Source organism: Nicotiana sylvestris, chromosome 2 (genome assembly GCF_000393655.2).
Source record: "Nicotiana sylvestris chromosome 2, ASM39365v2, whole genome shotgun sequence".
In the NCBI taxonomy this organism is placed as follows: domain Eukaryota; kingdom Viridiplantae; phylum Streptophyta; class Magnoliopsida; order Solanales; family Solanaceae; genus Nicotiana; species Nicotiana sylvestris.
Window position 1 is genome coordinate 34125731 of NC_091058.1, and position 140940 is coordinate 34266670.

Genomic DNA, 140940 nt, shown 5'->3' on the forward strand with positions numbered 1-140940 from the left:
GATGGAGGGAGCAAGCTCCTCGAGTCAATACCCCGATTGGTGAAGAAGAAATGGTTGGGCTTTTCCTACAAGCCCAAGGGCCCACCTACTTCAGTCATTTGATCATGGCCTTAGGAAAGCCTTTCAAAGATGTGTTAAAAATGGGAGAGGTGGTAGAAAAGGGAATCAAGTCAGGCAAAATCATGAGTTGTTCAAAAGACATTCAGAACACCCCAGTAAGCTTGGGTGGAAGAAAGAGAAACAGAAAAGATGATCTGATGGGCTTTCCCGATCAACACTTATAGCCTCGACATCGTCCTCGTGGATATCCTTGTGCACCAGATGATCCTCCCCAATGCCACTCCTCTTCACGGAACTCCCAAAATCGTGCATCACTTTCCCAGTACCCAGCTCCACAAAATGCCTATCCACCCTCACGAGCCTACCGAAAACCTTCTGGATCAGGTTTCCGGCCCAATCAAGCATTTAAGAATGAGAGGATACTGAAAAAAGAAAAGTCTTTCACACCTATTGGAGAATCATATGTCAGTTTGTTCCAAAAGTTGAAGCAATTGGACATGTTGAAGCCGATTCATATAAAAATGCTAAACCCTCTGTCAAAGAAGTTTGATTTTTCTCAAAGGTGCGCGTATTGCTCAGATGCCTCGGTGCATGGCATAGAGAAGTGTTGGAATCTAAAGAAAGCAATTCAGAAGCTTATTGATGCGGGTGACATTGTCGTGCAAAATCCAGATGCAGCAGACACTAGCCAAAGTCCATCGCCTATTCGTAATGAGATGCATATGGTGAGTATGATTTGTTTTGAAAAGGAATATGGGAATTCTTCAGAGATCCTCGAAGGTCCACGCGCTGCAAAGTTTTCAGTGCTATCAGAGGTTGATCTTAAGAACGAACCAGCAAAGGGAACCCAAAAGCAATTTGTTAAGAACAATGTGATGGAAGTTTGTGAAGGTCCTAGTAATGTTGATGCGGAATTCAGTGGCCAAGATACCGAGCTTAGTAATTAGAAAGACGCTCCTTTCTTGGTTTTCTAGGGAGGAGTTTTGGTGGTTTATTTTGTTGTCATCTCAGTTGTCCGAGTTATTTAAGGGTTGTAATCCGGATATTGTCTTGTGACTCAAACCCTTCTATCCTTTTATTTTGCCTATTTTGTTTAGTCATAGTAGCCCGTCTAGTGTCGTCTAGGTTTGTTCTAGGGTTGTAACCCCAGTTTAGTTTGTTTGTTTTATTGTCCAAACCCTTTCACCATCTGTCTAATGCAATTTTCTGTTTTCCATAACTTCTAGTCATTTTTGTTTAGTTCTCTTTTCTTTTTATAGTTCTTTTCCTGATTAACTCTAGTGACATGACATGCACGTGTAATTCTGGGTCTGGTCTTAAAAGTCGGTTTAGTCATGAAGCAATGAAACAATTTTGAAGATGATAGGGACATTTGAGGGAAATAAGTGAAGGCATTTTGAGATCACTTCAAGCCTGAATTGTGTGAAACTGGGGCAAATAGAACATAAAAAATACACTATTGAAATGCATCCTGTCGCATCAGGTTGAAGCCAACGGCAAGTTTGCCCCAAATTGACAGGGGTCGTTCATGGTAATGAGAGTGAAAGTGTTGTCCAATGGTGCTTTGTATATAACAGATGTAGCAGACGAATGTGTGGACATGGTCATCAAGTCTGGTGCGATCAAAAGATATTACGAATGTTTTCCTTGGTTTGTTTAATTGTGTTGTTTGTACTTGGCATGTTTTGAAGATTGGAATGATGAAGGCATTTTGTTCTGCTATCTAAACATTTTATCCTTCATTACCCCTTTTGAGCCTTATTTATTTTTTTTCATATCCCTCTTTTGGAATCAGTAGCAAAGATCAGAAACGCAAGCATGAAAGATAAGTAAAAAGAGAAAAGAAGAAGAATGAAAAAAAAAGACGAAAAAGAAAAATGAAAAAAAAATAGAAGTAAAAAACAACAAAACAACAAAAAGTGAAAAAGAAGAAAGAAAAGGAAAGAAGAGAAAAAGGAAAGAAAAACACAACAACAAGGTAATTTCTATGGCATGAACTACGTTCGACCTGATTCCTTTTAAGGATACGTAGGCAGCCTCAAGGTTCGGTCCTATCAAAATAAAAATACAAAGTCCCCAAGCAAAGAAACTAGGGCAGAAGTTGCGGTAGTGGTAGGAAATCTGATTCCAAAAGTTGTAATTTTGAACCCATGTGAATTGTTTTGAGCCTTTTGATACCCTTTCTTTCTAAAACTCTATCCAAAAGCCCACGTTACGGTCCAAAGAAAGACCTTCCAATCAGTCTTCGAGAGATGCCAAGCCGAGCAAGTAGAGGTTAATCATATCAGGGGAAACACTCCGATCCAAACAAGGGAAAGGAAAAACGAGAGAGTCTTATTGGTGAAAACCCTCGCGGGCACCGTAAGGCGACGGTAAGTTGAGAGAAAGAACAAAATGAGGGAGACTTGACGGTGAAAACCCTTCGGGCACTACAAGTCGAATAAGGATTGTGACTGGATAATCGGAGCATTGAAGCCCAGTTTCACGGTTTAAAGGTACAACAAGAGTCGAACATCAGGCTTACTTGACAGAATAGGCCACATGTGCATGTCATAGTCATTAGAGTTGGTATCCACATCTGATAGGATTCTACTTTGTAGTTTTCTTGTTAGGAATCATCTCTTTCCTTGTCCTTTACTCTGTTCCTTTTTGTCTTGTTTACTTCCTCTTCCTAAGTATGTTTGGTTAAAATAAGTTTCAAAATTTGCCACCAACTTTCCAATTCCACAAAACGGGATCTGGCCAGCACATCAAAGCGGCATAAGTTGGGGAAGAATAACAAGCGCACTGAGTTGGTAATAATCAACATGCTTTGGGGTCCATCAGAAATACAAAGGTTTGGTATATATCAATTCATGAATAGAGCAACAGATAGAGGGATTTGGGTCTGAACTGAGAAAGAGTATTTTCTGTGATAAGTATGATAGAGAAATTAGTTAGTCCATAAGCAAGCAAGGTCCTCGAGTGGAAATCAGTCATCATGGGAAGTGAAGGAGTAATTTCCCTCAAAGTCAAGGCCACAAACTAGCCATCACTTTCAAAACTGACAAATTTTCTTTGCTTGAAACAGGAACGAAGCAGTGCAAGGAAAGTGATTCAAAAAAAAAAGAAAAAAAAAGAAAGAAAAGAAAAAGAGAAAAGAAAAGAAGTGAAAAATATAACAACAAGGAGATTCAGGTGGGAACTACGTTTGACCTGATTCCTCAAAAGGATACGTAGGCGCCTCATGGCTCGGTCATAGTGTAACAAAAATAAAAATCCCCAAGCAAGAAGCTGGGACAGAAGTTAAGTTTTAAATTTTGGAAAAAAATTGATTCCAAGAGTTGTAATGTTTTACCCATCAAAATTATTTTGAACCTTTTGATACCTCTTTTCTTTTAGCCATACACAAAAAACCCATATTGATGTCCAAAAAAGACCTCCCGATCAGTATCCGAGAAGTGACAAGTCATGCAAATGGAAGACGGGAATAACACTCTGATCCCCAACAGAGAAAAGGATCATAAGCTGGAAATGAATTGATAGCCGAAAGAACCCCCGGCAGAGAGAGTCATATCGGCAACACTCCAATCCCCAGATGAAAAATAAAATAAAATGAGAGAGTATTATCGGTGAAAACCTTCACAGGCACCATAAGGCGACGGAAGTTGAGAGAAATAAAACGAGAGAGTCTTATCGGTGAAAACCTTCACAGGCACCATAAGGCGACGAAGGTTGAGAGAAATAAAACGAGAAAGTCTTATCGGTGAAAACCTTCACAGGCACCATAAGGCGACGGGAGTTGAGAGAAATGAGAGAGTCTTATTAGTGAAAACCCCTCGAAGGGCACTATGAGGCGACAAGATAAGATTGGCGAAAAGAATCCGTCGAGGCATCAAGCAACGCAAAAGTGTTGATTTCGCAAAAGAGTTGGGCACCCGTTTATCCCCCAGCAAAACGAGGCCGTCTGAAAGATTGATTGATACAAATAGACTGGGTTGATTAATCCGGAATGCACGACATGATCGTTGGGATCGGTTATATCACTCAGATAAGTCATGTTCCTTTTTTTCCTCCCCAACATTCGTTTGGAAAGACTTTTTCTTTTTCTTTTCATTTCTTTGTTTAAAGATTTTTCCCCAGCAGTTTGTTTTTGAAGGATTTTTCAGAGCTTACTACCAGTTGCCGAAATGGTGCGAGGCAAAATGCGAATAGGACAGGCCCAAGATAAGGCGACAAAGCGAAAAGTAGTTTGTTGCAAGACCAAATGATGGAGGGGTCTAGATTCCAAGAGGACCAAAATTCCAGGGGGAGTTGGAGGAAAACAGGAAAAACAAGGGTTGAGAAGTTATGGATCAAATTCCAAGAGGGTCCACAGCAAGTTTACGAGATGCAGGAACAACTCCGACAGATTATCGACCAAGTTCTGCAATGGTCAGACAACATAGAGCGGGGAAGGAAGAGAAAAGAAAACCATCCCCAGCAGGAATATCATCCCCATCAAATTGTATCATCCCCAGCAAGTTGCGTAATAAAACGCAAAGCAAGGAAAAGAAAAAGGGAAAAACCATCTCCAGCAGGAGTGGCACGACCACTCACCACGTTTTAAACTAACAAATTTTTCTTTGATTTGAAGCAGGAAGAGAAAATGTTATTGACAGTGGGAAGACATGGTCACAAAGAAGATTATCAAACTGGGGTAGAAAATTTTCCCCCATTGCGAAAATTTTCTTGAAATTAGGTACCCACTTGGGGAAGATGGAAGATAACACAAGTTTTGAAGGAATTGGAATCCCCAGCAGTTTACGGGAGGAGGCAATACAAGTTTTAACGAAAGCAATTTTGGAAGAAGCAAGATAACCCAAGTTTTAAGGATAGTGGTCTTTGAATCAGTATTATCCCCACCATTGTTAAAAGGAGGAAAGTAACTAGTCTTAAAGAAGGAAGATAATTCCCCAGCAGTGTTATCTCCGGCAGGTTTCAGAGAAGTGAAAACACCAGTTTGAGGGAAGTAATTGCTGAAGAAGTCAGGAGCCGGCCTGTAAAATGGAGGTTGTTAAATTTTAAGTTGGAGTCAGGAGCCCGCCTGGAGAATGGAGGTTGTTAAATTTTAAGTTTGAGTCAGGAGCCCGCCTGTAGAACGGAGGTTGTTTGTTTTAAAAGTTGAAGAAGTTAGGAGCCCGCCTGTAGAACGGAGGTTGTTATGTTTTAAGTTGAAGAAGTCAGGAGCCCGCCTATAGAACGGAGGTTGTTATATTTTAAGTTGGAGGAATCAGGAGCCCGCCTATAGAACGAAGGTTGTTTATTTTACGTTGTTGAGGTTAGGAGCCCGCCTGGAGAATGGAGGCTGCTTTATCTTTATGTTGTTGTTGAAGTCAGGAGCCCGCCTGTAGAATGGAAGTTGTTAAATTTTAAGTTCATAAAGTCAGGAGCCCGCCTGTAGAATGGAGGTTGTTAAATTTTAAGTTGATGAAGTCAGGAGCCCGCCTGTAGAATGGAGGTTGTTATAACTTTAAGATGAAGAAGTCAGGAGCCCGCCTGTAGAATGGAGGTTGTTAAATTTTGAAGTTGATAGAGTCAGGAGCCTGCCTGTAAAACGGAGGTTGTCAAATTTTAAGTTGATGAAGTCAGGAACCCGCCTGTAGAACGGAGGTTGTTATAATTTTAAGTCGAAGAAGTCAGGAGCCCGCCTGTAGAATGGAGGTTGTTAAATTTTGAGTTGCTGAAGTCAGGAGCCCGCCTGTAGAATGGAGGTTGTTAAATTTTAAGTTGATGAAGTCAGGAGTCCGCCTGTAGAATGTAGGTTGTTAAATTTTAAGTTGATGAAGTCATGAGCCCGCCTGTAGAACGGAGGTTGTTATAACTTTAAGTCGAAGAAGTCAGGAGCTCGCCTGTAGAATGGAGGTTGTTAAATCTTAAGTTGATAAAGTCAGGAGCCCGCCTGTAGAACGGAGGTTGTTATAACTTTAAGTCGAAGAAGTCAGGAGCCCGCCTGTAGAATGGAGGTTGTTAAATTTTGAAGTTGATAGAGTCAGGAGCCCGCCTGTAGAACGGAGGTTGTTTATGTTTTAAGTTGGAGTCAGGAGCCCGCCTGTAGAACAGAGGTTGTTATAATTTTAAGTCGAAGAAGTCAGGAGCCCGCTTGTAGAATGGAGGTTGTTAAATTTTAAGTTGGAGTCAGGAGCCCGCCTGGAGAATGGAGGTGTTATATTTTAGGAAATGGTTGAAGTCAGGAGCCCGCCTGGAGAATAGAGGTGTTATCTTTAAGAAGTATATTGAAGTCAGTAGCCTGCCTGGAGAATGAAGGTGTTATATTTTAAGAAGTAATTGTTGTTGAAGCAGAGGAATACAACAAAAATCCTCAGCGGGAAACAACAAAAATCCCCAGCGAGAAACAACAAAAATCCCCAGCAGAGGAAGGCAGTTCAAGATTCGAAGAAAAAATAATGTGAAGCTCACAAGAAGGAAGTAAGCAGTTCGAGATCGGTAATCAAGGGAGAATACAAGTCAAATCAGAAATAAAGAAATACCAGAGGAAACACAAGGCAACAAGGCATCAACAGTCACATGACCAAGTTTGAGAATAAATCTTTGTAATTCATAGATCATAGCTTAGGATAACTTCTTTATCTTTCATAAAGGTGTAATAAGGAGGTCAGTAAGCAATAGCAACAGCGGTAACAGTAAATCCACAGCTCCATGGTAGTCCCAGCTACCAAAACTTCTCGAACTACATTAACCTGATTCCCTTCTAGTCAGGGATATGTAGGAAACCTTTGAAGCAAAGGTTCAGTTTAATCTTTTCAAAAATGCTTCACACGGAGTATTCCAACGGGCAAAAATTGCTCGTATCCGCTCACTTTATCTTTGCACGAGAACTCTTCGTGTTTTCGGACAAATAGGGGCAGCTGTGAGCACGTGATTTTTGATCTATGAGAATTACTCCTAAAAATTCAAAATAAAATGATTTTGTGTTGTTTGTGATTTATTTGTATTTTTGTCTGTGCATGTTTATTTCTACTTTAATTAAGAAAGATACAAAAATATGTGTTGCATGGGCATTTAGGATTCAATTTTACAATTTAGGAATTAATTAAACAAACAAGTTTGTTTTACAAAATGGAAAAACCACAAAAAATATGTACTTTGCATTTTTTGCATTTAATGTCCGAATTGTGTGATTTTATCCTTATTTGGTGTTTAATTTCGTGTGATAGATTATTAAGAGTTAAGGTTTAGTTAATTGTCAATTTTATAATTTAATTAGGATTTTTAGTTGGTAATTAGGAATTAAAAAGAAAATAGAAGAAAAAAGGAAACAAGAGAAGAAAATCGGATTGGGCCAATTTTAAAAGACATTTCAGGCCCAGTCCAAATACCCTCTTACCCGGTCCAACCCAGCCAGCCTTGGGGGCGGATGGAACGACGCCGTTCAGGCGTGAAAAATCTGGGCCGATGATTTCACTCGATCGAACGGTCCAGTCAATCTCCAGATATATCAAAACGACGTCGTATATAGCCAATAGATCCAGGACATCCATTTCATTTGATCCAATGCCTCAGAACAATCCCCACAACCCGAGCCACTTGCCCCAGATCGACCCCGCCCCGGTACTACTCCAAACGACACTGTTTCCTTTAAATGAATTGATCCAAGCTATTGATCATGCTTGATCCAACGGCCAGGATTAAACCACCCCCTCTGTATATAAATCCAACCTCTCACCTCACTACCCCCCCCCCCTAAGCCACTAGGTAATGAGTAATACACTAATGGATTAGTCAAAAGAGAGACATTCTAAGTGGGATTGAATAGTTAATAGACAACTATTAGTGGAAGACTACTTTTAATTTTAAAAGGACCAATTTAAGAATGATTAACTACCCACTAAGGTCTAAAAATCCGGAAAAGAAAGGGTGATTGAAAATTAGAGAGTGGAATAAAAGGGAGAGGATGAAATAAGAAGGGGGGATTCGGAAAAATCAAAAGAGAGGAGGGGCGGAGAGAGCAGTATACAACAGATATACACTCTGGATACACTGGATATACAAGGACAGAATTCATTTTGGAGAGATTAAAAAAGATAGAACCAAATTTTCTGAAATATTGAGAGAGGAAGAACACCAGAGAGAATTCAAATCTAGAAAGAGAAAAAAAATAGAGACTTCCGGGCTATTTTTCTTCTCCATTTTACTGGTTTTCTCCGTGTTGTTGGGATTTCCGGATTGGGGTGTTTGAAGCCACTGTGTGGGACTTTCTGCTGCTGTATTTTTGTTGTTGCTGCTACTAACTTCCTCCTTCTTCATTGTTGTAACTTCCAGGTACATGTTCTAAAGCTTTCAAATCTATGGAAAGGAAGTAAAGAGTTGTTGGAATGGATTTCTGAATTTCCCCTGTTTCTTTGTGTTTAATTTGATGTATAAGCAGTAGTTTACTTGATATTTCATAGTATGTATTGGAATGACTTTGGAATGCATAAGCTGGACTGATTGAATCTATTTCTACAAACATGGAATATCAATTGTACTTAATCTTAGTTGGTGATTACTAGTTGTGAAATATACTGTATTTAATTCTTTCTTTTTTTCAGTAGTCGTGAAATAGTTTCAAATAGTTTATGTCACAAAACAGGTTCAAATAGTTTATGAAAATCAGCATGTTGGTTTAATAGATCTAATTCTGAAATTGCGAGTTCACTTGAGTAAATAACATCATTTTAAATAGCAATGTAAATAATGTTAGTAACTAATGTTAGTCCTCAAATGTTAGTGATTAATGTTATTCTTGATGACAGTTTTTAAGCATTGATGCATTTTTCAACAAATCGTAAAAAGAGCTCAAAATGGTTTTGTATTCCACATAGTTAATTCCAATAGTTCAATTCATATAATAAAGCTAAAGTTGAACTGGATCGAAATGGTAGCTGGTTTGTTAATATTTACGACGGCAGACGGCGGATCTTAAGTTAGGTAGCGGGTTCAAACTAGAAGGTGTTTCCTTTTGTTCGGACCCGAACTTGAACTTGAAGCCCGAACTTTTAATGCTAATTGATTAGGATTTTTCTTTATTCTTAGAGACCAATAAATAGAAAATCATAGTCGCTTTAGGATATCATTGAATAAAAATGAGATGAGCCTCGCCGAATAAAAAAAAATACAAAATTGTGGGGCCCTCAATATATATATTTTCTTTTAAAAAAATACTTAGACTTAGGGACGGGCCATTTAGCGAATTTCACGGTCTTCCCCAAAAGATAATAACACGCAAGTCACTTCCGGCGCGCTTTAAATAATTTACTCTCTTAAACTCGGGTGCACATTTATGTGACCCAAATCCAAATCTCAACGAAGTCGAAATGTGTCGCTAATCACGGGTACATTGATTGTGACGTGGTTCGAGATGCATTTCCATGACGTTGCAAATTCCTTTTAAAAATAATGAATGAGACGAGCCTCGACAAACAAAAATACACAAGCTGCGGGGCCCTCTATACCTGTTGGTAAAATTACTTAGACTTCGGGATGGACCGTTCAGCAAAATTTCACGGCCCTACCCAAAATAATGACACGCTAGTCGCTTTAGGCGCGTATTTAATAATGTTATCTTCTTAAACTCGGGTGCACATTTATGTGACCCAAATCCAAATCTCAACAGAGTTGAAATGTGTCAATAACCACGGGTGCATTGATGTGACGTGGTTCGAGATGTATTTTCACGATGTTGCAATTCTCGGTAAAAATAACAATAATAAAAGGGGTACACAGTTAAAATTTGCACATAGGTTCAACATGTATTAAAATCAGATAAATAAGCTGAATATGACAGTTGAGCGACCGTGCTAGAACCACGGAACTCGGGAATGCCTAACACCTTCTCCCGGGTTAACAGAATTCCTTACTTGGATTTCTGGTTCGCGGACTGTAATACATAGTCAATCTTTTCCTCGATTCGGGATTCAACCGGTGACTTGGGACACCATAAATCTCCTAAGTGGCGACTCTGAATTAAATAATAAATCCCGTTTTCGATTGTCCCTTAATTGAAAAAACTCCCTTTACGCCCCTGCGGGTGTAGGTAAAAAGGAGGTGTGACAAGGATACTTACGGCCCTAACCGAGGAATTCCTGAGATATGATGTGTCACGCCCCAAACCTGGGGAGGCGTGACTGGCACTCGGTGTCGCACTGGCCCAAGCGAACCACTCTGAAATATTTTTTTTTCTTTGTAACTATCATGGGCCAACATGTCCACGACTCGTAATGTACAACTATAAGTGAGAAAACACCGTATTATTGAACCATTTTTCTTAAAACATGAATATATATGGACCGTCAAGGCCTATGACATACTATACATAATAAACATGTGTCTACAAAGGCTCTAAGTTATTTGACATAAAATGGGACAGGGTACCGGCCTACCCATAAGTTTGTAGCAAAACTCTGACACGATGACTCATAGACTCGGCTGCACTTTGAATGAGGTGGATTTTTCCCGATCCTTCGATGAATGCTAACCTCGTTTACTATGAGAGCTCGTCAAACTGATTGTCTATACCTGTAGGCATGAATGCAGCGTCCCCAAAAAAGGATGTCAGTACGAATAATGTACCGAGTATGTAAGGTGGAATTGGAACATAACAGTAAGTCAATATTAATTAAGGACATGGAAGAAACATGGAGTAAAGAACTCAACCTGTAAGTCTAGATAGTTCTATGAATCATGAAATACTTATAATGTCATGCATATGTGTATGATTGTCATTTCTTGCATAGGTACATGTGTTCATAACATCATCAAGCTTTTGAGGGCATCCCATAATATCATCTTGGCCACTGTGGGCAAAATCATCAACGTATACCAGCTGATCAGGTGGTGGTGCGTATATAATGCGGTAACCTTTTCTCATATCCCATATACATATACATATACATATATATATATATATATATATATATATATATATATATATATATATATATATATATATATATGTGTGTATATATATACGTGTATATAACGTCGTCTGGTAATGAGTCAATGTACATGTATAAATAAATGCAATGCATGAGAAGTACGTCAATAAAATCTCTCGGAATGTCATAAGACCAGTATACCTCTGATTGATATCATGAAATAAATTTTATCAACTTACGTATTTCCTAAGACCCATGAACAGACGATAGAATAATAAGACATGAGAATTCAAGAACATAGACATCTCTAATATTTCTATAAATAGAGTCATTTATGCAATTTGTGTGTTTGCTTGTTTCTTCTATATAATTTGGATCATGCCAAAAAAAAAAGATGATAGCCTTAGCATGCTTGTAGTAGGAAAAAATACGTGTGATATTCTTGCGAAGTAGATGAATTTGAAACACTTTTTGAACTAAATCCTGAATGCACTTGAGGGTCACTTCAAATTTCCTGCGATGTAGATGCTTGGCTGTGACTGGGGGAGGGGCCAGCACTGCCACTTAGCAACAACTGACCCATATTTTCTTCAGTCAATGTTCTCAATCGATTAAGCTCGGGCAAGACGACTTTGCCAAGGTCTGGCCTTCCGCCTCAGTTCTGCACATTGGAGTGCTAGGTTTGCAAAATTGAGGGCATCTTCGATTGACCAATCTGGAACAGAAGGATCTAGTGCCTCTTTAAACTCTCCCGTCTCAATGCATTGTGAAACATAATGAGTTATGCCCATAGCTGGCTTGGCTGTTACCAATTGTAGAAGAAGAATTCCTAAGGAATAAACATCAGATTTAACCCCAAGCATGCCTGTTTGTTGATACTCTGGATCGCAGCACTAGACACATATTCTGTCACTACTTTTGTTACATCTGACTCTTCAAGTATAACATCTAAGCAACGAATGTCTTTACGTGTACAAAAACAATGGAAGGTAAGAAATAATTCTCTGTGAAAAACGACTTGCATCTACAAAAAGATCCCAAAATGTGACTCCACCGTATCACTCAAATGTATTAGTCACACTTTACTTAAATTGTCATTGTCCCACGTGGACAAGACACTTCTTACAATTATCAACTTAAATTAATAATTAATTATTCACATAATTAAGAATTATCTCAAATTACTTAAAATATTATTTACTTTTAACACACTTTATACATCTTACTATAATATACTTTATTATCATGGTCATGTGGTACCATTTAAAATTAATACATATACTATTTTATTAAAATATCCATGTAAAAATACATATATTTTCTTAACTGTTAATTTTCCTAATCGCATATAAAGAGTACAAATTTCCGTACGCTTAATTCCTAAAAATGTAAAGAGATAGTCTTCTTTCCTTGTGCGAAAATAATTTATATCTTTACAATAAAAAAAATCTCATAAACTTTCTTATATTATGAGTATAATTTAAAATATATATGAAAGTAGTAATATTAATAACTATATAAATTATATTTTCCAAATAATTTATTTCCCTGAACCAACATTGTTTCCATGTCTTCGAGTTATATAATAGATTGATCTAAAGTAAATTTCTCTATTACTTAATTTGTTTTATCATTAATTTTTGTAATGTAAAGATGAAAACATGCTAAAACATATGACAAAAGAAGTTGTTTGCAATTTTCCATAGGATGGTCCAATAATTTAGGGTGCCTGTAGTAAGTAGAAATTTATATTCAACTGTAATGGCTAATATTTTTGTGTGCCCCAAAAGGAGTTTCCTATGAAGATCTATGGAGTCATCAAAGTAATTAAGGTAGCAGTAATATTTAGAAAATGTGGTACTTGATAATTCCAATTGACAAAAAATTTGGTGCATCCCGAGATTATTAGGTATTAAAAGCCCACTTTATATAATAGAGCGTGGAACAAATTAAAGTTGTTATATAGTGCTAGGGTCGTTATTGATGAGGTGGTTGAGGCGAAAACGTTGATAAGGTGTAGAGAATGCAAAGAGTGGAACATTTTTTTGAGAAGGGATACGAAAAAGAATCTGTGGAACTTTAGAATGCCAAATTTCTAATATAAATATGCTTGTTGCTATTTCTTTTGCAGAATCTATCCTAACTGGAATTCCTTTTCAGGTCAGTTCACATTACGGGAAAAAGAGACGACATCACCCCAACATGTGGCATTAAACTCTGAAATTGGCCACCCCAACATTTGACCAAACTGGATCCAAGATGACACTGCTCTTTTTGCTATTATGTATTATCTGGTTCTTCTGATCCTCCACATTCCCTTACATACACTTCAAGAATATATATATATATATATATATATATATTTTGAAGTTGTTAAACATACGGGGTGTAATTTGATGCAAAACGGCTCTTGTACTATCCTTGATCAGAGATTTCTATATGAAAAATATGAATCTGAGTTTTAAGAAGGGGAGGGAGAAGGAGCCCTTTGTTACACCCCATATTCATGTACGTTAGTTCATGCCGTAAGGTAGTCGACATAAATCCATAAAAAGATTATCTTTAAGATGATAAGAAGTTAATCCTATTGGTCTTAAATGATACGAGGGTGTATAAGGGTGGTTAGCAATTATTAGAAGCTAAACGAATCAAGGATGTTGTAACCCGTACTTTTGGGTAAACCTAGAGGTGCTTAATATACTCAAAAGGTCGTATTTTAAGGTATTAGAATCATATAATATCCGTATCATAAGTCTTGAAGTCAAACGAGTTATGAAACAAAAGTTGTCGCAACTTAGGTTCATAGTTTTATTTAAACTTTAAGTCAAATGTTACTAAGCTTTTCTCCGAATTACTTGGAATTACGGGGTGATCTACCCACAAAATTGAATATCTATGAGTCTAGTTTCCAACGCATTAAACCGTTTGTCGATACGATCTCGAAGTAGAGAGATATTTGTGTTTTCGAGAGACTGCGCCAAATAGCTCTCTATGGGGCCCACATAGGCGGTTTAAGACATATGGATATATATAAGATGCCTCAAACCCGTTTTAAGTCATTAACTTTCAGTTTATTCAAATCTTAGAACCCTAAAAACATTCTCTCAAGTTTCTCTCATGCTCCAAGACCCAAAGAAAGGTCAAACAACACAAATCAAGTGTCGGGGATCTCGTGGCGCTAGTAAGTTTCTTGTTCTTCTTGTTGTTGCTCATTTTTGTGTTGTTCCAGCTCGTGTGGGAGCTTATTTTAAGTGTTTTATGTTCTGTAAATACCCCCCTCAAGTTTTTAATATCAACCCTAGGTGTAATTGATTGCTAGTCTCGCTTCCTTGTTCTTGTGGCAGCATTTGAGGGATATTTCAGGGACAATTAAGGTCAAATTGGAGTTGTTCTTTCTATTTAAAGGTAAGGAACCTCTTACTCTACATGTATTTAAGATTATCCAAGTTGCGGCTTAGTCATTGAAGCTAGAACTTGTGAAATATATATTGAAAGGCTTAGTAGTAATGTTGTTGGTTGGTGGACTGTTTTGAGAGGCTCAATATGATTATTATTGATGTTGTTTGGGCTGTTTGGTGATTGTTTTGACTTATGGGAAGTCATATAAATAAGGGAGGTGTTGTCTGTTTCATTGTAAAATAGGTTGTGGTTGATACATAATAGTTACGACGCTTAAATGGTAACGATGGTGTCATTTCTCCTATTGTAGACTAAGAAAGCGTGACATTTGCATAGCTTGAGGTTGAGCATTATATACAAGGTATGTGAGTCTATCCCTTTACTTCTTTTGCAGGACTCCGATTGTGCATTATGTAGTGAATGAGCTTCCAAAGATACTCTACTCTTAGAAGCTAGCAGTACTTACATTGTTTCCCTTCTTATGGAGCGATTGATATTGATGTTGCTTCTCTTATTCTTATGTTATCTATGTTGTCGGTACTCCTGATTCTTATAAGATTCATGATGAAGAGTTAGTCCTAATAACGTGTACAGAGGATACTGACCTTACGTCATTCCGAAAGGTTTAGAATATTATTCCAACGAGTCCAGCATGTATTATATATATGTATCTATTTTACTCTACCAAGCCGCGTTATAGACGGCCGAGTACGGAATCTATTATGAAACCATTGATCAGTTGGGTCTTACCAAACTCCATGTGACTGGGTACGATTCTACCGAGCCTTATGATGGCCGGGTATATTTTTACCGAGCCTATTATGGCCGGGTACGATATGATGATGATGATGCCCACAGAGGTGTATGTTTTAAAAGTTCATGTATATATATATATATGTCTGTATCGGGCATTTCATGTCAGTAGCCCTCAGAGGTACCTAGATGTTACATGTTGTATATTCTCTATCCTTATTTACATTACTATTCATACTTATGTTTTCCTACCTTGCATACTCAGTACTTTATTCGTACTGATGTTCTTTTTATTTGTGGATGCTGCATGTCGTGCTGCAGGTCCTGATATATGGGTAGACGCAGCTCCCCCACCACAGTAGGATGCCTAGTTCAGCGGTTATTGGCGAGATCCCTTCTTTGGATTTGTCGTGGTCTTGGTATGCATTTTTGTTATAGACATTATAGGTATGTAGGGGCCCTGTTCTGGCAATGTTTTAGCACTTATGTTCCTTTAGAGGCTCACAGACAGGTGACGACTCATGTTTAGTTTAGTATGCCTTGTTGGCTGATTTTTGTTGTATAGTCTTTCATGGCAGCGTGGTACCTCGTACCTTAAATATAGTTTCTTGACAGTCTTGTCATCCCATGTTATGTATGTTCATTCCATTATCTTTCATTGTTTGTTATTCATGATCCATGTCTACCATTTATATTGATCTCATCGGCCATTAAAGATAATGAGCAAGGTTAGATAAAATGTACCTAGGTGCTCGGCAAGTATGGTCCGGGTGCTAGTCATGAACCTCTAGTTTGGGTCGTGAAAAACTTGGTATCATAGCGAGTGTGAGTAAATGATTTTTTCCCTTTTCGATTACTTTGCTAGGTATTTGGATTATAGTTCCTTTGTTTGGAAAGTTGATGGAATCAGTAGATAATCCTCCCAAACATATAAAAATATAGAGAATTCCTTGTTGTTTTGTATAATACTGATATGAGGTGAACCTGACTGGAGCAACTTAGCTAATGAAGGTTCAGATAGCCAACCTCAAGTTGCTTGGGTTTGAGTTGTTTTGGTTTTATTTTTCGTTTTGATGTACATAAATGTTTTTATTTTTCCCAGAGGGCTTGGACCTGGGGCCTACGCTGCGTGAAATATGTGCTGCAAATAGACCAGGAAAGCAGGTAATGGATGTATTCTGTGAGGACACATGCAGTGTTGTCGAAGGCAAAAACCGTTGAAAAGCGCTTCAGGTCAATCGGGCACAATCCAAGTGTGGGGCTTTGTTAAAATGCGTGAAAAAGGAAATTGAAATTATATTATTAATGCAAGAAAAAAGTTACAACTTCACCTTAACGGTTTCCCTAACAATAGAACATCTTTTTGCCGACCATATTCATTGTCTAGTATCACTCTATTCAATATAGAACTTACGGCTTATGACAATGAGGTGAATGCCTTAGTGCCTTGCCTACACTGAAGCGCAACCTAAGCGAGCTTTAGGGCTTAAGCGTGCCAAATGAGCCTTTGACAACACCTGTCACATGATGTACCAGTTCAGCAGCTAATGAGTAGTTTCTTGTAACCATAGTACTAAACTCTGTGTATGCAGCTAATAAAGGCACTTCTTCAGAGTGCTGGCACAGCTTTCTGCCCAAATTATTTGGACTGGTTTGGAGATGAAGTTTATGGTTTGCATTCAAGAAATGCTGATGGATCTGTAGTCTCAAATTTCTTAGAAGCACATCCTGCTGATCTTTCTACCAGAAAATTACAGGTCTGGACATATCTTAAGTGAATCAATTGAATATATCTCCTAATGAATTTCTTGCTCTTTTGTTAGTTATTTAATTCTTGATAGTCTCTTCTTACATATGTTATCACAATCAGACTATAGCATTACCGGTTTTCAGAACAAGAGATTGCTTGTAGTATTTGTATATGAGCTCTAGTTGGTCTTCCTTAACAATCAGCTTATCAGATTCTTTTCTTTATCAAGTAAAGAAATTTTCATAATGAAAAGGCCAAAAATATAAGCGGCCATGTACAAGGGGTTATACATAAACAAAAAGACCCTATAGAAACATGTGGTTCTCTTCAAAAGTCGCCCAGTCTTCAATACAACATGGTATTTCATGGGTACACCAAAAATAAATAAGAGACCTAATACCACATCTTAACTAGGCAATACTCATCTCTAACCCTTCAAACGCTCTTCTATTTCTTTTCTTTTTTTCAAATAACCCACTTAATAGCAAATGGAGCAGCACTCCAAGCCCTGCACCTTCTCCCCTACTCCCAGTCCTCCAGCTAACCATCAGTTCTTTCACAGTTCTTGGAATCACCCATGGAGTAGCAAACCAACTACATATGTCCCCCGAGTCTCATGGCTAAGCTGCAATGTAGAAGGAGATGATCCACATCTTCGCCTACCTCGTTACACATGAAACACCAACTTATACTGTGGATTACTCCTCTGGTTGCTAACCAAGTGAAGAAACACACCTTCCTCAGCACCTCTGATATGTAGATCGAGTTGTATGGAAAAACATCCTTTTCTCTAATCAACAACTTCTCGTAGGACTTAACTAAGAACACTGATATTCCCAACCCCCACCTCAACACGGCTTGACTATCCACTGACTACCTAGCTTATGAAGCAAAGTTAGCAATCTCTAATACTCATCCCCACCTCCCAATCATAGAAATCCCTTCTGAACCTAAGTCCTGCAAAATCTCTCCACCTTGTACCACCCAAATTTGTTGTATTCTCATCTTCTTTTGGTATGATACCGGGGTACATGCTCGGAAATTCATCTTTTAACAAATAATTTCCACACCACTTGTGCTTTCAAAAGCTCATCGCCATCCCATTTCCTACCCTATATGATATGTTTCCATTGAATTGATCGACAGCTCTGCTACAGAGAACCTAAGCAATGACGAGAGAGCTAACAAAGTCCAAAAGCTTGACGTGTGAGTCAACAGGGGATAAAGTATCCCAACTGCATAAAGTTAAAAGACAACTAGTCTTAAGGGAGAGGATTGGAGTTGATATTCCAACAAAACATTTTCTGTTCATTCATTCCAAACACAACAAAAATACAAGCAGGAATCATTCTCCAGACTTGTCTGATGGATTTATCAACTTTCCATAAAGTCCAACTGTTGTAGGCATCCTTTATACTAACTGGCATAACCGAGTTCAGAACGAATATTGTAATAGAAAGATATCAGCAGCTACTGAGCAATGTATGTGAAGGTGTCTGTTAGACTCCAAATTCTGTTGACACATATAGCACCTGTTGACAGTGGGAATGTTCCTTTTGCTAAGGTTGTCCTGAGTCAAGCAAGCCTCATGCAAAGATATCCAACTGAAGCTTTTTTTTTTTTTTTTTTTTTTGGGGGGGGGGGGGTTCGTTTGTTCTCTAATTAAGTTTCCACCATGGCCAGCTCTCTACCAATTCATTCTAATCACATAAAGTCTAGTATCTTGCCTTCACTGTGTACTGTCCATCTACCTTCCATCATCTGATTCAATCTAAGGTTTGCTCTTTAATTAAATAGCCCCACAACCTGGTAAGCATGTGCATTAGCTCTTCCATTTTCCAATCCTGAAAGTTTCTTATGGATAGTGGTGCCCAAGGATTGTTGTCCCGGTTCTGAGATATGGTGGAGTTAGGATAGCTGGATATTGAAAGAGTGCAGGGTAATCGTTCTTGAATGTGGTGTTCCCTTACCACCCGTCTTCCCAGAATTTGATAAGAATACCACAGCCAGCCTGGTATTTGAACTGCTGATTAAACTCATCCCATAGTTTAGCAATGTTTTTCCATGGCCCTACTCCAAAAGAAGCTCTTGAGATTTTAGTGCACCAACGAGACTGGAGCCCATGTTTTTGTTGAGACCACATTTTTCCGTATAGTCTTTTCCTCCATGTTGAACCTCCATAGCCTTTTCATAAGCAAACAATTATTATGAACAACAAGTTTCTTATGCCTAAACCACCAAGATACATGGGTAGAATGAGCTTTGGCCGTTTAACTAGATGAAATTTTTGTGCCTCACTCTTCCTTTCCTACAAGAAGTATTTTCTAACTGTCTAAGCTTGTGAAGCTGTTGCTCCACCTTGTTTGGAATGGGGAAAAGGGACATGTAGTATGTAGGAATACTGTTAAGAACACTATGAATGAGAGTAAGCCTGCCCGAGAAAGATATTGCACCTGCCATGATGTCAGCTGCTTCTCAAATTTCTCTATGATACCATCCATACCTTTACTGATCTGTACTTGGCACCAAGGGAAAAGCCCAAATGTGGTGTTGGTAATGTACCACTGGAACAACAAAGGATGTCAGCCAAAGAATCCTGGTTTTGGGCATCATTAACTGGGTAAGTGATGGTCTTGGACATGTTGATGTGTAGCCCTGATAAGATTCAAACATAAGCAATGTTAGATTTTAAAATAGTACTTGAGACTCCTCAGCTCCACAGAAGATGAGTGTATCATTTGCATGTAGCAGATGTTTACAGTATTCCCAAGATCATTCCCCACATCAAACCTTTTAATCCACTGCATGCTCTTTGCTTTGGTAAGCATTCTGCTGAACCCTTCCATTGCGAGGATAAAAAGAAGGGGGAGAGGGGGTCCCGTTGTCTTATGCCTTTTTGGGGAGAAAAGAAGCCAACTGGACTCGAGTTGATTAGAATAGAATACTTGACTGTATAGATACTAACCTTATCCATTTGATCCACCTTTCCCCGAACCCCATTTGTCTTAACATTGAGATAAGATAGCACTGATTAATTTGATCTCAAAAGTCTTTTCAATGACAAGTTTGCATAAAGTTCCTGCTCCTCCCTCTTTAATCCTCCAGTAAAGAACTTTGTTTGCAATTTAGGAGGCATCTATAATCTGTCCGCTTTTAATAAATGCATTTTGGTGTCCAAATGCCAACTCCCCCACCACTTTCTTCGCCCTCTCGGCCAACATCTTTGCGACTATTTTATAAACACTGCCAATCTGAAATCCTTTAGTTTAGTGACTCCTTCCTTCTTTAGGTACCAGGCAATGAATGAAGCATTGCTAGATCTTACCATCAAAGTGAGTTGTAGGTCTCCATTGCTCATTCGCTGTGTAAAGTTTCTAATAGAAGTCTAGGATTTCCCCCCTTATCTGGTTTTTGTCTTCCACAATAGTATTACCAATCTGAAGTTTATCTATAGTGTTATATCTTCTATTAGATTTGCCATTTTCTAAAAGAATTTGGTATTCCTTTCTCCTCCCTTGAGCCATAAACATCTAGATTTCTGTCTCCAGATTATTTCTTCAGGCTTTGTTCCATTTTGTGATGTCTTTCTTAAGACACCTCAACTTTTGCAACAATATAAAATCATGGTTGCCATATATAGAGTAACTCTGCCACCAACACTCTTTAGCCTTAATCTAGAAACTCTTCATTTTGAAGCCACATATTCTCAAACTTGATATATGAAGAGTTAGCTTCCTATTCTCCATTTTCAAGAATAATTGGCTTGTGGTCTGAGATAACTCTAGGCAGAGCTGATTGTTTAATCGCCCTAAAATTGTCATTTCATTCCGGCGAGATCAAGAATCTGTCTATTCTTGAAGCTTGTGTTATTTGCTCACCTCTGGACTATGCGTAGAATGCCCCATGGAGTGGTAGATCAATAAATCCCAAGTCTTGGATAATGTCTGTGAAACCCCTTATTACTCTTGACCTCCAGATACAATTTAGTCTGTCACTTTCGAATATGCAAACATTAAATACTTATCACCCATTGTTCAGCCCATAACCTCTTCACTGCAGCTAGTTCAAGCCATAAATCTTCTCTGAATTAGAGTGTGAACCGTATATCACCGAGAAAACCCACCTAAAATCTTCTTGTAAGCTTTCAAATATGCATGAAAGTGAGTAGTACCCATTGTTCAGCCCATAACCCCCTCTTGTGTCACAAGCTTTTAGTTCTGCGCGATCACACCATCTATTCCACCAAATTTGTCGTACTAACCTTGGTGCCCGGTCCTCCATTTTCATTTCCCGTAGACATGCTATATTTATTTTCCACCTCTGAATTAGAGATTTCAGGGTGTTCCTTTTCTCCCTTTCATTCAGCCTCCTCACATTCCAGCTATAGTATTTTTAACTTCATTCGGAGAAGGCTTTTTGGTGCCTACCCCTCAAACGTTTCTTCCTCCCTTCGTAGTTAACCAGACAATTCTGATTTTCCATCTCTTTCTCCATTTTTGACCTTCCTTTTTCCAGGTAAGTGTGATGCTTTCTTCTGTCGTAATAGAAGTTGGTGATTTTGCTTCATTCTTAAAACAAAGTCCAGAAGTTTGTGATGAAAACCTTCGACATTGATACCAAATGCCTTGCATGCCTTACCCGTGGTCATCCCCGTCCAATTTGATGTCTCATCCCGGTTTTGTGCACTTCCTGAGATTTATTTCAAATCTTGACGCCACTACGAGCTTTTGGGTTTAGGGTGGAAATTTTTCACGGGGCCTCACAAATAACAGACCATGTTCTAAGAATGGACTGGTACTGGAAGAAACTCAGAATAAAGCTCCAATGGTGGTGTCCAACAGTGGGGACAATCCCAACAACTGAAAACGTAATACATGCATGGATCAGGATCGTAGGGCTTCCTCTCCACCTTTGGTCTCCAAAAGTGTTCGGAGAAATTGGAGAATTTTGCGGTGGTTGGGTGGAAACTGAAGAGGAAACGGAACTAAAAAACCACCTGAAATGGGCTAGGATAAAGGTTAAAGGAGATGGATCTACAATTCCTAGGACAGTGAAAATGGAATCGGATGGAGTGATCTTCGAAATGCAGATCTGGTGTGAATCACCGGCGAGATCCACTGTCGGTGAGAATGGAGAAGATAAAGTCTTGGACCAGCGGGTAATAAAGGGCTCTCTATATACAGAGGGAGGGGCTCGAGGCGATAAAACACGGAAGGGACACGTGGTTAATTCAACTCAGGCTAAACCTAGTACCTCACATGACTTGTCACGTGGCCACTTAAATTCCTATAACTCACAAAGGAAATGGGCCCTGATTCTTTGGCCCAAACCATCTCTGAAGAGAAGGCTTTTAATAAGCCCACTTTAAGGACCAGAACTGACCCCTTTAATGAAGAGTTAAAAGCCCTTCAATTCAAGTCTTTAAGGGGAGTCCATACAACAGCCTTGGGTGAGAATCATAGAGACTACATAAACAATAACAGAACAGAAGAAGAAGAGCAAGAAAAGAGGAATGAAGGCGATGAAGAAGGAAGGAAACAATTGATACTGATCGAAGACAACGCAATAGTAACTAAGACAGTTAACGAAAGAACAGGAGAAGATTTAGAGGTGGTCAATAGCATGCACATGCAAGCAGCAGTAACAGACAGGAGTGTTGATTGGGCAATTGAAGAAGCAGTTCCACTAAACCAACAAAACTTAGAATCAGAAGAAGACCTGGAGTTTGAAGCATCAATTTGGGTGCATCAGAACATCATCAAACTCAGCAAGGAATTTGGGTTGGCCTTTAATGGCTGCGAGAGAGAAGCTTAGGAATTGTTCATGAAGATTGACAATAGAAGACAAGCAAACAAAGGGAAAGAAGTGACACAAGTGAACCAGACTCCGAAGAAAAAGGGATTCAAAGAACTGAAAGGCCTGGAAATTGGAAGCAATTTCAAGAGCAATGGTACTAGAAGTAGTGGGGTTACATCGTTGTCAAAAGTTTGTTACTAAGGTGGAAAATAGATATAATCTGTTTTCAAGAATCTAAAATAGAGGGGGATATTAGGGAGATAGTTAGAAAGCTATGGGGTCACAGAGGGGTAAAATATACTTAACTGGAGGCTAGTGGGACTAGAGGGGGAATTGTAGTAATGTGGGATGGTAGAGCATGGAAGGAGGAAGTATGTGGTGTGGGTGCTCACACACTTGTAAATTTTCAGGTAAGACTCAGGATTATGTATGGCATTTATCAGTTGTGTATGCTCCGCATGACAGAAGAAGAAGGGAAGAAGTGTGGTGGGAGTTGGCAGGGGTAAGAGGTCTATTTACAGGACCATGGGTGGTGTGTGGGGACTTTAATACTGTGAGATTCCCATCTGAGAAGAAGAACTGCTCTAGAATCACAAGAGCAATGATGGACTTTTCAAATTTTATTGAAGATATGGAACTAGTAGATATCCAGTTAGCAGGGGGTGATTACACATGGAGAAAAGGGGATAGACATGTAACAACAGCTAGATTGAATAGATTTTTGATCTCAGCTGACCGGAATGAAGACTTTAGGAACATAAAGCAGTAAGTGATTCTGAAGGTAAAGTAATACCATTCCCCATTGATGCTCAAATGTGGGAGCTGGGAACCAGTTAAATCATACTTCAAGTTTGAAAACTGGTGGCTTCAGGCTGAGGGATTTAAACTGGAATCTCACATTCAGAAGGATGTTAAATGACGGGGAGATTGACAGAGTTGTGGAGTTCTACAGTTCTTTGTAGCAGTTCGGTGGTGTCAACTCAAACCAAGATCAATACCTAATCAAGTGGCAAGGCAATAGTCAAGGGAAGTTTTCTGTTAAGGATGCCTACAAGGAGTTTAATGCATCCAATAATCAGGTGGATTGCTGGTCATGGAAGATGATTTGGAAAGTTAAAATTCCATACAAAGGTGGTCTGCCACATGGTTACTGGCAAGAGAAGCAGTTCTAACACAGGACAATTTAACTAGAAGAGGATTCCAATTTATGTTCCAAATGCTACTTATGTGGAGAGAAGGCAAAGACAATTAACCATCTTTTTCTGCATTGCAAGTTCACCATCCAGATATGGAGAATTTTCATCAGTTTGAGGGGAATTCAATAGTCCTTAATATTCTAGCCAGCTGGAGTAAAGAGGGCACACTATCTAGAGAAGGAGAGATGGAAAATTGTCCCAACCTGCATATGGTGGACAGTTTGGGAAGAGAGGAATCGAAAATGTTTTGAAGATAAGTCTAGCAATATTCAGAAGATAAAGCTGAAATGTTTAGCTCTTTTCTATTTTTGGTGTAAAGGTAAATTTTTGGAGGATCATGAATCCATTTTAGATATACAAGAGTCCTTATAGGATGACCAAGGACTAGAAGTGTCTTCCCCTTGTTTTTTGCTAGGGCACTTTCATTGTAATTATGGGTGACTTCACAATTTTAGTGAAGTTTTTATATTAATATACAATATGTTACCTTCTCAAAAAAAAAGATTCTAGTTATCTGTTTAGTCTCCTCCAGGAAATGGTTAACCATTATTTGGGATATAATGACTTCCTCCAGGAAATGGTTAGTTTGATGATGAAGAAGAAGGCCTTTCCTGCTGCTTTCAAGTGTTACTATAACTTCCATAAAATTAATGATTTATCAAGTGGCAACCTGCCTTTCAAAATGGTGATCCATGTACAAGAAGATTCAGGCTTCCAGCGTTACCAGAAAGAGATGAGGTCTATTTTTTACTATTTCAACTTAAATTTGTCACCACGCCCCTCTTTTCCTCATATTCCAGCAAAATAATGTATACCTTTTGTTGCTTATATCTCGTGTGATTTTCTTGATTAAAGAAATTCTTGTCATGTCAGGAAGGATCCAGCATTGTGGCCTTTATATCGAGGTAATGTTTGTTCTTTTGTTCTTCTCAGCCAAAACTATAACTGATCTGCTAGTTGCTATAGTTGCCAACATGTAAAGCCTTTAACTTTGGTAACCTGTAAAGCCTTAACCATTTGAAATGAGACACTGTTTTCTGTCTTAGTTTACTATAAGAGGACTTGTTAGGAATATGGCCAAAACTATTCATTCTTCAGAGCTACGAGGATGCTTCTTTCTCTTCTGGGAGTAAACGAGCAGTTTCATTGCCGGAGCTTGAGATGATGTGAAACTTTCTGTTAGTCCTATTTAAGAACAGAGTTGTGGTATTAGAAAGGCATATGGAATTTTGATGTTAAGGACAATTTTAAGGCTCTCCTCTAGGGGAACAAATAGTCATGTCATGTCTGAATGATCTATAGGACATCAACCAATTCACCAGTGTATCTGCATTTGGTTTTTGTGTTTCATTTCAAAACTAAATATATTTTATGACATGTTCTGCGAATTGGCGGTATCAAAAGTAGAAAAGCTAGCTGAATATTTGCTCTCAGAAAGTTCATGATTATTTCTGTGGAGATATAAAGATGTAGAAAGTTAAATTGCCAATGCTCATTCCTTTCTTGTCTTCTAGGTCATGAACCTCGTGATTTTCAGTTTGCAGAAAATTATCTGCTTTAGAGCTTTATTTTATCCCTCCTGCTCTCTTTGTTTCCTGCTTCATTCATTTTTTTCCCAATTCTTCACCACCTATCTTCTTTTATGTTCATTAGAAGGGTAGGGTAGGTTTTGTTGTTACTGTAGAAGGGTTGGGTAGTCTCCACTCTCCTCTTACTCATAACATCATCTTTCGCACTGTGAGTTGCTGATGTAGCTTTTCACAGGCTTTTTCATTGACCTGGATTTATTCAAGGCCAATGAGGAGGAAGCTTCTGAAATGGTACAATGTAGCAATATGGGAAAAAATGAAGAGGACAGTAGTTTAGCTGATGAAGATGCAAATCTGATGGTCAAGTTGAAATTTCTTCCTTACAAGGTAATGCAGTTAATTAACAGTGAGTTGATGTCACTGTTGCTGTTTGTGAGTTGAAACTGATCATTCTGCTGCTACTAAGGGCATATTTTTTCAAGTTGTGCTTATCTTTTAATTCACTTGTTATATCATAATGCATGGGAATAGAGCAGTGCATGGGTTTCCAATATTTTGTGATTACCAACTATAACCAAAACAATAAGCTTATATGATACTGGACCAAAGTTGGCCACTCTGAAAGATTTGCTGTTAGGTCAGGGTGGTGGTATTACAAAAGTCTCTGAAAAGAAAATGGAACAGCTTGCCAGCTTGTGTCTTTGGTCATGTGGGGAGAGGAATATCAGCTGTTTTGAAGGGAAATACAACCCGGTATAGTTGCAAAAGTTACAGATGTTTGTGGTTTAGGGCTTTGTAGTGCAGCATTCGAGATGTAAGTGATGAAGACAGCTGTTAGAGTTCATCAGCTCTCTACAGGATTAAAGTTTCTTGTTGTGTACAGATGTGGTCCCTTCTTTTTCCTTCCTGTAGAAGGGAATCTCAGAACTTGTAACTCACAAGCATTAATTTTAGTGCTCGGCTGTTGTCATTTATAAAATTACTACATAACAGTTTCCAAAAAAAAATATTAAAAGAGGTGCAGTAAGAAAGTTGGAGAAGTAATGCCATATACTCACACATGCTTTTTGACTTTCCAAAAGAGCAGCTGCTTGTGTACTGGGGTTCTGGTACCACGTATGCATTGTTGGACCTTCTGATCTAATTTCTGAACATAATGGGTTAGGCATGCTATGTTGCATTGAAAGTTTTCACATGTTGAGCCAAGAAATCTTGTTTTATCTTTGTTTCTTTACTGTGCAGTTGAGAACTTTTCTGATCCGTAATGGCTTGTCGACTCTGCGCAAAGGCCCCTCTGCTTACAGCACTTATTACCTGAGGTGAGGATCATCTTGTTGGTCCTTTGTTCTTCAATGGTCAACATCTGGTTTGGATTCCTTGGTGGCTTCATATGTGTTCTGTTTGCATTTCAATTTGTTTGATAAAGAGCTGTTGCTACATTGTAGTGACATAATTCAATAATTGTAAGTTGTTGGATAAAGAGCTGGTGCTGCTATATTGTAGCCGGCATACGTCAATAATTATGAGTTGTTCCATCCACATCTTAATTGGTCTCCTAAGGAGTGTTTATCATCACATAATTAAGTGCTACAGTTCTAATGATTTATCTATATTGTCTGAGATCACTTTATGATGTTCTACAGCCATATCTTTATTGAATCTACCAGGCTATTAAACTATTGTTGAATTTCTAGTTTTCAGATCTTATATGTAATCTGGCTAGTATAACTACTGTGAATCTAGGCTTCATAATTTTTGTAATAGTTGTGTTTGACCAAGTTTTGAGGGTTTCTAACAAATTATTCCATTTGTTCGTGTGTTGGGACAATCGGTCTGTATTTTTATGTTATCAAGCTTGTTTTTTTATGGCCGACTTGATTCAGTGCTGCAATGATGTGTTTCGAGTGCATTTCGTCTCAATGATAAATGATAATGTATAACTATATGGTCAATCTAGGCAAATGAAAATTTGGAATACTTCAGCAGCCAAGCAACAGGAACTCAGCAAGATGCTTGATGAATGGTAATACTGTATAAAGTTATGATTTTCTACGATGAGTCACTTTTTATTTTCCCAGTATAGCATCTTACAGGAACTACATTCTCCAGGGCAGTATATATATGCACACACTATCGGAAGAAGTCATTATCATCATGGACATACCTAAGTGAAGCTGAGCCCTTCCTTGAACAATATGCAAAACGTAGTCCACAAAATCAGGCTTTGATTGGATCTGCTGGAAATTTTGTCGAAGTTGAAGATATCATGGCCACTGTTGAAGGACAAGATGTAGATGGTGGTCTCAAGTCGGAGAAAGATATTGCACCTTCAAGCCCTAATATTTCCACCAAAGACATGGTTGCGGAGAATGATGGTCTCATTGTTTTCTTTCCAGGTATGATAGTACTTGTTTTGAATTTCCTACACAATTTCTGAATCTTTATGGTGGTTTTGTGTTGTCATGTTCTCTAGCAGTTGGCTAGTAGTTGCTGATATAACCCTGGAGTTTTTTATGTGTTTTGTACGTGATGCACCTCTTCTGTTTTTAGAATCTCCTGCTACCATTGAATAATGGATTTTTTTTGATATACAATGCTAATTGCAGGAATACCAGGTTGTGCTAAATCTGCTCTTTGTATGGAAATACTGAATGCTTCAGGAGGGCTTGGAGATGGACGACCAGTTCATAGTTTAATGGGTGATCGTGTTAAATGTATGAGCTGATTTTCAACATCTTTTGGGATGTTCCTTATTTAATTATAAATGAATATGATTTTGCATGTCCATGTATCTTGTGCTGTTAGGTTGTTGTCGGTATATCATGTATTCCCTCTGTCTCAGTATGATTGTATTTGACAAGCACGGACTTTAAGATGTGAATTATCCTTACATATTGAAGCCGTAATGGTGGAAGAATATCTTTAAAGTAATGGTTGAAGGTTAGTTGATAGAAAAAACCACATCAAATTTTAAAAAGTTTGAAAAGTTTAAGGTATTTGAATTCTTAAAAGCTGTATAAAGTAGAAGTGTGTTAAAATATTTTGGGAAATCCCATAATGGAATGGGTTTTGCATAAATTGGGACAGAGGGAATATCTGTTAGTCATTCTGGCAAGCATTTATTTTAATACAGGTGGGAACTAATTGGAAAAAGTTGTACTTAGAACTGAATGCATAGTGATCTGGCTCTTTCTTGCCACAAACATCTGATCCTTAAATCTTCCATTTATAATTTCCCTCTTTTTCTTAATCTCTGTCCGTCCATCATATTAATAGGCAAATATTGGCAAAATGTTGTTGGTGAACGCCGAAGAAAACCTCACTCAGTTATGCTTGCTGACAAGAATGCACCAAATGAGGAAGCATGGAGACAGGTAAATTATTGTATTTGCTAAACTGTTCCCGGGTAGTACAAATCCTCTGACACGATTTTTAATCTAAGGCACATCTTGAGGTTATTTTCAGTTACAAATTAACATAAAATGCAGTGGACCGGTAGTGCTTCAAGTCATGATATCACACGAGATTACAAAGTCTAGTTTTATCAGATCTCTTGTACTTTGCGGACAGCTTTTTATAATGCCACGGAATGCATATAAAGAATTTGAGTTTTAAGGTCATTTCAGTTCCGAAATAACACTAAGGGTTCGTTTGGTAGGATTCATTCGATAAAATAATGCATGATTAGCGTTGTGTATTAACAATACCTTGTTTGGTACATTTTTTGAACCTAGTGCATTAGTTATGCAAGCATTAGTTATACACCTTATTTGATGTACTCTATTGATATTATCCTATGCATAACTAATGCATAGGAAACCATAGTATTAACAATGCAATGAGTTTTAATGCATGCATTAGCTTAGTTAAAGACAAAATTGCGCTTCATATGCTTGATTAAAATATGCTATTATATTAATGCAAGTTCGATGTAAAGTTTGATACTGAAATTGCTCGCGCTATTTATATTTATACTCTGTCAATTTCTTCATTGTAAATTTATAAAGCTGTACTCTATTACTACGCACTGGAATGCACTTGTAATCAACTCATTTTCCTTTTAATTTTATAATTCAAACTTTTTTTGCCTAATAATCCAAGAAAGTGGGAAATAAAATTATATCCCTAGTAGATAAATAAATACTTACCATATTTCCTTTTTTATAAAGAAATATTCAGTTCTATACTGCAATATAGGTGGACAAATCAACTAAGTTTTTAAAACCTTTTTCATATAAAAGCATTCCTCAACATATGTTCCTTTTAAAAGGATAGAGTGATGGACTGGTTATGAAGGTATTTTTGTAAACAAACAATTCTTTTAGAAATTGTGCAACCAAACAATGGATGAGAAATATGTCAGCATAACTAATACCAGCATTACTAATACACCCTATTCAACATTATTCTTATGCACCCTACCACGACCCCTAGATGTAGTGGTAGTTCTTCAAATCTTGATATCCAGCTTTGTCTCACAGGATTTTGTTCTCATCTTTGCAGATTGAGAACGTGTGCCTAAGCACCAATGCATCTGCTATTCCAGTTATACCTGATTCAGAAGGTCTTGAGAGATGGTTCTTTTGTAGTTTCTGTTGCATAAATTTTCGATAACCTGTTATGCTGCTTCTCATGCAAGTTTGCTTTAATTTATGAAAAGCTGGGTCAATTGATTTGGTAATTCACCCAGTTGAGTGGCTTGATTTGCATTTCTTACTATGTTGCTTCAGATTTGTGTTATTGACAATTCTTGTTTGTTGGTGACTGAAAAATTATGTCTGATTCAGGTGGAAGCATGGCAAATGCTTCCCAACGTCTTAACTTTGCCGTTCTCTTTTCTGTTTAACTTAGATTGATGAACTCTGTATCATCTTGTTATATGCTTTTGTTTCTTGGAGATGAGGCAGATACTTCCCACCTACACTCCTGGCCTTGCAGTTGTGTTATCTTTAACTTAGACTGGTGAAGCTCTGTATCGTCATGCTATATGCTTTTGTTTCTTGGGAACAATTATTTGGTAAATGCTTCATGATGCTTGCACAAAATGATGTTTTACATTACCTTTCTTCACAGTTAGGGATATTGCTAGTGGTAGTAAGAGAATTGCATGTGGGAAGTTCATTTGTTTTTTCTTGGGTCATACTAATCTATGTGTATTCAGTATGGATTCTTAGTTACTGCCTGGATATCATGCAGGAACTGAAATCAATCCATTCTCTGTTGATGCACTTGCGGTTTTTATATTCCGAGTACTTCACCGAGCTAATCACCCGGTACTTAACTCTTCATTACTCCGTACTTGTAAACTGCTCTCACCCATTTATTCCATTCAACTTGGATATTGATGCCTTATATCTCTCTTTTCTGCTTGATCCTGAAGGGGAATCTTGGCAAGTCATCTCCAAATGCTGGATATGTGCTGCTAATGTTTTATCACTTTTATGAGGGAAAGGTACAGATTCTTGTTCAGCTGACAAGATTATCTGAGATCTTTCTATGATATGAACTGTTAGTTAATAAAGCAAATAAATAAATAAACAAGGCATCTGTATCTGATTCTGTTGGTACACTTTTCACTCAGAGTCGTCAGGAGTTCGAGAGTGAGCTTATTGAACGTTTTGGCTCTCTTGTCAGAATGCCTCTATTGAAACCTGAAAGGTTAGTAAGATTTCTTTCTTTTGAACCTCCTTAATGATGTTGGCCTCTTCATCTTGATTAGATGGAAAAGGGAAGCTTGAAAAATTGATTAAGCTATAACATTGGATTTGAAATTATAAGTGAATCCTCTTCATAAGCGTTTTTGGTTGCGCTCAAGCACGTGTGGTATTTGTAATGCAATTTAGAACAGGAGAGTTTGTGTTATTTCTAATGCTAGGGGAAGCGTGCATAATGCTGCTGAACTTGAGAGGAAGTACATGTAATTTACTTCGAATTTTTCTCTCCATAGTTTATCTTAGTAGTATGATACCTATCAAATAAAAGACTTGAAAGGTTAATTCCTCATATTCCTTGACAAACAACAAACTAAAGTCATTCAACACAATGATGAACATTTGTAAAGTATCTAAAGTGGTTCTAAGTTCTAACGGGTAATTAATATAACCCCAAACGTTGAATGTCTACATCTATTGGTGAAGTCCTTTCCAAGTCAGGGCTAGGTTGTTCGATACCCATTTTTGAAGAAAATGGAATTTGTTATTTAAAAACTATTTTCCAGCCAGATGGAAAGGGCAACCATTGTTGTTGTCTAAGGCATGGTGACTCAAAGGTCCTGCATAGTATCATCATATATTGGTGTTTGACATGCGTCTGAGTTCTGACTGGCATTCAATGATCAAGTATGATTTTGGTATGTAACCAAACTGGTTGTCTGTGCTTTCACCTAGTTACTAACTTTCATTTAACTATAGTGAATATAGCTCCAACTTAGTTAAGCTTAAATTCTGACTTGTACCGTAAGTCAAACAACCTTCCAAAATTTTGAAGGAGACTGCTAGCTTTGAAGACAAACTCCAATGTTGTCGCCGTATTTTCTTCACGACCAAAAAGAAAAAAGTAAAAAAAAAAAAGATGGAAGTAGGTGTTGTTTATGGGTCCAGTTGTTTTATACAAAGCTGGGGTTTTGATTACGTATATGCCGATTACATCGAGTTGTGTGCTCCACAATGTTCAACCCTAAAGGATATTATACAAACTAGAAGTCTCAGTGATATAGCTTATTGATAAAGTTGTGTGACCAACTGACCATCTCATTGAATAGCTTAAGCTGTTAGAGGGAGCATAGTTTTATTTTAATTATGTCTTTGCTCCTTCACGTGCGGCCTTTTTCACGGGCCAAGCACGTGGAAATTCTTGTTGATAATGGGTGGCAGTTACATTAGAGCAGGACCTGTGGCTCTTATACCATGTTTGAATTTTTAACCATCTCATCTAAAAGGTTATACTATTAAAGAGAAAACTTTTATTTTCTTAATTATGTCTTCAACACCTATTTATAGCAATTCAACCAACAAGATGCCACAGGTAATGGAGTTTGATAATATTCTACTATCACGTCAGATGACTTCCTTAATGTCGTTAATCTGTGTTGACAGCAAATGCATTGCTGTCAGCGGTATTTGGTATTTGTCCTGTATAGTGTGAAACTGTCTCAATTCTAGGACATGTTGGTCTTCCCTTGCTCATTTTCTGTACTTGCTGTTGATATTGTTTTATGATCATATGAAGGCCCCCTCTTCCGGATTCTGTGAGGTCTATTATTGAGGAGGGAATCTATCTGTACAAGCTTCACACGAACAAACATAGAAGGTAAGTGTTACATTGAATGTGTAGTTAATGAGTTCCTCCACACCCTCTCCCCTTTGTTGCATTGAGTTATAGTGTTCTTGATGAGACATAGTCGTATGTTGTCACGTCCCAAACCGTTCCCTAGACGTGGTTGGCACCCCGCTACCATTATCTACCCAACGAACCAGTTTCACATACATTTAACCACTTACATAAGCACTGAGAGAATAAGAGCAGGTCCAAATGCAATAACAATAATAATAAATATGAAATAATTATCCAACTAAAACCATTAGCTTATGAAATCCAACGATTGCTCAAATAATAAATGTCTAGCCCAAATCCTATGCTGAGCCATCAAATAGAGTAACATGAGTTTAATTGTTGGACATGCAAACCCCGAAAACAAATAAAATAGTTGACATATACAAGATAAAGCTGAAATGAAGGCCTTGACAAACGATGTTGTGGCTCAACTCAGCGATAAGATCCACTCGAATGAACTCGTCAGCTACTAGTCTCGTTCTCCAAGATTCTCAACCTACCGCTTTAAATGCCCCTGAAACAAGTATTAGAAAATACAACTCACAACGAGCAGAAAAATAATATGTACAGGAATTATATCATAATATGATATCCAATAAGGTCCAAACAAATGTTCAACTAGAATACTAATATATCTCAACACAATTTACACTAGACACTTGTCATAAATGACAATTAAAGAAATTAATCTACACCTCTACGAGTCCATGGTTGCGTCCACAATGTCCCATGAAGCATACACAATGCCCCAATGATGTCAAGAAGTATGCACAATACCCGAGTGAAATAAAGAAGCATACAAAATGTCTCAACCTCATGGCGACATCCGTATCACACCACGAAACAATATATAAAGAGAGTTTTTTGTGTATTTGAAAATAAAATACGTTCAGAAGGTCTCAAACACTACCGATTCTGTGAAGCACACGCTTTTCCCAACACATGGACAAAGCAGACAAAACCAACTTTTAAAACAGATTTGAAAAGCAACCACCGAAGCTTATAGTCTCACTTACCTTGCTAACGGGAAGTTCCCCAACATTGCGACGTCTAGAACACCAACCAAACAGCCTCCAATGGCCTCAATCTATCCAAGATATTGAATAATATATCCTAATTAGTGTAGGTGAACAATTTCAATAATTTTAGGATAAGTCAAAATCAAAGTCAACCTTCAGTCCAATTAATAGAACTCTATACACAAATAAATGCAAACGAGGCAATTTAGCGGTGAAAAAAAATGCCGAAACAGTGGCTTTACACATACCACCAGGCCGTTGTTACTTTAATCATGGCATCATGATGATTCCTATATTTTATTCTAATGTACTTGGTAATAGAAATTCATAAATGTAGCAGTGTAAAATAAGAGAGATTTCGTTTTCAAATTCTCAATCTAGTATCTTATCATTACAAGCTATAAATCATCACCTCATCATTAGAATCCAATCATTAGTTAATCGTTACTCCCCGCATTGTTACCCATATCAGTGGGTAATCATTATTTCTCCTCAATTAAAAGAACAAAAATGAAACTGCAGTTTTCCTATAGCAGATTAGCTTTAATATTTTATGTCAAATTCCGCTAACTCATTATCATTGCTGATATATTTCCCCACAAGCATTGGCCTAATCATTATGTTTCCTGCTCATCATCATATCATTGATTCAATATTGGCATCATTATACTTCTTTGATAATTAATATATATATATATATATATATATATATATATATATAGAAATTTCAGTACCTGAAGCTATGAAATCTTCACTGCCCTAGCTCCCTAACGTCACCAACGAACTCCCCAAAACTCCTATATGAGTTGGCTTCTTTTCTTCCAAAATACAAAGAAATCAATTAACCTAATTTTCTGCTCCCTAACCCACTATAACGTGGCAGCAACTAGAACAAGAGAATGGGCATGGCCCACGATTTTTCGTATAATGGCTCTAACAAACAACAACAACATACCCAGTAAAATCCTACTAGTGGGGTCTGGGGAGAGTAGATTGTACGCAGACCTTACCCCTACCTCGAAAAAGGTAGAGAGACTGTTTCCGGGAGACTCTCGGCTCAATCAAGAGAGACAATAATATCAGAATAGAAACAAAAGAAGTGGCTCTAACCAAAGTCAACCATATAAGTAAAGTTGATAAATTAGCTACTAGATATATAATATTTCAATTCACATCCTTTATATCTCTTAATTCCTAAATATTATTTCCAAAGTAATATATACATTTATGCACCCACATGACAATTAAATTATTATTATTATTATTATCCCTACAAGATATTTTAATAAGAAATTATAATAAAAAAGTAACTTAAAAGTTCACTCTTAAAATTTTGGGGTATTACGTTCCTTCCTATATGTTGCACCACATGAAGCTCTCTCTCTTACATCCTCAACTTAAATATTTTCAAAGTAGAAGTTTATGTTGAAGCAAATTTGAATGCTCCACTTATTTCTCAAGATTGCTTATTAAAAGTAGGGATATTATGTGTGATAACTTTCTTCCAACTTCATATGGGAGGCGTCGACTCTGACTTTGTGATGACTGAGTTCTGTTATGATGCATAGAGGTCTTGATAGTTAATGGTAAGCTGAATAATTCTGGTCGGTGGAGAAGATTAAAAAACATTACACCTTAAAACAGTTATTCTGCCAGTCCAAATATTTGACCTTAATCCCTCTTTCTCTGAGGGCAATTCTTTTCTTATTCCTTTATTCTATTGAATATAGTGAGCCCTTCCATTTGTTGTTTGTATGTTGCATAATGCTTTGCTATAAACTTTGGGATGGGTTGTATGATTCAAATTAGCACAGATTTGGGGTCGATCAGGGTAACAGAATTTTAGGGCTTAAGGATTCTATGATTCTTAATGGCATTGGGAAGTTTCCAGTGTCATTTGGCGAGGAAAAAGATGGATATCACTGGGCTTATAGGCTGGAAAAGCATTAATGAAAATCTGATATGCTCGATTTCCGGTGTCCTGACTCTATTGAGTAATCTGAGCATCATCCGGAGCTATGAAACTCCTTTTTACAATTCTGCTTTTGTTGTATTGCTTTTTTCTAGTGATAACGTTATATATCAACATTTATGTGTATATACACTCACCACGCACACATGTATATACATATATAGTGCATTAAATTAACTGCAACGCGAATATAACTAAAATATGTCGATGGTTAACTAATTGACGGGATGCGGGAAGTGTTGAAGCCATACCCAATCGAAAAAGGATGTTATCCAAACACATGTCAAGTAATTGTAGTAAAATTTGACCTATTGACCCCTTGGCCTCTCTGGCAACACGAACGTATTTAAGTAATTGTCGTTATGTAATACCATAATGAAAATGCAATTTTCGTTTTTCTTCTAGATGAATATAATATTTGCATGTTTCAGTAGGTTTAAGACCACTTATATGCCTTTTCTTTTGGGTTTATAAGATGTCTTTTCTCAACCATGTAGAATCCTTGAACAACCCCCCCCCCCCCCCGAAAAACCAAAATAAAATAAAGTTGTGTTAAATAACTTGTTAGGTTTATGATATTAATTGTTGGAGACCAAGAAAGTTGTGTTTGGTTATACATTGATATAGTTCAATTTTGTGTATTGGAGTGATGTGTAAGGGGTATTCAAAACTGAACCGGAAAAGTGGCTTAATGGCTCACTAGTATCGGTTATCGGATTAATGGTTGGTGAATTGATTGTAATTTTATAATTAACGGTTTATTGGCTTGGGGGTGGATTACTCAAATTCCTTATTTGATAAATCGTTAACCAGTTAAAAATTATTATATTTATATTTTTACCCATTATGAAGCAACTTCTTAGCAGCTTGAGCTTCAACGTCATCATAACTTGTTTTTGGGGTAGGACTAGGCAAATCTAGATAGTTCTAACTTGTTTTTGGGGTAGGACTAGGCAAATCTAGATAGTTCTTGATATCTTTCTGCCCAGATGAATCATTTAACTTGGTAACTGAAGCAAAACTATATTTAGAATTTATGATAAATGAACTTCGAGTATTAGTTAAGCATCCTCAATTTGTATTTTATCTTGCTTATTGTAAAAGAATTAAAGAAGAAGAAGAAACTGCCATTAACGATGAGAGCTTCATTAGTATAATGGAGTGTGATTGTGGTTTGATCATCTATCTATCGTTTACTGTCTTGCGAACTTATGTAATTTTTATTGTCTATTTAATTTAGCCGGTAAACTGCCTGGTAATCGCTATACGGATCCGCTCAATATCTTATCGGGTGACTAGCGAATTAGTACATTTACAAGTCGATAATGGCTAAGTGCAAATATCCGCCCGATAAGCAGCCCTAGTGATGGGTTCATGACAAAAATAAGTTCACACACCATCCTATGTATACAAGTTTTCACTCTATTAAAAATGTTACTGATTGATTGTTACTTGTGAGTTTTTCTCGTTGTGTAATTTTGTACATACAATCTTGTAGATTGGGGTCTAGAAAAGGGACATATGCTAAAGATTGGGTTAAATGGGAGAAGCAATTGAGGGATATTCTACTTGGAAATGCCGACTACCTCAATTCAATACAGGTAAGTTTCTGCAAGCTTAGTTTAGTGCTGTTAGATCTCTCAAGGCAGGTAATTCTCTGATCTTATCTTCCACTACAAATAAATTGATAGCTATAACATTATTCAAGCCCTTCACTTCAGGTGTTACTTATGGCATGTAGTTGTACTACATACATACTTTATTTGAATTGATGTACCTGCATAGGATTTGTGTGGTAAATATTGAAGTACTTATGTGGGCTCTTCCAATACGCCAATCAACAACAAATTTGGCGTGCCCATACCAGATACTTGGACTCAGCTGTATAGGATATATATACCCGTAAATGAGTCCATATAACATGGGGAATGACGAAGCTCAAAATATTCTTTACGTACATTGTTTGCACGGATGTGTTTTTCCTCTACGTAACTCTTCTTTGATACAGGGAGGGTGCAAAGATTTGGGGGAAAGAGTGTCTTAGGTAGGAAGCCACGTCTGTGGTAAAAAAAAAAAAGAATAAAAAATGAATTTCTTGCCTTTACATACTGCATGAGCAATGTCTTTGTAGTTGGAGGGGTTAGTTGGACAATTCAATATTCCATGGTCAGCAACCCTCCTCCCTTCAGAGTAGTGACTTGTTTAGAAGAAACTCACCACCAGTGTTTTCGGGACTCTCTAAAACAATTGTCGCACCTGTGTAGGATCCTCCTAAACAATCCACTGCTTTTGGAGGATCCGACACGTACCCCTCGATATTTTTGGGGAGTCTGAGCAACATAGCTCACCACCACATTTGGTAGGAGAATTTTTGGCTAGTGATTCTGCAACTTGCTATTTCAGGTTCCATTTGAATTTGTTGTTAAAGAAGTCTTGGAACAACTGAGAGCTATTGTAAGGGGTGAGTATGCAGCGCCTACTTCTAAGAAGGGGAAGCTTGAATCTATTGTGTTTGCTGCTGTCAACCTGCCAGTGCCAGAAATTCTAGGTCTTCTGAATGACGTAAGTGAATTCGCAATTTTATAAGTTGCACTTCGGAGTTTGATGACTAAAACTTTATATCTTGCTAGTTGTAGTTAGTATCCTATGCTCTTATCGTACTTGATGGTTTGTACGCAAAACAATTTATTGTTCCCTGTATCTAGATTGTTTTCTTGGCAAGTTGAAGAGAGTGATTGTGTTTCTTGTTTATCTGTTTGCTGCATTTTGTTTCGTTCAATTAATAATCTCTTTATCCCAGAAGAGCAAATATTTTGCTTTTGCCCTATTCTCCTTTCAGTCTTAGTGATTTCTATCTCATCTGAAATTTCTGCATTTCGTTTTGAAAGTCGTTCAGGTGAATAAGGCATTTGCATAAAGGGACCCAATTATGTTATCTCATGTTTCTCATTATTTTGTGGACAGCTAGCCCAAAAAAATCCGAAAGTTGGTGATTTCTTGAAGGACAAAAGCATAGACAACTACATTCAGAATGCCCATTTGACCTTGGCTCACAAGAGAAGTCACGGTGTCAATGTATTTGCCGATTACAGTTCCTTTCTTCACCAAAAGGTGTCAGTAGAGGTGACTGCGTTGTTGTTCTCCGAAAAATTGGCTGCACTAGAAGCGGAGCCTGGCTTTGTTGAAGGTGAAAAGGTCAATTCCAAAAATCATTGGCCTCATGTCACAGTATGGACCGGCGAAAGAGTTGCAGCCAGAGAAGCTAATACAATGCCACAATTACTTTCACAAGGAAAGGCTACTCGAATTGATATAAATCCACCGGTCACTATAACGGGTACTTTTGAATTCTACATATAACAACTTTGTAAGAGTGTCTTGGATTGGAAATAGTTTTGCAGGATAGAATTAGATCAAGAGAAATGTATAATATGTAAGTATTATAGAGTTACGGGTACTGTTGAAACACCGGGTAGCAACTTATTGAATTGAATAAAAGAAATCATTGTTTTAATGTACTAGTTCTCTCTTTCTTGTCGTATTAGTGTTGGATCTTGCTTTTGCTTAATATAGAAAGGTTTCTTTTATTTTAGGCGTAATACATACGGAGACACCTAAAGTTGGCACGATCTTTCACTTAGACACTTAAACTAGACCTCTTTCTGATTAGACACGTTTCTTAGGCAATTCTCATACCAATTAGACACGTTTTTTGCTGGTGGCATATAGCGTGACTTCAAACCTATTTAGGCGCGTGAAGGATTCCAAAAAGTGACTTTTCCTTTCCCAATTAGACACATAACGATAACATGGATTGTCAATTATTATTTAAACCCTAATCCCTTTTCTAATTCTTAAAAGACCTATTTGTTCTCTTCTCTTCTTCTCAGATTTCTCCAGCAAATCTTTTTTTCTCTTCTCTTCTTTCTCTCGTTTCTGTTCTCTTCTTGGTATCAATTAATTTCTTCTCTTCTCTTCTTCCTCTCATTTCTGTTGTTGCCGTGTTTATTAATGGCGAACTTCTCGGAATCGACGAACTCGTCAATGTCACCTTGCGTTGCTGCTCAAATCTGTAAGTGTGGTGTTTCTCCAAAGTTGAATACTTCTTGGACCCAATTAAACCCAGGTCGTAGGTTTTTTCTTGCAAAATCGGAAAGGTAAATTGTTTGTTCATAATTTATAAATTCTGTTTATGAATTATTTCCTTTGATAAAAATTGATTAAAAGTGTTTTGTGATATTTGTAGAAAAAGGGTGGATGTGATTATTTCTGTTGGTATGACGATGAGATGCCTACTCAAGCGAAGAATATAATTTGGGGTTTATTAAAGAGAGTCAAAGCTTTTGAAGAAGAGAAAGTTCGAGCAAAAAGAAGACGGATCCTTTTGACGATTGTTGTTGTATTGTTGGTCGTTTTATGGAAACTGTATGACCGATGAATTTTGGTTGACTGATGAGCAAAAAGAAGACGGATTTCTGTTGTTGCTTTAAATTTCTGTTTTGAAACTGTTGTTGTAATATTCAGATGTTGTATAAATACAACTGAATTTTGTTATAAACTTCTGTTTATATTCAGATGTTGAAACCGTTGTTTTAATTTATAGTTACTGAATTTTGAAAGTGCTGTAATATACAACTTCTGTACAAGGTATAGAACCATAAGATGCAGTTTCAAAATGCAGAACATATAGACTGAAGTTGCTGCATTATAGAGTAATTATTCAGAACATAGAGTAACTATTCTGCCAAAACAAACAAAATAAGGCTGAAGTTGCAGCTGCATAACATATATCCAAAACAGAACAGTAAGATTACACGACTGAATACAACTTAAAGTTTAGTTCCTTCAAAAACTAGATCCCAAAATATAATAGGTTGCTGCTACATAACATATAGACAAAATAAGTTCCTAAGATACTACTTCTTGCTGAAGTTTGCCTTCATCTGCTGCAACTGGGAAGTTGTGACAGCATCTTGACCCTTCCACCTCAAGCCTCTAGCCTTAAAACCAAGGTCAATTCCTGTTGGAGCTGCACTCTTATAAGTTGAACCACTTACCATAACTCGTTGGCTTGATGTTCCGGGCTGCAGTTTGCCAAATAATGAACCACAATCAGTAAGTTATTTGTAAGTCATATTATAGATGAAATATGTATGATTATATACCTTTAATATTTGAGTTCCACTTGCAGCTGTGTAGATGCCAAATCCAATATTTTTGGACCTTTTTTGTGCTCCTTTTTCAGCATCTTCTTTACTTGCACCCCTTTCTCTCTTTTGGCTGGTAGTTGCTTTACCCTTTGGAGGAAGTTGACTACTTAATCCTCTTCTAGCAGGCCTGCTCGAATCTGTTGAACTTGGTGTTGGTTGGCTTGAGCTTCTAGCTTCATTAACCCTTCTAACCCTTGTTGTATCAAAGCACACAGAGTTTGTAGGTTGGCTTGAGCTTCCAGCTGCATCAGGTTGGCTAGCACCTTGTGAGCTTTGGCTACCTTGTTGTGAATGCATCCAATTTTCAGCCTACATAACATTGAGCAACATCAGTGAATAACAGTGATGGAAACAGATTACTACATTCATATGAACAATAGGAAACATGTGGTGGCAACAGGAAACATGTGATGGCAACAGGAAATATTTGACAAGAAACATTTACCTTACAGTATCTTTTGTTATGTCCTTGTTGATGGCACTTGGAACATGTCATTTTCACTCCACACTTGGCAACTTTCCATATTTCTTTTTTGGTTCATCTTTGCCTTTTCTTCTGTTCCTCTGAGGTCTACCAGGCATGAGTTTAGGTTTGGGAGGCTCTATCTTAGGATTGTTGGTTTCAGGCCACATCTTCATATTTGTCATAGGCTGGATGAAATACTTGTATGCTTTTAAGAAGGTATCCCTCTTATACCAATGCTCTACTGCCTGTTCAGGTTCTTCGTTTATGTGATAGTATGCAAGAACAACATGTTGACATGGAATACCCCTCAACTGCCAAGCTCTACAAGTGCAAACCTTATCAGTCAGATTAACTACATGATTATGCAGCCCTTCTCCAATCTCAAATCCAACATCAGCATTCCAAAGGACAGTACATTTTCTAGCAAGGTCTTTGTTATCCTCTAACAATAGCCTTGCCATAGGTGATATATCAGATATCCAAGTATCAGCAAATTTCAACATATCCACTTGCCTAGTCATTATTTTCCTTCTAATCTCCTCCAACATAATTATAATTGATTTATGCCTAGAAGTTAAAATCCATGAATTAAAGGTCTCACACATATTATTTTCAACAACATCACACTTGGAATGCACTTCAAAATAAGCTCTAACATGACTTTTTGGATAATATAACAAATCCCTACAAATATTCTTACCAAGTTTGTCCATTTTCTCAAGCTCCTCTTTAAACTTAACTTCATAACTAGATTTAGAGCACCTCCAAAACTGTTTTCTCCTTTCCTCTCCTTTTCATTTCTTATGCCAATTAGACCATATATGCCTGGCACACATCCTACTCTCAACATCTGATTGCACTCCATCTTCATTAACATTATGGTCTGGTGGTTCATCTCCATCAACAACATTTACAGTTGGTTCAGAAGAATTGTGAGTTGGTTCAACATCATTCAAAGTTGGTTCAATAGGAGGCTCAATAGGTGGTTCAGCAGCATTGTGAGTTGGTTCAGTAGGCGGCTCAATAGGTTCTTCAGTATTTGTATTACTCCCAGGTGTTGCCCTAGCTTTAAATTGGTCATTACCACCCCCACCTACTTCTGCCCCACATAAAAGACCAACATTTTCTTCGACTACTTCAGGCTGACTCACACCATGATGCAAATAAACATCCAAAATATCACCATGTTTTAAATCTTTTACAAATTCATATAACTGAAAATCAGAAAAGACTTTGATAAAATCACCATCTTTTTCCTTTTGACAATAAAACCCTTCGACAACTGCATACCCAAGGTCTTTAGCATAAGCAGACAACTCGACAACACTAAAATGGTCTTTATCGATAGCAACAACAAAAGCATCTAATTCCCCTTTGTATAGTGGGACAGATTGCTCGATAAATGTACCCCCGTGGTGAAAGCGAGTTAAAATATAGTCATCCTCCATAATATTCCCTTACATAAGACGACAAGGGACCAGCACAAAGGAAAACCCCAAAAAAACCCTAGCTTGAGAAATAACTTACAGATTACTTAGCCCTAGCTGTAGCAATAGAAAATAAGGAGAGATTGGACTTTCAAGCGTTGTAAATACGGTGAAAAATCAGCGGAAATACTAGATTCCAACACCATTGACCAAAAGAAGAAGAAAATTAACAGTGGTAGGACCTTTCTTCGTTTTCATCGAAGGTAAAAGGAACAATGGTAATATGTTTAGATGTTTGTTTAGGGCTATTTATCTGTATTTTAGTGGAAATAACACTATATAGCTGAGGTGGACAGTGAGGTGGACAAATAAAATGATGTGGCACGATTTATAATGGTTACTTTTGCCACGTAGACGGAGATTGCAGAACACGCGCTTGGTTAATTAATAAGCCAGCAAAAAACGTGTCTAATTGGTATGAGAATTGCCTAAGAAACGTGTCTAATCGGAAAGAGGTCTAGTTTAAGTGTCTAAGTGAAAGATCGTGCCAACTTTAGGTGTCTCCGTATGTATTACGCCTTTATTTTATCTACATGTGGTTTTGTGCTTTACATAAAAAATTTGATTATTTGAATTAACCAGAGCATGGGAATCAATGTTGGATTAGATTAAATATCTTATTTACTAGGAATGGGGGAATCAATGTTGGATTAGATTAAATATCTTATTTACTAGGAAAGTTATCCGGATAAAAAGTTTGGATTAGGTTAAGTGTCTGGCTTATAAGTAGTTACTAAAATATTTTTGTATGATGTTGATTATTTCTTACTATTATTAAATATTATTATATCATTCTAAAATTTCTATCTTCGAAGCTTTGAAGACAATTTTCAAAGTACTAGCATACGTCACAAATACATACAGAAATACTAAATACTTCATGGAGCTAAGGTTGGTTGTGATAATCAAACTCCAATTCTAACTCCATTTTCATCACCATGAAAGATATTTTATATGTAAATATAATTATATCTATCTAATCTCCCATGACACACACCAAATATACATACCTGCTAGAGGTCTTCTTATAAGGACACGTGTAATAGAGGCTAATTATGCCACAAGGATAGAACTCGATAAAATATCCATCAGAATATAATTTCTTTAATATCAAGCAACATATATCAAAGTATTAGCCTCTAATGGAGAGGCAGTGGCACATTACCGAGTTTGTAACTTGAATACACCATCACTCATTAGTGGCACATTATCGAGTCTGTAACTTGAATACACCATCACTCATTTGTACCCGGAACATTTTGCAACTCAACACGTAAGTTGTCATGATTTTTTTATATATATATATACCCTTCCATAGCTTAGAAACAAATTAAAAACATGTAGACTTGTAAGGATACATAATAGAATATATAGCATACGGAAGAAAGAACATACTATGGCCTATGTTCAAGTTATGTTGTTTGCATTCTAATTGATTTTAAATGTCCTAAATTATTTTAAAGTCCTAAATATGATAGAAATATTAATGGACTATTTTTTCTAGTTTGAAATTTATTTTTATGGTTATTTTGGTTACTTGACATTGTAATCATACTTTTCTAATGACTATTCTCTATGTACGTGTGTTGCACATATATCTCTCGCTATTGGTTAAAAGATAATGCAAAAAATAATTTCTTCTTATAACTTTATATAAAAGATATTTTTAGCATTATTATATCACGACGGTGTCACGTTGCCCATTCAATTATTAAGTTATTATCTTATGTCAAGTTTCTTAGTGATATTTTCTGTCTATCAGGAATGAAATAAGCTTTATGTCCGTAAAAAATCTATATTATATAATTGCATATTGTGTTTCTCTTGTATTGTACATACACATTTAGAGTGGATGAATATTTGACTGTTTTACTCGGCCTATGAGTTCAGTCTCGGAAATAAACACAATAAATATTTTTAGCCAGTTTATAGTAGATTTAAAATACTAATGGTGATTATATTAGAATTCTACCCCACATGAAATATATCTGCTAGGTTTGTTAGCGGCGAACTACATTAATAATGCATGTGATGTGGTTCTTGTTATCATACCATAAAGAGTGTTAAAATAGAATATATGATCTTCTTCTAACACCGTCTGCTTGTATAATCGACACTTAGCTTAAAGCTTTGGATATTAGGGGTGGACATAGTTTGGGCAAACCCGAAATTCAAACAGAAATTCGATTTATTTTCAATTTTTAGTTTGGATTTTCGGATTACGGATTGGATTTTTTAATATTTAAAATTTTTAGATTTCGGATTGGATATTGGATTTGATGCTTCGGATTTTTGAATATCCGAAAATCCGAAATTTTTATACTTTACAATTAGTCCACTATCCATATATATATCCAAAAATTCGAAATTTTTATACTTTACAATTAGTCCACTATCCACATATCAATAGTAATAATTTCAATATAATACCCTACCCATTAGATATTATTTCGTATATTCAATATTAATTACTAAGTTACTATCAGAACACTTTCTATTTGGACATGATTTTACTATTGCTACTTCTTATCGGCCGTATTAATGTCTCTATTGCATTTTCTTGATAATAATTTCATTACTTGAATACTTTATTTGGATGATTGCGGTAAGAATTAAGAACTTTTCAGGCAATTTAATATGAGTACTTCATTTGAATATTTATTTTTGTAAAAAGAAAAAATATCTCAATTTATAAGCTCAAAACCAAAAATTCAAAATATTCAAGCCGATTAATCCGAAATCGAACATAAAAACTCCAATCTAATTTGAGCTTATTTTATTTGGATTTGGATTGTCATTTCTTTAATCCGAAAATCGAAAATTCAAACCAAAATTTTCATATCCAATCCGAACTGCACCAACGCCCACCCCTATTTAATATCTAATGCTTAAAGTACATAGTCGTAATTACTCTCAGACTTTCATTAGATGATGCTTGTGCACTTGTAATATCTCTTTCATTACTATCAAGTGATGTGGTGTCGTAGATGTGGCTGCCCCTTCCTTAACCAGAGTTCTTGAGTTCGAGCCCTAGGTCTGGAAAAATCATTGGTAGGGAGCACTACCCCCCGAATGGGGCCTTCCCCGGCGCGAATCCGGATATAGTCGGGCTCCAATACAGGTACCGGACACTGGGTGGAAACCAAAAAAAATCTCTTTCATTAAGAGTGGCTCCTTGAACCATTCAATCGTCCAAACATAAAAGAAAAAGGAGCAGGTAAATAGGTAATGCATTTAAAGTAGATATCAACCTAGTAACTAACCTGGACAAATTCCCAGCTAGGCTGAGTCTGATGATGTCCATCTCATTGAAGAAGTATTAGGCATGTGCCTAATAAGAGTTTTCTTTGGTTTGGTAGCCAACCTTGTTGACTTGGTTTGGTTGGTAGCCAACCTTGTTGAATTTCTTTGGTTTGGTAGCCAACTTTGTTGAATTGTGAAAAGTGTGTGTAAATTGTCAAATATTGTAGGCTTTAGAGGGTGAAGCTTTGGCTATAAAAGGAGAGCTTCAACTCTCATTTCTACACACCAACAAAGAGAGAAAGAAAGAGTGAGGTTTCACAGACAAGGTATAAGAAAATAGTCTGTGAGGAAAATAGAGAGTGAGCGATATTGTAGTGAGGTGGGAATATCAAAAGAGGGTTATTTCTTTTGAGTGTTGTAGTGGTCTTTGGAGTATTTACCTCCGACCTACAAAGTGTAAAATTCCTTACTATAGTGATATCAGTTGCTCCTCTCGGGGTCGTGGTTTTTTCCCCTTATTCAGAAGGGTTTTCCACGTAAAAATCTTGGTGTCATTGTTACTCTTTTATTCTTGTTAATTACCGTATCTCGGTGCTACATTATTATTCCGCTTTATTACCGTGAATATTATTTTGGTAAGGGGTTTATTCCCAACAACTGGTATCAGAGCACAGGTTCTGCTCGTTCACTGAAATACTATTCACTGTCGGTAGTACTATACTTGGTGAAAAATAAAAATGTCCGGAGTAAAGTACGAGGTAGCAAAATTCAATGGAGATAACGGTTTCTCAACATGGCAAAGAAGGATGAGAGATCTGCTCATCCAACAAGGATTACACAAGGTTCTAGATGTTGATTCCAAAAAGCCTGATACCATGAAAGCTGAGGATTGGGCTGACTTGGATGAAAGAGCTGCTAGTGCAATTAGGTTGCACTTATCAGATGATGTGGTAAATAACATCATTGATGAAGACACTGCACGAGGAATTTGGACAAGGTTGGAAAGCCTATACATGTCCAAAACGCTGACAAATAAATTGTACCTGAAGAAGCAGTTATACGCCCTACACATGAGTGAAGGTACGAATTTTTTGTCACATTTAAATGTGTTTAACGGACTAATCACACAGCTTGCCAACCTCGGAGTGAAAATCGAGGAAGAAGATAAAGCCATCTTGCTATTGAACTCGTTGCCATCTTCGTACGATAACTTGGCAACAACCATCCTGCACGGTAAGACTACTATTGAGTTGAAAGATGTCACATCGGCTCTTCTACTCAATGAGAAGATGAGAAAGAAGCCTGAAAATCAAGGACAGGCTCTCATCACAGAAGGTAGAGGCAGGAGTTATCAAAGGAGTTCGAACAACTATGGTAGATCCGGAGCTCGTGGGAAGTCAAAGAACCGATCCAAATCAAGAGTCAGAAATTGCTACAACTGTAATCAACCAGGTCACTTCAAAAGAGATTGCCCAAATCCAAGGAAGGGCAAAGGTGAAACCAGTGGCCAGAAGAATGACGACAACACAGCCGCCATGGTGCAAAATAATGATAATGTTGTCCTCTTTATAAATGAGGAAGAGGAATGCATGCACCTGTCAGGTTCAGAGTCGGAATGGGTGGTTGACACAGCGGCATCTCACCATGCCACACCGGTAAGAGACCTTTTTTGCAGATATGTAGCAGGTGATTTCGGCACAGTGAAAATGGGTAACACAAGTTACTCAAAGATTGCGGGGATTGGTGACATTTGTATCAAGACAAATGTCGGATGCACATTGGTTCTAAAGGATGTGCGGCATGTACCTGATTTACGGATGAACTTGATCTCGGGAATTGCTTTAGACCGAGATGGATACGAGAGCTATTTTGCAAATCAAAAGTGGAGACTCACTAAGGGATCATTGGTGATTGCAAAGGGAGTTGCTCGTGGCACGTTGTACTGGACAAATGCAGAAATATGCCAAGGTGAATTGAACGCAGCACAAGATGAGATTTCTGTAGATTTATGGCACAAAAGAATGGGTCATATGAGCGAGAAGGGATTGCAGATTCTTGCCAAGAAATCACTCATTTCTTATGCCAAAGGTACAACTGTAAAACCTTGTGACTACTGTTTATTTGGTAAGCAGCATAGAGTCTCATTTCAGACATCGTCTGAAAGAAAATTGAATATACTTGATTTAGTATATTCTGATGTTTGCGGCCCAATGGAAATTGAATCAATGGGCGGTAACAAATATTTTGTTACTTTTATTGATGATGCTTCACGAAAATTATGGGTTTATATTTTGAAAACCAAAGATCAGGTGTTTCAAGTTTTCCAGAAGTTTCATGCTCTAGTAGAAAGGGAGACGGGTCGAAAGCTAAAGCGTCTCCGAAGTGACAATGGAGGTGAGTACACTTCAAGGGAATTTGAAGAGTATTGTTCAAGTCATGGGATCAGACATGAAAAGACAGTTCCTGGAACCCCACAGCACAATGGCGTAGCCGAGAGGATGAACCGCACCATTGTGGAGAAGGTGAGAAGCATGCTCAGAATGGCTAAACTGCCTAAGTCATTCTGGGGTGAAGCAGTTCAGACAGCCTGTTACCTGATCAATAGGAGTCCATCAGTTCCGTTGGCGTTTGAAATCCCAGAGAGAGTCTGGACCAACAAGGAGGTGTCCTACTCGCATCTGAAGGTGTTCGGTTGCAGAGCTTTTGCACATGTACCAAAAGAGCAGAGAACAAAGCTGGATGATAAATCTATTCCCTGCATATTTATCGGATATGGAGATGAAGAGTTCGGGTACAGACTGTGGGATCCTGTAAAGAAGAAGGTCATCAGAAGTAGAGATGTAGTCTTCCGAGAAAGTGAAGTTGGAACTGCTGCTGATATGTCAGAAAAGGCGAAGAATGGTATAATTCCTAACTTTGTTACTATTCCTTCTACTTCTAACAATCCCACAAGTGCAGAAAGTACGACCGACGAGGTTGCCGAGCAGGGGGAGCAACCTGGTGAGGTTATTGAGCAGGGGGAGCAACTTGATGAAGGTGTCGAGGAAGTGGAGCACCCCACTCAGGGAGAAGAACAACCTCAACCTCTGAGGAGATCAGAGAGGCCAAGGGTAGAGTCACGCAGGTACCCTTCCACAGAGTATGTCCTCATCAGTGATGAGGGGGAGCCAGAAAGTCTTAAGGAGGTGTTGTCCCATCCAGAAAAGAACCAGTGGATGAAAGCTATGCAAGAAGAGATGGAATCTCTCCAGAAAAATGGCACATACAAGCTGGTTGAACTTCCAAAGGGTAAAAGACCACTCAAATGCAAATGGGTCTTTAAACTCAAGAAAGATGGAGATGGCAAGCTGGTCAGATACAAAGCTCGATTGGTGGTTAAAGGCTTCGAACAGAAGAAAGGTATTGATTTTGACGAAATTTTCTCCCCCGTTGTTAAAATGACTTCTATTCGAACAATTTTGAGCTTAGCAGCTAGCCTAGATCTTGAAGTGGAGCAGTTGGATGTGAAAACTGCATTTCTTCATGGAGATTTGGAAGAGGAGATTTATATGGAGCAACCAGAAGGATTTGAAGTAGCTGGAAAGAAACACATGGTGTGCAAATTGAATAAGAGTCTTTATGGATTGAAGCAGGCACCAAGGCAGTGGTACATGAAGTTTGATTCATTCATGAAAAGTCAAACATACCTAAAGACCTATTCTGATCCATGTGTATACTTCAAAAGATTTTCTGAGAATAACTTTATTATATTGTTGTTGTATGTGGATGACATGTTAATTGTAGGAAAAGACAAGGGGTTGATAGCAAAGTTGAAAGGAGATCTGTCCAAGTCATTTGATATGAAGGACTTGGGCCCAGCACAACAAATTCTAGGGATGAAGATAGTTCGAGAGAGAACAAGTAGAAAGTTGTGGCTATCTCAGGAGAAGTACATTGAACGTGTACTAGAACGCTTCAACATGAAGAATGCTAAGCCAGTCAGCACACCTCTTGCTGGTCATCTAAAGTTGAGTAAGAAGATGTGTCCTACAACAGTGGAGGAGAAAGGGAACATGGCTAAAGTTCCTTATGCTTCAGCAGTCGGAAGCTTGATGTATGCAATGGTATGTACTAGACCAGATATTGCTCACGCAGTTGGTGTTGTCAGCAGGTTTCTTGAAAATCCTGGAAAGGAACATTGGGAAGCAGTCAAGTGGATACTCAGGTACCTGAGAGGTACCACGGGAGATTGTTTGTGCTTTGGAGGATCTGATCCAATCTTGAAGGGCTATACAGATGCTGATATGGCAGGTGACATTGACAACAGAAAATCTACTACTGGATATTTATTTACATTTTCAGGGGGAGCTATATCATGGCAGTCTAAGTTGCAGAAGTGCGTTGCACTTTCAACAACTGAAGCAGAGTACATTGCCGCTACAGAAACTGGCAAGGAGATGATATGGCTCAAGCGATTCCTTCAAGAGCTTGGATTGCATCAGAAGGAGTATGTCGTCTATTGTGACAGTCAAAGTGCAATAGACCTTAGCAAGAACTCTATGTACCATGCAAGGACCAAACACATTGATGTGAGATATCATTGGATTCGAGAAATGGTAGATGATGAATCTCTAAAAGTCTTGAAGATTTCTACAAGTGAGAATCCCGCAGATATGCTGACCAAGGTGGTACCAAGGAACAAGTTCGAGCTATGCAAAGAACTTGTCGGCATGCACTCAAACTAGAAGACAGTGCTACCTCCTCTAGATGAATGAGACTGGAGGGGGAGATTGATGATGTCCATCTCATTGAAGAAGTATTAGGCATGTGCCTAATAAGAGTTTTCTTTGGTTTGGTAGCCAACCTTGTTGACTTGGTTTGGTTGGTAGCCAACCTTGTTGAATTTCTTTGGTTTGGTAGCCAACTTTGTTGAATTGTGAAAAGTGTGTGTAAATTGTCAAATATTGTAGGCTTTAGAGGGTGAAGCTTTGGCTATAAAAGGAGAGCTTCAACTCTCATTTCTACACACCAACAAAGAGAGAAAGAAAGAGTGAGGTTTCACAGACAAGGTATAAGAAAATAGTCTGTGAGGAAAATAGAGAGTGAGCGATATTGTAGTGAGGTGGGAATATCAAAAGAGGGTTATTTCTTTTGAGTGTTGTAGTGGTCTTTGGAGTATTTACCTCCGACCTACAAAGTGTAAAATTCCTTACTATAGTGATATCAGTTGCTCCTCTCGGGGTCGTGGTTTTTTCCCCTTATTCAGAAGGGTTTTCCACGTAAAAATCTTGGTGTCATTGTTACTCTTTTATTCTTGTTAATTACCGTATCTCGGTGCTACATTATTATTCCGCTTTATTACCGTGAATATTATTTTGGTAAGGGGTTTATTCCCAACAGAGTCCATCTACGTCTCTATTTTAACACGTATAATCAATCGTGCTCTTCTTAGATGTGCTTCCCTTATAGTTATAGAGTGATTGTAACAAAGTGAAGGGAAAAAACAAAAGAAGGATAACTGTATAAATGCTAAACTTATCAAAAATTAAAAAAGAAAGAAAAAAGTGCGAATACAATATAGAATTTGACTTTACATATCAAGCGAGAAGATATCCATAAGCATAAGAAAAAGAAGAATGAAAAGAGAAATATCAAACGAAAAATAGCTCGGCAATATGATACAATTAAGGTAGATACCGTACGATTAAGTTGCAAAACTTCCGTACACGGTCGATCAACAACACGAACGCTTCTAACCTTAACAATATTGATCATGTGCTCCAAGCATGCAAAAATATTTTTCAAAATCATGATATACTGTTGAAAGTATAGAGCAAATTTTACAAACTCATAAGTGAACTAAGAGTAATAATCGCGATTATGTTGATTAACCGAGACCAAAATGGTGGGTCGGGGATTGCCCCATGTTATATCAGACCGAGACATGAAGGTGTGGTACCAAGCTTGGGATTTGAAGTACCGATCGAGATCGGGACCAGTAAGGATCGAGACCAAACAAGATAGACATCGAGCGAGACCGAAGATAGCCCACTAACAGAAAGCCGAGATATCCATGACCGGTCAAGGATCATGGTGGAAATCTCGGCACGACTCAAATCAAGAACGGTTATTTATCCAATCATGATATTCCCTTTTGTATTTAAATTGTACCATAAGTAGAATTCTTCTACTATATAAAGGGGAGCTCTAATCATTTGTAATCATCTAATTCTCGCATATCTTTTCTCTTTTAAGCTCTTTTGCCCTTCAGTTCAGTTATTAACTATATTCGCAGCCGGTTCGAGGGCGATCTAGCTCGAGGGTAAAGTTGCATTTTATACTGGTTTGCTTTATTTTACTGTCAATTTCTAGCATTAACAATCATATTTATCAATTTGTGCTAGGTGAAATCACATATCCTTAAAACCACTTATAAGTATAATTGTTACTCGATTTTAAGGGTAAACAGTTTGGCGCCCACCGTGGGGTTAAGGATAGTAGTGATTACCTAGTACTAATTCTTATAACACAAACTGCTTTAGCTTGTTCTCGTAATTGTTTTTAATTTCAGGATCATCATGTTGAACTCTCAAACAATATCCACATACGCCGACAATGGCTATGGTTTTCATGGGGAAAACGACAATATAGCCGCCCCAAGGATTGAAGTACCTTAGGCTGGCCTTGAGGGAGTGCCGGTTGCAAATCCCATCGATGCCAGTTCCCATGTCGCCCTAAATGCAAATCTGGGCGTCGACCTCGAGAGTAGCGTCCGCAGAGACGTTCGACCAGCCGATCAAGGTGCCATCGATGCCAGTTCCCATGTCGCCCTAATGATTATTTAATTTTTATCTAATATTTTAAGGTTATTTGCAGATGATTCAAACAATCTACATCACGATTTGACATAATTTATGTCTGTGTATCGCGCGAGTACTAATACTAGTTTCTGAAATAAAGTGACCGTTTCAATAATAGTATTATTAATTTTCATATTCATGTATCTTAGGGGTCAAATGAAAGGAACATATCATTAATTCAACGGAAAAAGGCTAAACGGAAAAAGGTCCGTTTTAATATTTCTGCCCCAACATCTAACGGACCCTTTTTGGTAGACACGTGGCACGATCTTAAATACCCAAATCATTTTTCCTCTAATGTCTGAAACCACCAGATCCATACCCGAACCCACTGTGAATTGTTCATACATGAAAATTACTTTAGTACACTGAAATCTTGATCTGATGCAAACGAAAATATGTTTCTGCTTCTAATTTCTTTAGGGAAGTTGAATTACAATCAGTAGTTACATATATACAACTTGAACATCCTTCTCCTCTTGTAATAATTGAGAACTATAAGAACCACATATCAAGAAAAGTATACTGGTATTGCAACAAAACTATTAACACAATCAAAGCATCCACCCCCAATGGTGAGCTTCATTCCGACGGCAACTGGTACATCCTCCGGTGCCGATCCCATTGTGAACCTCCGAGAAACTCTTTTCAGTGCCCTCCATCACTTCTTCACATAAAACAAACCATTGAATACAAGAAAAATGCAAATTAAAGCTAGAAATAATAGTGAAGTTGTAGCAATTTTCAGACTTATTTGAAGTTCCTGAAGATGAACAATTGATGCATTTTAAGCTCACATATGTCGACCAAATCTAGTCAAAGTTGTCACGCCCCGAACCATGGTCTGGACGTAACACGACACTCGGTGCCTGACTGCATGTGACCGAGCGAACCAACTACATGGCTGGATCAACATGTGGTATAACTATGAGCTAGAGGTAAATGTAAAACATGATAATCTACTAAAGAGTCTGACTGAAATATCATCGATGCGGAAAATACTGAAAGGTCTGCAAGCATAAACAAGTAGCCGACAAGGCTAATACATGAAAACCTACTAATATCTGACTGACTGGGTTATAGTCTGTGAAGCCTCTAAGAATACTGAAAATGCTAACTGTTTACCGGAACAAGGTCCCCAGTATACCTAATTAACTAAAATACTATAATGACTAAAACAAAAGAGAGACAAGGCCCCGAAAGACTGGGGCTCACCAATAGCTGATACGAGATGTCCTAGCAAGCAGTATCGTCAACCTGAAAATCGTTACCTGTATCGCGAGATGCAGGCCCCGGAAAAAAAGGGACGTCAGTACATTTGAATTGTACTGGTATGTAAAATAGCTGAACAAAAAAACTGTCAACACCGAAACTGAACTGATAGCTGATAAACTGATAACTGAACAAGGAAGTAAGGATGTGAATACTCCCTATTCTGAATGATGAACAACCTGTTTAACTGAATATTAAAACTGCGGCCTCAGACCCAATATGTATATATATATATATATATATATGTGCACAACTGCGGCCTCGGGCCTAAGTATACGTATACATAACTGCGACCTCAGGTCCAAAATGCATAAAGCATAAACTGCGGCCTCAGACCCAAATGCAGGTGTTCAACATTCAGGAATTTAAATCAGGAACTGAGAATCATACTGTAATATGTGATACTGAAATAATGAGCCATACCGACTTACATGATACTGGTATAGTGAATAGGATTAAACTGAGATGAGTATTCATAATAAGTTGATTTGTCATAACTGAAACTCATAGAATATCGAATGATTATGAAACTATGTCATCTAGAGAATATAAGTTCTACTTCTATTCATGGAACCAAGGCATAATTACTTTCTGAGGAAACTAGTAATGTTCATGATGAATGGGACGTAGGGAGAATCATAGATATTCCCAAACGTAAAGAGTTAGCCTTACATACCTCAATTTGCCCCTTAGTGATACTACAATGATCCACACTACTAAGAACCTTCAATCTACAACAACAACATCTAATGGAACCCAATATTAGTAATAAATTCCATAACTTATGCCATTTAGGCATATTATCAAACACCTTGTAGGCATAGATATTTACACCTCATAACTATAGTGTTGGTTCATCCAACTATCACCATTAACTAACAATTCATTCCACCATCATTCCTAACAAATTTATAACTTCCAACAACATATGTATGACCATCCATTCACACCCAACCAACAAATCCTATCAAATAATCACCTTTAAATCCCTACCATGGTCATACATTTAAATTGGGGATTTTGGACTTCCAATCACCATACCATAAGTTGTAATATTTGATTCATACTCATAATTCCATAATAACACCATATATGTAAGTTTAAGGGTGTAGGATTGCCTCTTGTAGACCAAATCTTGAAAGACAACTTTTGGGGTGTTCTTCAGATTTTGAAGAAATCCTATGAAACTCAATCAAAATCATGTTGTAACTAGTGATTGAGAAGTGAAATCACCATGACAACACACTTAAAAACTCACCTTAGGTGTGCAATTGGATGTCTTGGTCGAGTTGGGGGTGTAGAGGAAGCCCTAAGCTTGAGAAATGACTGAATTTCTCTTATTTCCAGTCTTTAGATATTTAAAACCTTCCAGACGCGCGAGCTCGCACGCGGGAGGCAAAATACTCAATAAAAATGCGCGACTTCGCGCTCATGTTCGCGCTAGTGACACCTTCCCAGTAAAATGGTCATAACTTTATGTATATACCTCCAAATGATAAACGGTTTGTTGAGTTAGAAACTAGACTCAAAGGGCTTTAATTTTATAGGTTGTGAATCACACTACTCATTGTATCCAGGTGGATATGCTCGCCCAAAGTGAGGTCTTATGCATACTCATTTGCAAATTTTCAGCTATAATGAAAATTTTCAACTTGACTTGGACTTAAGCCTCTCCTTAGACCCCAAATCACCTATAATATGCCTCGTACACTTATTATCATAACCACTCAATTACCATCACGCTAATACTCGTTTAATGTATCCACAACCGATTCAAATTACGGGGTGTTACATTATCTCCCCCTTGGGATCATTCGTCCTCGAATGATGGTCCTGGCTGCAACTACGTCTATCTATGGTCATTAAATGGGTGTTATGGAGATATGAGAATACTAAAATATTATGAATACATGTATATCAAATTGAACGAGCACGTGATCACTAAATACTAAGCTAAGTAAATATTGTAGGACATAGAGATTATAATATAAGACCTGAATGGAAAGGTTAATTACCTTCCACATTTTCCTTTTGCTCTTCAAAGAGATGGGGATATCTGGACTTCATGTCTTCCTCGGCTTCCCATGTAGCCTCTTCAACCTTTTGATTTCTCCAAAGCACTTTTACTGAAGCAATTTCCTTAGTTCTGAGCTTGCGGATTTGTCGATCAAGAATAGCCACTGGAATTTCCTCATAAGACAGGTTGTCTTTAACCCCTATAATCTCCGTAGGAACCACAAGTGACGGGTCTCCCATGACTTTCTTCAACATGGACACATGAAACACTGGGTGTACAGCAGCTAGTTCTTGTGGCAATTCTAACTCATAAGCCACATGTCCGATCCTTCGCAGGATTCTATATGGACCAATATAGCGGGGGCTAAGTTTCCCCTTCTTCCCAAATCTCATAACGCCTTTCATGGGCGATACCATCAGAAACACCCAATCATCAACTTGGAACTCTAAGTCTCTACGTCGTACGTCCGAATAGGACTTTTGGTGACTTTGAGCCGTCTTCAAATGCCTTTGTATCAAATTGACTTTCTCCATGGCCTGATAGACCAAATCGGGTCCTAACAACTCCGCTTCTCCGACTTCGAACCAACCAATTGGTGATCTACACCTTCGCCCATACAGAGCTCTGTACGGTGCCATCTTAATACTAGAGTGATAACTGTTATTATAAGCAAACTCAATAAGAGGTAGATGATTGTCCCAATTACCTTTAAAATCAATAACACATGCCCTCAACATATCCTCAAGAGTCTGAATGGTGTGTTCCGCCTGGCCATCTGTCTGAGGATGAAAAGCGGTGCTGAGGTTCACCCTTGTGCCCAATCCCTTCTGAAAGGATTTCCAAAAGTTTGTTGTGAACTGAGCACCACGATCTGAGATAATGGACAAAGGAGTCCCATGCAATCGGACAATTTCTTTGATATATAACTTGGCATAATCCTCAGCCGAATCTGTAGTCTTCACCGGCAAGAAGTGAGCTGACTTGGTAAGTCGGTCTACAATCACCCAAATCGAATCATGCTTCGGGAACGAGCGAGGTAGACCTGTTATGAAGTTCATGTTTATCATCTCCCATTTCCAAATGGGAATTTCTATATTCTGAGTTAAACTGCCAGGTCTCTGGTGTTCGACTTTCACCTGCTGGCAATTTGGACACTTAGCCACGAAATCTGCTATATTCTTTTTCATATCATTCCACCAATAAACCTCCTTAAGATCATGATACATCTTTGTGGAACCTGGGTGAATAGAATACTTGGAATTGTGGGCTTCTGACATAATCCGCTCTCTGAGCCCATTTACGTCTGGAACGCATAGTCTGCCTCTGTATCTCAAGGTGCCATCATCTCCCCCTTGTTCAAAAACCATAGTCTTGTGTTTGTGAATTCCTTCCTTCAGCTGCAATAAATAGGGATCACTGAACTGTTTTTCTTTTACTTCGGCTACTAAAGAGGATTCAGCCCTGTTCTGGAGAACAACGCTACCATCTTCGGAGTCCAAAAGTCGAACTCCTAAATTTGCTAAGCGGTGGACTTCCTTCATCATAGTTCGCTGGTCTGCCTCAATGTGAGCTACACTACCCATAGAACGCCGACTGAGAGCATCGACTACAACATTTGCTTTCCCAGGATGATAGAGGATATCAACATCGTAATCCTTAAGTAATTCGAGCCACCTTCTCTGACGTAGATTTAACTCTCTTTGCTTGAAGATGTATTGGAGAATCTTGTGATCTGTAAAAATGTGAACATGTACCCCATACAAATAATGGCGTCAGATCTTAAGCGTGAACACCACAGCTGCTAATTCAAGGTCATGAGTCGGATAATTCTTCTCGTGAGCCTTGAGCTGTCTCGACGCGTAGGCTATGACTTTACCGTGCTGCATTAATACACACCCAAGACCAACCCCTGAAGCATCACAATAAACAACGAACCCTTCGGTTCCTTCTGGTAGTGTCAGGACTGGAGCTGAAGTCAATCTCTTCTTTAACTCCTCAAAACTTTTCTCGCACGTGTACGACCATTGAAACTTGACTTTCTTCTGAGTTAATCTAGTCAAAGGGGACGAGATAGAAGAAAATCCCTCTACGAAATGCCTATAATATCCTGCTAGGCCCAAGAAACTTCTTATATCGGATACTAAGGTGGGTCTAGGCCAATTCTTCACTACCTCTATTTTCTGAGAGTCCACCCTCACGCCTTCCCCTGAGATGATATGGCCCAAAAACGCTACTGATTTTTACCAGAATTCACACTTAGAAAATTTGCCATATAGCTTGTGATCCCGCAGTGTCTGCAACACAATTCTGAGATGTTCGACATGGTCAGTCTCGCTACGGGAATAAATCAAGATGTCATCAATAAACACGATAACAAACAAATCAAGATAAGGCTTGAAGACCCTATTCATAAGGTCCATGAAAGCTGCTGGTGCATTCGTTAAACCGAATGACATTACTAAAAATTCAAAATGCCCATATCGAGTCCTAAAAGCTGTTTTTGGAATATCAACTTCCTTAACCTTCAACTGATGGTATCCCGATCTGAGGTCAATCTTAGAATAACACTGGGCACCCTGAAGTTGATCAAATAAATCATCTATTCTGGGAAGAGGGTACTTGTTCTTGATGGTGAATTTATTCAATTGACGATAGTCAATGCACGTGCGCAACGACCATCCTTCTTTCGGACAAACAAGACCGGTGCGCCCCAAGGTGAGACACTTGGCCTTATAAATCCCTTATCTAGAAGGTCTTTCAACTGGACTTTTAACTCTTTCAACTCTGCTGGAGCCATTCTGTAAGGCGGAATAGATATTGGCTTAGTGCCTGGAAGTAGATCAATTCCAAAGTCAATCTCTCTATCGGGAGGAATTCTAGGGAGATCTTCGGGAAACACTTCTGGAAACTCATTTACAATGGGTACCTACTGGAGAGTGGGGATCTGAGCATCTGAATCCTTAACTCGAACCAGGTGATAGATATATCCCTTGGAGATCATCTTTCTGGCTTTAAGATAGGAAATAAACCTACCCCTAGGTGCTACTGCATCACCCTTCCATTCTAAGACTGGTTCACCGGAAAATTCAAAACTTACTATTTTGGTTCTACAACCCACTTTGGCATAACATGACTCTAACCAATCCATTCTCATGATCACATCGAAATCTAACGTCTCCAATTCTACTAAGTCTGCTACAATAAGACGATGATGCACTTTAACTGGACATCCCTTATAGATATACCTTGCTATAACTGATTCTCCAACTGGAGTGGACACTTCAAAGGGTTCACACAACTTTTCTGGTTCTATCCCAAATTTCTTTGCAATATATGGGGTTACATAAGATAGGGTGGATCCCGGATCTATAAGAGCATAGGCATCAAAAGTGAATATTGTTAGCATACCTGTGACAACATCTCACGAGCCTCTGTATCCTGACGGTCTGCCAGTGCATACAAGCGGTTTCGACCACCGCCTGCATTATTAGACTTTGTTGCACCGCGCCCTTACTGGGCCTGAGAGTTATGATGGGCTGCTGAATTAGTGGACTGAGCTGCGTTGCCTCCATTGTTCTGTTTTGCCGATGGACAATCCCTCAAGAAGTGGCCCTGCTGACCGCACCCAAAGCAACCATTTGTGCCCAAACGACACAACCCCGGGTGCCTCTTACCACACGTATTGCAAATAGGGTAACCAGGGACTTTGTAGCCCACACTAGCCTGTGACTGCAAGTCTGCTGTTCTAAAATTCTGATTTTTCTTGTTAAACTTCGACCTCGAAACCGGTGCACTAGCTGAAGATGGAGCATGTCCTGATTTTGATTTCTTGAAAAACTGGCGATTGCCTCTTGCTTGAGATCCCCCATGGTTGAAATTTCCTGCAGACTTAGCTCTCTTACTGAATTCCCTCTCCTTCTCTCTCATAGCCGCTCTTCTTCCTCCAACCTGTCTTCGTTCCCTTGAACAAAGGCAACCATCTTAGTGATGGTCATGTCATTATTCTGAGCAGCTATATTAGCATCAGCAAACAAATCATCTGAAAGCCCCAACACAAACCGCCTAACTTTGGCCCTCATATCACGTACCATTTCCGGAGCATACTTGGCCAGAGAGACGAACTTGAGGTAGTACTCATTCATACTCATATCATTCTGTCTAAGTCTTTCAAACTCCAAATCCTTAGCTTCCAAGACCTCAATGGGTAGAAAGTGCTCGAGGAACGCATCTGCAAAATCTTTCCAAGTCACAGGATTTGCATCCTCCCCCCGGGACTCTTCCCATGTTTCATACCACGTGTTGGCAACATCCTTCAGCTGGTACGCAGCCAGCTCTGCTGCCTCAGTGTCTGTAGCATGCATCACTTGAAACTAGGGGTAGGCATTCCCTATTTCGGTTCGGTATTTAAGAATTTCGGTATTCGGTTTATCAATTGTACATATCAAATACCGTAACAAATTATTTCGATACGATTCAGTATTTATTATTTTGGTTCGGTACAGTTTTGATTTAATATTTTCTAAATAAGCAACACAAAGTTGGATAGTATATTCCCTAATCCATTTTGTGGTTCAACAATAATAGATGAGGATGAAGACCAGATGTTATATTCAGATGAGTTCAAATTGAAAGGCCTCAAGCTTTTAGAATAATTGGCATATTCACATTCTCGGATTAAATTGTATAAGGCTCTGTTGGATAAGGGAAGTCCCATTTTAAGTCTTTAACTAAAAGGGTACTATAAATGATACTATTTCATCTTCATTTTATTGGATCAAACTTTGGTTAACAATTTTTGTGTATCTCTCCTAGACAAAGAAATTGTGAAATTCAAATATCTTAATATGTCTTTCCTAAGCAAATTGCAGGGGGAAAAAGGAAAGAGAGATTTGATTTGTTGAATGTAAGAGTATAATAATCGGGCACTTCTCTATAACCAAAAAAAAACTCATTTCTCTTTCACGCTTTCACTTTTGGAGTTACTTCCTCGTTTAGGTTTAAAGAAGTGTGGGCTTGGGCAGTTGGGCTTGGGGTAGGGGTGGGGCGATGAGAAATTGGGAACTAAATTATAAAATTGGGCTTGGGGCTGGGTAGAGTCCAAAAAAAAAAGGCTTTAAAATTTTGGTATACCGAAATTTCAAAATTCTAATACCGAGAACCGTACTGAAATACCGAAAATGCAATACCGAATTAGACTGAAATACCGAAAAAAAACGAAACCAAAATATCGAATTAATTCGGTTCAGAATTCGGTTTTTCGGATTTTATGGTCACCCCTACATAGAACCCTTGGCGGCATATTAACTAGAAATACTGGTCTGGCACTAACATCAATAGGGGCATGCTCAACAATGCTTGAAGTGTAACCTCAACATAACTAAGTCTAGGAGTAGATGAAGGGGCGATGTAGCTGGGTCTATCAGAGGCGGGAGGTCGTGGAATAACAACACCATCTTTAGTTGGTGTTGTCCTGAAGCAGTGACCCTCGAAGAGGGGCGCAGGTCACTAGAGCTCGGTGAAGAAATGCCACAGTGTGAACCACTATTGGCAGAAGGAGGAACGACTGTTCCCATATGCTTAGGAGCCTTATCAGACGCAGTTTGAAATAATCTGGGCCCTTAGGATCAATTCTAATAGAATTGGGAAAAGTTGTTGGGTCCATGTGAGGAGGCCCATGCCTATACTTTCTGAAAATTTGCCAGGCCCTATGATAATTAGAAGAGAACCGGCTCATTATACCTTTCCAAGCCCGCATCACTAACCCATTCATGTCTTTTCCTCCTGTTGAAATTTTGTATTCTCCCAAAATCAAGCCTCCCGTCACTTCTCGATCTAACGTCTGATTCCGGCTTAGTCCACTGATCCGGTGAGCCCTCCCCTCCCCTCCCTTCCATTTGACATTCCCTTTTCTTCCGCCACTATCTCAGGCATAAAGATAGGGCGAAATTCAGGGCTCAACCAAAAACCATATAACTCAAGTAGCCATTTTCCATCACAGTGGAGACAAGGATTCTGCCTCCTTTCCTCACCATAATCCTCACTCGCGAGAGATCGTGTAAGCTGCAATTGACATCAATAAAACCCTCACAGATTTCCCCAATCTTCTTGAATAGGTCAAGACACCAAAGATGCAACGGGGGACCCACCATGTTGACCACCCATGATTCGCCGGTGAAACGAGGGTCGAGACACGTTTAGCTTTAAGAAGTTCCCATCGAACAATTTATTTCATCGGACAAGAATTTCTGAAGCTTGACACTCGCCGACAAAACGAAAGAGATATTGTGTGCCCCCCATTTGTGATATTTTCAACCCGTCCTTGACGTTCCATGCCTCTGCTGCCCAGTTCCTAACAGCCTCTGGAGAACCAACCCATTTGGAGAAAGACCCAATCAGACAAGATTTCAAGAAGCCCTTGCGCCTGAGAGTGTGCTCCTCAGACAACGAGAAGTGCGGCTCCTACCCTACCTCAAGCTTTCGATGGCATCTTCCCTCAAGTTCTAGGGCTGGCCAAGAGGCAGCTTTGATGAAAGACATGTTTTCCAGAGTTTCTCTATGTAGAATCCATCTTATTCTAGATGCAGCTGTCCCAAAAAAGAAGTGAGGTCTGGCCGGTAAAACCTCAAAGGTTAGAAAAATCAGTAGTCACAGAGGGTGAAAAACAAAATATAGGAAGGGAAGAAAGTTTTGGGTTTAATGGTTAGGGAATAGTAGGGAAGAGTTTCAGAAATCTGCCAATAGGCATATAATATCATTAAATTGAGTTGCAGAGATTAATGTGAGAAAAAGGTGTAGATGGAGAGTGTTCTGTTGAGATGGAATGTATGCACCAAATTCCATTTCCATATATTGGCGGATTTTTGAAAGTTTTCTGGTAAAGTCGCCGGAATCTGGGGTTTAATGACCGGTAAAGAAAAAAGTCATCGGATTTAGGTGAAACTGAGACGGGAAGGCTCGGAAAAGCCTCGAGAAAAGGCTGTCTAAAGAAAAAAGTTTGAAAAAGTCACCGGAAAAATGAGATCTCATCGGAAAATCAGGCGCATTGGCCGTGCGTGAGGGCGCGTGAGAGCTCGGTTGCCGGAGGACTTGTCTGGGGTTTGGTCGCGGGAAGCTTGGCTCTTGATGGGGGTGGTGGAGTCTTAGGAAGAAGAAGAGAGAGAAGAATCTCGGAGAGCGTAATTGGGAGCACTTTTGCTCCTACATGATTTACTGGATTATAGAAAATCCTTGTAAAATCTCCCAATGGTTTTGTCATTTGCAAACAGATTGCAAGTTTATGTGCAGAATTTAAAATTTTTGGGGAATGGAAGAAAGATCAAGTTATGGACTGAATTTTGGCTTGAAGAGGGGATGGTCTATGAAAACTACCCAAACCTTTATAGACTGGTTCTGGTAGCCTGATGTTACTGTGCTGACATCTTTAAGGAAGATGGATGATGGCTAGAACTTCCATTTAGAAGGAGTTTATGTGATTGGGAGTTGGTAGAGTTGCAAAATTTTTCAGAAAATGCAGTATGTTGTGTTGGATAGTAAGGGGGAAGATACTATACTTTGGACAACAGTGTTGTCAAAGGCAAAAAGCGTCCAGGTCTTTCGGGGCTTAAGTGCAAAGAGCAACTAAAGTGTGGACTTTAGTTAAAGAAGGCGCAACAGAGAAAAAAATTAAATATCTATGTTTACTGCGAGGAAAAATACCAACTTCATAATTAATATTTTTACTCAACAATTAATGTATCTTCTTGCCAATCAAATTTATTGTTTAGTACCACTTTTTTCTAGATAGAATTAATGGCAATGAGGCGTACGCCTTATTGCCTTGCCTACTTGAAGCGCAACCTAAGTGAGGTGAACTGGCGAAGTGCCTACCCCAAGCTTCTTTGAGCTTCAGGGCTTAAGCGCGCCTCAAATGAGTCTTTGACAACCGACAACCTGCAATGATTTGGTTTACTCCGTTAAATCCGGTTATAATGTGTTGCAAGAACAAGGGAAGAACTATGGTGCTCTATGGCCTTGGGAGATGATATGGAAAACTATGATCCTACCAAAGTAGCTTGTTTTGGATGTTTGGTTTCATAGGAGCTTGTTTAACTCATGAAAATTTACAAAGAGGGGTTTCATGCTTTGTAGCAGATGTTTTCTGTCTGAGGAGGCAGCTGAATCAATGGAGCCATATCTTCCTATGTTGCAACTTCACATGGCTGATTTGGTCCTTGTTTCTAAACTTATTTGGAGTGTGGTGGGCGGTACCTCAGAACTTCATGTTTTTGTTGAGCTACTGAAGATCACTGAATGCTGACTAGAAAGAGAGATGGGCAGCTATTCCTTTATGGATTGCTTGGAATGTTTGGTTGGAGAGGAGGTTGCTTTGAAGACAAGAAAATTCATCTTTCCTTAGTCAAGTACAGATGTATCCAAAACTTGTACTGTTGGTCAAAAGGAAGCGTGTAGTAAATTACTAAATTTGGCTGATCTTATGGACTTGTTAACTACTATGAATCTGTGAATTTTTTTTTGTTTGTAATTTTCTGCAGTATTTCCTTAGTGTTGCACTTCAATAAAACTTTGCCGTACCCAAAAAAAAAAGAGGCTGAAGACAATACATAATGGAATGACCGGTTCTTTCCAAAATGTTTTGGTATATATCTGCTAAAACTTATGGTTTTGAAAGCATTACAGTTACTTGTAGATGCTTAGCTATTTCTACTCAAGGTCAAGGATTCCTTAGACCAGCTAGGAGTTGGATACTCACTACATTTTCTGAACAAATTCAAATTTCTAAGCTCTGTCTAGACCAGGAACAAACTGCCTTCTCTGGGGGTTTACCTAACTGTTACTCTGTAAAATTATTGAAAATGCTCTTGAATTTGAAATGTGAGGAAGTATTGGTTATTTAAAAATAAAAAATAAAGGAGTTTGAAATGAGACACTTGAAAAATTTACGGGCTTCGATTGAACTTTACGTGTTAGCAGTTGCCGAGAGTAGATCTTGCACAATGACCAGTTGCCTAGGGTAGGGCTTGCACTAGAGTTCTGTGGGGATAGTTTAGTTCCCTATATTAAATTGAACAGTGGCAATCGTTTTATGGGTATCATGTCTTTCATATGATTCATCAGGTCGCGCACTTTCACTGTTAACGGGATATCAACTTGTATTTGGAACTAGCACTCTGAAAATATTACTCGACGGAATGCCAATTGTCAGAGCTCTATTCGTTTCCATTCTCACCTGGTGTTAATTTTGCTTGTTGTGTCATGTTTTTTTTAACTCTACATTTTGTTAATCTAGTTGCAAAACCTTTGTGAAGCAGCTCTGGTTCTCACTTTTATTTGTAATTCGAATGATTTAACCTTGGATGTTGCAGCGCAATCGCATGTGCATATCAATGGAGTTAGTCACAGCAGTATTGGGGGACCATGGACAACGCCCGCAAGATGATTATGGTAAGGTTTCAATGGGAGCCTGACATCTCCATGAATTATATCCTTGGGAGAGGTCATATGTCTTGGTTTCAAAAAAAAATCGGTCTTCTAACTGAGTTCTTTGACTATTTTTTGGGTGACATTGGCTCTTGACCATCTGTTGGTCTTAAGAGATGAACTCTATTAGTTGGGTTGAACTTTCACACTTAAGGATCTGATGGTACTTGCTATGCAGGAGAATCCTTCATAGTTTTGGAGGTTACATTAGAATATTGATCTATGTACAGTCGGAGACCACATTATCTGATAATCCATAATTTGCCTGTTTGTTGAACTAGGTTATTTATGGTTATGTGCTTGTAATTGACTGCAAACTTTTGCTGATACTTTTTCCAATCTTTCTTTGAACAGCGGTCGTGACTGCAGTCACGGAGTTGGGAAATGGAAAACCAAAGTTCTATTCAACTCCCGATGTAATTGCTTTTTGCAGGGAATGGAGACTACCAACAAATCATGTATGGCTGTTCTCAACAAGGTATGCATTTAAATATTTTCTGAGTTGATTCTTATTGTGGAAAACATTTACAAGCCACCATTGGGTTTATGACCTTTAGTTTGGCAGTGAAAGTACAACAATTTAGAAGTGACTTGTGGCTGAAAGGTTGTACAAAAGGACATTGAAAGCTATCTAACTGCAAAAAAAACAAACAAAGACTCTCTGGTTGGCTACCATGAAGAACTAGGTCGTGTGGTGACTGTATTCCTCATTTTAAATTGCTCTCTTACTAACTTAAAATGGATGCTTGTTCCATTATTGGAAGATTGTCTCTCGTGTATAGATGGTTCTTCATGTTTTTTATTTTCTCTCAGTGTCAATTTCACAGCCTTGTTGTTTTTGTCTCATTTTCTCATTAAAAGAAAAAAAAACTTTGGGTCTGTTTCTGTGTTATTGAATGTATGAGTAACCATCTATTTCTGAATGATCCTTTGGTTTCCACATGAAGGAAATCAGTGACTTCCTTCTTTCTTGTGTTTGATGCACTCTGCGAGGAAGGCACAGCAACACCCGTTTGCCAGGCTCTTGAAGAAGTTGCTGATATTTCTGTACCTGGTAAGTTCAACACTACAAAATTTCTTTAAATTGTTTAGCTGATTTCATTAGATTGGTAATCGTTTTTGCCATTTCGATGCTTTAGTTAATGCATTCTCATTCCAGTTTGGTGCGGCTTAATATTTTCTGGTAGGAGGTCATTGTATGAGTGTATTCTGTGCTAGTTCTAGCCTCTTCTGCTGAGATGATTTAGTTTGACTAAGAGTTGGCTGCAGAACTGCTTGGAACATTAGTCTGGACTTGAAACAAGTGGAGTAGGTAGTTAATCAGGATACAAAGTTGTAATTAAACTTATTATATGTTGCTGCACTTCCGGAGAAGGAAAAATATGTTAAAGCAGTGACTTGTAAGGTTGTCTGATGGAGGAAGATTTTGGTTAGATGCAGTGCCATGCATCAATATACCATAATATCGTGATGGTGTCATATAATCTACAAAGCAAATCACTGTTGTGATTAGCGTGGTCACATGACCTAATGAAGAATTGAGAAATGCTATGCAAAATTACTGCAAAGCTAAATTACCAATTTTGCCTTGACTATGAAAATTAAGCCAAATGACCTAAACTCTCAATCCCAAATTCCCTGGACTTTAAGAAATTCCAAAACTTAGTAAAGATTAAAAAATGTCAAGTGATTTCTTTCTATTTGTTGTTAGGTATTATCTTGTACTTGTGTTGGTGGGAGGTAGCAGATTTTTAATGGCGTAATAGTTGAGGTGTTGCTGTTCGGACACTATCACTATCGGAAAAAGAAAGTTTACTGAATAGATCAAGATTGTCCTACTTTCAATTTTAGGTTTTTTTTTTTTATATATAAATTGTGCTCACTTGATGGCTTATTTTCTTTACAATTGTCAATGTTCTATTTTCCATTTTCTCATAAGAAAAATTATCTTTCTTGCATACTTCAATATTTTTTCTATGTACGTATTACTTCCAAAAAGGTGCATATGGATCTACTCATATTAACCTCGCCCTCGCGCTCTCGTATGTAATATTAATAGGTGGTAACAAAACTTTAGGTGGTAACAAAACTTCAGCTTTCCAGTTAACACAAACTTCAGCTCTTCAGGCCCGCGACTAAAATGCTAAAGTTTTACGTGATTGTCTTTGCTACTTCAGCCCCGTATGCTGAAGATTTGCTAAAAAGCGGGTACGCTTGCAATTTTTTTTGCAAAGCGAGCACAAATTAAAATGTGATACAAAAAACGGGTATAGATGCAAATGCCCCACGTTGGGACCGTGCATAGCAAAGACATCACTTCACCTAGTTTGTGAAAAAAAGAACTTGGCGTGGGAAAGTATAGGAAGAGGAAAGGCTTCAGATTGTTTTTTCCAAAGGATTAATTGAGCCTCACACTACATGTTCATTGATCTTGTGTAGGTTATGTTCAAAAACAAACAAACCATTCTATATCTCAACTCAATACATAGGAGGAGGTGATTTGTTATCTTGATTCCACCAAACTCTTCACTTCTCTGTCCCTTGGCCCAGGCAAGCAACAATAAAATTTACCATGATCATATGATAAATAATGGGAACCAATAACCACCCTACTAAAACACAAATCAAAATTGACAGATTAGCTAATATTTTCCCTATATAACTCAAAACCAATATTTAGAAACTACATTTACATTATGATTTGGGCAACGGCCCTTTTTGCGTGACATATTTCCCATATTTCTTCAACACCGCATCTTCTGAAGAAACATCCCATAGCTGCAAATGATAATTAAAGACATTCTCAGTCATTTACAGCCCAAAAACCACAGAAACTAGAGCTGCAACAAACTAATCCTTTCAAAGAGAACACAACTTACCTGCAACTTCCCTTTAGAACCACCAATAGCAAGAAAAAAGGGGGAATCATCTGAGAAGGAAACCGAGAAGACAGCTCCCTGATAACAAAATAAAACGAAGTGGTCATCATGATAGTACATCTATCAAAATGTATAACCCTCTAAAACCTTGTTCTTGAAAGGTTGACAGAAAAATATGTATCAAATAAATATTCGACCACAAAAATTTGCAAATCACATACGGCTTTTGGATTCCTTGATGCAATACAAGAAGGTTGATTGTTGCTCAAATCCCATAGTTTAACCTGCAGCACATAATTAAATTAATCAGTGGAATAACTCTCATCCCCCGGAATAAATCAAAACTAGGTAATAAGCAGCAAACAGAGACAACAAGAAAGTACCATCTTGTCCGTGGAACCAGTTGCAAGAAGCTGTCCAAAATACACGGGGAAAATGAGTAAGAAAAAACGAATTAAAGGGTAACGCAAAAAAGGAAAAAAAAAAGGTTTCACATACATTCGGGACTAGAGGATTAAAGGACATCGAGGACACTGCTTTATCATGAGCATGGATGGTGAAACTTGGCTTTGTCGCAGAACTCGAATCAGAACTAGCAGCACGGATATCAAAACTAGTAACTGTACCATTCTCCAAGCTGACCTGAAAGTTTTATGGAACTCTACTCTGGTCAGCAATTCCTAATGTCCAATACAAATCCAGATTAAAATCTCCAAGCAGATTTTAAAACGGATTTATTCAATCTAACCAAAAAACTTTTAGGTCTCATACAGTTATAGGGAACAGAAATTTAGTGATTGGCCAAGGGGAAAAGATCACATGGCAGATTGAATTTATCTAGTTTTTATTTTCATTTTAGTCCATAGGAACTAGGAGACAGATAAATACTTCTATTTTTCTGCATTAAATAAAATTAAGTGTCAAAACATTCAACAAGCAAATAGATAAACTAATATGCACATAATTTCAATGCCCCCCCCCCCCTCTTCTCCTTTTCCCCTATTCCATAGTATATTTACCTAACCAACAGACACAATCCCATCCTTAATTTAGTTACCATACTAATGGCCCCATGTTGAGAAAATTATTCACAATCTCCACACTAACGATTCCCATAACAGAATTAAAGGTACTATCTAATCATGTAGCATAACAAACAAACAAAGCCTTGAAAAATAGACTGGGTAAGTCACAAACACAGTGCAAGCACTGACCACAAATGAATGCTCAGAATGTGGATCCCAAGCCAAGCTTTCAACGTCAGCAGAAACTGGAAACTTATATCCACTGTGAGATGGATACCTCACATCCTTCTGCAAGACATATTGAAAGTTGAATTAGAATCTTAAACTAAGAAACTAATCCACAGTCCTAGCTTTCCAAAACAAAAAGGGGCAAAAAGGAAGAAGGAGAAAAGCTTTATCACCATGCAAACTGTATGATCGAATGACCCGCTCAGGAGAATCTGTGATGCAAATGGATTCCATGCAACTGCTTGAACCTGACAAAGCGGAGCAAGATGATGAATCTGCCTCTTTCATAATTTTGTAAACAAGCTGCTGATTAATGTTTTATAAATTATTCAATTTTGATCAGATAGAATTTCAAAGAATAGTAAATGCATATTGTTTACTTTAGCATGCAGGAGAGGTCTCCTACATAAGAAAAAACTATAAGTGTATCGGGGGGGTTTCGGTCCTTGATACAAAACAATATGATGTTTTAACAACATGCTACAAAATTTCGGATTCTACCTTGTCAGTATGGTCGTTCATAGTGACAGTACAGCTTCTGGTATTCACATCCCAAACCTTGACTGATTGATCAGCACTAGCACTGGCAAGCATATTCCTGCGTAGAATGTTGGTCAAGACAACATATGAACTTTGACTATACCTGTCTAACGCAAACATCATACACTGATCAATCAGAGATCCATACCTGTATTCCTTGTTCCAAGCGAGACCAAGTACTGAATCGGAGTGGCTATCCTTTTTGTATTTGATGGTTTTCTACAAGTAAAAAAAAAAAATTAAAGAATTAGGTAAATGGGGCATAAGAAGTAAGTTTTGGGTTCACACAATTATCAAATCGTAAAAAGACCATCCACCATGCAAACTATCATTCCTTTTCTTTCATTTTCTAAAGAATGAGGTTTGAACACTGGTATTTGGTATGTGTTAAATAACTCTCACAAAATTGACCAGATTTGCTGCCATGACAGAAAAACAACAAAATGGCTATTTAAAGGTAGTTTCTCTTTTTTCTTTTGATGAGTGAAGGGGTAGTTTCTCTTCAAACCATATCATTGGTCAATTTAATTTTTAATATAGAAACTAATAATGCCAATAATCGACTCCTCGGCACATATACGCTTGCCCTGCATCGCATGCATAGTGTAGAGTAGAGGCACAGAGAGTGAGTTAACCAAGAACATGTCAGTTGAACTGAAGTCCAAGCCCTTCAAGACATCCAATAACAGAAATAGACAACTGATACACTGCAGTTCCAACTAGCTGCTTGAATACTCAGACAAGCCTCTTATACATTAGAGCCTAATAATATCAAGAACATCACCACCTCAAGTTGCTCACATGGCCATCAATTAGAGCCTCTTAGACTACTAATATGGATAGTTCCTATCTCATAATATCAAGCATGAAAATACAGTATTATTGTGAAGATAGGGCATGCCCAACAATCTATGCATTAATGAGTTACACTGCAGCATGGAGACACCAATCGTTGAATTATACGCAGTCAACTCTTTAACAGTTTAGTAGGGTTTCCCCCGGAAAAAAAAGGTCCACATCGGTGTTGAGGTATACGCAGCCCTTGTTTCCTTTGGACAGGAGAGAAGGAAATTTATTAACAGTATCATATATAAGTGGAAGATGACAGCCCTACATGTATGAGGTAAGAAGGAAACTGGGACTACTAGAGATAAAAGCCTAACAATGACCATCAGTGATGGCCAAGTGTTGAAATTAACCTACTACTTTATTCAACAGAGAAGCCAGGAAACTAGTCCACATGTTTTCCACCTTAACATATAAAAATAATTTCAGCTGAACAAGCTGACTTAGCATACAAGACCATTCCAATTGAAAATTGGATTAAAGATTACCTTCTTCCCCTTTTTCTTTATGTCAGCGATTCCACCTAATACAGCAGCTGGTTGCACCTCATCCAACTACAAAGAATGAAGATAGTGCGATATGATTAGTGAGTCAGGAGTTCATCAAGATCAGTGTGCAGTCACTTACTATGTCTAGGTCCCAAATTTCAATTGCTAGTTCCATTGAGCCCACAGCTATGAAGTTCCCTATCAACATATAACTCATTTATTAACATGAGCAAAGGAAGTACAACATCAATTATACAAAGATCAACTATTATAAATCTAAGATCAAATTGCATCAAATAGATTCATTGTGCCTAATTTCGGTGGTAAAATGGGTAAAAGAAAAGAAAAAATACTGAGGAGAAAAGAGTGAAACAATGGAAGGGCATATAGCCCGATCGCAAATTAATGTTTGCGGATGGTTCTGAAAGGTTTGCCTTCTAAACAAGTGTGTGGTGCTGGTGGCTGCCATTCTACCAAACGCTACAGGCCAAGAGAAAGGTAAGCAGGGTGAGTGAAATGCAACTTATATAGACTTTATCATAGCATTTTTATTAAAAGGTCATATTATATGGCAAATGAATCTCTTGGCTTAATACTAATTATAAAACAGCAGTACTCCTATATCATAGTGAGCAGCATAATTTCTTTAGCCTCTGAAATTATTGAAATCTACCAAGGTAAAGAAGCACAGGGAAGTGCCGATGCCAAGGGCTTTAGAGCAAAATCAACTAAAGAGTGGGCTTTTAGTGAAGAACAAGTGCTAATGAACAATTGCCGAAAAAATGGTGTCAATGATTAAAGCATGTCCAAACAATTATTATCTGGACAGAAGAAATGAAAAACATATATAACAAAGTGAAATATAAGAAGTAAAAATGATGTCAAAGAATTGCTTCCGAAAGTTATATATGTTCAACAACCACTAAGAAAAAAAACTTCAGTAGCAAGCTCAACTTCAAGAAGAACCTTACCTTTCCCCTCGTCACTTTTAATAGGGCAATCGATCCATGCTGTGCAGAGAGGAAACGCAGGAATAATAATCTCATGATGAACATACATGTTTACAGTACCATCTGATAAAACTTCCAAAATCCAGATCTGCTGGCACAGATGAAGGTTACAAAATTAAAGGTGGCCAAATGAAATTACCAGGGGCATACAGATGAAAGTATAATTAAGTCTGAAGTAAGTTTTACTTGCCTCAAGATGACTGACATCGTCATCATTGCTTGCACAAACTATAATAGAATCATCAGGCTTTATTGTCATGTCCTCATCCTCCTCTGAGTCATTGTCCTGAGAGAAGAATTTCATCCGTAAGTAAAATGGAAAATACTTCAAAGGAGCCAGCGTGAGGGAAAACAAATGGTCATTCTGCAACCTTATCCTTGAGATATGGGTCCATGTCATTACTTGGGTAGTACAAGTCTTTGAGTCCCGAACCGAAAAGCTCAATGCCTGACAACGCCAAACACATGCAAAGAGAGAGAGAGAGAGAGAGATGCAAACTAAATCAAAATCCATTTAAAATTTGACAATTAGGAATAAAAGTAGCAATAGCTTTCCAAGTAAAAAGTGATATGTCATAGTGGAGACTACGCTAGTCCCTGGGTGCCAGTAGAGGCGATTTAGGATTTAGTTTCATGGGTTCAACCTTTAAGTTTTTTAGCATTGAGACCATTGTATTCTTAAAATTGTGGGTTCAGACCTGTTATTTGTTGCAATATTAATGAATTTTTATAAATAAATTTATGATCTGCATGGGTTCAGATGAACACGGTGCCCGAGTGCTTCATCAGCAACTTTAGATATAATAATGAAGGAAAGAATCAGTATTCAACCCAAATGAACATATCAGCTAACAGGTTTATTGAGTTACCATCCTCCTCATCATCGTAGTTTTCCATATTCAATTCCTTTAAACCATTTGTTATGTTATCGGTTCCTAGAGAGACATCTTTTGTGGCTTTTCCAAGTGCATTAGCAGCTGCTAATGCAACAGCAACTTCATCATCCTCGTTTTCCTTGGATTCATCAACATTCATATCTTCTTCAGCTTCCTCATTATCACTATCTTCACTGCAAGGGAAATAAAGCACCAGACTTTCAAGAGTAAGGCAAAGCAACGATTACACAAAAGGAAGTATCAAGTTCAGTTCCAATACAATACAATAACTAGTAACTACAAAGTTGGGATCGACAATATGAATTCTTACTTATTTCTTTAAGCTCAACTCAAAATAATAAAATAGTAATAATATTAAAAGTTCTCTAACAAATTTAAAGCTTTTTCTAACATTGTGCAGTCTCTTTAGCTAAGTCTGCATTGATTCCAACGATTTGATGTTCTTTTGAGACAACTTCTTTCCATGTGATTTTAGGTCTACCTCGTTCCATTTCTAACACCTTCACTGACCATAGTTTTAAACCTACGGACCAGTCCATCTTTAGGGCGATACGCAAGACATGATAACAGTATCAAGTTCAGTTCCAATTACCAAATATTCTAGGTCTTAAATAGGTCACTTCGGCATACCAAAAAAAAAACAGTACTAATACCTTTTATCAAGGAGGCCACACTTCAAAAGCTCCTCAATTTCTTCCTTTGAAGGGGGCTCAGCCGCAGCTGGAACTGGCTTTGCAACCCCTTTGGGAACCCACGAAATAGCTGCTATCATTTTTTACACTGCAAAGCAAGGGCGGCTCTACCGTAAGGCGGGCGAAACCTTGCCTTAACCCCCAAATATTTAAGGCCCCATAAATATATAATTAAATTATATATTAGTTAATAAAAAGTTTCATATATTTTTAAAAATTTACTCCTCCGATCCACATTATTTATTTAATTATTTGATATTTTTACACATATTAAAATTTTCATATTTTAACATTAATTAGGAGTGAAATTGACTATATTGATATTTATTACTATCTCTTTACATTTTTTTATTTTATTTTATATTTGATATAATGTTATTTTGGGATTTGGGATGTGATGATTAGCAACTCCATACCCAAAGCAACAATACATGCATAACTCATTGAAAACTTAGTGAGCATCAATGACTATTTTAAATTTTCAGCAACAAATCTTAATTTGTCGTGTAATTTTAATTTAAAAATATCAGCGAACTATAAAATGGAGCCAAAAAAATTTCAACATTTCCTCTCTAGTTTTATTTTACAAAAATAATTAACATGAATTGCAAGAGATGAAATGATCATTAAATTTTATAACAAGTAGTATGTGGACTACTAGAGAAGTGAAATGTCAATCTAACATGGATGAATCCAATTGCATTGGAAAATAAATATAACACGTACTCCAATATTATTTAATTCAAGGGCAAATTTGCAAAAAAATAATTAATTCACTCTTGAAATATGGAAAGATCAAATATTTTGGACCACAAAAAAGGGCCAAAAAATCAGATAAAGTAGACGGAGGGAGTAATATGATAAATCTTTTCTCTCATTAAATTAAACATTATATTTATCTTCTTATCAATTTTACTTTTCTTCTATGTATACTTTCTTTTTTCATGTTTCTCACGATTTTACTTTCTAATTTTAACTCGGATTCTCTAAATTAGCTATTTCTTTTGGCATATTCATGCGTCAAAAAGTAAGTTCTTTTGTGTCTTATTTTTTAACTAAGAAATTTTCGAGGCAAATGTCCAATGTTAATAAAAAAACTCGATGAGTAATGCGCTCACCCTTTTATCATTTTCACTTAATACTATATTTTTGTATATATGAGAATTTAATAGCATGGCGTGCGCCTATCCGACACATCATGTGTATGCGTTGCGCTCTCACATTAGGCATTTTTATAGTCTTATTATTCTATGAATTTTATGAAAAACGTTCAAGGGTCTTTTGATATATTTTAATTTTAGCCACCAATTTCATTGATACCATTAAAGCACAAACATATTGTTCAACCAACTTCATTCGCATTTGTTAACTGAATGGCACATTCATTGTCTTTAGTGTTCTTGTCATTATTGTCTTATCTTAATTGAAACTTTATAAAATTTAATTGAGAGTGTCAAGAATAGATGGCTGGCTCAAGAGGGAGGCTAGTAAAACCTTGATTTAGGCCGCCAATATTTTGAAGCCCAAAAAAATTTAATAGTGAATTTTATGATTTTATTTTAGCTTAGACAATATTAAACTTTGCAGAAAAATAAGAAGTATAAAAAATTTGTAAAAAGGAAAGAAAAAAAGATTTTGTTTATTATTTAATAGTAAAATAATTTAGAACCTTGAATTAAACTACTTATATTTTCATATTGGTAGATATAATTTTTCACAACAATATCAAAGGAATTAAATTGTAAATACATGCCTAATATTTTATTTATTCAAATTATCGTTTACTAATATAAATAATTATTACTATATAAAGTTAGAAGGCTTATATCATTTAAGAATATTATATTATGACAACAAGCAGGACAAAATTGTAATAATAGTTTTTTTGCATATGTATGTGTGCACACATATATGAATTCTAGCATAAATAAGCATAAAGTCTTTTGTTAAAATTTGGCTTTAGACTACTAATTTTACTGAATCGTCCTTGTCCACAAGCAAAGCAAAAAATTAAAAATCAAAATAATCTGAAATTTTATAATTTTTCTATAAATACAAAAAATGAACTTTTTAATGGAACTTTAGTAAAGAAAGTAATAAAGCTATTGAATATTCACAGGAGACTGTACTTCGTCGGTTAATGGCGTCGGCGTTGGAGTTGCAAAAAAAATTATACAGAATGTGAGAAACGATGCTTTAGTTATAGGAATTTATAAAGAGAAGGTATATTAGAAATAAAGATAAGTTTGTAAGGCTATATTTGCTACAATAATGAGCAGAATCTCACTGCTATGATTCGGGGCACGGGCGATAGAATTTGGGCCGGTATATTGTATGTGAAGGAACGCCTGGGCTTGCTTATACTTTGAGTTAGAATCTTTACAAATTAACCAGTCGGATATGTTATTTTTTTCTAAATGGGCTGCAAAGTGAACTAAAGTACTGAACTCCTCTGTTTTGTTTGTGCGTCAGTTTAACAATAGTCACTCTTGGAAAAAACTTATCCGCACCGGATATTTACACCAAATCAATAGATACATGACATGCGTTTTGCATATAGACTTCAATCATTTAACTATGGTAAATTATATGCATTCTCATCTAATTCAATTAATTAGCCATAGTGAATTAATATAGTTTGGTGTAAACATCCGATATGGGTAAGTATTTACCGTCACTCTTTGTACCAACGAACTATAACTTCAATTAAAAAAAACACAAGCCTCGCCGCGGACAGGTCCTCGACTGCAGCCTTCTTAACTCCTTTCGCCATTTTTACCGGCGATTTAGGTTCTAACCACCTAGTTTCTATATGGAATTTTCAGCCACTGATCCATTTGACTTCTTAGCTTTTACGTATACTATTGGTTTGAGATTAATTTAAATGAAAAATTAAGGTTGGTTCAGATTCGTATAACCGAATCCAATTTATTTTGCACTGAAGTGTAGTAATTGTTGTAACAAAAAATCTACTTTTTCTAACAACTTATGCTTTTAATTGAGATAGTGCACATTTTTAATGGTATGCAAGAGGTTCTTGGTTCAAAGCGTGAGCAGGATGCAATTTGCAAAACGTATTCCTTGAATATGCTAAATGCGATTTGTAAAACGCACTTAACGAATGTGATTTGTAAATTGAATGCGAATTGTAACGTGTTTTGAAAAATGCGATATGTAAAACGCATTCACGAGAGGATAAAATGTGCATTTCACGAACGCGATTTACAAACTCATTTCATGAACTATTTTATATCTCCTTAATAATGGCAAAAAATAACTTTTAAAAGTAAACTTGCTCTTATATACGAACCATACCACATAATTTTATTTTCCTTCCTGCTTAAGGCACTAGTTCGGATAGAAATCTTAATCAGACAGATGACCTATTTAACATAGCTATCCGTCAAAAATAGTTTTGACGCATCCAACTTAACGAAACAATATTCCATTCTTTTCGATTTCGCATTTGGCGACGAGTGATTTGTAAAACACATTTAACAAATGCGATGTATAACATGTTTGGCCAAGCTTATATAATCAACTTATTTTGAGAAGTACTTTTCAAAAACAGTACTTTTGGTTGTTGTTGTTATATTCTCGATTTTGTGAGCAAATTACCAACTGCGATGCCTTGTAAGGTTAAAAAGAGAAATGTATATTTTTAGTCGCTCCCAAAATAATAACCGATAATATATATATATATATATATATATATATTAAATATTTTATATATTATTTTGGCTAGTGAATGCAATTAATTTTAGGCGACTAACCAATTTTAAAAATTAGATATTGTATAGGAGTGCTCAAAGCTACATGGTGTGATTTCTTCTTCGCAAAGAGAGCATGTTGGGCCCAAAAGTCGTGGGCTTATAAATGTGCCCGACTTACTGATCCATCTCCATTTTCTATTTTTCTTCTTCCTCCATATCAACCCCCCCCCCCCCACCCCACCCCCGGCCAAAAAAAAGGAAAAAAAGAAAGAAAAAGAAATCAGTGTCAGCTACCAATTCGAGTCAAAAAAAGGAAAATCCAAGTCACAATGATGTTGATTCTCTTCGCAGGTTTCTTATTTTTTAAATTCTCAATTTCAAGCTACAGTAAATTATTTGTGCTTATTTAATGATATTTGTTTTTTTGTTTTGAATATTACGGTTATAATAGTAATATTCAAGAGCTTAGAGATATTCAAAGAAGCTGTATTGAAGATCCAGAGTCATGCGGTTTAGAGTTGAAGAAATTACTCGAAGATTCTACACTTCAGTTTGAGGTACCAAAAAAAAAAAAAAAAGAAGAAGAAGAGAATTTTGGAGATTCTCGAACTTTATAGCACTCTGTTTTTATTTTTCACTGCTTTATGGATAGTTTGTAAATATTCAAATTCTAGTTAAAAATGAATGTATTGTATTAACATTTGTGTGATTTAGCTCCAGAAGTTGGTCATGTTAAATTGACTAGTTGAGCATACTCGTTTATCATTTTGATATATTAGTATTTGCAGTTATTGTAGCTTCTAAGGGTGTGTTTGGTACGAAGAAAATGTTTAAAGCGGTTTCTTACTTATTTTCTTATTTTCTAGTGTTTGGTAAGTAAGAAGAAAATATTCTGCCAAGAGCATTTATATATAATTTAGGCAAACACTATAGGTCTAGTGTGGGGGCTAGAGGTGGAGGTCGGGGGTGGGGGTGGGGGTGGGGGTGGGGGTGGGTCCTATTTTTGGTGAGGGGTTTGGGGGCAGGGGTGTGGCAGTAGGAGGAGGGGTTGGGTGTTCAAGGGTGAAGTGTGATGCGTTGGGGTGGGGGGTGGGGAAGAGATAATCAATGTGGAATGCCACTTATATAACTTGTCTTCCCCGCTCTTCAGAGGCGAATCCACGATTTGAGGCTTATGCGTTCCTACCGTAATTTTAGATTAATATGTAATAATAACTGGGTTCACGGTTAGATATTTACAAATATTTAATGAATTTCTTAATATAAAAGCAGGGTCTATGCAAAAGTTACTAGGTTCCCGGAAACCCGCATTCTCTACTCTAGGTCCGCCCCTGCTGCTCTCACTAGGGAAGTTATTTTCCTGATTTTTAAGGAACTTGTTTTCCTATAGAAAATATTCTGACCAATCAAACACGAGAAAATTTGGAATATTTTTTGAAGAATATTTCCTCCATGCCAAGCACACCCAAAATAACTAAAGAATTTAAGCTTTGACAGTGATTACATGTCACTTAAAAGGACATTGCATGTAATTCTATTAACAAATATTGATTACTAAACTAGCATAAAAGGTGATTAACCTATTACAATAGGTTAAATATACAGGTGGTGTAAAAATTCCTTTACATTGTTAGTGTATATAACTTAAAGGAAAATAAGTTAACTGTTTTCCATTGTGCGTTTGGTTGAGGAAAATGTTTTGGATTATTTTCCAGTGTTAGTTGGATATATTTTTGAGTAGTAAAGGTTGAAAACAATGTCTAAGAGTTATTGAAACAAGTAACATGGAGTACGAGTTGGGTTATTTGGAAAGGAAAATGACTTTTGTCATAAGCTAAATAAGCCATTTTCCACTTTTATGTGGAAATTATTTTCATTGAAGAAATCATTTTCTATTTAAGATAACCAAACCCGGACCCTGCGTGAACGCGGGATGCCTTGTGCACCGGGCTGCCCCTAAGATAACCAAACTATGAAAAATGATTTCATCAAACAAGACATTTTTAACCATACCAAACACGTGAGCTCCGAAAATGATCAAATTGACTCGATAAGGGACAATGAATGAATAAATTGGGACCAAGAGAGGTTCTTTTTTAATTTGATTTTTTTTTCCTTTGATGGCCTGAAATGTTCACTATATTTTTCTGTCAATGTCGTGTTTGTTCTTTGTGTATGCTTTTGCAGAGTAAAGTAGAACAGATATTGTATGATGCCTTAGAAGTTAGCTTCTCGTTTGATCAGGATATAGGTAGAAGAAAAGCTTTTATATCTTTTTTTTCCTCCATGTGCGTGTGTGGGTGTCTATGTATGACACACCCACATATGTTTGGCAGGAGCTTTATTATACACACACATATATCTTTGGAGGGAGCTTTATCTTCCATTTAAACCTCGTTTTTGCAACTTCAGATGAATTTTGGGAATATTTGAAGAATGAGCTTAGCACAGAGGAGGCTAAAAATGCAAAAATAACAGATGAAATTGAGGGGCTTTCAAGGGAATATGTTGAAGGTGCTGAGGATTCCTGTTAGTTTTGGAAAGTTCAGATTTATGTGGGACTAAGACGTTGCTTGAGCTCTGATTTTGATATGTTTTCTTTTTCTGTAGATTATAGCAAATTGGTGAATGGGATTGAAGGCTTAAGTTGTTCTTTGGAGCTTATTGAATCACAGGTTTATTACTGTTTATCCCATGATGCTACTTGTATATAAACTGAGTTTGTTGATTTGGGGGGGTGCTTGAGGGGGATTGCTTGCAAGTTTAATAGACTCATTTACTTGTTAGTTCCTTAACAAACTGGACATGCTATAGTTTTATGGTATCTGGCTGTCTTGTTCGTGTAGCTGATTGAACTAAAGTTTTAAAGGTGAAATACCTGATAAACTCAAGGTGGGTGGAAGAATGTAAACTGTGACAATTTCTAACTCTTCCGTGTGATCTAATTCTCTATTGAAGTTGTTATTAATATGGTAGTGCATAAGATTTTGATAACTTTTCAGGCTTGTTTGGCAGTAATGGACTTCATTCTGTTACACGTTTGCCGTATGTCAGTATCTTCCATGTATAGCGAGCACATAAGCGCAAAGTTTTCATGATTTTTTTGTTGTTGAGAATGGTAACAATATATTCATCAGCCTTAAGGAAAAGCTGGGCACCATATCTACAAAGTAGATTAAGCAAAATAGAACTTTGTTCTTCTTACAAGGTTACTACAAGGCTTCTAGAAAATCCATTAAAGATTCAGTATCTTCTACGTATTTTCCTTTACACCAAAAATACAAAGACCGTATACAATTCATCTTAATTGTCTGTATAGAGTTGCTATTGTCTTCAAAACATCTGGCATTTCTCTCAAATAGTCCACCATACACAAGTTGGGATGGAGTTCCACCATTTCTTCTGCCTTCCCCCGCCTCCCCCCTTTTGCAGCATTTCAGAAGCTCTATTGTAGACTCTAGCATGACCCAATTTAGGCCAATCATGCTTAGAAAAATCTGCCAAAGCTGAAGCAATTGTACTAGCAATTGTTGAATCTACAAATGGCGAGACAACATTTTGTATGAGCTGATCTTGCTGAAACCAAGCAAGAAAATCAGGATTGGATACTTCTTGGTTATTTGCAGAGATAGTCTAAGAGAGGGCTGGTTTCGATCCATCAAGGTGACCAAAGAGATTGTGCCCACGCATAAGCATGGACACCTGAGTCTTCCATAGTGAAAAGTTATGGCTACCAGTAAGTTTGATGGGAAGTTGAGCAACGGGATTGAACTTGGGAAGTTGAGCAACGGGATTGAACTGGACAACAGTCTTTGAACCGGAGGTGTTATCAGCATTGACAACAGTTGGAGAACTTGGAGCCATTTGTGTGTGGGTGGGTTAGAAAAAAAAATTAGGATCAAGCTCATTGGAGCAGTAGGGCTCTTAATACCATAAAGAGTGATAAAGGCAGAAAAAAAACTTGTATTGTATTTGTAGATATGTAATTTTTGATCCTCCCCGAAATTTTATGTCTTTTAGTGTTTAGATATTAGTTTTAGGTCTAACAGTACTATTTTGAATATTTTAAACTTTTTTGCTTTATTTTGTCTTAAAAATAAAAACTACAAAAATATTTTCCTTTATTTTAGCTAATTGGTTTTGACTATCAACTTTTAATTTTTCTTACTTTTCATAAAATTGAAAAAAAAAACGATAGTAAGCAAGTTTTTAAAAAAAAAATAAAATTACATAGTTTTATTTATTTTGATTTTAAGTTGTACATATGCAGTAAACATTGAGTAATATTTTATATTTTCTTCAATATAGCAACGTTAATCTTTCTTTTAAAACTTTAGATAAGTAGTAGTATTTTACTTAGCTATTTTGTCTAAAAATAAAAAGAGAAGGAAATGATCAATTAACCAACTCACATGGCATACTACAATCAAATCCTTTTTACTTTTCAATCTACAATGACACACTCCACTTACTTTATTTTTCCATAAATTATTTTTATTTTAGACATACACAATACACACGGTGCACTTTTAATTGTTTTATCTTCATTTGCCTCACTTCATCAACACTCTACACATTTTTATTTTTATATAAGCATACGCCAGTTTTATAAAAGGGGACCACACATCTTTTTGGATTTCTTGCAACTTCCTCCAAGCAAGAAGAATAGATAATGGGGACAAGACTTTGAAAGGAAGGGAGGATTTTTGGGAAAAAAAGAGTGCGTGGAAGACAATAGAAAAGTTAAGCATTATTTGGGGAACAATAAAGAGAGGTCACGGACAAAGATGGGGGACGAAAAAGGAGGGTTTGGAAAATCATCAATCTCCTTCTCTGATTTTGGTCTTCTTGGAACAACCAGAAAAAGACAAACGAAAACAAATTCAGTTTAGCACTTTTCATCTTTGGATTTCATTTTGTTTCAGTTTTTTTTAGTTTAATTTAAATCTCAGAAAAACACAAAAAAATAAACATATGTTTCTTCTTCTTTCCAATTTCAATTTTCGTTTTAAAAGATAGAATTTGATTGAAGTACGAGTTTGGATTCGAAATTTCGGTGCCGATTTGAGTTTCCGTTCGAGGTTCGTGGCTTAGCTTGCGGTTTCTGCTCGATTGCGTTGCTGTTCTCGTTTCAAATTTTGGGAGTTGAAATCTCTTTATTTGTTGAATTTTCATATAGTGGAAGAACTTACTCAACAGGTTCAATTCTTTCCTTTTTCTCTTTATCTCGCTTACGAATTGAGCCTTAACTGAGCCATTAGAAGATGGATTAATTAGTGATGATTACGGATTTATTAATATGTTTCTCTTTGGTGATGATCGTGTCAATTGGTTTGTTCTTGCTTAAATCTTTTCTGCTATTTTTGTTTTTAGTCAAAATGAGCTTGAAAGTGTGTTCTGGTTCGCAAATTTATATAGTTATGATGTTGGATTCGTTTTGAACATTTGAAGCCAATTCACTAAGAAAATTACAGCATGTTGGTTTGAGATTCCTTTTTCAGTCTAAACTCTAAAACATAGATAGATTTTTTTTCAATAACCTTTATAGACTTTTAATGCAAGATAAAATCATTATATTTCCATGAATTTGCTTTACCACTGCTTGGATCCATCAATTTGTATCGAAAGTAACAAGCACGTTTCCTGAATGTTGTCTAAGCTAGTTGTGTCATTTGGTATTAGCTTAACTATTTCATAAGTATGTAGGTCTGTTTTCTTCGATCGGACATTTTGGGTTTATTTTTGTCCTTTTAGAGTAGTTTGCGTATTTGGAAGGAGTCTGGCTTGCCTTTGCATTGCAGTTCCACCCACATTCATTGTTAAGATAATATGGGTTAGCTTAAATGAGTTTTACCAATTTTATGTAGGAACGATATCTATAAAAATGGTACAGTAGACGCTTATGTCTTAAACGACTCGTGTATGCATTCTGCTCGTTTCCTCTTATGCGTGTTAGGATGATGCATTGATCTAGATATTTAATGTTATCTTTATATATGTTCCTTTATTTTGTCTTTGTCTATCTTGTTTCCCTTTCTTATGCGTTTGGTCATTGATAACGCAATATTTGCTAGACATTTGTTAGATGTGATATTTGTTTTTTTTGTGGTTTGGTGATTTAATCAAATTGGATGGCGAAATTAGCCGAAGGTTTGAGGCATTAAAAATAATGATAATTTGGATCGTAAATCTTCATTACTATACTTTATAGTTTTATTATTCGTTTACCCAGCTAGGAGCATTCTTAGACCGACCACATTTAGGTAGGCAAACCATTAGGACGTTTATATGTTAATTTTGTTAAGGTAAGAGGTTGTCCCTTTAGTCGATTGTATTATCCGGGGAATTCCCCGAAGTACTTTGTAAATATTTTGGAGGCCGTGACGAGCTTGTGAAGGAAGCATGGTGTAACATCTTATTTTGTTTCTATTTTCATTTGTTTGTCTTAGGCAGGGACAACCTCGAACCTTTTGTGTCTATTTTCTTTTTGTGTGTTTTTACCTTAATTTTGGATATTTTAAAAGCCAACTAGATCGGGTACGCAACCGTGACTTTCACGGGATTTGGGGAGTGCCACATCTTCTCCCCAAGTCAAATGAACCCCCTTACCCTGATTTTCTGGTGCAACTGGTTTAAGAGTCAAACACGTTTTGAAAATAAATTATTATTTTAAAAATGGTGACCTGACACACCGAAATCAAATGTCAGGTGGCGACTCTCAATAATCCTTCGAAACACAAATTACTTTGTCACTTTCAAAATTGAAAACCCTTTTGAGCTTTACAAGGGGTGTGACAGCCTGGCGACTCTGCTGGTGAACTTTGCAGGTTCGAGCTAATACTGTGATCTTGTTGGCTTTTTAAAATATTTGGTTGAGATTTTTATTTATTTTTAGTATTTGCTATATTTGATTTTTATTTTTGTGTTGTTTTATTATTTACTAGTTGTTTGTGTGTTTACAGTTTTTTTCTTTATGTGTTACTGCTTTATAACTGTCATCATTTATATAACCTCGAGTCAATTCTTTTTGCAACAAGTATCTTAGTACGCGTTGTGTACACAAACTCTTTGTTGAGTCACACTTATTTTAGGAGGGAAAGCCGTCAGACGTATGGAGTGGGTGGAAAACTTGAGCAGCCACCATCGACCATATGCTCCCCCGAATTGCCTTGTTAGTGAATCCCAAACGTAGGTCAACCTTTAGATCATGCTTATTTGCATCATGTCATTTACCTAGCAGGGCTTGGTCCCAGGCACCGTGTCCCTTTATAGGAGGCCTATCCAAATTATGTCAAAATTGACCCATGGCCCAAAAGGACATTCAATCATCCTTATGTGATACATGTTGTATCTTTGAGGGTAGAAAGGTCATTTGGCGGACTGATATTTGGGAAAGAGGGCGAGGTATAAAATGAAGCAAGTAAGACACAATTATTTTTCTTCTTATTCAACTTTTTCACAAAAAAAAGAAGCCAAAAATACGAAAAATGAAAAATCCAAAAAGATTTTGCACTTTCCCATCATTTTCCAAAAATCAAAAATGGAAAAAAAGAAAATCCAAAAAGATTTTACATTTTTCATCATTTTTTCAAAAAGACAAAAATATAGTTTTTCCAAATTAGTTGCATTTTTTAAAAGCTTTCTCCCATGTCCCATATTCTCGAACTACGCATACCTGATTCTCGTCTTTCGGGGCGCGATACGTAGTCAACCCACATAGGGTCCGGTCTTCCTAGTGAGTCTTAGGTTCTTGGCTTCGGGGGTCGTAGCCAAATCTTGCATGTCTAGCCACTTTGGCCACGTCGGTCATTCTTGCAAAATGGGGTCATTTTCGCGAAAGTGGTCCAGTGATCCATGTCTTAGAATTTTAGTATAAAACTAAGTGTACCGTTCCTTTAAGGCTCGTCCTTGTCGTGTTTGCATCCCTAGCCACATTTGGCCATATCGACCACTTTTGCAAAATGGGTCATTTCTGCAAAGTAATTTTTAAGGCCATGATTGTTGGGATTTTGAAGCTGTGTATGCCGTAAATAGGGTATATTTCATGCATTAGGGGGTCCACTTTGTCGAGTTTGCACTAATAGCCACTCTCATCCACTTAGGACATTTTGTAAAAAATAGTCCAATCGTGTCTTGCATCTGTCCACTAGGAAGTGTTGTGGCGTCGCATAGTGTCTTGAGTCACTAACTGTGTTTTCTTTATTCAGGTATGGACCCACTAATTCGATCCAAAGTGTTGATGGTAGTGAAAATTTCGAGGAAGTTGGTCAGGTTGTGGAAAATATTTTCATTGTTAGAACAACACGAGCTAATGAATAAGTTGGGCACCCTCATTTCGCTTCTTGATATCACACCTCGCCCGAATTTAGTGGAGGCGATGTTGACCTATTGGGACCCGCAAAACATGGTTTTCAGATTTGGGAAGTGTGAGATGACTCCTACCTTGGCAGAAATGTCTGGTTTCACTCGCCTAAACTGCATAGGTAAAGACATGATACTTCCTTGAGATCACTCTAGGAAAAGATTTCTCAGCGACTTGGGCTTGAAAGACAATAAGCATTTAGGATGCCTCGAGCAGTCCTGAATATCCTTGGATTATTTTTTTGCTAGATTTGGACCACGGGATAGTTTTGACATCTTTTGGGATGAGTTTAGCACAACCAAGGCAAAGTGGCAAAGACGCTGACTCGAAGCTTTCAGCCTTGCTTTGTTGGGATTATTGGTGTTTTCTTTAGATGAGAGACACATTAGCACCCATCTACAATCAGTGGTGATGACACTATTTCATGAGAAGCGGCACAGAACCATTACCGTTGTGCCAATGATCTTAGCAGAGTTGTATCGAGCCCTGAGTGAGGTTAAGGGAGGTGTCAGATATTTTGAGGGAAGTAACCTTTTGCTGCAATTGTGGATGATGGAGCATTTACACACCGCTTCCTTACTTTGTCCCATCGATCGTGCCTTGAGGGATCGAGTGGAATGCATTGAGCATAGGATGAAATCTCTTAAGGTTACATACCTAGTAGGCGTCATAGCTTGGATTGAGTTCCTTGGTTTGAGGACAAATGGGAATGTTTTGTGGGCTTACCTTTGGCTACCTTTAGATGAGATTTTGGTAGGATGTCGCATGCAGCCTTTCTTGGTGTTGATAGGACTTAAGTGTGTCGGGTCGTACACTCCCATTAGGGTGATGCGACAGTTGGGCAGGAGACAAGAGGAGTAGAAAGGCAACAGTTGATAGGACTTTGAATCTTCGAAGGCACATCATGAATTTTAGTAGAAAGGTGCCCGACGAAATCAAGTACATTCAATACTGGAACAATGCAAAGAGGATGAAGAAAAATACATTAGTAAAGGACATTGGATGACCTGAGTGTACTCAGGAGTATTTGATTTGGTTGCAGTCCATCCCACCAGGGGTTAGCACCCCATTGTCGGCACAACTTAGGGGTCAGGCAGTTCAGACAGATGATTTTGAGGAGACTTCGGATCAGGATCCTTGGGGTAAGCTTGAGTTGATAAGGTCTCAGTTAGCGGGATTAACAACAAACGTGGAGCAGCATAGCCAGTATTTGTTTAGGGTCGGCCTTCATGAGTCGAGGGCACATGCCAGGGTCTTTATTCCCAGCATCTGTGTATCTTTACAAGGCATGTTGTAGAGTTTGAGCATGACGGACAGCCCAGGACCATCCCAAGCGGGGGCATCATATCTAGGAGCTACTTGAGGATTCTTTTTATATTTTTTGAGTTTGTTTATGTTGTCATTATCTTCTAGTCTGGTAGTACTGAATCCTATAGATAGTGTCAAAGTCCGTCGTAGTGTAGTCGAGTCTGTTAGTCTTATATTATCGTACTTCTCATTTTGTATTTTGAAAATCGAAAAAAAAAATTAAATGAAAATTCCAAAAAGATTTTTATTTAATTTACCTTTTCACCAATTTTCTGGAACTACGCTTGGTCTGATTCATGTGAAATATGAATACATATGCAACCTACATCGGGTTCGATCGAATCATTTTTAAAGTTAAAGAAAAAGAGACGGATTTGTAGGGTGCGAGGAAAGACTGATTAAGCAAAAGAAAAGGGTGGAGAAAATTGAAATGAGCAAATTGGGATGATGTCATATGACCTTATGACCCTCAAAGCCATTTTGGAACCGTTAATTGTTGCTAGGTGCATTGTACACAATGTGATATTATTATCTAATAAATGCCCTAACACTAACATGTTGGCTTTGTTTTGCTCCTTTTGGCTTTGTTTCACTATCAACAACAGGAAGGTTGTTAGTTTGTTGGCACTCTGGCAAGTCATCCATACAATACTAGGTCAAAGAGCAAGACATCCATGACTAGCAAAGAATTGGATACAGGTGTTGTTGATCCATCAAGAGAGATTGTGGAATTAGAATTTGAGTTAAATGAAAAAGGTTCAAAGGTTGAAACAGCAGATGACAGATATGTATCAAGCTTGGATCAGTGGGCATCCTCCACCCTCATTTCCCACTAACTACACTGAAAACCCTGTTACCATCCCACCACTATCACAAGGCCAGATTCCCACCACTGCTGATTTTTCCCCATAATATGCTCCAGGCTTTACCCTTTATCACAACTACCCTGGCACCTCTTCCCAACCTTTCCCTGCTCCACCAGCCAAAACAGCCTCATATCCCACTCTAAAATCCACTCCTATTCTTGTAGCCCCTCTACAAGCTGCTATCCATCGATCTTCTAGTGAACCCACATTCAAAATCCCTGATGCCCAATCATATGCTCCCGAACCAACTTTCAAGGTCTCAGATCCTTATAGCTATACCCATCACTTTGAGCCTCATGTTGAAATTGAGAAGCCCACTAAGAATGTGGAGAAAGATGACATATTCAGGAAGGTGAAGAGTTTAGAGCAATCTTTAAGGAACATGCAAGGGATAGGAAACCAAGTAAGTGTGTCTTACAAGGACTTGTGCTTGTTCCCTGATGTCAAACTGCCCGCTGGTTCAAGATGCCAAAATTTGATTTGTATGATGGACATGGAGATCCCGTGGCCCATTTGAGAAGTTATTGCAGTAAGATGAGAGGTTCTCGTAGGAATGACGAGCTTTTAATGGCCTATTTCAGTCAGAGTTTGAATGGGGCAACCCTCGAATGGTATACGCGTCAAGATGCTAGCAAGTGGTATACATGAGACGATATGGCTCAGCCCTTTGCTCGACATTTTCAGTATAATATCGATATTGTCCCGGATCGCCTATCTTTGACCAAGATATAAAAGAAGTCTAATGAATGCTTTAGGGAATACGGACTCAGATGGGGAGAACAAGCTGCTTGGGTCAATCCTCCGATGGAAGAAGACGAAATGGTCAAGTACTTTCTTCAGGCACAAGAGCCTACTTACTTTGGCCACTTGATATCAGCCATGGGCAAACCTCTTAATGATATGGTAAAGTTGGTAGAGATGGTGGAAGAAGGACTAAAGTCAAGCAGGATCATGAGCTATTCCGCCATAAAAGCAACTACGCAGGCAATCTAGAATGGCACATGAAGTTTGTCGGGGAAGAAAAAAAGGGATGATATCGCTATGGTTGAATTTGAACCATGGCGTTGACCAAGGGTTTCACCTCACCAGTACACTCAGCCTCGATCCGAACCTCGAGCCTACACTCAAGCTCCATATAATCCACCCCAACATTATTTCCCACCACAAGAACCTCAATACTCAGTCAAACCACACCAATATTATGTCCACCATGCGCAGTCATATGCTCAACCCCCTCTTTATCCGCAATGGCATGCTCCAACTCCACAAAATCCTTATCCACCCTCACAACCATACTGAAACTCTACTGGTCCAAGCTTTCAGCCAAGGCCGGATTATAGAAGAGAAAGGTAGAAACAAAAACAAACTTCACCCCGCTTGGAGATTCCTATACCAGTTTGTTTCAAAGGTTGAGGCAGTTGGACGTCTTGAGGCCGATTGAGTCAAAGATACCAAATCTCCCTCCAAAGAACCTTGATTATTCACTCAGATGCACATACTATTTTGATGCCACAGGGCACAACCCAGAGAAGTGTTGGCATTTAAAGAGATCGGTCCAAGAGCTTATTGATACAAATGAAATTGTAGTCCAGAGCCCGGAAGCGCCAAATATCAACCAAAATCCTTTGCCAGTCCATGCAGAGACACATATGATCGAAATAGTTCGTAAAGATGGAGAACCCAAGAATTCTTCTAAGTCCGTCATGATGATTCATGCTAGTGAAAGTAATCCAGTTAAGGCTCCAGATTCTACAAAAGTGACTCCCTTGACAGTTGAAGGGGTGACGGAGAAGCTAAGCATGCTCAACGTGAAGCCACCTGCGTTGGTAGTAAAAGGGCTTCCGAATGATGTGGGAGCACATTAAGAAAAACTGAAGGTGGTCATGCCAAGGATCCAAAAAAAGCCTATCATAGTCGTGGAAGAAGCCCGTATTACCCCTGTTGTTATTAAACTAGTAACCCATTTGCCAATAGTTGATACAAAGGCTGTCCCATAGAATTACAAACGGGTGATAGTGACATATAAAAGGAAATAAATAGGGGAAGAAGTCAATGAAACTGAAGGACTGACTCTTTCTGGGAGGTGTTTTACATGGAAGAATTAAGAAAGGCCAAGTCGTTAAAGGATAGTCAAAGGCCAGTGAAGAAGCCGGTCACCGAAGAAGAGGTTGAAAAGTTCCTGAAAAAGATGAAAGTGCAAGACTATTCCATTGTGGAGTAATTAAGGAAAACACCGGCTCAAATATCTCTTTTGTCTTAACTGATACATTTAGGTGACCACTTCAAAGCCCTAATGAAGATTTTGAACGAGGCACATGTTCCTGATAAGATCACATGAATCACTTGGAAAAGATTGCTAACAAGATCTTCGAAGCAAATAGGATCACCTTCTCAAATGATGAGCTTCCTATGGAGTGTACAGAACACAATCGAGCTCTTTATCTTATGGTGAAGTGAGAGGAGTTAGTTGTCTCGAGGGTATTGGTTGATAACGGTTCTAGTGCAAATATTTATCCTTTTTCTACTTTACAAAAGTTAAAAATTAGTACTGAAAGAATTCCCATGAACAGTGTATGTGTTCGAGGCTTTGATGGGGGAGGAAAAGATTCCGTCGGTGATATAATGATCGAATTGTCGATAGGGCCAATAAAGTTCACTATGGAGTTTCAAGTGTTAGATGTGGTTGTCTCCTACAATTTGTTGTTGGGCAGACCTTGGATACACATGGCTAAGGCAGTTCCATCTTCTCTGCATCAAATGGTAAAGTTCGAATGGGACGGGCAAGAAAAAGTAGTGCACGGTGACGAGGACATATCTGTTTATAATGACCTGTCTGTTCCCTTTATTGAAGCTGAAGATGATAAAGGACCTTGGGCCTACCAAACTTCGAACAATGTCTGTTGAGAAGATTTGTAAGGGGGAATGTATTCCAGGTCCGGGGCTATCCTCAACATCCGTCATGGTTGCAAATAAAATGTTGAAGAATGGTTTTATGTCGGGTAAAGGTTTGGGTTCATTTCTATAGGGTATTGTGCATCCAGTGTGCCCACGTGAAAATTTTGGCACATTTGGTTTGGGATTCACGCCTAAGGAGAAGGACGTGAAAATGGCTAAAAACAGAAACAGAAGGTATGGTCACTACCCAAACCTATTCCACACATCTCCAAGTCTTTTGTCAAGCTAGGGGCCGCAAAACGTCCAATATCATCAGTTCCGAAACCTATAGTCGTTGTTGATGAAGAGATGATCAAGAGGTTCCAGAGACTGTTCGATGGGGTTAATATGGTAGAAATTGGGGAAAGTTCTAGTAATGCAGATGTGCAACTCATTGTGCCAAATGTGAAGCTTATCAATTGGGAAGCTACTCCTCTCCCCACCCGGAAGGAGTTTTGGTAGTTTGCTTTGTTTTCCTTTATGTTATTTGGGTTATTCCAGGGTTGTAATCTAAATTTTTATTTTTCACTTGTTTTGATGTTCAAACCCTTCTATCCTTTTATTTTCAATGAAAAACAACTTTCTGTTCTTCGTTATTCATAGGGTTTCATTTTGTTTTGTACAATTCTTTTTATGCTGGTTCTAATGACATGACATGCATAAGAAATTTCCTGGCAAGTCTTAAAAGCCAATCTAATTCTGAAATAATAATCCAAGAAGTGGAGTATGATGATGAAACAGAATATGTGAAGAAGCAGCATTTGAGGAAATCAGTAAAGAGCTAAAACAATTTGAAGAAAAACCAAAGACTAATTTGAATGAAGCTGAAGCAATCAATTTAGGAGACCAGGATAATGTTAGGGAAACCAAGATAAGTGTGCATCTGGAATCACAAAAGGAAGAAATAATCAAAGCATTGTTTGAGTACAAAGATGTCTTTGCATAGTCGTATGACAATATGCCGGGCTTGAGCACTGATTTGGTAGTTCTTAAATTGCAACTGATCCAGCATTCCCTCATATCAAGCAAAAGTTAAGAAAGTTCAAGACTGATATGAGTGTGAAGATCAAAGAAGAAATCACAAAACAACTTGATGCAAAGGTCATTCGGGTCACTCGATATCCCACTTGGTTAGCTAATGTTGTGCCAGTATCAAAGAAGGATGGTAAGACAGGGTATGTGTCGATTACCGTGATCTTAACAAAGTGGGCCCAAAGGATGATTTTCCATTGCCAAACATTCACATTCTGATCGATAATTGTGGCAAGCATGAGATTGGGTCTTTTGTGGATTGGTACGCGGGATATCACTAGATCTTGATGGATGAGGAAGATGCAGAAAAGACAACGTTCATCATGCCATGAGGAACCTATTGCTACCGGGTAATGCCATTTGTTTTGAAGAATGCTGGGGCAACTTATATGAGGAAGATGACTACCATATTTCATGATATGATACATAAGGAGATTGAGGTTTATGTAGATGATGTGATCATAAAGTCAAAGAAGCAGTCTGACCATGTCAAGGACTTGAGGAAGTTTTTCCAAAGGCTCCGCAGATACAACCTCAAACTCAATCCAACTAAATGTGCATTTGGTGTCCCCTCTGGGAAACTGCTGGGATTCGTGGTTAGTAGACGCGGTATTGAGCTAGATCCGTCAAAGATCAAAGCCATCCAAGAGTTACCGCTGCCAAAGAACAAAACTGAAGTGATGAGTTTGCTTGGAAGGTTAAATTACATTAGCAAGTTTATTGCTAAGCTCACGACAACCTGTGAGCCCATCTTTAAGCTGCTGAAGAAGAATATTGTAGTCAAGTGGACTGATAAGTGTTAAGAAGCATTTGATAAGATTAAGAGGTACCTGTCAAACCCACCTGTGCTGGTCCCACAAGAGCCTGAGAGACATTTAATTCTCTACTTGACAATCTTGGATAATTCTTTTGGTTGTGTATTGGGTCAACATGACATCATGGGAAAGAAGGAGAAAGCAATCTATTATCTCAGTAAGAAGTTCACTCCCTATGAGGTTAAGTACACTATGCTTGAGAGGACATGTTGCGCCCTGACTTCGGTGGCACAAAGTTGAAGCATTATCTTTCGTCCTACACTACTTACCTCATTTCGCGTATGGATCCTCTAAAGTATATCTTTCAGAAGCCTATGCCCACATGAAGACTTGCAAAGTGGCAAATTTTACTCACAGAGTTTGACATCATCTCTGTGACTCGGACCACGATGAAAGCTCAAGCCTTGGCCGACCATTTGGCCGAGAATCCAGTAGATGAAGAATATGAGCCATTAAGAACTTATTTTCCTGATGAAGAAATAATGTATGTTGATGAGGTTGACCATGATGAAAATCTAGGTTGGAAGCTCTTCTTTGATGGAGCTGTTAACATGAAAGGTGTCGGAATAGGGGCGGTACTCATTTTTGAAACAGGGCAACACTACCCTGTGACAGCCCAGCTTCGAGTTTATTGCACCAACAACATGGCTGAGTACGAAGCATGCATTATGGGTTTGAGGTTAGCTGTAGACATGGGAATCCAGGAATAATGGTTATGGGAGATTCAGATTTGTTGGTTCACCAGATTCAAGGATAATGGGAGACTCGGGACTTGAAGCTCATATCGTACTGATAGTGTCTGCATGATCTTTGTCAATGATTCAAGTCGTTAGAATTTAGACATATTCCCAGGATTCATAATGAGATTGCCGATGCTTTGGAAAGGCATATTCAAGTCATTGTTGTTGAGGTCAGGAGCCCGCCTGAAGAGAGGAAAGGCGTTTTATTTTTAAAGTTGTTTAAATCTCGCCAACCTAAAGAAAGGAATGGCGTTTTATTTTTCAAAGTTGTTGTTGAGGTCAGGAGCCCGCCTGAAGAGAGGAAAGGAGTTTTATTTTTAAAGTTGTTTAAATCTCGCCAACCTAAAGAAAGGAATGACGTTTTATTTTTCAAAGTTGTTGTTGAGGTCAGGAGCCCGCCTGAAGAGAGGAAAGACGTTTTATTTTTAAAACTTGTTGAAATCTCGCTAGCCTAAAGAAAGGAATGACATTTTATTTTCAAAGTTGTTGAAGTTAGGAGCCCGCCTGAAGAGAGGAAAGGCGTTTTATTTTTAAAAGTTGTTGAAATCTCGCCAGCCTAAAGAAAGGAATGACATTTTATTTTCAGAGTTGTTTGTTGAAGTCAGGAGCCCGCCTGAAGAGAGGAAAGACGTTTTATTTTTCAAAGTTGTTTGTTGAAGTCAGGAGCCCGCCTGAAGAGAGGAAAGACGTTTTATTTTTAAAAGTTGTTGAAATCTCGCCAGCCTAAAGAAAGGAATGACATTTTATTTTCAGAGTTGTTTGTTGAAATCAGGCGCCCACCTGTATAACGAGAGGAATACTTTTCAGTCTTTACATTTCATGTCTCAGGCGCCCACCTACATAACGAGAGGAATACTTTTCAGTCTTTACATTTTATGTATCAGGCGCCCACCTGTATAACGGGAGGAATACTTTTTAGTCTTTACATTTCATGTTTCAGACGCCCACATGTATAACGAGAGGAATACTTTTCAGTCTTATACTTCAGGTCTTGAAATCAGTAACCCCTCCGGAAGGCAGAAGGTTACAACAGGAATTCCCAACAGAAAACAATAAAAATTCCCAGCACCGGGAAGCAGAAGGTTGCAACAAGAGGTCCCAGCACAAGTTCAAGCGCATGAGTCAAAAGGAAGAAAGACGCATCTTGAAAGAAGCGGCCTGTGAACATTAAATTATGCCCAACATAACTAATCTGATGAAGAAAGTTGTATCCCCAGAGGAACCACCGAAAAGCTTAATGAAGGAGGCCATATCCCCAGTAGACCGAACAAAATGATGAAAACTGGTATTCAGAAAAGCAAAAGGCCAGTGTCATCCCCAAATTCTCGGAAGAAAAGCACCGGAAGAAACACAAGCCGACAAGAAAGCAAGGCAACAAGAACAAGTTGAAGATAGATGAGATCTTATGATCCGTAGTCTAGCCTAGCTTCTTGTTTTCTTTTAAGCACGGTGTAACAAGGAGATCGGTAAGCAGTGGTAATAACATGCAACAGCAGTAACATTGCAGTCCCATGGTAGTCCCAGCTACCAAAACTTCCCGAACTACATTAACCTGATTCCCCTTTAGCCAGGGATATGTAGGAAACCTTTGAAGAAAAGGTTCGATTAAATCTTTTTCAAAAAATCCTTCACACGGAGTATTCGGATGGGCAAAAATCGCTCACTTTATCTTTGCACGAAAATCCTTCGTGTCTTCGGGCAAAGAGGGGCAGCTGTAAGCACGTGATTTTTGCCCTATGAGAGAATTATTCCCAAAAAATCCAAAATAAAACAATTTTTCTTTGTGTGCAATTTTAGAATTTTTGTGGCATTTTTGATAATTATTTGTATTTCTGTCTGTGCGTGTTTATTGGTTAAATTAATAAAAAATTACAAAAATATGTCGCATTTGCATTTAGTATTTATTTAAGTTTGTTTTACAAAATCATAAAAATAATGTACGTTGCATTTTTAGCATTTAACGTCTAAATTGTGTGATTTATAGTTAATTGCTATTTAAATGTGCGATAATTGTTATTTGGACAGATTTTTGAAGTTATAACAGATTTTGAATTAGGGTAGTAGCAGTAGTTTTAGGGGTAATACGTGAATTAACCAATTACAGATTATTTAATTATGGTGGGGGACAAGACGTAATGATAAAAACAAAAAGGAAAAGGTGGATAATGATGTCTTCTTTTCAAAAAGAAAGAACAAGGGGGCCCACTTTGACTACTTTTCAAAAAAAGGGAACATGGGGGCCCACTTTGACTACTTTTCAAAAGGAGGGAACACGGGGGCCCCACGTTGACTACTTTTACTAAAGTAAAAGTATGGGTAATAATAAAAGTTAAAGGGTGCACATAGTGGAAGAAGATTGGGTCTTGCTTTGTGAATTAAGGGGGAGGAGATTTTGGAAGAATTTGGGGAGGGGATTTTTGGGGGAATTTTGGGGGAGATAAAAATTTCAGAACTAAAGAGGAGATAAAAAAATACTTTTAATCTTGAGGAAGAAGATTCCTAAAATATCCGAATATTATTTCTGTGTATTCCTGAGTGTGATCTCTGCCTCCTGTTTGCTTCCGGGATTTTCAATTGGCTTCTTGAGTTTACTGTTGGTCCTTTGTTATTGCTTTATTGAGTGGTTGCTGGAATTTCTGTTTGGTTTTCAAGTCTACTGCTGGGTTTTCTGACTGCTGGTTATTTGTTGTTGGTGCGCTGTTTCTACTGCTGCTGATCTTATTCTTCCTTTCGTTGTATTCAAATACCAGGTACACGACTGTAATACTAGTTATTGCAAGCTGAAAAATGTGAAAGCACGAATACATGAAGAATGGAACTTTGAAGTTTTAATTTCGCTTTTTCTTTGTTTCTTTTACTGATTGTATTTAGGCTATTTCATGTATTACTGTTTAATAATTGGAATAAGAGAAAAATAACATAAGTTGGTCTTTAGTGAATCAGCTTGGCAAAATGGGTTAATTCACTAGCTATGAAGGTTTTAATATGGTCAACAGTAGGTTAATCATGAATGGATAGTTAAATTTAGTTAAAGCCAAACAAGACTAGATAATGTTTAAGTTTAATAAACTTTCTAATAAGCTTTAGTAATTATGGTTAAATCTAGTTTCAAATGGTTATGAATAATTAATTCCAATAGTTTTTTTTATATAACAATGCGAGCTTCAATCTAGCTATATTTGATTTCTTTTGAATATTAGTTGTCGAATTTCTTATTTTATTTATAATTTAGAATTTTCTTTCTTTTTTTAGTAAAATTCTTTCCATTAATATTTGTCTTAGTCTAGCAATTAGTATGTTACGTTTTCTTAATTTTTTTGAAAGCTCCTAATTAATTAGGATTTTCTTTCTTTATTTTAGAGACTAAACTTAATAGAAAAAATGTAGTCACTATAGGTTTATCCTTTTAAATAAAAATGAGATGAGTCTCGCCCAATAAAACGCACCATTTGCGGGGTCCTCAATAAATGTTTAATTGAATACTTAGATTTCTAGATGAGCCGTTTCGCAAATTTCACGGCCTTCTCCAAAGTAATAAAGCGTTAGATTCTTTAGGCACGATTTTAATAATACTACATCCCTAAACTCGGGTGCGCATTTATGCGGCTCAAATCCAAATCTCAACGGAGTCAAAACGTATCAACAACTATGGGTGCATTGATTGCGGTGTGGTTCGAAACGCATTTTTACGACGTTGCAATTCTAAAAAAATAATAATAATGACAAAAGCGGTTAAGAGTTAAAATTTGCACATGAGCTCATAATTGTATAAAATCATATAAACAAGCCGAATATGACAGTTGAGCGACCGTGCTAGAACCACGGAACTCGGAAATGCCTAACACCTTCTCCCGGGTTAATAGAATTCCTTATCCGGATTTCTGGTTCGCGGACTGTAATACAGAGTCATTCTTTTCCTCGATTCGGGATTAAATTGGTGACTTGGGACACCCTAAATCTCCCAAGTGGCGACTCTGAAACAAATAAACAAATCCCGTTTTGATTGTCCTTTAATTGGAAAAACTCCTTATACCCTCGCGGGGGCGAAAAAAGGAGGTGTGATAGCTCTGGCGACTCTGCTGGGGATTGTTTAACCCAGAACCACTGGTTCAGGGTTAGAAATTCGAGCTTAGATATATTGTTATATTTGGTTTTATCTGATTTTTACATGTTTGAGCCTAATGTGCTAAATGCTGCTTTTACCCCTTTGATATTATCTGAACTGTATATAAATTGTGCCGAAACCTTTCTCTTCTTACCTCCGGGGATGTTCTTACTGGTCGAGACTCCCTATTCTGTTAGTGTCATACCTTGAAATAAGAAAGAGGCCGGACAAGTTACTAAGCCGGATGGCCCTTTGGTTCCCGGAAAGTTGCCCCTCCTAGATTCGAGTTGTCCGCTCGGATACACAGTCTAGAACACCGACATAGGTTTTGAACATAGAATAACATGACTTCATGCTGGATCCCTAGTAGGAACGATTATTTGCATCATGTTGCATTTGACTTAGGGGACTCAACACAGGGGTTGGGTCCATCTAGGGCTAGCAACCTGAAATGAAAAGACCATCCTAATGCATCCTATTTGTGCTGTGCATTTATTTGTTTCGAACCCGCATGTTGACCGGTTTTTGAATCTCGGGAACGTTGAAAAAAAAGGAAAAGAAAAAAATAGCAGTTAGGGAATTAATTATTTATTTTTGAAAAAAACCAATGCCCAAATACTGTCAAAACTTTGCCGAAATTTTGAGAAAATGTCTTACTAGTTTGTTTTATTAAAATCAAAAGAAAAATAGAAAAAAAAAAGAATCGTTGTTCTGTCTCGTTTTCAAAAAAATAGAAAAAGGAAAATAGTTTGTCTTGCCATGGAAAATGAAAGTGAAAAAAAAGGGTCTTATTTTTAAAATAGTTTTTTTATTTTTATGAAAATGCCCAAAATCGAAAAGGAAAAGAGTCGTGCTTTGAAAGTGGTTTTGATATTTGCTGCAAAAAATGAATGAAAAAAAAAGTTTTAAAATAGTTCAGTTAATTGCCCAAACTACGCGGGTCTGATTCTCACCGGATGTGAGATACGTAGGCAAACCTCTTCGGTTCCGGCCCACCATATTCCAAAAATAAAAAAATAAATATTTTTGATTAGTTAGTCTGTTAGACCTCAAATTAAAAAAAAAATACAAAAATATTTATTTTTAATCTCTCTCAAAATTCAAATATTTGTTTAAAAGTTCAAAAGAAAATTCAAAATTCAAAAATATTTTTTCTTTTCTTGTGTAGTATTTCTTTCAGAAATCCACAGTAATAGTCCAAAAATATTTCCTTTTTTCTTTAGAAATTTTTTTGAACTTTCCAAAAAACAAAAAACGGAAAAGAAGTTTATATATATATATATATATATATATATTTTAGCCGTCGTTTCTTTTCAAAAACAAAAAATATATATATAAAAAAAACAACAAAAATCAAAATCCAGGAATATTCTTCTTTGTAAGTATTTTTTCGAAAAAAAGGAGTTAGTTTATTTGCTTTATTTCTGAGGGGCGAACTACGCCAGTTTGATTCTCACCGGATGTGAGATACGTAGGCAACCCTCATCGGGTCCAACCTCCCATTTTGCTAAAATAGCCGAAAAAAATAAATAAACAAAAAAAAATGTCAAAATTTTAATTTTGTCATAAATAAGTCGGGTGATGTCCAACCTCCCATTTTGCTAAAATAACCAAAAACAAATAAATAAACAAAAAACATGTCAAAATTTTAATTTTGTCATAAATTAGTCGGGTGATGTCCAACCTCCCCTTTGCTAAAATAGCCAACAAAAAAAAATGTCAAAATTTTAATTTTGTCATAAATTAGTCGGGTGATGTCCAACCTCTCCTTTGCAAAAATAACCAAAAAATATCAATTTTTTATCATAAATAAGTCGGATAATGCCGCTCATGTCAAATATAGCCAAATATCCCCAAACGGGACGCCGGAAGACTGATTTTGCATAAACAACCACCTTTGGTTATGTTTGATTTTTGACCCTCACAACCTTAAAATCTGCCTCCCTGAGACGCTGAAAGGCCGTGTTTGCAATACCGGTTCTTTTATTGTAATTTGAAAAAAAAAAAAAAAAGAGTGTCACAAATAAGTCGGGTGATGCTGTTTTTGTCAAAAATAGCCGAATGTTCCCGAAAGGGACGCCAGAAGGCTGACTTTGTATAAACAGCCACCTTGGATCATTTTTTAGGATTTTGGTCGGTTAGCTAACGCAGCCTTAAAATCTTTGTCCCCGAGACGCTGAAAGGTTGTGTTTGCAACACCAGGTCTTTTATTTTAATTAAAAAAAAAACAAAAAAAACAAAGAGTCAGCGGTCAAGTGAATACCGTTTGGATTTTTGGTCAAAATAAGCCGAGTCAGTTTCGGCAGTGTCTTAAACCGTTCTTGCCGAAATAGCCTTAGAGTATCTTTCAGTTGTCGAAAGGCTATTTTCATAAAAGAACGGACAAGTTTGTAAAGTGTCATAAAAATAACCGTTGTAATCATGTTTGTTTTATTATGAAAAAAAATATATATTTTATTGTTGTTTATCCTTTTTAGTCCGAACTACACAAGGTCTGATTCATGCGGGGTCATGATACGTAGGCAATCTCCATAAGATTCGACCACAATAAAAAAAATGAAAAAAAATGAAAAAAAATCGAAAAAAAAAGAAAAAGGAAAAAAAGGAAAAAAAAGAAAAAGGGAAAAAGATGTTGTTAATAATGAGGACCGACTTAGTTCATTCTAACCTGTTTTGTTTTGAATCACAAAGAAAGTTAAGGCGGTTGGTTTGTGGTAAGCCGGAAATACAAGATCCAGAAGCACATTTTGCGGGGATCAGGCCTGATGACAGAAGCACTCGAATCCTATTGGGGACTTGTTGACTAAAGTTGATGATATTGAAGTTGACAATGGTCTGGGCAATACTGATGCGAGGCTCAGTGGCTAAGATGCCAGTTTTGACAAAGTGGGAGGACGCTCCGTTCCTTGGTTAGCAAGAGAGAAGCTTTCGGTGGCTTATTTTGTTGTCATTTCTGTTCTCCGGATTATTAGGTTGTAATTCTGATATTGTCTTGTGTCAAACTTTCTTATCTTGTCATAGCGGTCTGTTTAGTTTTGTCCAGGCTATTTTAGGATTTTATTCTGGTTTGTTTCGTTTGTTTTGTTATTCAAACCATTTCATCGGTAATCTAATGCAAAATTCGGTCTTTTATTATTTCCCGTCATCTTTTGTTTGGTCCTTTTATCATTTTTGTTCAGCGCAAATTCTGGTGACATGACATGCGCACACAGTTTGGGCCTGATCTTAAAAGATAATCATAAAACCATTGGGAGGTGATCAGAACATTTAAAAGGAATAAAGACGGTTTGAGATTATTCGGAGCTTGAGTCATACGGAACTAGGGCAAGTAAAACACCAAGAAAATGGTTAAAAGCAAGATTCGCCTTTCATGATAATGAGAGTGAGAGTATTGCCCAACGGTGCTTTAAAAATGACGAAAGAAAAAGGCAAATGTATGCACATGGTTATCAAGTCCGGCACAATCAGAAGATATGGCGAATATTTAATGGTGTTGTTTGTGCTTGACGTGTTTTGAAGATTGGAATGACGAAGACATTTTATTCTGCTATCTAAACACTTTATCCTTCGTTAACCCTTTGAGCCTTATTTGTTTTCTTTCATACCCCTTTTTCGGAATCAGTAGCAAAGAGTAGAAACACAAACATAAAAAGATAAGATAAGAAGAAAAAAACACAAAATGAAAGAGAGAAAAAATCAACAAAACGACAAAAGAAAAATGAAAAAAAGAAGAAAAGAAAAATGATAACAAAAAACAAAAGAAAGTCAGAAGAAAACAGAGGAATTGGGAACTACGTTTGACCTGATTCCTCAAATAGGATACGTAGGCGCTTCACGGCTCGGTCATAGGGTGCATAATGTGCATAATGTGCATAGTATGCATAGTGTAACATAGTATAACAAAAAGAAAAAATCCCCAAGCTAGAAACTGGGGCAAGGGTTGCGCTTGTTGTAAACAAATATGGTTCCGAAGGTTGTAATTTTGAACCCCAAACTGATTTGTTTTTTGAGCCTTTAATACCCTTTATTTCTACCCCTATCCAAAACCCCACATTACGGTCCAAAGAAAGACCTTTTGATCAGAGTGCAAAAGATGTCAAGTCAGACAAATGAGAGTCTTACCGGTGAACATAACACTCTGTTCCACAATAGAAAAGACTCTAATCTCCAGCAGAGAGAATCATATCGGCAACACTCCAAATCCCCAACTGGAAAGTGATACAAATGAGAGAGTCTTATCGGTGAAAATCTTCATGGGCACCATAAGGCGATGAAAGCTGAGAGAAAAACCAAAATGAGAGAGGCTTGATAGTGAAAACCCTTCGGGCACTACAAGTCGAATAAGATTGAGAATCAGATAGGGAATCGCCAAGCGAAGATCTTGAAAGACGATTGACGGCAGAGGATAGGCCACATGCGCATGTCATGACCATTAGAGTCGGTATCTGTGTTTGATAGGTTTTTATTTATAGTTTCTTTTGTTAAAGAGTCATCTTTTTCCTTTGTCTTTTATTCGGTTCCCTTTTTGTTTATCTTTCTCCTTTCATAGAAAAATTCCCCAGTAGAGTCTGTTTGGTCAGAACAAGTGAGAAATGACTTCAAAATCTGCCATCAGCTTTCCAATTATACAAGATGAGATCTGACTAGTACATCCAAGTGGTATAGTCAGCAAGGAACAAGCGCGAGGCCAGTGTCAAGAAAGATATCCCCAGCAAAAGGGAATTGACAAAAGGATTGACGAATGTCAAGAGGGATATCCTTGCCGAAATCAAAGGTTATAAACCTCAAGGACAAGGCCCGGGGACAAATCAAAAAGAGCAATGTACATGATTTGGGAAATTCATACGAGACTAAAAGCTCGGTTTCCGAACTATTCCACAAAAGAAGAGGGATATCCCCAGCAGAAAGGGATCATTCCCAGCAAATAATATCATCCTCAACAAGTTTTTTGGAACGCAGAGTAGGGAAGGAGAAAGGGAAAAGTCATCCCCAGTAGGAGTATCACAACCAACCACCACAGTCGAATCTTAAAAGGAAATGACATTGATGGCAGAAAGGCATGCCACAAGGGAGATTGTCAAACTGGGGCAGAAAATTTTCCTTTCATTTAGAAAATTTTCTGGAAGTCAGATACCCATTCGGGGAAGAATAAGGATAGCACCAGTCTCAAGGGAAGTGGTCTTTATACCAGTTTTACCCCCAGCATAACTAGTTTTAATAAAGGAAGTTGTTCCCCAGCGGACAGAACAAAAGGATGAAACTTGTGCTCGGAAAATAAAAGGTCAGTATCATTCCCATCAGCCTTCAGAAGAGTGAAACACTAGTTTTAAAGGAATCAAAATCTCCCAGCAGTGTTATCTTCAACAACGTTATCCCCGGCTGATAACATTTTATCCCCAGCAATATTGAGAGAGAAAAGTTTTGAAGGAAGTAGCTTTGGAGAAAAGGGGAAGAAAGGAGACTCCCCAATAATATTATTCCCCAACAGGTAAGTAAATAATTCCCCAACAGTGTTATCCCCAGCAGTCTCAGGGAAAGACAACACGAGCTTTTAAAGGAGAAAATCATCCCCAGCAAGGCCACAAATCGGCCACCATTTTAAAAACTGATAAAATTTTCTTTGCTTGAGAGTTGAAACAGGAACAAAGCAGCGCAAGGGGAAAAAGAAAAGAAAAGAAGGAATTACAAAGGTAAGTTTCTCAAACCTTTGATCTTTACATTTTCCTCCTAGGATAAAAGTCCTAGTCTGATGAAATTTTCTCCTGAGATATCAAATCTTAGTCCGATAAATCTTTCTCCAAAGCTCGAAAGGAGCTTGATTTATTTTTAAAAATATTAGAGTTGAAGTCAGGAGCCCGCCTGGAGAATGGAGGTGTTAAAATTTAAGAAATTGTTGAAGTCAGGAGCCCGCCTGTAGAACGGAGGTTGTTAAATTTTAAGTTGAAGAAGTCAGGAGCCCACCTGTAGAATGGCAATTTAAATTTCAAGTTTTGAAGTTGGAATACATTTCAGTCTTTACATTTAAGTTGAAGAATTTGGGTTCATCCGCCCTCGAATAGGATATTTTGGGTTCATCCGCCCTCGAATAGGATATTTTGGGTTCATCCGCCCTCGAATAGGATATTTTGGGTTCATCCGCCCTCAAATAGGATATTTTGGGTTCATCCGCCCTCGAATAGGATATTTTGGGTTCATCCGCCCTCGAATAGGATATTTTGGGTTCATCCGCCCTCGAATAGGATATTTTGGGTTCATCCGCCCTCGAATAGGATATTTTGGGTTCATCCGCCCTCGAATAGGATATTTTGGGTTCATCCGCCCTCGAATAGGATATCTTGGGTTCATCCGCCCTCGAATAGGATATTTTGGGTTCATCCGCCCTCGAATAGGATATTTTGGGTTCATCCGCCCTCGAATAGGATATCTTGGGTTCATTCGCCCTCGAATAGGATATTTTGGGTTCATCCGCCCTCGAATAGGATATTTTGGGTTCATCCGCCCTCGAATAGGATATTTTGGGTTCATCCACCCTCGAATAGGATATTTTAGGTTCATCCACCCTCAAAATAGGATATTTAGGGTTGTTGAAATCAGGAGCCCGCCTGAAGAGAGGAAAGACGTTTTATTTTTCACAGTTGTTGAAGTCAGGAGCCCGCCTGAAGAGAGGAAATGTGTTTTATTTTTCAAGTTGTTTAAATCTCACCAACCTAAAGAAAGGAATGACATTTTATTTTCAAATTTGTTGCTGAGGTCAAGAGCCCGCCTGAAGAGAGCAAAGACGTTTTATTTTTAAAAGTTGTTGAAATCTCGCCAGCCTAAAGAAAGGAATGACATTTTATTTTCAGAGTTGTTTGTTGAAGTCAGGAGCCCGCCTGAAGAGAGAAAAGGCGTTTTTAAAAGTTGTTGAAATCTCGCCAGCCTAAAGAAAGGAATGGCGTTTTAGTTTCAAAGTTGTTGAAGTCAGGAGCCCGTCTGAAAAGAGGAAAGGCATTTATTTTGCAAAGTTGTTGTTAAGGTCAGGGGCCCGCCTGAAGAGAGAAGAGGCATTTTGTTTTTAAAAATTGTTGAAATCTCGCCAGCCTAAAGAAAGGAATGGCGTTTTAGTTTCAAAGTTGTTGAAGTCAGGAGCCCGCCTGAAGAGAGGAAAGGCGTTTATTTTGCAAAGTTGTTGTTGAGGTCAGGAGCCCGCCTGAAGAGAGGAAAGGCGTTTTATTTTTAAAGTTGTTTAAATCTCGCCAACCTAAAGAAAGGAATGGCGTTTTATTTTTCAAAGTTGTTGTTGAGGTCAGGAGCCCGCCTGAAGAGAGGAAAGGAGTTTTATTTTTAAAGTTGTTTAAATCTCGTCAACCTAAAGAAAGGAATGACGTTTTATTTTTCAAAGTTGTTGTTGAGGTCAGGAGCCCGCCTGAAGAGAGGAAAGACGTTTTATTTTTAAAAGTTGTTGAAATCTCGCTAGCCTAAAGAAAGGAATGACATTTTATTTTCAAAGTTGTTGAAGTCAGGAGCCCGCCTGAAGAGAGGAAAGGCGTTTTATTTTTAAAAGTTGTTGAAATCTCGCCAGCCTAAAGAAAGGAATGACATTTTATTTTCAGAGTTGTTTGTTGAAGTCAGGAACCCGCCTGAAGAGAGGAAAGACGTTTTATTTTTTAAAGTTGTTTGTTGAAGTCAGGAGCCCGCCTGAAGAGAGGAAAGGCGTTTTATTTTTAAAAGTTGTTGAAATCTCGCCAGCCTAAAGAAAGGAATGGCATTTTATTTTCAGAGTTGTTTGTTGAAATCAGGCGCCCACCTGTATAACGAGAGAAATACTTTTCAGTCTTTACATTTCATGTCTCAGGCGCCCACCTACATAACGAGAGGAATACTTTTCAGTCTTTACATTTTATGTATCAGGCGCCCACCTGTATAACGAGAGGAATACTTTTCAGTCTTTAATTTCATGTTTCAGATGCCCACCTGTATAACGAGAGGAATACTTTTCAGTCTTATACTTCAGGTCTTGAAATCAGTAACCCCTCCGGAAGGCAGAAGGTTACAACAGGAATCCCCAACAGAAAACAATAAAAATCCCCAGCACCGGGAAGCAGAAGGTTGCAACAAGAGGTCCCAGCACAAGTTCAAGCGCATGAGTCAAAAGGAAGAAAGACGCGTCTTGAAAGAAGCGGCCTGTGAACATTAAATTATGCCCAACATAACTAATCTGATGAAGAAAGTTGTATCCCAGAGGAACCACCGAAAAGCTTAATGAAGCAGGCCATATCCCCAGTAGACCGAACAAAATGATGAAAACTGGTATTCAGAAAAGCAAAAGGCCAGTGTCATCCCCAAATTCTCGGAAGAAAAGCACCGGAAGAAACACAAGCCGACAAGAAAGTAAGGCAACAAGAACAAGTTGAAGATAGATGAGATCTTATGATCCGTAGTCTAGCCTAGCTTCTTGTTTTCTTTTAAGCACGGTGTAACAAGGAGATCGGTAAGTAGTGGTAATAGCATGCAACAGCAGTAACATTGCAGTCCCATGGTAGTCCCAGCTACCAAAACTTCTCGAACTACATTAACCTGATTCCCCTTTAGCCAGGGATATGTAGGAAACCTTTGAAGAAAAGGTTCGATTAAATCTTTTTCAAAAAATGCTTCACACGGAGTATTCGCATGGGCAAAAATCGCTCACTTTATCTTTGCACGAAAATCCTTCGTATCTTCGGGCAAAGAGGGGCAGCTGTAAGCACGTGATTTTTGCCCTATGAGAGAATTACTCCCAAAAAATCCAAAATAAAACAATTTTCCTTTGTGTGCAATTTTAGAATTTTTGTGGTATTTTTGATAATTATTTGTATTTCTGTCTATGCGTGTTTATTGGTTAAATTAATAAAAAATTACAAAAATATGTCGCATTTGCATTTAGTATTTATTTAAGTTTGTTTTACAAAATCATAAAAATAATGTACGTTGCATTTTTAGCATTTAACGTCTTAATTGTGTGATTTTATAGTTAATTGCTATTTAAATGTGCGATAATTGTTATTTGGACAGATTTTTGAAGTTATAACAGATTTTGAATCAGGGTAGTAACAGTAGTTTTAGGGGTAATACGTGAATTAATCAATTACAGATTATTTAATTATGGTGGGGACAAGACGTAATGATAAAAACAAAAAGGAAAAGGTGGATAATGATGTCTTCTTTTCAAAAAGAGGGAACAAGGGGCCCACTTTGACTACTTTTCAAAAAGAGGGAACATAGGGGCCCACTTTGACTACTTTTCAAAAGGAGGGAACACGGGGCCCCCACGTTGACTACTTTTACTAAAGTAAAAGTATGGGTAATAATAAAAGTTAAAGGGTGCACATAGTGGAAGAAGATTGGGTCTTGCTTTGTGAATTAAGGGGGAGGAGATTTTGGAAGAATTTGGGGAGGGAATTTTTGGGGGAATTTTGGGGGAGATAAAAATTTCAGAACTAAAGAGGAGATAAGAACATACTTTTAATCTTGAGGAAGAAGATTCCTAAAATATCCGAATATTATTTCCGTGTATTCCTGAGTGTGATCTCTGCCTCCTGTTTGCTTCCGGGATTTTCAATTGGCTTCTTGAGTTAACTGTTGGTCCTTTGTTATTGCTTTATTGAGTGGTTGCTGGAATTTCTGTTTGGTTTTCAAGTCTACTGCTGGGTTTTCTGACTGCTGGTTGTTTGTTGTTGTTGCGCTGTTTCTACTGCTGCTGATCCTATTCTTCCTTTCCTTGTATTAAAATACCAGGTACACGACTGTAATACTAGCTATTGCAAGCTGAAAAATGTGAAAGCACGAATACATGAAGAATGGAACTTTGAAGTTTTAATTTCGCTTTTTCTTTGTTTCTTTTACTGATTGTATTTAGGCTATTTCATGTATTACTGTTTAATAATTGGAATAAGAGAAAAATAACATAAGTTGGTCTTTAGTGAATCAGCTTGGCAAAATGGGTTAATTCACTAGCTATGAAGGTTTTAATATGGTCAACAGTAGGTTAATCATGAATGGATAGTTAAATTTAGTTAAAGCCAAACAAGACTAGATAATGTTTAAGTTTAATAAACTTTCTAATAAGCTTTAGTAATTATGGTTAAATCTAGTTTCAAATGGTTATGAATAATTAATTCCAATAGTTTTTTTTAAATAACAATGCGAGCTTCAATCTAGCTATATTTGATTTCTTTTGAATATTAGTTGTCGAATTTCTTATTTTATTTATAATTTCGAATTTTCTTTTGTTTTTTTAGTAAAATTCTTTCCATTAATATTTGTCTTAATCTAGCAATTAGTATGTTACGTTTTCTTAATTTTTTTAAAGCTCCTAATTAATTAGGATTTTCTTTCTTTATTTTAGAGACTAAACTTAATAGAAAAAATGTAGTCACTATAGGTTTATCCTTTTAAATAAAAATGAGATGAGCCTCGCCCAATAAAACGCACCAATTGCGGGGTCCTCAATAATGTTTAATTGAATACTTAGATTTCGAGATGAGCCGTTTAGCAAATTTCATGGCCTTCTCCAAAGTAATAAAGCGTTAGATTCTTTAGGCACGATTTTAATAATACTACATCCCTAAACTCGGGTGCGCATTTATGCGGCCCAAATCCAAATCTCAATGGAGTCAAAACGTGTCAACAACTATGGGTGTATTGATTGCGGTGTGGTTCGAAACGCATTTTTACGACGTTGCAATTCTAAAAAAATAATAATAATAATGACAAAAGCGGTTAAGAGTTAAAATTTGCACATAAGCTCATAATTGTATAAAATTAGATAAACAAGTCGAATATGACAGTTGAGCGACCGTGCTAGAACCACGGAACTCGGGAATGCATAACACCTTCTCCCGGGTTAATAGAATTCCTTATCCAAATTTCTGGTTCACGGACTGTAATACAGAGTCATTCTTTTCCTCGATTAGGGATTAAATTGGTGACTTGGGACACCCTAAATCTCCCAAGTGACGACTCTGAAATAAATAAACAAATCCCGTTTCGATTGTTCTTTAATTGGAAAAAGTCTTTGTACCCTCGCGGGGGCGGAAAAAGGAGGTGTGACAGTGGGTGCAACTCCTTATTTACTACTCTATAGTACTGAGGTAGTTATACCTGCGGAAGTTTAGATTCCATCCCTTCGGATCATTGTAGAAGCTAAAATTGATGATGATGAGTGGGTCAAAACCCGGCTAGAGCAGTTGAGTTTGATTGATGAGAAAAAGTTGGTTGTAGTATGCTGTGGTCAATTGTATCATAAGACAATGGCAAGAGCACACAACAAGAATGTGCTTCCTCAGAAATTCGAAGTGGGTCAGCTGGTATTAAAACGCGTCCTTCCTCATCATGTAACACCCCAAAATTTTTACAATATTTGCATTCTTGATTGAGCATTTTTTATAACGAGGAAATATTTTACTTTGCACTTCCTAAATATAGAATTGTCAATATATAAAAATTTCTTACTTTAGGTTGTGTTAATATTGGCAATGAAGTTCCATGGTGTTGCTATATGTAACACTTAATATTATTTTGACGAGTTGTTAGTAAATATAGTATATAATTAAGTTTTGAGTTTCCAACCTTTTGTATTTATCTAAGAATATTTAGTAGTTGGGGAACCATTTTATTTCATATTTGTCCATAAACTCCCTATTCTTCTACTCTTCATAAACAAAGAAGAATAACTATCTACCTCTCTCTCTCTCTTTCTATCTCTATCTTTCTATCTCTATCTCTCTATCTCTATCTCTCTCTCTCCTCCGTAAGAACAAGAAGCTGAAGTTTCATAAAAAAAAAACATGGATTTCTACTAAATCAACGCACAAAATTCGTTTTTGGTGAAGATCAAGTTGCTCCTCTTGGTAAGTTTCTAAACTCGTTTTTATACTAGACACCTACTAGTATTTTCTACATATCTTTTTGTACAGAGTTCCGATTTAAGTGATCCAGGACTTTATTGAAAGGTATTTCATAAATCTATAATTTTTATGAAGGAACCAAAATCTAGTTTTGTCGGTATATACCTGAAAAAGGGTCAAAAATTACAGGACAGGTGCTGCCCAGATTTTCAGTTCTTGAAATACTCCATGTACTGTTGTTAGTAATTTTAGCATAACGTTTTATTCAAAATTGATATGGTAGTGATTCAAGATGTTCTGAAACGGTAGGACATAGATATACAACTTTTGTGAAGACTATAAAGTCTAGTTTATCCGTATAGATCTTCAAAACTGAGTCACAACTCGGAACAGTGATACTGTCCAGAATTTCTGTTTCAAACGTTTTTGGGTAATTTTCACCAATATCATGTTTAGTTGACTTGTTAAATCACTGAACTTATTTAGATATTTGATTATGTATTTAAGGTATATAAACCCTTAAAAAATATCAAAGGGGAAGTGTTTGAGGAAGTGGACAGATTTGGTTTGTTTACGGCGTAGATGATTCGAACGTCCCCAAGTTGTGATTGAACTATTTTGTGGTAAAACAACAAGGTTTGTGTATAAACTTGTACTCTTTTTGCTTGCTGGAAATATGTTGAAATAACCTGATATTTTATTTTTTCTTGTCTTCGAATTATATTGTTATATTCGGATTATATCAAGTCTTGTAAGAAATTTGCTAAATCGCTCATTCGTACGGATTGTTTGATCATTTTGCATTCTTGTTGGGACTTTGTCCTTCTTGTGGTAGTGACTTGGTCACTCACTTGGCATGCCTCTTGATTCGGATCTTTTGCCATCTTGACTTTGGATTTGTAGTTCGTCTTGGATTATGGAACTTGTCCGTGTTAAGTACGAACTAGTAAGCCATTTTTAATATGGTTCTTGATTCTCTTGTCTATTGGGTTTTGACCCTACTTGATTTGGGGCTTCGGTCCATCTTGATATCTGATTATGCTTAGTGTGATGGCATGACGTACATATTGGGCGAAAAATGGATATTTGGTATACTTCCTTAAATTGATAGTATACACTTTCTAGACTCTTGAACATTGTTATTGATATTTGGAAACACTTCAAAGTTTGATATTGGTATGTTTGATATATTTGTTCACTTGTTTTAAATTATGTTAAATTGAGCAAACTATGACTGAAAAGGGGAATTGGAGAATTTAATGACTCCAAGCCTAAAGTTTATACACCGCTGAGCTTTATGCTTAGCGATAGTTGTTTTCTATCGTAGGAAATGTTCGGGATGAAAAATCTGAAGATGGCCAGGGTGAAGTAGTCTCTTTGGGAGAATTTATGGAGATCACATTTGCATATGCACCTTGGTTTGCATAGTTTTGGGACGTGTACATGATATACATGATATATATATATGTCACACTTATGTCATTTGGAGGCTTGTTGGATTTTAAAGACCAAAATCTTGTAGCTTGAATTTGTAACATATTTTATTGTATTAGGGTGTTTTAATAACTCAAGACTTGTAATATGCTGAATTTACACTTTCTCTTGTAAATATGTAGAAAGGGAGAAAACTAGTTTCCTTTGTTTTTTATATATACCCGATAGTTTGAAATTTATGCACAATATAAACTTGCGGTGATTTTGAATGATTGTATAAATCAGTTAGGAAGTTGCTTTAATCTATTAATGTTTTGACATTGTATTTCATTTAAAATAAAATTATGGTGTATTTTAAAAAATATATATATTGCACTTTCAACCTTTTCGCATGGGCCTACTTCCGCTACTAAAAATATTCTAAATATTTTTTATTAATATCTCTTTTAATATTTTGTAAGTAGGAAATTAGATTTGTTTTCCTAAGTAGTACCCTCCCAAAGGGGTTGCTACAAGTTTTGGTATCAGAGCCATGGTTTGTGATTCTAGGATTTGTTTTGTTGTGATAGTACCTAGTATTTGTTGCTATTTCCTTTCTTTAAAATGACTTGGAGTTTATAAATTTTTGCATACTTGTTTAATTTAATTTATTGTATTTTGTGTGCATATGCATCATGTACATGTCCCTAATACAGTGTGATCTTATCTTTTATAGGTTTTATAATATGGCCTCTTCTTCGAATAGAGCTGTTGAATCCGTTGATGAAAGTCGGACCCAGTATAATGCCATACCTCACCTTCAGGGAGGAAATGAGGAACCCTTGCCGGACCTAAATCATCCTCGTGTTAGTGGAAATGAAATGGGTAGTAATCCAAGAGCAATGAGTCATAATACTCCATTTATGACTCCCCCATTCCAGCAGATGGCTGAATTCTTTCGTCACTTAGCTGGGACAATGTCAGAACCTAGTGAAATGAATTTTGAGAAGATGAGAAAAATGGGCGGAGTTGAATTTGAAGGCACTACAGATCCCACGGTAGCTGAACAATGGCTCGAGCGTATGGAGAGGGTCTTTGAACAACTGGAGTGTACTAATGCTGCCAAGTTTAAGTATGCTATCTCTCTTTTACAAAAAGATGCCTATGATTGGTGGGTGAGTGTGCCAAATGCAAAAGCAAAACCTCCGGTGCTGACTTGGGATGACTTTGTGAAATCATTTCGTGCAAAATATGTTCCCCCTGTCTATTGTGATGATAAAAAGAAAGAGTTTTTGAATTTAAGACAAGGGAGTATGTCTATTGTAGAATATCAACAAAACTTTCTCAGGCTTTCTCGCTATGATAAAGGTATTATTGATGGTGAAAGAGACAAGTGCAGAAGATTTGAAGAAGGTTTGAATGGTTACATTCGAAAATCAGTGGCAATCTTACAACTTGATGATTTTTCCAAGCTGATTTCAGCTGCACTTACTTGGGAAAGAATTGACAAGGAAGAAGCTAGTAGGAGAGAAAACAAGTTTAGGAAGGGTAATTCAGAATATGGCGGTCCATCCAAAAAGGGAAAGTTTGACTATTCCAAGACCGAGAGTACACATAAATCATTACATCATAAGCAGAATAAGTCAAATTTTTCTACTGCCAGTACTCCAAATTATGGCCAAGGCAAAACTCATACACCTACTTGTGCACAGTGCGAGAAGAATCATTATGGTGCATGTAGACGAGCTTCTGGTGCTTGTTTTAATTGTGGAAGTATGGATCATAAAGTGAAGGATTGTCCTAATCCTAATCCTCTTTCTTATACACATACAAAAGGATCAGTTCAAAAGCCTGTCACTACTCATTCTCAAGCTAATAGTAGTGCTAGACCTCGAAATATACAAGCAGCGGGTTCGAGTGTAGCTAATCTGGCTGGTGGGTCGAGAGCTGCTACACGAGTTTATGCTATGAGATAGAAGAATAACCAGGATGGTCCGGACGTAGTTGCTGGTAAATTTCACTTATTTGGCATATCTGTTGTTATATTATTTGATCCTGGATCTTCGCACTCTTATGTTTGCTCATCACTTGCTTTTCCCGATACTGTTAAATCTGTGAGACTTGACTTTGATGTGCTGGTCACGAGTCCATTAGGTCATTAGGCCGTTGTTAACAGGATTTACCGAGATTGTCCATTCATGATTCAAAATCTGGTATTCCCTGTCGACTTGCTTGAAATGCCCTTCTGAGACTATGATGTTATTGTTGGCATGGATTGGCTCCATATGCACCATGCATTGGTTTATTGTAGGTTGAAACAAGTGACATTTAAAACTCCTGCATATTCACACATGGTAGTTCAAGGAGAAAGATCATTGACATCTAATATATTTCTGCGGTCTTGGCAAGGAAGATGATTTGTCAAGGTTGTGATGCCTATCTTGCTCATATAGTCGATACACGATTGGGGAGTCCAAGTCTTAAGGACATACCAACTGTGTGCGACTTTCCTGATGTATTTCCTGATGATCTTCCTGGGTTGCCTCCGAAAAGGGAGATTGAATTTCCTATAGATCTTGTCCCTGGAACTACTCCTATTTCTATCGCTCCTTATAGAATGGCTCCAACTGAATTAAAAGAGTTGAAGGCTCAATTGCAAGAACTTCTTGAGAAAGGTTTCATCCGTCCCAGTATTTCACCTTGGGGAGCTCCTGTTTTATTTGTGAAAAAGAAAGATGGCACCCTTAGGCTTTGTATTGATTACCGACAGCTGAACAAGGTAACAATCAAGAACAAATACCCACTACCTAGAATCGATGACTTGTTTGACCAACTGAAGGGTGCCAGCTTATTTTCAAAAATTGACTTGAGGTCTGGATATTATCAGTTGCGTGTGAGGGAGCAAGATGTTCCTAAAACTGCTTTTAGGACCAGGTATGGCCATTATAAATTTTTGGTAATGCCATTTGGTTTGACAAATGCTCCTGATGCATTTATGGATCTATTGAACCGTGTATTCAAGCCTTATCTCGATCAATTTGTGGTGGTTTTTATTGATGACATTTTAGTCTATTCCAAGAATAGAGAAGATCATGATAAGCATATCCGAATTGTCATGCAAATTCTGAAAGAGAGACAACTCTATGCGAAGCTTTCCAAATGTGAATTCTGGCTGAATGAAGTGGCTTTTTAGGGCACATTGTATCATCTGAAGGTGTGAAGGTTGATCCTAGTAAGATTCAAGCTATTGTTGATTGGAAACTCCCTAAAACTCCAACTGAGATAAGAAGTTTCTTAGGTTTAGCAGGATACTATAGAAGGTTTGTGAAGGGCTTCTCTATTATAGCTTCTCCCTTGACCAAACTTTTGGGGAAAGACGCCAAATTTGTATGGGACGACAAGTGTCAAGAGAGCTTTGAAAAGCTCAAATTCTTATTGACATAAGCTCCAATACTTTCTTTGCCAGCTGAAGGAAAAATTATGTGGTATACAGTGATGCATCTCATCGTGGCTTGGGTTGTATTTTGATGCAAGAAGGGAAAGTAATTGCTTATGCCTCTCGAAAGTTGAAATCACATGAGTTGAATTATCCCACTCACGATCTTGAACTTGCTGCCATTGTTTTTGCCTTAAAAATTTGGAGGCATTATTTATACGGAGAGAAGTGTCACATATTTACTTATCACAAGAGTTTGAAGTACTTGGGTACACAAAAAGAGTTGAACTTGAGACAGCGTAAATGGCGTGAACTCATCAAAGATTATGATTGCACGATTGATTATCATCCTGGTAAAGCCAATGTGGTTGCAGATGCATTGAGTCGCAATTCTCTTGCAAGTTTAACTCTAAATCCTTTGCCTTTGCTTCTTGAATTAAGAGCCATGAATGTTTGCCTTTTATTTAATTCTAATGGTTCTATCATTGCTAATTTGCAAGTCAAGCCAGTCTTACTTGAGCAAGTCCAAGAAGCACAGAAGTTAGATGAGAAGCTAGTGAAACGGGTTGAAGAAGTCCAAAATGGAAGAGAATCAAATTTTTCATTAAGGAAAGATGGTACCTTATTTTATAAAAATCGGTTGTGTGTTCCTAATGATGATGAATTGAGAAAGAAGATCTTAATTGAAGCACATAGTTCACCTTATGCAATGCATCCTGGAGGTACTAAAATGTATCGGACCATTAAGGAGCACTATTGGTGGAGTAGTATGAAGAAAGACATTGCAGAGTTCATTTCTGAATGCTTGGTATGTCAACAAATAAAGGCTGAACATCAAGTCCCAGCTGATCTCCTACAACCTTTGTCAATACCTGAATGGAAATGGGAAAGGATAACGATGGACTTTGTTTCTGGACTTCCACGCACTCAAAGAAATCGTGATGCAATTTGTGTCATTGTAGATAGACTGACTAAGAGTGCTCATTTCTTGGCAATCAGAATGGACTACTCACTGGAACGGTTAGCAGAATTGTACATTAATGAGATTGTGAAGTTGTATGGAATCCCTGTTTCTATTGTGTCTGATAGAGATCCGAGGTTTACATCCAGATTTTGGTCTAGCTTGCAAGAAGCTTTGGGTTCCAAGGTGAATTTTAGTACCGCTTTCCATCCACAAACAGACGGCCAGTCTGAAAGGGTAATACAAATCTTGGAGGATATGTTTCGAGCCTGCATTATTGAGTTTAAGGGTAGTTGTGACAAACATTTGGCCCTAATAGAATTTGCTTATAATAATAGCTACCAATCAAGTATAGGCATACCTCCTTATGAAGCTTTATATGGGAAAAAATGTAGAACGCCTCTTTGTTGGAATGAGGTTGGTGAAAGAAAATTTGTGGGTCCTGAGATTGTGCAACAAACTGAAGATAAGGTAAAAATCATCAAGGATCGTTTGAAAATTTCTTCAGACAGACAAAAGTCCTATGTGATCTTAAAAGGCGTGAAATTGAGCATCAGGTGGGCGATAAGGTATTTTTAAAGGTTTCTCCATGGAAGAAGATTATGAGTTTTGGCCAAAAAGGTAAACTTAGTCCTCGATTCATTGGACCTTATGAAATACTTGAAAGAATTGGTCCGGTTGGCTGTAGTATGCCATGGTCAATTGTATCAGAAGAGAATGGCAAGAGCACACAACAAGAATGTGCTTCCTCAGAAATTCGAAGTGGGTCAGCTGGTATTAAAACGCGTCCTTCCTCATCAGGCTGAAGCTAAAGGCAAGTTTGCCCCAAACTGGCAGGGGCCAGTGACAAGAGTGTTGCCCAATGGTGCTTTGTATTTAACTGATATAGAATAAAAATGTGTAGATATGGCTATCAATTGTGATGCAGTCAAGAGGTACTACATATGAGTTCTTTGCTTATTTTCAATTGCATTTTGTACTTGGCATGTTCAAAGTTGAAATGACGAAGGCATTTTGTTCCGCTACCTAAACACTTTTATCCTTTGTTATCCCTTTTGAGCCTTATTTATTTTCTTTCATACCCCTCTTTCGGAATCAAAAGTAGAATTAGAAAAAAAATGAAAAAAACAAAAAATAGAAAAATGAAAAAAAGAAAAGAAAAGGAAAAAATAGAAAAGAAATAAAGGAAAAAAAAGAAAAAAAAGCAACAAAAACAAACAATTTTTTTTTGAACTACTTTCGACCTGATTTCTTTCAAGGATACGAGGCAACCTTACACGGTTCGGCCCCCTCAAAATAAAAATCTAAAATTCCCCAAACCCAAATAAACTGGGGCAAAAGTAGTGGTTTTGCAAAAGATCTGATTCCGAAAGTTGTAATTTTGAACCCTTTTTATTTTAAATTATTTTGAGTCTTCATGCCACCGTTTCTGTCTAGCTTGTCCAAAAGCCCACATTACGGTCCAAAGAAAGACCTTCCGATCAATCTTTGAGGATTCCAAGTCAGGCGAGATAGAGGTATGATTTACATCATGGGTAGCACTTTGTTCATGGGCACAAATGAAAAATGAATAAAATGAGAGAGTCTTATTGGTGAAAACCCTCACAAGCACCGTAAGGCGATGGTGAGCTGAGAGAAAGTTTAAAATGAGTCTTATTGGTGAAAACCCTCGCGGGCACCGTAAGACGATGGTAAGTTGAGAGATGAACAAATGAGAGAGGCTTGTTGGTGAAAACCTTTCGGAGCACTACAAGTCGAATGAAGCTCGTGACGTTACAGAGAAAATTGGATCATTGAAAGTCCGATTTTGAAATATGAAGACATGACATGAACTAAAAATATGATTGGTTGGACGGATTAGGCTGATCAATCCGAAATACATGTCATGATCATTGGAACCAGCCGCTTCACTCAGATAAGTCTTTTTCTCCCATTCTTCTTCACACAGTTATCTTTGTTCAAAATTTTCCTTCATTCCTTTTGTCAAAAATGACTTCACTGTGCTCTTTGAGTCTGTCTTTATGAGTCTCTTTTGAGTCAGCCCTTGTTGAACAAGCAGGAATGGATTCCAAAGCCTACTACCAGCTTTTAAATTGCATAAAACGGAGTTCGGGCAAGCACATCACAAGTGACATGATTTAGAATGAGCAGTATAGTGATAACTGAAGTTCAGGCAGTAAGGTGATTCTGGAAATTTGAGAAAATACAAAGGTTTAGCAACTTTCAAAATGAAAATACAATACAACAAGAGAGTGTAAGAGATTCAGGCCATTCAGAGATTTTGTGGTCCAGTTTCAATCAAAAGGTCAAGAATCCTCCATGAGGAAAGCCTGTTCCAGGTAAGTTAAGTTTTAAGTTTTCAGGACCCTCATGGATAATGAGATTTAGTTTCAAGTTTTTAGGACCCTCCTAGATAATGTGATTTAGGTTTTCAGTTCTCAGGACCCTCCTGGATAATGAGATCAGGCTTTAAGTTTTCAGGACCCTCATGGATAATGGGATTTGATTTAAATTTTCAGGACCCTCCCGGAAAATGGGATTCAACTAACACTCACAAATGTTCATGGTACAAACTGGGGCAGAAAATTTTCTTTATTTTGTGTATTTTGTTGAGATTGCAGGCGCCCACCTGGAGAATGAGGGAATTTATTTTAGTTTTAAATTAACGACAGGCGCCCACCTGGAGAACGAGGGAATTCTTTCCAGAGTTACTTTCAATTATCAAATTCAAGAACATCAGGAGCCCGCTTGAAGAATAGGGTCAACTTTTAATTTTCAAGTTCAAGTCAGAGAACTATCAGATGCCCACCGGGAGAACGAGGGAATTCATTTCAAAGTTTTATGTCAGTAGCAGGCGCCCACCTGGAAAACGAGGGAATTCATTTCAAGTTTAAGTCGGTCGCAGCCGCCCACCTGGAGAATGAGGGAATTCATTTCAGTTTTAAGTCAATCGTAGACGCCCACCTAGAGAACGAGGGAATTCATTTCAGATTTACTTTTAATTCTCAAATACAAGAAGCATCAGGAGCCCGCCTGAAGAACAAGGTCAACTTCCAGTTTTCTTCAAATTCAAGTCAGCAGGATGCCCACCTGAAGAATAAGGTGAATTTTTAATTTCATGTTTAAGGATCAAACGGGGATTCAAGGAAGATTCGAGACAAGAAGTTGATAGGACCTTGTATTTTCCTTTCATTTTTGCTGTAATTTTTCCTTTTAATTTTGATGTAATGGCAGGAACCGCAAACTGGAACCTTAACGGCACCTCAACCGGCTCTCCACCTCGGTATACTCCATTGCTCTTCTCACTTTTGAACTACACGTGACCTGATTCCTTTATAGCCAAGAATATGTAGGCAACTCAAATACTAGGGCTCAGTCACATTGTCCTTTCTTTTAATTTTTGGTCTCTCCAAATAAGGGTCGGGTCAAAAACCTGTCTCGTCATTCTTTGTCTGAAATCTCTTCGTGTTTCCAGTCAAAGAGGGGCAGCTGTAGACATGTAATTTTTGATCCTCCCTGAAATTTTATAGCTTTTAGTGCTTAGATATTAGTTTTAGGTCTAACAGTACTATTTTGAATATTTTAAACTTTTTTGCTTTATTTTGTCTTAAAAAAAAAACTACAAAAATATTTTCCTTTATTTTAGCTAATTGGTTTTGGCTATCAACTTTTAATTTTTCTTACTTTTCATAAAATTGAAAAAAAAACGACAGTGTCACACCTCCTTTTTCCGCCTCCGCGAGGGGCGTAGGAGTTTTTTCCAATTAAAGGACAATCGAATTGAGATTTGTTTATTTATTTCAGAGTCGCCACTTGAGAGATTTAGGGTGTCCCAAGTCACCAATTTTAATCCCGAATCGAGGAAAAAAGAATGACTCCATATTACAGTCTGCGTACCAGAAATCCGGATAAGGAATTCTGTTAACCCGGGAGAAGGTGTTAGGCATTCCCGAGTTCCGTGGTTCTAGCACGGTCGCTCAACTGTCATATTTGGCTTGATTATCTGATTTAATACATGTTGAACCTATGTGCAAAATTTAACTTTTAACTGCTTTTATCATTATTCTTATTATTGTTTTATACAAGAATTGCAACGTCGTGAAAACGCATCTCGAACCACGTCACAACCAGTGTACACGTGATTTGTTGACGCATTTTGACTCCGTCAAGATCGGGATTTGGGTTACATAAATGCACACCCATATTTAAGAAAATAACCTTATTAAATATGCGCCAAAAGACTACGCGTTATTATACTTTTAGGTAGGGCCGTGAAATTTACTAAATGGCCCATCCCGGGATCTAAGTATTTTTTTTAAAAATAAATAAATAAATGAGATTGGAGAATCCTGCAAATTTTTGTATTGTTTACATCTATTTATTTTTAGCGAAATCCTTCCTTATTTTATGAATATCTATTAATGACTACATTTTTATTATTACTAAGTTTGTCTATAAATATAAAATCAATCTCTACATACTTAAAAATAACATATTAAATAGAAGAGAAAAACAAATATTAACGGAAAGTAATATTACTAAAATTATAATTATAAATACAACATGGAATTGTCAAATAATTTTTTTTTAAAAACTAATTATCCCATAGTCGGATTAAAAATCATATTGTTAGATGACTTGAGCTATTGAAATTAATTATTTACAAATACTGAAAATTAGAAATAATCTTGATTACTAAACCGTATTTCTAAAAATTAAATAATTTAACCTTAACTAACCTTGTTTTAATTCAAATCTTGTCCTAATACTTGATTCGCAAAATTAATTCATGTTTTAACTGAATTTAGCTACATGATTCCGATTAACTTAACGTTGGCGATACTAAAACCCTTATGAATAAGGAACTTAATCAATTTTGCCAAACTGATTTAATAAAGCCATTTTTACGTTATTTTCTTCTATTTTAATTATTTGACAGTTTAATCAGTAATGAACATGCTTAAATATATACTACCTAATAATCAGGTTAAAGCAAAGCATTATTTAATACATCGCTACAATATGCCTAATTATGCAAAACAACGGCGATTTACAGAATAATAATACATGAAATAACCTAAATGCAATTAATAAAAAAAACTAAATTAAAAATTTAAACTTCCATTCTTCATTTTCAAATTACAAAAGTCCAAAATTACAGTTGTGTACCTGGTATTGTCAATATAAGAAGAAAAAAGTCAGCCACATAGTACGTAACACAGCAACAACAATAATAACCAGCAATCCAGTCAACAGAAATCCCAGTGACAGATTTGAAAATCAAAATAAAATCCAGAAACACCAACAACAAATAACGGACAGAAACCAAGGAAATTTTCAGATTTTGAAAGGCTAATTAATGTTTAACCCTTCTTTTCTAAACCCGTATATCAGAATATTTATCAGGTGTGTACTACTCTCTCTTCTAATTTCCAGCTCCTTTTTTATTTGTATTTTTTTTCTTGATTTTTTCTTGAAAGTTGTAATATTTTTCGGAATTTTCTTTCTCTCTTAAATATTCAGCTCTTTTTCTCTCTCTCTCTCTATCTGTCTCCTCTTTTTCAAAATCTGGTCAAGTCCTTCCTTTTATTAACATCTTTCAGCATTAAAAAAAAGTTAAAATCCACTATCTTCCACTCATCCCCCTTTCAATCCCACTACCTAATGTTTTGTCCCCCACTTTATTAAACAAATACCCCATTATATCTTGTCCCCCATGCTTATATTAAACAAATGCATTATTCCCCACCATTATATCTTGTCCCCTCATTATTGATTATTTTAAGATTATCTTAATTTTAATGGAAAGAATACTCAAAATAAATAATTAATCAGAATTTTAATTCCAAAAATACCCTTCTGACCTTACTGAAATTATCCTTTTACCCCTGAACGTACTGCAAATTACCAAACTACCCCCATCAGCTATAACCAATTCACTTAACCAATTTCAACCAAAATACAACAAATATGACCAATTTCTAACCATGTTCAACAACAAATCCAAATTAAATGATGAACAACAAAGAAACAACTAAAATTATTTTGATTGAACAATATTTTTTAACAACAAACAAACCTACTTTCAGATTCAACAACAACAACAACAAACAAGTATATTCAGATTTCTAAATTCAATAATCATTTGAACTTAAAATTAAATCTAACAACATTACAACCAACAATTTCTATATTAAAACTAAACAAGATCATGAAGCAAACTGAAGAAATAATCATAAATGATAAACAACAAACAAGAAAATCAAACTTATACTAATTTCGGATTCAAGAACAATCAAACAAAGTATGGACATAAATGAAAAGATTCAACAACAATAACAAGCAAGTTTTATTCAAATTCGAATTAAACTCGAATTAAGCTTAAACAAAACAAATAAACATATTCAAATCACTAAACTTCAAATAATCAATTGATCTTTTTAAATTAAATCCAACAAAATTATAACAAAGATACATGATTCCAAAAAAATTAAAAACCAAAACATAACTTCACATTAAATTACTGAATTAAAAACGAACTTCAAACAAGATGAAACACGAATTAAATCTATATTAACAACAAACAACGGATTCAAACGATTTAAGCTAACACTTTTCTATATTAAAACTAAATCCTCTTAAAATTAATAAAACAAACTGAAAAATAATTTAATTGAATCTTCAACTTAAATCTATCAACAATATAATTAAACTAACCATTTTTATCTAAAAAAAAAAAGAAAAATGAAACAAACTTATACTAATTTCAAATCTGAAAATATCAAACAAATTATGGACGAAATAAAACTTAGAACAACTAACCGTAAATGACCAACGACGAACATCGAACAAACTCTAAATGAAACTAACGAAACTTTGACATAAACGGACTTGAAGACGACAAAGCAACAAGCATCAGTCGAGGTGAAAGATGAAGAAGACGCAGCGGGCAACAGTGGCATGTCGCATGAAGAAGACGCAGCAGGAGCTCGTCGAGCAGCTGGAAGTCGACTGGGCAGTGTAGACTAGGTTGGACGAAGAAGAACGCAGCAACGCAGCCGCAGCGATGGAGAAGACGAAGGAGACGCGGCCATGGCAGAAGGAGGAGAAGCAGCAGCGTCGGGGTGGAGCTGGGTTTCGACGAAGGTTTTCCGACGATGTGACGATGACAAAGAAGGTGAAGACGAAGAAGATGAAGATGGGGCAGCCATGGAAGCTGCTTCACGTCGTCTATGGCCGAGCTTCGAGGGTTTTTGGAGAAGATGAAGTTGAAAGGGAGGTCGTTCATGGTGTGGGCTTCGTGGGTGTTGGAGGACGATGGTGGACTGCTGGTGGATGATGGGTGGGGAGGGAAGGACTAGAGGGGGTGGTCATTGGGCAGCCATGGGAGGGGTTATTTGGATGCTTGAAGAAGAAGAAGGAAAGAAAGGGGGCGGGTGGGGCTTTTTTTTTTAACAGTGAAATTTTAGGGTTTTGTTTTGAGATGAAAGATAGGGAAATAGGGGTGTTGGGTTATGGACTGGGTCGACCCGGTTTGGAACCGGGTCGTAGAGAAAGGTTGGGTATATTTGGGCCTGTGGTTAAAAATTGAAGAAGAGGCCTAATTCCGATTTTCTTTTATATTTTTTGCTCTCTTTTCTTTTATTTTCTAATTAATAAAACTAAAATTCTAAATTAACTTATAAACTAAATTAACTTATAAAAAATACTAATTAATTCCAAATAACTATTATCGCACATTTAAATAGCAATTAACGATAAAATTGCACAATTTAGACGTTAAATGCTAAAAATGCAACGTACATTATTTTTTTATGATTTTCTCATTTTTGTAAAACAAACTTAAATAAATACTAAATGAAAATGCGACATATTTTATATTTTTATTAATTTAAACGAATAAACATGCACAGACAAAAATACAAATGATTATACAAAAATACCACAAAAATAAAAACATTGCACATAAAGGAAAATTGTTTTATTTTGAATTTTTGGGAGTGATTCTCATATAGGGCGAAAATCACGTGCTCACAGCTGCCCCTCTTTGTCCGAAAACACGAAGGGTTTTCGTGCAAAGATAAAGTGAGCGGATACGAGCGATTTTTGCCCGTTCGAGTACTCCGTGTGAACCATTTTTTTTTTTGAAAAGATTTGACCGAACCTTTGCTTCAGAGGTTTCCTACATATCCTGGGCTAAACAGGAATCAGGTCAATGTAGTTCGGGAAGTTTTGGTAGCTGGGACTACCATGGGACTGCAATGTTACAGTTGTTGCATGCTACTTTTACTGTTTGCTGACCTCCTTATTACACTATGCCTAAAAGAAAAATGAAGAAGTTAGGCTAAACTACGGATTACAAGATCTCTTTATTTGTTCTTGATGCCTTGCTTTCTTGTCGACTTGCGTCGATTCCGGTGCTTCTTTCTTCCGAGAACTGACGGGGATGACACCAGCCTCTTTCTTTCCTGAATCACCAGTTTGCATCATTTTGTTCGGTCCGCTGGGGATATGGCTTCCTTCATTAAGCTTTGTTATGCTGGGCATAATTTAATGTTCACAGGTTGCTTCTTTCAAGACGCGTTTTTTCTTCCTTTTGACTCATGCGCTTGAATTTGTGCTGGGACCTCTTGTTGAACCTTCTGCTTTCCGGTACTGGGTATTTTTTATTGTTTCCTGCTGGGAATTCCTGTTGTAACCTTCTACCTTCCGGTGGGGTTACTGATTTCAAAATCTGAAGTATAAGACTCAAAAGTATTCCTCTCGTTATACAGGTGGGCGTCTGAATGCAAAAATATGAAATGTATGCCCGCATTATACTGGTGGGCGACCTAGAACATGAAATGAAAAAACAGAAATGTATACCCGCATTATACTGGTGGGCGACCTAGAACACGAAATGAAAATAGAAATGTATACCCGCATTATACTGGTGGGCGACCTAGGACATGACATGAAAACATAAATGCATACCCGCATTATACTGGTGGGCGACCTAGAACATGAAATGAAAAGACAAAAATGTATTCCCGCATTATACTGGTGGGCGACCTGGGACATGAAATGAAAACAGAAATATATACCCGCATTATACTGGTGGGCGACCTAGAAATGAAAAACTGAAATATATACCCGCATTATACTGGTGGCGACCTAGGACATGAAATGAAAAGCAGAAATGTATACATGCATTATACTAGTGGGCGACCTAGGACATGAAATGAAAACAGAAATGCATACCCGCATTATACTGGTGGGCGACCTAGAAATGAAAAACTAAAATGTATGCCCGCATTATACTGGTGGGCGACCTAGAATACGAAATGAAAAACAGAAATGCATACCCGCATTATACTGGTGGGCGACCTAGAAATGAAAAACTGAAATGTATACCCGCATTATACTGGTGGGCAACCTAGGACATGAAATGAAAAATAGAAATGCATACCCACATTATACTGGTGGGCACCTAGTGTTAAGGACATGAAATGTATTCCCTTGTTATACAGGTGGGCGCCTAATGGTAAAGACATGAAATGTGTTCCCTTGTTATACAGGTGGGCGCCTAATGGTAAAGACATGAAATGTATTCCCTTGTTATACAGGTGGGCGCCTAATGGTAAAGACATGAAATGTATTCTCATGTTATACAGGTGGGCGCCTAATGGTAAAGACATGAAATGTATTCCCTTGTTATACAGGTGGGCGCCTAATGGTAAAGAATAACTTGAATTTGTTTCCTCGATTCTTCGAGAAAAATTTCACTTGTGGCAGAAAATTTTCTGTCCCAGTTCTAGCGATCTTTCCTATGGCGTGTCTTTAGGCCATTATCAACACCTTATTTCCTGTTCAAATCAAAGAAAATTTAGTTAGTTTTTTTTATATACGGCGAGTGGTCATGTCGCTCCTGATGGGGATGATTGTTCCCTTCCCCTTATTCCTGTTTGGCGTTCCCAAAACTTGTTGAGGATGATGTTATTCGCTGGGGATAACATTCTGCTGGGGATGGCTTTTCCATTTATCCCTTCCCCGTTCTGTATCTCAAAACTTGCTGGGGGTTATTTTACTGTAGATGGATTTTCCTTTTTTCCTTTCCCATTCTGTGTTGTCCAACCACCTCGAAACTTGGTCGATATTCGGTCGGAGTCCTGTTGGGGATCCTCTTGGAACTTGACCCACAATTTCCTCAACATGTTTTTTTTTTCCAGTTCTTCCCCGTACTTTCCTTTCCATTTTAGGACAATATTATTTGGCCTGGCAACCAACGTCTTTTGTCTTATTGCCTTGTCTCTGGCCTGCCCTTTTGTACCATTTTGGCAACTGGTAGTAAGCTCTGAAAGACCTTTCTCAAAAATAAATTTCTGGAAAAAGTCTTTTTAAACAAAGAAAAGAAAAGAGAAAATCTTTTTGTACAAATGATGGGGGAAAGAAAAAAAAATGAACTTATCTGGGTGGTACAACCGATTCCAACGATCATGTTGTGCATTCCGGATTAATCAACTCAGTCTATTTGTGTCGATCAATCTTTCTGATGTCTTCACTTGCTGGGGATAAATAGGTGACCACTTCTTTGCAAAATGCGGATCCTTTCCGCCAATATACCTTGTCGCCTCATAGTGCCCTTTGAGGGGTTTTCATTAATAAGACTCTCTCATTTCTCACAGCTCCCGTCGCCTTATGGTGCCTGTGAAGGTTTTCATCGATAAGACTCTCTCATTTTGCTTCTCTCAGCTTACGTCGCCTTATGGTGCCTGTGAAGGTTTTCACCGATAAGACTCTCTCATTTTGCTTCTCTCAGCTTACGTCGCCTTATGGTGCCTGTGACAGTTTTCACCGATAAGACTCTCTCATTTTGCTTCTCTCAGCTGGGGATTGGAGTGTTGCCGGTAAGATACTCTCTGCTAGGAATTCTTATGGCTATTAATTCTTTCAGCTCATGATCCTTATTTAGTCGGTGACCGGCGTGTTATTCTCGGCTTTCCTTTGCCTGTCTTGGTACCCATCGGATACTGATCGGGAGGTCTTTTTTGGATATCGATATGGGTTTTAGAAGAAAAGGATATAAAATTCAAAATAGCTTTGATGGGTAAAACATTACAACTCTTGGAATCAAACTCTTTTTTTTCAAAATTTAAAAACATAACTTCTGCCCCAGTTTTCTTGCTTGGGGAATTTTTGATTTTTTGTTACATTATGACCGAGCTGTGAGGCGCCTACGTATCCTCTTTGAGGAATCAGGTCGAACGTAGTTCACTTGACTCCTTTGTTTTCTTGTGACCTTCAAATTTTTTTTTTTCATTAATGATTCCAAGAAGAGGGGTATAAAAAGATAAGTAAGGATCAAAGAGGGTAAAGCAAAGGTTAAAAGTGTTTGGATAGAAGAAAGAATTGCCTCCGTCATTTCATTATCCGATAAGCACTAAGTACAAACAAACAAATAAACAACAAAAGAAATTACACATAATATCTTTTGACTGCATCAGAATTGATAGCCATGTCGACGCATCTTCCTTCAACATCCGTCAGACGTAAAGCGCCATTGGATAATACTCTGGTCACAATATACGGCCCTTGCCAATTCGGGGCGAACTTGCCTTTTGCCTCAATCTGATGTGGGAGGATCCGTTTCAATACTTGTTGCCCTACTTCAAATTTCCTGGGGCGCACCTTCTTATTGTATGCTCTTGCCATTCTCTTCTGATATAACTGGCCATGACATACTGCTGCCAATCTTTTTTCATCCATTAAACTCAGCTGCTCTAGTCGGGCTTTGACCCATTCATCATCGTCAATCCCGGCCTCAGCGATAATTCGAAGGGAAGGAATTTCAACTTCTGCTGGTATTACTGCTTCGGTTCCGTATACCAACAAATAAGGAGTCGCACCTATTGAAGTACGAACAGTAGTGCGGTATCCTAACAACGCAAATGGTAGCTTTTCATGCCATTGTCTGGATCCTTCAATCATTTTCCTCAATATCTTCTTTATATTTTTGTTGGCTGCCTCAACTGCTCCATTCGCCTTGGGCCGATACGGGGTGGAATTACGGTGTGTAATCTTAAACTGTTCACATACTTCTCTCATCAAGTTGCTGTTAAGATTAGCACCATTGTCCGTGATTATTATTTTTGGGATCCCAAATCTACAGATGATATGGGAATGGACAAAATCCACCACTGCCTTCTTGGTTACTGACTTGAAAGTTTTGGCTTCAACCCACTTAGTGAAATAATCGATGGTTACCAGAATGAACCTGTGACCGTTCGAAGCTGCCGGCTCGATAGGCCCAATGACATCCATGCCCCATGCTACAAATGGCCATGGTGCGGACATTGTGTGCAATTCCATTGGTGGAGAATGAATCAGATCTCCGTGTATCTGACACTGATGGCATTTTCGTACGAAACTGATACAATCATGCTCCATAGTGAGCCAATAATATCCCGCTCGCAGAATCTTCTTTGCCAACACATATCCGCTCATATGGGGCCCACAGACTCCAGCATGTACCTCTGTCATCACTATCGTGGCTTGACCTGCATCAATACATCTCAGCAATCCCAGATCTGGGGTTCTTTTGTACAACATTCCTCCACTGAGGAAAAATCCATTTGCCAGTCGTCGAATGGCTCTCTTTTGATCTCCGGTTGCCTGCTCCGGGTATATCCCCATCCTGAGGTATTCCTTGATATCATAAAACCATGGCTCGCCATCCATTTCTTCTTCTATTATGTTGCAGTAGGCATGCTGATCACGAACCTGAATATACAATGGGTCAACATGGATTTTGTCTGGATGGTGCAACATCGATGCTAAAGTGGCCAAAGCATCGGCAACCTCATTGTGAACTCTCGGGATGTGTCTGAACTCCACTGATCGAAATCGCTTGCTCAGATCGTGCAAACATTGTCGATATGGTATAAGCTTCAAATCCCGTGTTTCCCATTCACCCTGGATCTGATGTACTAGGAGGTCCGAGTCTCCCAAGACCAAGACGTCCTGAACATCCATGTCTGCAGCCAATCGTAGGCCCAAAATGCATGCCTCATATTCAGCCATGTTGTTGGTACAATAGAAACGTAGCTGAGCTGTAACAGGATAGTGATGTCCTGTTTCTGAAATAAGTACTGCTCCTACTCCAACTCCTTTTGCATTCGCAGCCCCATCGAAGAAAAGCTTCCACCCTGGTTCTTCATTCAGTTCTAACTCCTCTATATGTATCACTTCTTCATCTGGAAAATATGTCCTCAAAGGCTCGTATTCTTCATCAATAGGATTCTCAGCCAAGTGATCGGCCAATGCTTGGGCTTTCATGGCCGTCCTCGTCACATAGACAATGTCGAACTCTGTGAGTAATATCTGCCATTTTGCCAATCTTCCTGTGGGCATAGGCTTCTGGAAAATATACTTTAATGGATCCAGACGTGAAATAAGGTAAGTAGTATGTGACGACAGATAATGCTTAAACTTCTGTGCTACCCAAGTTAGAGCACAACATGTCTTCTCAAGTTGAGTGTACTTATTCTCATAGACTGTAAACTTCTTGCTGAGATAATAGATGGCTTGCTCTTTTCTTCCTGTGATGTCGTGTTGACCCAACACGCAACCAAACGAATGATCCAGGACCGTTAGATAAAGGATTAATGGCCTCCCCGACTCAGGTGGAACCAATACAGGTGGATTGGATAAATAACCTTTGATCTGGTCAAATGCCTCCTGACATTCTGCCGTCCATTCTATCGCGGCATCTTTCCTCAGCAATCGAAAGATGGGTTCACAAGTTGTTGTGAGCTGAGCGATGAATCTGCTGATATAGTTCAACCTTCCCAACAGACTCATTACTTCTGTTTTGTTCCTCGGTGGCGGCAATTCCTGGATGGATTTGATCTTTGACGGATCCAACTCAATGCCTCGCCGACTGACGATAAATCCTAACAGCTTTCCAGATGGAACACCAAATGCACATTTGGCTGGGTTGAGCTTAATGTCGTACCTTCGAAGTCTTTGGAAAAACTTCCTAAGGTCTGCTACGTGGTCTTCCTGACGCTTGGATTTGATGATCACATCATCTACGTACACTTCGATCTCTTTGTGTATCATATCATGGAACACAGTAGTCATTGCTCTCATGTACGTTGCCCCAGCGTTCTTCAAACCGAATGGCATTACCCGATAACAATAAGTCCCCCATGGCGTAATGAAAGCTGTTTTCTCTGCATCTTCTTCATCCATCAAAATCTGATGATACCCAGCGTAGCAATCCACAAAGGAGCCGATTTCTCGCCCGGCGCAATTGTCGATCAAGATATGGATATTGGGCAATGGAAAGTTATCCTTTGGGCTTGCCCTGTTCAGATTACGGTAGTCGACGCATACCCTGATCTTCCCATCTTTCTTTGGTACTGGCACCACATTAGCCAACCAATCAGGATATCGAGAGACCCGAATAACCTTTGCTTGCAGCTGCTTGGTTACTTCTTCTTTAATCTTCACACTCATATCTGTCTTGAACTTCCTCAGTTTCTGCTTGACGGGAAGGCATGCCGGGTCAATGGGCAATTTGTGAACCACTAGCTTGGTGCTTAAACCCGGCATGTCGTCATATGACCATGCAAAAATATCTTTAAACTCAATGAGTGCTTTGATTAATTCTTCCCTGATGCCAGGCTCAATGTGGATGCTGATTTTGGTTTCTCGGACATTATCCGCATCCCCTAGATTTACAGCCTCGGTGTCATTCAGATTAGGCTTGGGTTTCTCTTCAAATTGGCATAGTTCTCGGTTTATTTCTTCGAAGGCTTTATCCTCATCATATTCAGACTCATCGTCACAATCGATCTCTTGTATCATTAAATCAGAGTCAGATTGATTTATTAGACTAGGTCGAAGATCCGCCGTGCATGCCATGTCATTAGAACCAGCAAAAAGAGAACTGTTCAGAAAGAGAAAAGAATAAAACAAAATTAAAATGAGACAAGAAAAAGAATTTTATTAAAAATGCGGGATAACAGGGTTCACACTTTTACAAGACAAAATGAGATTTGGATTACACCCTGAATAATCCGAAAAACAAGAAAGCAAAAATCAAAGCCTACTACCAGGACTCTCCCCGAGTAGGAAGAGGAGTAACCGTCCAATTGTTGGTTTTGGCCTCAGGCCCCATAAACTGTATGTCTGTTCCGCTGGAACCCTCTCCGACTTCTACCATATTGACATCAGTGAACAATCTTTCGAAGCTCTGATTCAGATCCCCGTCAATCCCAATCAATGGCCCGAGAACTTTCGGGACCGGTGACCCCTTGGCGCTTGCTCTAACAAAAGATCTTGAGAGACGTGGCACAGGTTTGGGAAGAAACCAAACTTTCTTCTTCATTTTCCACGCTCGCTTTACATCTGCCACAGTTGGTTTGAACCCCAACCCAAAGGTCTCCAAATTCTTGGGCAAGGAAACAGGTTGAACAATTCCCTGAAGCTCAGCTCCCAAGCCTTTTCCTGGCACAAACCCATTACCCAGCATTTCTGAAACCATCATGACCATTGCGGAAGCTACCCTAGGGTGCTGAATGATTTCACCCTCAGGGATCTTGTTTGCCGACACTGCATCGAAAATCTGGTAGACCCAGGGACCTTTGTCATCAATGGTCTCTATGAAGGGTACAATGGCGCCTCTTATGGTGCACGCAGTGTCCTCGCCGTGCAACTCGACTTCTTGTCTATCCCACTTGAACTTGACCATCTAATGCAAGGTGGATGGCACTGCTTTGGCTGCATGGATCCACGGTCATCCCAACAGAAGGTTATAAGATACTGCGGCATCTAATACCTGGAATTCCATGGTAAACTGGACTGGACCGATGGTCAACTCAAGTACAATATCCCCCACGGTGGCTGTTCCATTTCCGTCAAATCATCGGACGCAAATGCTATTCTTGTGGATTCTTCCATGGTCGATCTTCAACTGGTTCAGGGTGGATAATGGACAAATATTGGCACTTGAACTGTTATCCACCAATGCCCGAGTAACTGCCAAATCTTCACATTTGACAGTTAGGTAGAGAGCTTTATTATGCTCCGTGCCCTCCACTGGCAAATCATCATCTGAAAATGTTACCCTGTTCACCTCGAAAATTTTGTTGGCAATCGTTTCTAGGTGATTTACAGAAATCTCGTTGGGCACATGAGCTTAATTTAGTATCTTCATCAGGGCCCGACGATGTTCATCCGAATGGATTAGTAATGATAGCAGCGAGATCTGGGCCGGTGTTTTTTTCAACTATTCGACCACGGAGTAATCCTGCACTTTCATCTTCTTCAAGAATTCCTTAGCTTCTTCTTCTAACAGGTTTCTTTGTTGCAGCTGGATTGGGTCTTCTCAACTCCGCCGGAGCAAAACACCGTCCTGCTCGAGTCAGTCCCTGCGCCTCACAACTATCCTCCTCCACTTGTTGTCCCTTGTACATCACCACTGCCTTCTCGTACTTCCAAGGCACGGCCTTGCTATCAATCACTGGTGTTCGGACTACTGGCTTTATGATGACTGGTTCCCTACAGACCCCCTTCACAACAACCACGGGTGCAGATGATACTCCCGTTATTACCAATTTGGCTGGTTCGGGTTTCCTTGTAGCGGCAGATAGATTCTTCCCTAATATCACCACTGGCTTGACATCCTCCCCATTCAACTGTACCCCTGCTTCCTCATCAGTCGATTTTTCTTTCGGAGTGGCACGGATCATCATCACTGTCTGTGAGGGTTTCTTTGGCTCCTCTCCTTCGTGCACAAGCTCGATCATGTGGGCTTAAGGGTGCTTTGGCAATGTGTTCTGGTTAATGTTGGGTGCCTCCGGTGCCTGTACCTCGATCTTGTTGGTATCAATAAGATCTTGTATCGCATGTTTCAGCCTCCAATATTTCTCGGTATCATGTCCGGGAGCTCCCAAACAATATTCACATCTTACTGAGTGATCCATATTTTGGGGTAAGGGATTTGGCAATCTAGGTTCAACAGGATTTAATAAACCCAACTACTTCAATTTGTGGAACAAGGCAATATAAGTTTCCCCCAACTCAGTAAAAGTTCTTTGCCTCTGCAATCTTTTATTTCTGGAAGCCGGATTTCCCCTGAAACCCATCCCTGGAGGGTTCCTGTAGGCTCTTGGCGGTGGATAGGTGTTTTGTGGTGGTGGGTAGGTGTTATGTGGAGGTGGGTATGTATTGTGGGGAGCCGGCGCGCACCATTGTGGGCGAACCGGAGGTTGGGTGTATGTCTGGGCTTGATGGACGGTGAAATGTTGTTCTTGTGGTGGGTAGTAGGGTTGTGGAGGGTAATTTGGAATGTGTGGGTAGTTTAGACGATGGGGTCTGGGTTGGTAATGAGGGGAAGGACCTCTAGATCTGGACCAATTGTCGGCCTTTATTGTCGTGACCTCCTCTCTCCTTTTCTTTCCGAGCGCACCTCCCGTGCCGCTCTGAATGGCCTGAGTTGTTGCCTTAATTGCCGAGTAACTCAGGATCTTATTGGACTTAAGTCCCTCTTCTATCATACCTCCCATTTTCACCACTTCATTGAATGATTTGCCAACTGACGTCACCAAGTGACCAAAGTAAGTTGGCTCGAGAGTTTGTAGAAAGTAATCCACCATTTCTCCCTCTCTCATTGGGGGATCAACTCTGGCTGCCTGTTCTCTCCATCGGAACCCAAATTCCCGGAAGCTCTCTCCGGGTTTCTTCTCGAGCTTTAGCAATGTGAGACGGTCTGGGACTATCTCAAGGTTGTATTGGAAATGTCCTGCGAAAGCCTGTGCCAAGTCATCCCAGGTGTACCACCTGCTCGGATCTTGTCTTGTATACCACTCTAATGCCGACCCGCTCAAACTCTGGCCAAAGTAAGCTATCAATAGCTCATCTTTGCCCCCTGCTCCCCTCATTTTGCTACAAAAACCCCGTAGATGTGCCATAGGATCGCCATGCCCTTCGTATAAATCGAACTTGGGCATCTTGAACCCTGCTGGTAATTGAACGTCAGGGAAAGGGCATAGATCCTTGTAAGCCACGCTGACCTGGTTGCCTAACCCGTGTATGTTCCTGAAGGACTGCTCCAGGCTTTTAAATTTCCGCATCACCTCGTCCTGCTCTGGGCTCTTAGCCGGATTTTCAATCTCCGCCGGGACCTCAAAGTGGGGATTATAGGTATGCGGCTCGGGTGCTTTGAACGTGAGTTCAGGGGGGTAATATTGTGTGTCGTGAGCCTGAAACAGTGGCTCACTGGATGATCTATGCAATGGGGCTGGGGGAGGTGCCACAAAGACGGGAACATTTGGTGGAGGAGGGTTTTGACTGGGTGGTGGAGCTTGGGGATCATAAGCCTCTCTTCCCTGATAGTAGTGATGGCTTGGGAAACTTGTTGAAGGACCGGGAGAGGGGTATTCTGTCGTGTGTCCTGGTTGGAGAGTAGGAGTAACAGGTAGTTCCTGCCCCTTTTGGGCTCTAGCCAAGGCTATCTGCATTTCATTCATTTCCAGCCTCATCTTTTCCATTTTTTCCATGGCTTCCTTCAGCATCTGATTTGCCGTTTTTTCTGACTCAACACTGTTGTCTGATCCAGTCATGCTTTCTGGTATAGGACCTTCGATCTTGTTTGATATTGGTACGGTGCCAGTACGCTCTAACAACTAACTGGTATGATTGGAAAAACAACAAACTTGTCAGTGTTAGAGTCTTAACAGATATTGTAATTGCACATTGGGGATGCAATGTTCTTAGGCAGTGAACCATTTCTAACATGCTTTTGCTCTGATCGCATGCATCATCCCGGCTTATTTCATTTGTGCCTCTTTTAAGTGTTTCAGGGACATTTTCTTTTCTTCTCTTTCTCTCTTTTACACTTTTATTTTTGATTTTTATTTTTTAAATTTTTTTTTAATTAAAGTCGAATCCTATAGAGATTGCCTACGTATCGTGACCCCGCACAAATCAGACCAGGCGTAGTTCATGCATCCATAAAATAAAGACCCAATTTTACATTTTGTTACCCAAATATGCTATTACAAACTGTTATTTGAAAGAAAACAAATGAAATACAGACTCCACACTATTAACAATGTTTGAAGAGAACATAGGGGTAGACAACAAACTCTGAAAAACAAACAAGTGCAGACTTGAACTAGGGATACATTAAAAATTTCAATTTAGGTGCCCGCGAGGCATCGTTCGGCCTTTCCGTGGGCTTTGGTGTAAGACCCCTTTGCAAGTTCTTCAACTCATTCATGATCCGGTGGACGTAGCCTATGATGGAGGCAAGAAGGGTATCACGAGGTATTTGCTCACATGCTAGGCATCTCATGTAGATGTAGTGCCCAATCTCATCAATCCTACCTCGGATATTATCCCTTTCTATGCACAACTGTTCTATCCGTTGATTCTTTAGTCCCAATATTCGAGTATTGTCAATGAGCTGATCTTGGAACCTCTCCATTTGTTCTTCCATTCGGTCTATTGACTCATAGCAGCGTTCTCTATCTGTTCTAGCATCCCGGGCTTGTTTAAGGACCCGATTATTGAGAATGGAGTTTATTTCTCTCAATGTTGTAACACTCATTTCGTAGTCCCTTTTCACTTTCCATAGGTGCTCTCTCCGCGCTGCTGTAACTTTTGCCCGCCTGATCCGCATTCTTGCTATACAAGCCTCAGATCTCTCCAAGTCTTCTCGACTTTTGCTGACCTGACTCCCCAACTCTGCTATCAACCTCGTATCAGCCTGGCTTCTCAGTTGGTTGTTGGCATCCATTTTCATCCTCCGGATCTAAGCTTTGAGGTTCTTGCTTTCTCTGGTTAATCTGTTCTTTTTTCCCTAGTCGGCAGCAACCTGCACTTTGTTCTTAAATTTTAGATCCTTAATTTGTTGTTTCAGCTTGCCTATTTTGGCAAGATATTCCCGCTCTTTGGCCAACCGGTCCCAATGTTCTTGTGAAGACTTGGCAAACTCTTGAAGGTGAGGTCTTTTAGCCGGCCTTCCAGACGACATTTCCCCTTTGTACCAAGCCTGATATCCAGGTGAAACTTCCCCTCTTGCTTGATTCAACACACAAGTATTTGCCTCTAAGTATTGACATTGGCTCCAAATCTGGCGGACCCTCGCTTCAGGAAACTGACCATCAGAACTGATCTCAATTACCTGAGTGCTTAAATCCTCATTTTTGGGCACTATCTGATACCTCCCAAGTTGCCTCAAAACCCGATACGGCGCATAAGGTTGAATTCTCTTAAGTCCCATCAACAGAAAATGGGGTCTAGTTGCTGACATGTATATGACTTCGTCGATCGGTAACCATCCCAGTGTCCACTGTATTTGACTGGCGTTGAGGGTCCGGAAATATGAAGTCCATGCCGAGACTCCTTCAGGTAGGCGGGCCTCATTAATTCTGGTGTAGAACTCCTCTATGCATGTCTTTTCAGAAGACCCATGGCTTAGGAACTGGGCTCGGTGACATAGGTGTTCGGTCATCCACATTTGCAACAACAAGTTACAACCTTCAAAAAAGTTTCCTCCGGCTTTGCAGGCCGTGAGAGCTCGGAACATATCAGATACAATCATCGGTGTCAGCGTGCTATCTTTTTGAGTGAGCAAAGTACTGACGACCCCAGCTATCTTTATGTCAATATTCCCGTCTTTTCTCGGGAAAATTAAAAGCCCTAAGAAGGTTATCATGAAAGCAACCCGTCTATGTTCGTCCCACTTTCGACGGTTACTTTTGCTGCACAACTTGTTTTATGGCTTGTCGAATCCTCCTATGTGGCCATATCTTTGGTATATGAAGCTCAGAGTGCAAAAACCTTTTGCCAAATCAGGGTTATGGATTGTTATGACTATCTTTAACGAGTCCATAAATTGGTGCACTGTTACGGCTCTTGGAGCAACCAGGTATTTATGCCTCAACGGAACCTCAGTACTGCCGATGTACCCTGCTATTTCTTCTAAAGTTGGGGTGAGTTCAAAGTCCGAGAAATGGAAGACATTGTGCGCAGGGTCCCAGTAAGGGACTAGAGCCCTTATAATATCTCCTCGAGGCCTGATGTCCAACAAACTCGTGAGACCTTTCAAATGTTTCTTGATTTCGTCATGCCCTTCTTTGCCTAAATCACTCCACCATAGCCGCAACTGGAGGGGAATTTTATTCATGATTGAAAAAGGTTCATTCTGAATCGTGCTCATTCTGCACATTTATTAATATGATTAAACAAAAGAAAATTTATTTGACTCAAAATGATTTGATTATTTTCCTAAAAAAACAGATCTTCCGAACACGACCTTTCAGCACTTCAGGGACGAAGATTTTAAGGTTGTGCGAGTAAAAAAAAATGACAGAAGTGGTCATTTATACAAAGTCAGCCTTCCGCCGTTCCTTTTGGGAGCATTCGGCTTTTGATAAAAAAACGGCATCACCCGACTCTGTGACAGAAAATTAAAATTTTTACATATATTTTTTCAATTTTTTACAAAATGGGAGGTTGGACCCGAAGAGGGTTGCCTACGTATCTCACGTCCTGTGAGAATCAAACCGGCGCAGACATAAACTAAACTTGTAAACAAGACTCCTTTCTTTTTCTTTTTTTTTCAAATAAATTAAACTAAAAAAAACAAAACATTTTTATTTTTATTTTTCAAAATTTTGGCAGGGTTTTGATACTTTTTGGACTTTTGGTTTTATTTTTCTAAAAAGTAGTTATCTCCCTACACTGCTATTTTTCTCTTCTTTTTTTCACAATTTATCTTAAAAATTGATGATTTCAGAAGCCGATCAGCATGCAGATCTGAAGCAAATAAATATGCAAATCAAACAGAATGCAGCAGGATGATCTTTTTCTATTTCAGGTTGCTAGTCCTAGACGGACCCAACCCCTGTGTTGAGCCCCCTAAGTCAAAATGCAACACGATGCAAATAAGCGTTCCTACTAGGGATCCGGCATGAAGTCACGTTATTCTATGTCAAAACCTGGGTCTATGTTCTAGACAGTGTACCCGAGCGGACAACTCGAGTTGAGGAAGGAGCTCCTTTCCGGGAACCAAAAGGCCAGCCGGCTTAGAAACTTTTTGAGCCTCTTTTATTTTAGGGTATGACACTAACAGAATAGGGAGTCTTAACCAGTAAGCACATCCCTGGAGGTAAGAAGAGAAGGTTTCGACACAGTTTATATGTACAGTTCAAATAATATCAAAGCAGTAAAAGCATCATTTTGCATATTAAGCTCAGATCATACGAGAATATCAGATAATAAAGCCAAAATATAACAATTTATCAAGCTCGAATTTCTAACCCTGAACCAGTGGTTCTGGGTCACCAGTCCCCAGCAGAGTCGCCAGAGCTGTCACACCTCCTTTTTCCGCCCCCGCGAGGGGCGTAGGAGTTTTTTCCAATTAAAGGACAATCGAATTGGGATTTATTTATTTATTTCAGAGTCGTCACTCGGGAGATTTAGGGTGTCCCAAGTCACCAATTTTAATCCCGAATCGAGGAAAAAAGAATGACTCCATATTACAGTCTGCGTACCAGAAATCCGGATAAGGAATTCTGTTAACCCGGGAGAAGGTGTTAGGCATTCCCGAGTTCCGTGGTTCTAGCACGGTCGCTCAACTGTCATATTTGGCTTGATTATCTGATTTAATACATGTTGAACCTATGTGCAAAATTTAACTTTTAACCGCTTTTATCATTATTCTTATTATTATTTTATACAAGAATTGCAACGTCGTGAAAACGCATCTCGAACCACGTCACAACCAGTGTACACGTGATTTGTTGACGCATTTTGACTCCGTCAAGATCGGGATTTGGGTTACATAAATGCACACCCATATTTAAGAAAATAACCTTATTAAATATGCGCCAAAAGACTACGCGTTATTATACTTTTAGGTAGGACCGTGAAATTTACTAAACGGCCCATCCCGGGATCTAAGTATTTTTTTAAAATAAATAAATAAATAAATGAGATTGGAGAATCATGCAAATTTTTGTATTGTTTACATCTATTTATTTTTAGCGAAATCCTTCCTTATTTTATGAATATCTATTAATGACTACATTTTTATTATTACTAAGTTTGTCTATAAATATAAAATCAATCTCTACATACTTAAAAATAACATATTAAATAGAATAGAAAAACAAATATTAACGGAAAGTAATATTACTAAAATTATAATTATAAATACAACATGGAATTGTCAAATAATTTTTTTTAAAAAAACTAATTATCCCATAGTCGGATTAAAAATCATATTGTTAGATGACTTGAGCTATTGAAATTAATTATTTACAAATACTGAAAATTACAAAATAATCTTGATTACTAAACCGTATTTCTAAAAATTAAATAATTTAACCTTAACTAACCTTGTTTTAATTCAAATCCTGTCCTAATACTTGATTTGCAAAATTAATTCATGTTTTAACTGAATTTAGCTACATGATTCCGATTAACTTAACGTTGGCGATACTAAAACCCTTATGAATAAGGAACTTAATCAATTTTGCCAAACTGATTTAATAAAGCCATTTTTACGTTATTTTCTTCTATTTTAATTATTTGACAGTTTAATCAGTAATGAACATGCTTAAATATATACTACCTAATAATCAGGTTAAAGCAAAGCATTATTTAATACATCGCTACAATATGCCTAATTATGCAAAACAATGACGATTTACAGAATAATAATACATGAAATAACCTAAATGCAATTAATAAAAAAAACTAAATTAAAAATTTAAACTTCCATTCTTCATTTTCAGCTTACAAAAGGCCAAAATTACAGTTGTGTACCTGGTATTGTCAATATAAGAAGAAGAAAGTCAGCCACGTAGTACGTAACACAGCAACAACAATAATAACCAGCAATCCAGTCAACAGAAATCCCAGTGACAGATTTGAAAATCAAAATAAAATCCAGAAACACCAACAACAAACAACAGACAGAAACCAAAGGAATTTTCAGATTTTGAAAGGCTAATTAATGTTTAACCCTTCTTTTCTAAACCCGTATATCAGAATATTTATCAGGTGTGTACTACTCTCTCTTCTAATTTCCAGCTCCTTTTTTATTTGTATTTTTTTTCTTTTTTTCTTTTTTTTGAAAGTTTTAATATTTTTCGGAATTTTCTTTCTCTCTTAAATATTCAGCTCTTTTTTTCTCTCTCTCTATCTGTCTCCTCTTTTTCAAAATCTGATCAAGTCCTTCCTTTTATTAACATCTTTCAGCATTAAAAAAAAAGTTAAAATCCACTATCTTCCACTCATCCCCCTTTTAATCCCACTACCTAATGTTTTGTCCCCCACTTTATTAAACAAATACCCCATTATATCTTGTCCCTCATGCTTATATTAAACAAATGCATTATTCCCCACCATTATATCTTCTCCCCCCATTATTGATTATTTTAAGATTATCTTAATTTTAATGGAAAGAATACTCAAAATAAATAATTAATCAGAATTTTAATTCCAAAAATACCCCTCTGACCTTACTGAAATTACCCTTTTACCCCTAAACGTACTGCAAATTATCAATCTACCCCCATCAGCTATAACCAATTCACTTAACCAATTTCAACCAAAATACAACAAATACGACCAATTTCTAACCATGTTCAACAACAAATTCAAACTAAATGATGAACAACAAAGAAACAACTAAAATTATTTTGATTGAACAATATTTTTTAACAACAAACAAACCTACTTTCAGATTCAACAACAACAACAACAAACAAGTATATTCAGATTTCTAAATTCAATAATCATTTGAACTTAAAATTAAATCTAACAACATTACAACCAACAATTTCTATATTAAAACTAAACAAGATCATGAAGCAAACTGAAGAAATAATCATAAATGATAAACAACAAACAAGAAAATCAAACTTATACTAATTTCGGATTCAAGAACAATCAAACAAAGTATGGACATAAATGAAAAGATTCAACAACAATAACAAGCAAGTTTTATTCAAATTCGAATTAAGCTTAAACAAAACAAATAAACATATTCAAATCACTAAACTTCAAATAATCA

At 37.8% G+C, this 140940-nt stretch overlaps 6 protein-coding genes and 2 long non-coding RNA genes across 15 annotated transcripts; 3 read left to right on the top strand and 5 right to left on the bottom strand.

Moving 5' to 3' along the window:
- Positions 1-17163: 17163 nt before the first annotated feature.
- Positions 17164-22895, bottom strand: LOC104233250 (uncharacterized). Its single transcript, XR_712583.2, has 2 exons — positions 19823-22895; positions 17164-19512 (listed from the first exon to the last, which is right to left on the bottom strand). It is a non-coding gene; the product is annotated as an uncharacterized lncRNA (long non-coding RNA).
- A 1540-nt stretch (positions 22896-24435) lies between these two features.
- Positions 24436-39193, top strand: LOC104233251 (tRNA ligase 1-like). The gene is made up of 16 exons (XM_009786619.2): positions 24436-24587; positions 24723-24754; positions 25614-25765; positions 26621-26697; positions 27336-27401; positions 27488-27774; positions 27985-28092; positions 28655-28752; positions 29882-29942; positions 30575-30651; positions 30759-30830; positions 30960-31036; positions 32606-32686; positions 37200-37302; positions 38105-38263; positions 38666-39193. The coding sequence occupies exons 1-16, from the start codon at positions 24439-24441 to the stop codon at positions 39059-39061; spliced, it is 1995 nt and encodes a 664-aa protein (XP_009784921.2). The 5' UTR covers positions 24436-24438; the 3' UTR covers positions 39062-39193.
- On the bottom strand, positions 32958-38807 carry LOC138886499 (uncharacterized). The gene is made up of 2 exons (XR_011405280.1): positions 38746-38807; positions 32958-33797 (listed from the first exon to the last, which is right to left on the bottom strand). It is a non-coding gene; the product is annotated as an uncharacterized lncRNA (long non-coding RNA).
- A 2216-nt stretch (positions 39194-41409) lies between the features above and the next one.
- LOC104223529 (uncharacterized) lies at positions 41410-41898 on the bottom strand. The gene has a single exon (XM_070165162.1). The coding sequence runs from the start codon at positions 41896-41898 to the stop codon at positions 41410-41412; it is 489 nt and encodes a 162-aa protein (XP_070021263.1).
- Positions 41899-42171: 273 nt separating this feature from the next.
- On the bottom strand, positions 42172-57602 carry LOC138884174 (uncharacterized). The gene is made up of 4 exons (XM_070165164.1): positions 57366-57602; positions 56553-57014; positions 56234-56480; positions 42172-42833 (listed from the first exon to the last, which is right to left on the bottom strand). The coding sequence occupies exons 1-4, from the start codon at positions 57600-57602 to the stop codon at positions 42172-42174; spliced, it is 1608 nt and encodes a 535-aa protein (XP_070021265.1).
- Positions 57603-62300: 4698 nt separating this feature from the next.
- LOC104246886 (tRNA ligase 1-like) lies at positions 62301-67697 on the top strand. 2 transcript variants are annotated; one of them, XM_009802780.2, is made up of 5 exons: positions 62301-64870; positions 65598-65676; positions 66067-66190; positions 66660-66766; positions 67424-67697. In XM_009802780.2, exons 1-5 carry the CDS (start codon positions 64844-64846, stop codon positions 67465-67467), a joined length of 381 nt encoding a protein of 126 aa, XP_009801082.1. In that variant the 5' UTR covers positions 62301-64843; the 3' UTR covers positions 67468-67697. The 2 variants fall into 2 exon arrangements, with proteins under 2 accessions (XP_009801082.1, XP_009801083.1); XM_009802781.2 differs by lacking the exon at positions 62301-64870 and adding an exon at positions 65164-65432 and having other exon boundaries at positions 66872-67697.
- Positions 67698-68073: 376 nt separating this feature from the next.
- On the bottom strand, positions 68074-74452 carry LOC104246887 (uncharacterized WD repeat-containing protein C17D11.16). Of its 3 annotated transcripts, none has more exons than XM_070167822.1 (17): positions 74278-74452; positions 73598-73797; positions 73100-73176; positions 72919-73014; positions 72690-72816; positions 71858-71916; positions 71719-71784; positions 70533-70603; positions 70346-70442; positions 70018-70092; positions 69806-69904; positions 69090-69233; positions 68975-69004; positions 68813-68875; positions 68592-68669; positions 68406-68490; positions 68111-68321 (listed from the first exon to the last, which is right to left on the bottom strand). In XM_070167822.1, the coding sequence occupies exons 1-16, from the start codon at positions 74394-74396 to the stop codon at positions 68407-68409; spliced, it is 1485 nt and encodes a 494-aa protein (XP_070023923.1). In that variant the 5' UTR covers positions 74397-74452; the 3' UTR covers positions 68111-68321; position 68406. The 3 variants fall into 3 exon arrangements, with proteins under 3 accessions (XP_009801085.1, XP_070023923.1, XP_009801086.1); XM_009802784.2 differs by having other exon boundaries at positions 68111-68324; XM_009802783.2 differs by having other exon boundaries at positions 68074-68490.
- Positions 74453-78277: 3825 nt separating this feature from the next.
- On the top strand, positions 78278-97010 carry LOC104246888 (uncharacterized). 5 transcript variants are annotated; one of them, XR_716088.2, is made up of 5 exons: positions 80121-80280; positions 80442-80543; positions 80640-80704; positions 86237-86512; positions 96837-97010. XR_716088.2 is itself a non-coding variant. In XM_009802785.2 (4 exons), the coding sequence occupies exons 1-4, from the start codon at positions 80160-80162 to the stop codon at positions 96945-96947; spliced, it is 399 nt and encodes a 132-aa protein (XP_009801087.1). In that variant the 5' UTR covers positions 80081-80159; the 3' UTR covers positions 96948-97010. The 5 variants fall into 5 exon arrangements, 3 of the variants coding, with proteins under 3 accessions (XP_009801087.1, XP_070023496.1, XP_009801088.1); XR_716089.2 differs by lacking the exons at positions 80121-80280; positions 86237-86512; positions 96837-97010 and adding exons at positions 78278-78380; positions 78481-78586 and having other exon boundaries at positions 80640-82034; XM_009802785.2 differs by lacking the exon at positions 86237-86512 and having other exon boundaries at positions 80081-80280.
- Positions 97011-140940: the final 43930 nt, after the last annotated feature.

Coding starts and splice junctions, on each gene's coding strand:
- LOC104233251 (XM_009786619.2), top strand. CDS start 24,439: ATGATGAAGAAGAAGGCCTTTCCTGCTGCTTTCAAGTGTTACTATAAC. Junction 24,755..25,613: donor ATTGTGGCCTTTATATCGAG/GTAATGTTTGTT, acceptor AGCTTTTCACAG/GCTTTTTCATTGACCTGGAT. Junction 31,037..32,605: donor CCTCTATTGAAACCTGAAAG/GTTAGTAAGATT, acceptor GATCATATGAAG/GCCCCCTCTTCCGGATTCTG.
- LOC104223529 (XM_070165162.1), bottom strand. CDS start 41,898: ATGACTAGGCAAGTGGATATGTTGAAATTTGCTGATACTTGGATATCT.
- LOC138884174 (XM_070165164.1), bottom strand. CDS start 57,602: ATGGTTTTTGAACAAGGGGGAGATGATGGCACCTTGAGATACAGAGGC. Junction 57,015..57,365: donor CAAATTGCCAGCAGGTGAAA/GTCGAACACCAG, acceptor TTTCATCCTCAG/ACAGATGGCCAGGCGGAACA. Junction 56,481..56,552: donor TCCTGCGAAGGATCGGACAT/GTGGCTTATGAG, acceptor TCCATGTTGAAG/AAAGTCATGGGAGACCCGTC.
- LOC104246886 (XM_009802780.2), top strand. CDS start 64,844: ATGACCGGTTCTTTCCAAAATGTTTTG. Junction 66,191..66,659: donor GTATGGCTGTTCTCAACAAG/GTATGCATTTAA, acceptor TTCCACATGAAG/GAAATCAGTGACTTCCTTCT. Junction 66,767..67,423: donor TGCTGATATTTCTGTACCTG/GTAAGTTCAACA, acceptor ATTTGTTGTTAG/GTATTATCTTGTACTTGTGT.
- LOC104246887 (XM_009802783.2), bottom strand. CDS start 74,396: ATGATAGCAGCTATTTCGTGGGTTCCCAAAGGGGTTGCAAAGCCAGTT. Junction 73,015..73,099: donor ACCCATATCTCAAGGATAAG/GTTGCAGAATGA, acceptor TTCTTCTCTCAG/GACAATGACTCAGAGGAGGA. Junction 70,443..70,532: donor GCTTGGAACAAGGAATACAG/GTATGGATCTCT, acceptor CATTCTACGCAG/GAATATGCTTGCCAGTGCTA.
- LOC104246888 (XM_009802785.2), top strand. CDS start 80,160: ATGTTCACTATATTTTTCTGTCAATGTCGTGTTTGTTCTTTGTGTATG. Junction 80,544..80,639: donor TTCAAGGGAATATGTTGAAG/GTGCTGAGGATT, acceptor CTTTTTCTGTAG/ATTATAGCAAATTGGTGAAT. Junction 80,705..96,836: donor TGGAGCTTATTGAATCACAG/GTTTATTACTGT, acceptor TTCAAATACCAG/GTACACGACTGTAATACTAG.